The sequence below is a fragment of the Ptychodera flava genome, chromosome 20 (genome assembly GCF_041260155.1).
Source record: "Ptychodera flava strain L36383 chromosome 20, AS_Pfla_20210202, whole genome shotgun sequence".
Lineage (NCBI taxonomy): Eukaryota > Metazoa > Hemichordata > Enteropneusta > Ptychoderidae > Ptychodera > Ptychodera flava.
In genome coordinates this window covers 24,721,279-24,853,764 of record NC_091947.1, presented here as the reverse complement: position 1 = coordinate 24,853,764, position 132,486 = coordinate 24,721,279, and the positions used below count along the sequence as shown (strand labels likewise).

At 37.9% G+C, this 132,486-nt stretch overlaps 5 protein-coding genes and 1 long non-coding RNA gene across 8 annotated transcripts; 3 read left to right on the top strand and 3 right to left on the bottom strand.

Annotated features, from left to right (window-relative positions):
• Positions 1-5,836: 5,836 nt before the first annotated feature.
• Positions 5,837-10,852, bottom strand: LOC139120391 (uncharacterized). 2 transcript variants are annotated; one of them, XM_070684772.1, is made up of 4 exons: positions 10,647-10,852; positions 8,651-8,752; positions 8,180-8,344; positions 5,837-7,883 (listed from the first exon to the last, which is right to left on the bottom strand). In XM_070684772.1, exons 1-4 carry the CDS (start codon positions 10,776-10,778, stop codon positions 7,695-7,697), a joined length of 588 nt encoding a protein of 195 aa, XP_070540873.1. In that variant the 5' UTR covers positions 10,779-10,852; the 3' UTR covers positions 5,837-7,694. The 2 variants fall into 2 exon arrangements, with proteins under 2 accessions (XP_070540873.1, XP_070540874.1); XM_070684773.1 differs by lacking the exon at positions 10,647-10,852 and adding an exon at positions 9,006-9,243.
• Positions 10,853-26,498: 15,646 nt separating this feature from the next.
• On the bottom strand, positions 26,499-33,849 carry LOC139120389 (uncharacterized). 2 transcript variants are annotated; one of them, XM_070684771.1, is made up of 5 exons: positions 33,247-33,849; positions 30,414-30,667; positions 28,963-29,052; positions 27,930-28,091; positions 26,499-27,541 (listed from the first exon to the last, which is right to left on the bottom strand). In XM_070684771.1, exons 2-5 carry the CDS (start codon positions 30,543-30,545, stop codon positions 27,371-27,373), a joined length of 555 nt encoding a protein of 184 aa, XP_070540872.1. In that variant the 5' UTR covers positions 30,546-30,667; positions 33,247-33,849; the 3' UTR covers positions 26,499-27,370. The 2 variants fall into 2 exon arrangements, with proteins under 2 accessions (XP_070540872.1, XP_070540870.1); XM_070684769.1 differs by lacking the exon at positions 33,247-33,849 and adding an exon at positions 31,047-31,935.
• On the top strand, positions 32,365-45,747 carry LOC139120390 (uncharacterized). The gene is made up of 4 exons (XR_011549089.1): positions 32,365-32,465; positions 42,832-43,064; positions 44,555-44,710; positions 45,057-45,747. It is a non-coding gene; the product is annotated as an uncharacterized lncRNA (long non-coding RNA).
• Positions 45,748-63,481: 17,734 nt separating this feature from the next.
• Positions 63,482-76,743, top strand: LOC139120388 (glycine receptor subunit alphaZ1-like). Its single transcript, XM_070684768.1, has 9 exons — positions 63,482-63,898; positions 64,419-64,522; positions 65,332-65,399; positions 70,394-70,614; positions 71,488-71,570; positions 72,405-72,548; positions 73,028-73,260; positions 74,872-75,039; positions 75,868-76,743. Exons 1-9 carry the CDS (start codon positions 63,822-63,824, stop codon positions 76,168-76,170), a joined length of 1,401 nt encoding a protein of 466 aa, XP_070540869.1. The 5' UTR covers positions 63,482-63,821; the 3' UTR covers positions 76,171-76,743.
• Positions 76,744-79,919: 3,176 nt separating this feature from the next.
• Positions 79,920-116,750, bottom strand: LOC139120385 (nuclear pore complex protein Nup107-like). Its single transcript, XM_070684766.1, has 24 exons — positions 116,612-116,750; positions 112,831-112,919; positions 111,927-112,022; positions 111,103-111,215; positions 109,082-109,229; positions 107,880-108,036; positions 106,627-106,762; positions 105,492-105,652; positions 105,016-105,145; positions 102,350-102,503; positions 100,094-100,239; positions 98,070-98,212; positions 96,261-96,309; positions 95,190-95,259; positions 94,181-94,338; positions 93,563-93,659; positions 92,834-92,887; positions 91,517-91,632; positions 90,774-90,876; positions 89,780-89,940; positions 86,995-87,123; positions 82,713-82,826; positions 81,834-82,001; positions 79,920-80,634 (listed from the first exon to the last, which is right to left on the bottom strand). Exons 1-24 carry the CDS (start codon positions 116,632-116,634, stop codon positions 80,539-80,541), a joined length of 2,811 nt encoding a protein of 936 aa, XP_070540867.1. The 5' UTR covers positions 116,635-116,750; the 3' UTR covers positions 79,920-80,538.
• On the top strand, positions 116,564-129,116 carry LOC139120387 (DNA polymerase lambda-like). The gene is made up of 11 exons (XM_070684767.1): positions 116,564-116,703; positions 116,954-117,947; positions 119,136-119,213; positions 123,070-123,177; positions 124,235-124,414; positions 124,567-124,699; positions 125,376-125,540; positions 125,670-125,761; positions 126,394-126,507; positions 127,120-128,933; positions 128,978-129,116. The coding sequence occupies exons 2-10, from the start codon at positions 117,111-117,113 to the stop codon at positions 127,273-127,275; spliced, it is 1,863 nt and encodes a 620-aa protein (XP_070540868.1). The 5' UTR covers positions 116,564-116,703; positions 116,954-117,110; the 3' UTR covers positions 127,276-128,933; positions 128,978-129,116.
• Positions 129,117-132,486: the final 3,370 nt, after the last annotated feature.

Sequence of the window (132,486 nt, the reverse complement as noted above, 5' to 3'; positions counted from 1 at the left end):
CGGCGGAAAACTGAATACTTAAACATGATGAGATGTAAAAAAGGAGATTGCAGTTAATAGAGGGCGCACTTCAACAGAGGCACTGTCGTACCATTTCGGCTCCGGAAAAGTTTCCAATTTTCTACATGTTGAAGGAATATTTGACGAGTCGCATGTACACAAGTCATCGTGTAAAGTTGCAGTCCTTGGATTTGGAGGTAAAATACTTGTGTTGAAATTGCCATCTCACGTGTTCTTCCGAATGTCTCTTGGCTTGCTGGTTCTCTCTCTGTGCACGGAACGCTATTGTTTTATGAATTTGAACATCATACCACAAGGGAAAGGGAAAAACCTAAACTCCAACTTCAACATCTGCTCTAGAGGAGAAAATCAAACAGAGATATTTGAATATCGTGGACAATCCTCCGATCTTTCTCAAAGAGGCCTTATATACGCCTGAAAGAAATGAAAGAACTTCTACCAAACCTCGGCGAAGAATCCATAAAATCCACCTGTCATTATTTGGGCAACGCTCTGAACAACCGTGCCTTGGATAGAAGAGCCGGAATATTGGCGACAACTGAGACAGAACCTCAAGAACAGACTCTGTTATTTATGGACGTTTGATAATTGATATTAATGTACTTGATTAGACTAAGGTGGTTAAAGTGCATGTGTGTGCAAAAAATTTGATTTTGGAATTTCACTGAAAATGTTGATTCACTATACATTGTAGGCTATGGGGGAAAGTACGAATAACACATAGGTTATCATCTCCCAAATTGTTATTCAAAGGTTATTTGATCTGAAGTTTCCAGTCGTTATTGATGACACTCTGCACTATTCTAAATTGTTTGTATTCTGTCAAAGTCCTCAAAAAAATAAAAATGTACATACGGCAACACGAATGTTTGACACTGACCTAAACCAAATTTATTGTCTATGGGAGGATTTTATCAAATAAGTTATCTCCCACATTGTTATTGAAAGGTTAAGTTGAAACTTTTAGTCATTATAGAGGACAGGTTTGCACAACAGAAGGGCTTGGGTAAGTAGAAATTATGACAACCTAAGTCCTTTGCCTCAAGGTGGCTGCTTGGTGACGACTCAACCTCTAAATCTCCTCCTGACTCTAAGCTCTACTCTAGAAAGTGTACAACTTAAATAGACGAATCTTCATGTAATAATGAATGACATAGCATACAGCTTTAATAAAATAAAATACCGTCGGAAAATATCTAAGGAAGGAAATATCGTCAAAACAGGATGGGATGAACTTTCAACTTGAAGTTATAGAACGTCAACCTCCGGTCATTTCTAATAAATTTTGCATCTACTATACATCACTCAGCGCAAGACATACAGTTACTTGTAGATTGGGAGTGTAAAGTAAGAGGATTAAGTGAATCAGAGAGAGTTACATCCGCTGGCAATCGTTACTATGAGTCAAGTTGATTACTATACGTCAAATTTAAACGACTGAGATTGGGGAGGCGTTGCAAAAGGTCGCCTGTTCAGAGAAACGCCTGATGCAATAAACTTGAATCGAGCATAAAAAATTACCAGTCTTTTGCTGGGTAAAACAGTTACTCCTTTCTAAACCATCATCACGTTGTCCCCAAAGACTTCTCGACCTCACCTTTTCCTTATCTACATCGTTGACATGACAGAAGCGGCACAGATTCATTTGACTTTAGAACGCCACCATACGGTGAGTTTAGATTCAAAATGACCCTTATACTGAGAGATAAATTGGGCAGAAAATTATAAGAAATTCCAACAAACGAGGCGATGGAGTTAAAGAAAACCGACACTACAGAGAAACTTTGGCAATAGCATTTTAAGCTGGATGCAATCCTCATGCTTGACTTCTTAAAAATGACGCCCGACACTGCTGAAAATGTTTATCTCGGCTATCAGCCTCGACATTTTATCAGAGGGTTGAAATGTATGTTCAGAGCTCTCATCTTCGGGCTTTATTTTATCCTACACTTTCATAATCAGTGTAAAAACACGTTGCAAGGTAACTACATCGAATATTAAATATGGTCGGAAACACGCCGATATATAATTATTTGTTAACATCACAAGAAAGACTTTCATTTTGTACCCGGGCCGCTGGCGGCGCTTCAACTGAGGAAGTGATGTTTGCTCCTGGAGTTTCATTCGTGTATTGACCACATGGAAATCGCATATCCGTATATCACAAAATCTTTCACAGATAAAACTAAGCTAGTTGAACAAGTTCAGTTTTTTTTTTCACGTAGATTCTTATCCACATGACATATTCTGATATTTGTTTGCAGGCTGTCGGGTATATTGAATATTGAATAATCTACTTTTATATACTCTCCAAGTTCTCACGGAAAATGTTCATGTGCATGCTTCGCCGATACAATTGACAAAATAACACAGGCGAAAGCATTATATGCTGTATTTTCAGTATGTCTGTAAAAGTGAAATCATGCTTTCATTACAAAATAGGTAAACTCAATATAATGCCGAATTACGGTATGTTGAACTTGTCATGTACTTATTACTAAATATTCGTGGCTCAATAATTATTCTTTGGAAATAAATCTTTACAGAAACCTCTATATATCTATGCAACCTCTACTCATGAAAGATTATTCAGTCATTTTACCGTAGGTTCCATCTCAGTCTCTGGGTGAGGACCCATTCGCTCTTTCAAAGAGTGCCCCTCTTTGGACGCTAGATTAATAAGCACACAACAGTAATTGTGGTTACTGCTGTTTAAAAAGACTACTTCAATCTGTTGACCTGCATGGTAGCAATCTTTAACACTTTTATCACTCATCCATGTTACGATTTTATGGTAAATGGAACAGCGTCGTCATATTGTCAGTGTGTGATATCAGAGGTCGGGCCATAACCAGACTTTGAAAATATGGCGCCCTGTCCTTTGCCTTCCACTTTGGCATGCAATACTTCCCACACGAAGTCAAAAATACATATTGTTCGGTCGCAATAGACATTATTATATAATTAGGCATTATCCAATTCCCTATCCGGCACATCAAATAATAAATATCAATGTCTTAATTAGAAATGAGTTAAACGTTGTGTCATGACTTTGGCGAATATCCGGAGATTGCTTCGTGCCATCAACAGAAAAATATAAAAAATGACAGTAGAGTAGTACTTTTTTGCGTGTACTGCATTGGACGGGTAAAAGCGTCTTTGTCCTCAGTAATCATTACATCCCGTCAAAGACTAGTTCAGTTTTACAAAAGTTTGACAGATAAATTAGTAAATTATCCATACAAATCAGCCTGGAGATCATACTTTTCGATTTTCATGATGTTAATAAAAAGAGGCAATTTAACGTCATGATGTATTCCAAGCAGCTGGTGTCATCAGCGATATTTTAAGAAACTGGTCAGTATGTCTTGTAAAGGTGAAACGTCTTCTTTAAACAAAACCGGCAAACTCAAACAAATAGGTCACAGACTGAATTTTAGCCTCAATGTATGCTATTAAAATTGCTTACGTTTGTGCAAGAAACGAAAGTCCGGGTTTCATGATATGAAACCGGTTCTGTGATTTAACTTATTCAATCAGGACCAGGATATCTGTTATTGTGCCTCGAGTTCTCGGTACTAGTTATCAGTAACAGACAGGCACTGGATATCACAAAGCTGACGGGGTGCACCGTCACATGGTGAATATGATGGGAAATGGGTAATCACAGTTCAACGCCAAGATAGTTTTGATGCGTGTGGTTTGAGGAAACCGGCCAAATGCCTGTGTTGCTGTGATATCACAAAGTCCATGATGCACTGATATAAACTAAGCGTTTGTCGTCGGATGTATCACTATACATTAGTTTCTGTACCTTCCAGTCGGATGTAATTCATCGTAAACGTGATACCAATACGTATGCTTATCTTTTGAATGAAGCCTTTCAGATTGCAAACAAAATTACAGCATTCAAACACTACTCTCTCGCGTTGACCTCGATTCGTGACCTCAATAACATATACCTGGTTGCGTCCTTCAGGAGAAACCCCTGATACGTTTAATTGGATTTTGTAAGAATAGCGATCACCATTAAAGTGGCCATCACCAAGTCTAGGAATTCCCTGAGCTCAAATTTAATTTATTATTAATAAAAGACAATAAAAGACAAACGATGCCGATGATATGTATATGACTGCACAGGCGTCCCTCATATCATAACCATTTCGAAAATAAATGCACATATTAAATTAACCGAGTAAAAAAAGAGAATGGCGATGGTGTCTCCAATTAAACTTGATTTATTTCGCAAAGTGACCATGATTTAAGAGAACGTTAACGTGATTTAAGGTTCGCAAAACAGTACCCACCATGTACATTAATTGCAAAGTATTCCAGTGTTGCTATCTGGTTTCTTGACTGTCTATGGTTATTGTCAGCTATTAAGCAATAATAAAGAACAAGTTGCAACATAATATTGGGAAAGTGATCTTCCCTGACACGACATCGTAATCTGGTGACGTAAACGCTCTTACTCAAGATTAAGAATAAACGCAGGGCGTTCATTCGCAACACCTGCCACAGGAGACCATAATATCCTTTCCATTCAAAATCGTTTCCATTGTCAAAGTCAATATGAGTCACTCAGTGATTGCGTCACCCAGAGGTAAAAAATCGATTGCCTAGAGAGCTATGGGTGACGTAGATGATTAACAAGAGGGGTCAACGACAATGATACGGACGATGAAAAGATTTCGAGGAATTCATTAGTCAGCGACGGTCGTTTCCAAATTATAAAACAATAAACTCAAGCGTAATTTGCTAATCTTGTCACGGAAGTCATGCTTGATTAGCATGTATTGTCTGTGCTAACGCTAACTCTTTTGTTGATATCCTAAACATAAGTCATCCCTCGACAGAGGGACTGTGGCTAAGCAGGATGTTTTATTTTCCTGGCGCAGGGTTAAGTCATTATGGGCAATTCCCTCGAACGGGAACAAGTACTCACAGAAAAACCTCACTTCGACGGCAGATTGCGCAATGCTGATAATAGTAAGATAAAATTATGCGACCTTGTTTACAGATCATTCTCATTTGGTTATTTCCCACTCTCAAACTGACTATCTTGTCACTCCACTCGTGTGCAAACTGCATGCCTTATTCACATGATAGCCATTACACTGAAGCCATTACTACAAGGCTTAGTTATACCTGAGGTCCCCTCTCCCCCACCGTCACGACTGCTGTATCATGTCATGCCACACTCGGGAGACGTGTTTTAGCTAAGGTGTTCCTACATTCCAGTATGTGGGCATGTATTGGCAACGCAATTCTAATACTATACTACTCACTATCCTAGCGTAAATTTCTATGTCGGCGTCAATTTACTGTCCTTCTCAATCCTAGGTTCTCGCATTAGCGAATATTTCAACAGTCTATTAACAATTTGTCATTCTTTTGTTTTCCATTGAATATTTCATCAAGTAAATAATATTTATATCAGATAAATCTGATAATTGAAGGGGGCTTTAAGCATGACGACATCAGAACGGGAATCCCCTCCGACGAAACTGAGTTCTCAAAGGCAATCGTCACTTTCACGGTATGGACTGTGTGATTTAATGGTACTCAAAAGAGTTGTGACCTTCCGGCCGTGTCATCACAAAGACGGAAAGGCATTTATTTCCCGCTTTTCAAATGAATACCCTGTCGTTCTAGCCATACAACAGTATGCGCATGCCCATTCCGCTCTACGATACATGGCAAGTCATTGCACGTGAACTCCTCCATGAACTGTAGAGCAGAGAAGAAACTTTAAGCCCGTTGAATCCGTTTAGATTTTTTAAGTATTGCAGAAAGGAAAGAAAGCTCAAGCCCGTTCAAATACAAATCTGATTTTATTGATTACATTCATATTTAATAACTATTACATAATATTTTACTTAGATAATAAATGCATTCTCCACCTGTGACACTTGTAGTGAAAAGGTGTTTTAAAATTTGTACTCTGTCTAATGCATATTTATGTTGCTTTAAAAATGTAGAAATGTTACAAGAATCAGCAATATTTTTTATTTTTCTATATTTTATGTATTCAGAACCAACAGGCAAAATACCCACTTACAGGTCTCACAGTAAAAAATAATATAGAAAATATCAATAAAACACTTTTTTACAGGTACACATTTCTAAAAATATGTTTGATAGTGTGACCGACTGACTAAGTTATTGAAGATGTCAATAGAATTGTGTTTACACACTAGGTAATTATAAAAAAAGACATTGATCTCGGAAGAACAGAAATTAAACGAGATCTCGTTGGTTTGAAAGCCTCTGAATGACGAGAGGTCCTCATCGCAAAGTTACTAAATAAGGTGAATCAACCTTTGAGTGAACAAACCTACGTAAACAAGCAAGGTCAGCCACGTTGCGACGAGAGTTACTGAGCCGTTGAAGGTGAAAATATTCACAAAAATGATCATATTGTTCTGAAGCTTAAGATATACTTTGTTTGAAAGAGAAAAATTTAATTAACTTCTTCTGAACATTTTCAAGATTTTCAACAACATAATTTTGGTTCGGATAACAGACAGGTGGGGGGGACATCTTTAAGATTTTACAAAGTTGGAGAACAACAAAATCTGCAAAGCCCCTCCACTGGAGAAAGATTTATTAATGCGACTTCCGAGAAGCCTAGAATTTTGTGAGATCTACTGACAATGGAATTAGTGTGGATTTTGAAATTTAAATCCGATGTCAGGGTTATACCAAGATCTTTGACTGAAGGCGGGCGTCGTAGTATGCCGTGAAGTTAATAATCAGAAACAAGTTTGTTTACTTTTTTGATAGTGAAGAATATCATGACACAATATCTACAAACATGTAAAGTGGCCTACCATTGTCAACAATTTGAAAACGAATATGGATACATGTTACGTGTATTTTATAAGAAAACAAAACACACAGGAAGGGATATATGTTAAATCTACCAATTTACTATATGTTACTGCCAATGTGAGGGACAAATCACTCCAAACAGTATAATGCAAAAGGAAACCTACCGAACAAAAGAAAAAATTGAACAAAAACATTGATACCAAGCCTGCATACCCATTGGTGAAAAAAACTCGCCCTTTAAACAGAAAATTTGTTTTTTCGTCGTTTAACTCTACAAATGATAGAATCCCTTATCATGTCAATGTCTTACGTAATAACAATATTTTTTATTTTAAAACTTGTTGTGAAAGCAACATAATGACAAATATCGAAATAAATAGAACTGGATAGAAAAATATTGTTACTTTCAAATTCAAGACAGTCTGATACATCCATTATTGAGAGATGAAATGAACACAGATACAATGATCACGTGGTAGTCACGTTGATTTAACTGAGTGATCTAATATAAAATCATAATTCTGTATTCACTCATTAGCACACACTTCTTCACAGTCTGAAAAGCAGTAATTTCAAAGTCCATTATGTGTTCTGCGGAAATGCGTAAAGTAATAGATCGACAGATGTGCAGTTAAAACTTTCAATCTCGACTTAGTGTGTTGAATGCCACGTTCTCAATTTTGGCAGTTTGTTGGCAGTACGGCTTGTTTTATAACAGCTTTCCTTTTTATAAGTTGTGACCTAGCAGTGTGACCTGGTGAAGTACGGTGCTCGCTCTTAAATAAATAAGTACAGCCTCTTTGTCATTATGGTACTGGTACCACGATGGCGCTGTCCTACTAGTTCTCAAAGTTGACGTTTTCCACAACCTTGAAAATCTTCTGGTTGCATGACACCTGGTACAGGAAGAATTTCTCCAGAAAACAGCCGGTTTGGCTGTCATTCATGTGTGATGGAATCTCCCCTGCGTCTCTCTGCGCTTCTTCGTCGGGGTTTTCGCCGCCATCCAAGACTTTATCAATTGCAAGCTACGGAAGAAACAGCAAAACAGGCGTTAGATGACTGATTGAATTGGTTGATTTGAGTCTCGTTACACACAGGATAGCAAAACTTGTTTTTGCTGTATGATAGTTTGGAAAATCGGAAGATTCAGACTAAATCGCCACACAAAGTAAATCCACATACGACTATCTGCTGATGACGAGTTGGGTTTTGATTCGTTTTCGTCTTTAGCTGATCTGTGAAATCCATTTTAGGCAACTCAGTCTTGCAAAATGCTATTGACACATACGCACATCTTAATCGACAAAAAAAAGATACTTACCAAACTGTGCACAGCTGTTATCATCCGTCTTGCTCTGTACTTTAAATCGTGCATCAACTTGACTTCTGCCTTCCTTCGTTCCTTTTTCAATTGTGTCGTCAGAGCCTTCAGCCACGTTCTGTAGACAAGTAGGTCGCGCCAGTGTTGACGTAACAGCTCTATTGCCTGTATGGGAGTAAATACAAGATATATAGGGCATGAGTGTGCGACTCAGTGAACGTAAGGTTATCTTTATTACTTTAAATTAAATATGTGCGGTGAATGAAAGTTTTACGCGTAGTACATGTATACTGTGTATAGGCTTATAACGCGCAAAAGCTATCATCATACGGTCAGAACAATTGCTCTAAATCATTTTTTACGTCAATAATTAAATTTATTATTTTGCAAGATCAAACAGTTTTCTCCTCGAGGTGGCTCAGTTCATTAATAGGTAACATGTCAAAAAGGTCTCATACTGGGCTGTCTTACCGTTTTTCTGTCTTCGATGACCTGTTCTGTTGGTGCTTCGGGTAAGTGCAGCTGTTCGGCACCCTCCTCTGTCATGTCATCTGTTACATCTTGATTTTCCATCTGGAAGAGAAATCAGAAAAGTTCATGAAGTTGGGTTTGTTCTTTGATGTGTGCGGTGACGTAGTAATGTATGGGGAACCAACTATGAGCACTATGATAACGTTTATCAATATTTCAAAGTAATATTGGTGGTGGTGGTGGTTGTTGGAAATTGTTTTCGGGTTGTGCTAGAATTGGTTCAAGTCTGCCAATTTTGAAAAAAATAAGAACATTTGCAACGGTTTCTCTTATGTCTCTTCTAATTCATTCAGACCTATTTGAAATTTGTCAGCCCAGGTCAGGTTTTCCGTTGAGTCTGCGCAGTAGTGAGTTAGTCCAGTGTCGCACTCATCGTGTTCACCCAACTCACACGTTTCATATGAAAATAGAACACAAATCATCGCGCAAACCCCACTATCAAACGCGTTCCAAATTCACAGACTTAATCAAGTCTAGGGTAGTGCCGACGAGCTGTGGTTTTATAGTGATTCTTTGGTGGTATACGTAGCAGTGATGTTTGATGGTGTTAATTAATTTTAATCACCTGGTGTTGAAGCTTCTCGGAATACCGGAAAACAAAATTACAGGTTTACACATACGAAGTGTTTTACGACCAGGATAATCATTCGTCGGGGATAATCTTTTAAAACGAACGCGGGCGGGCTCATGTGACGGTAGAGGTATATCCCCAGCTAAAAATGAAAATAGTGTAATGCAGTTATCCGGATAGTAATTACTTGGTAAGTTGCCAAGTTTCAGGTCGATTTGTTTTGTCATTTCCCCTCCCCCCTCTACTACCAATGGTTTTGTCCACTGAGTGAATTGAATAAGGCCAAAGTAATTAAATTCTTTGTTTTGTGTCCACTCTAAATGGGAAAAGGTACACGTCTAAGCGGCTGAAAAACACACACAAGAAAATTAACACAATGTAATTTGATTGCAGTAAATAAAAAATTGTAACAAAATTTTTAGTTCAGAAAAGCTAAGCGGTTATGTCCTAAAATGTCCTATTCAAATACATTGTGTGTGTTTTTCATGAAAACCTTAAAAACCTACGCGGGTGGGGTCGCAAAACAAAGAATTTAATTACTTTGGCCTAATACGCCTCCGTATATGGCCATGAAGGCCAACGTACCATCCTGACCATTGTATTCATTGCTGAGGCAGTGCAGTACATGTAAACATACCCTAAACCGTAAACGTGCAGTCGCGCGTCTATCAGTACTTCGCCACTAAACAGTCCAGTCGCTCTCCACGATAGGAATGGGTTGAATTGTGACCATGTTTAATTTTTATAAAGAATTTGGTAGTAGCTACATTAAAAACACAGGCGCTTGTGGGCTGGGTAGTCTACTTGACCTATCGATCGCGTAGTAGTACTACTCGTTGTTCTGCCCTCTACCGCAGCATCCTCTCGAATAATAATAATTGAGTTTCGTTCAAAACAACTTTGAAAGTGCCTGAGCGTAGGGCGTGTTAATATAGGCAATTCGGTTCACTGCTCGAAGGCCTTGACCGTGTATTGCAAACCACAGTCGCGAGTGGAGTGATACGTACCGGCCGCCGCGTACTATGCATATAATAATTATTATATGCATAGTACGCGGCGGCCGGTACGTATCACTCCACTCGCGACTGTGTTGCAAACTGGCGAAATTGAACCACGGGGCGGTTGTGAACCGAATGAACTGAGCGTAGCTGTTACGTTACACATGACATGCACTCGAAAACATTATTGAACCCCTCCCCACCCCTTAGAACAAGACGTACCGGGGTAGGGATTTCAGTTCTATACAGCATTTGGGTTTGTTACTATAAATCGTTGATTTAAAGGTAGATACCACACTTAGGCCTGTACATTATAGTAGCAATAGTGAGTCATACACAACTTGTAAAATCTCAGTTCGATACTTACAAATTTTGTCTTTGTGTCTTCGATGGCTTGTAACAAAACCTTCGCACTTGCCGAAAGAAGTTGTAATTGCCCATCGTAATCATTTGGGCCAGAACACTGCAATACACTTTTAACCTTCCTCGAGAGCTTCATGTTGTAGGCTTATCTGTTTAGTTATGCCGACAACTGGCGCGCGAGATGTATTTTATATGCGAGCCATGGGGAAGCCCAAGTGCTATTTTTAGAATATGACGGATCAGCCGGCCTCAGACTTCAGAAACGATCGATAGGGGATTGTACGCATCATATCAAGGCGCCTACGTTAACTTGGAAAACACCCGCTTTGCAAGGAAAGTATATTACCTACAATACCATATAGATTAAGAAAAATACAAAGAAGAATAAGAACCCTAAATTCGGTAGATATTTCATTAAAAGCAACGTATGTACCCCTGCATCTTCAAACCGATCGCGACGATCGTGTACTACTCCAAATTCTCTACTAACACAATACGCTGTTATTAAGTTTGACCTTTATCAAAGACATGTTCGTAGTAGTCTTGGTCGTTATTGGACGATGATCTTTAATTGCTCTTAAAGATGACCGTGTAACACGCAAGTGTCCATGGGTAAAGAATTAAGACAGTCGGAGACAAAGACTGCAGCTACTATTCATGAACGATGATGCGATTTCAATATGCGTCGAATGAAGATAGTGACCCCAAAATTTTATACGTAATGCACATACAGTGAAGTCAGGCCAAGTACATTCAATGTGTGATAGGGATCAAACATGAACCTCGTGCGACTAAACCATACAAGTAAATAGCCGCAAAAGCTTTAGCGTCCGTCACTTCGACAGATGGAAATGCGATGTTGCAATTTTTATTTTTCACCGAATATTTTAAACTTTAACACATCATGCAGCTATACTGGATGGTCGGATCACGTTGTGTGTGTCAATTAAAACCAGTTTTGACAAGTGTATAGACTGGATAAATCCGGATTTGGTACCCCAGATAGAATGAGAAAGTATCCGATAAAAAAAGTTGATGATGGCGACTTTGGGATGTACCCTAAGGCTATCCGCTATATCAGGGGGACTACGATACCAATCGAAATCGCAACCGCGGGAGAAACTCGATGACGAGCCTCTGCCTAATTAACTGCTTTGAAATTCGTCAACGTTTTGTGAGCACAATAGGTTTTACACAGATTCGTGATCGTAGCAGCCTCGGATTTTTTTCATGATTTCTGATGATAGGCTTAGTTTTCACATCTCCTATTTAGGTCATGATAATATACAATGAACTGCGAATTGAAGTTAATTTTATCTTGTGAACTCTGATCTGTTTCTTGTAATCCTTATTTACATAGGGATCATGTGACAGTGAATTTGAATAACAGCTCAAAAATATGTTTTTCCTTCCCCTATACAAACGCTGCAGTGTTTCCAGTTGAAACTTACAAGGTCACAAGCTGTAGTGTCACAATCTTGCCAAAGTGCCTGCGATTTTTGTCTGAGGCCCTAGATCGTTTTCTATTGCCATGACAATGTTTTATCCGTTCCCTATTCTAATACCTTTAACAGTCCTTATAGAAAAAAGCACAGATAGAAGAAACCCGAGACATGCTTTTCAAGTTCATGGTGCTGTCGAGCATTGGTGCTAATTTCGACTGGAAACACCTAGCGTTTGTACTGGGGAAGGGAACAATATTTGTGAGAGGTTTTTGAAATTTACTGTCACATGATCCTTATGTAAATAATGACTACAAAATATAAATCACTGCATTCGCAATATTTAGGCTTTCAGAAAGAAATATACTTTAATGGGGTGACAAGCTTAGTTTTTGTTGAGAATTCATTGTTTGAACGGTTCAGTGGCTTATCCAGCATCCTCAAGTATGACCATGCTTTGTAATATGAGATAACTTCAAAACATTTGAGTTATCATGACACCAAAGTGCGGAGAAATTCTAGATGCTGCACATGTAATAATTATACGATGATGATGATGATGATGATAATGATGATGATGATTATGATGATGATGATGATGATGATGATGATTGGATGATTGCCCTATAGTTCCCGATCAGTGTCGCCCTTACGGAGTTTTGCTGGCGATGTTGACGATTGCAGACCAGCTTCGCTGCGAGCTAACTTAACCGCGTCATATGCGACCAGCTAGAGATATTATAGAATTCAATATTCACCCCTACCGGATGGCACTGGATGGCATGGTAGTACGTGGAAAAACAATCGACCGTTTCGAAAGAAGAAGTAAGTCATTAGAAGTATGTAAAATTTTTTTTTTTCAAATGCATCCCCTAACAAACTCAAAACTCGTTCAAATGGCCCCCTTCCGACTTGCTATAACTTTGAAATCCCCCTCAAACTAAAACTGGCCTGATTTTGTAATGGGCAGCTTTTGTCCGTGTGTGTGTGGGGGGGGGGGGGGTCCGTGAGAGTGTGTGTCTTCTCTTCCAGGGAAGGAGGGCGCTGTTTTGACATATTTTCTCTGGCAGGAAAACTTCATCTTGTAAAACAGAAAAAACAGCGATCACACAGAAAGGTCTGAAACAGGATGACTTCCCTCACATGTCTGGAAAACTGAACATAATCAACATAATTGTGTAAAAGGGACATTGGCTGTACCTTTTGGCCAGTTTTTCAGTACGTTTTGTTCTGTGTATCAACTGCAGATTCTCGTTCTACTCCCCAGAGTATGCTAGAACACGGTCCCTCCACAAATATTGTCTGGCAAAATACTCTGTATATGTGTAAAGACCTGACTTGAATTCGATTTTAAACAATAACAATGCTTACTGTACATACGTGGTCAGAACAATCATAATGTGTCAAGGAGTAGAACAAGAAACTGCAGTAAAACTAAACCACAAAGATTTATCTCATAGTTGCAGCTGTAAATGGAATAAGGTCATTCTTCGGTCATGTAAATGGCGCATTTTCACCCATAAATCTTTACTGACAGGCTGGTTAGAATGTGTATACAGTGCAGCACTTGTGTCCCATAAAAAGTTACCCTGTGTGACTGCCACTGTTCAAGTACCGGGATATGGAAAGGGGTCCTACAAGTTGTCAACAGTTGTCATTTAGTCTTTTACAACTTTCAGCTCAAACATTTGGTGTCCCGTCCCCGGTAGAGAATGCGGCAAAAGTTGTTAAAGGGCTGTTTCATAAATACTAAATATTGTACATTCTAACAAGAGGCTCACTGTGATCTCTGTACTGCTCTATAAAAACAAAATTGAATATTTCTGCCGACACACAGAACAAAGAGGTTGGAGCAGTTCGAAGTGACTTGGGCTGATAAACATGGGTGTGAGAAAGTGCCTGTATGTTTGTATACGTTCTTCACAACAAAATACCCAACAGAGAATGTTTGTTCTCCATACAATTTATTTTTTGCGACTTTTCATATACGAGATGACCCGACACATAATATGTAATATCAATCAGAGACAGTTTCGTTTCGAGTCCTCTCCTTCAATTTACCAAATCCTTTCGAATGCCCCAACATCTCCTTGTTTTTTTTTTAAAATTACTCTCAATTCTCCCGCGCCCATCCTCCAGCGGGTGTTTATGAATGCAGCCATAGAGGAAAGCGATGGCTGTTCGCGATTGGTCCGCGGTTAAGATTTGAAGATAAATTACGATGAGGGAGTCGGATTGTTTCAGGTCACCGATAACGTGACGAAGGTCGTCCAATGGGGACAGGTAGTTTCTGTACCTGCCCACTTAAATTTGATTTCCACAAGGCCGTGTTCTACTCTGTTATCCGGCACACTGACCAGTCTCTTCAATTCTTTTTTCTTTCTTTAATTTTTTGCCCAATGAACTCTCTACGATCAGAACAGACAACTAATTGCTTTCATAGTCATTTGCGAATATTGAACAAGGTGAAGTTGAAAAAACAATGCCATGCCATTCATTAGGGCTTGGCAGTCACGGTGACTGTCAACTTACCAATGATGATTCACTGAAGTGATAATCCAAGGATACAATTTTCGTTGAAATGTCGGGCTTTAAATGGAACCTGGCCGGAAGTCTGACGTCATTTGACAGATAGCACTAATAAAATTCAAGCTTCCCTACTTTTGTCCCTGAATAAAAATCTCTTCATTTTCAACTCCATTTAATTTGAGCACCGGTCGACATGCCTTTCCAGTGACCCACGGGTACGAACAACTACTGCTAGTTTTCAAACAGTAAAATAATTATTAGAGCCATGGCGAACCCGTTCCCTTCAACATTACAGACACAATGTCCGTTATGTGGAGCGAGCATGGTAGAAATCATTCTCGCACTCTCTCTGTGACGACAGAAAACGATCAAAGTCTCCGCGAACGAAAGGTGACGTACGACGACAACGCTTTGCCACGTTTCTCTTGACAGCCACACTAACTTCAGAGGGACGTCCCTTATGCCAACTAACGAAATCAAACTGCAATAAGCCGTGAGAATGATGCAACCGACCGAAATATACATTAACACCGGGCTCCAAGTCCCCGGGGCCGTCTGCTTTTCTTCAAGAGCATCGTATTGTCACTCCCTGAAAGCAAGGTCCACGTGAGTATGACATCATGCGCTTGAGAGCGCTGACCGACGTCTGTGTGTATACTATAGCCTAGTTGAATTCAAAGGTTGCCCCCCCCCCCCCTAATGCAATGACAAGAAACAATATACTTGTTAAATACATGCGAATTCGACTGGCCCCGTCACTCGCCTTTTTCCGGCATGGCTATAGCTGTGAGTCATACAACAAATCCAACTACTAACGCAACAGTCTGCTGCCAAAGCGTATCCTTCAATTTACTCTACTTTGATATTTGCCCATGTGCTTGGAGCAAGTCTAAATGGGAATACAGAAAACGCCTTATTAAATATCAAATGACATCACAATGTGACGTTTCAGTGGAAAGCCCCGAGCCTCTGAACATTTTATTTTTTACATCCATGGTCAGCCGAACTCGAGAATGGTGCAACCATTGACCCTAGAGACGGTCTAGGGTCTACGGTGCAACGGACCGATACACATGAATGCTTTGCTTCATTAACGTACCTTCTCGTAACATTTTCATTACTACTCATGTAGTCAAACTATCCAATGCATGAAATGCCAGACCCACAAGATGTCAGATCAAAGTGTTGTATTTCAAAGTATACAGCGTTGCGGTCTCATAAAAAACACTTACACATGAAATGACGAGAAACAATACTTTTGAATACTGAGAATGCAACCAATGTCATCAAATGACATCACGTGACTTCACCGTGGAAATCCCCTCTGAACAAATACATGTAATAATAGCCGACCAACATATCCGTGCAAAAAGCCCTCTGTGATGACAAACATAGGAGGACGCGCATATCCTGTAGAAGCCCGCTTTTCACCGTATAGGTCAAGGGTATCTTTAGAATTCATCTGAGTGATTAAAGCTTATAGATAATTAAATGAGCCAGAGATGCTCATGGAAGGAAGGGGGCGCAGCAAACTTGAACGACACTGTCGCTTTTATGTAAATTGGCGTTTGCGAGCGAGTCTTCCTCCGGGGAATGCGTACATACCCTTCATTTTGTTTATAGTGAGCAACTTGGAATAAGGCCAAACGGATCAGGCCGGACGAAGGACTTGATGTAATATGTATATTTTTGAAATGATGAAATCCCACGCGTCTATAGGATTTTCATGCCTTGCAAGGGTATTCAAAATACTCCAGTTAATAGGGCATCAAAGAGTAACTGTGACCAGGAGATGATACTGAAATTATTCTTGTATTCTTATTCGGTTTCTTATTCATATTATTTTATGTTGAGACACAGAGAGAAAGTTGGTAATTTTAGCCCAGGTGATATTTATAGAAGTTTAAGTATTTTGATAACATAGTTCAAGTTCGTGATGTCACCTACCGAATTTTGTTAAATTAGCATAAATTTGCATCTGCAAATTGCATGGAATTTTGTTTTCCCCACTTTATCAAAAACACTTTCCTAAAAAACGATTGTACAAACATTTGTCTAGTTTGATATAACCTTTGAAATTTTTGATTGCAAGCAAGCGTGTTTGTTGTTTATGGAAGTATTTAGCTCAGTACGTGTAGGGGGGATATTGGTACACTGTACCCTCGGACAGTTTAAGTACAAAGTCTAAGACAGTATGTCTCTGCATGGGAGGGGGATGTCAAAAGTGTTCATTTATGACCAGAAACTGATATCAAAACTCTTTTTTTCTACAAAATGGTCGCTAAAACCACATGAGCCTCAGACTTAATGAAAAATAAGTAAACAGAAAACAAACAAACACACAACACACAGGAGAAAAAAATAGATGATCAAAAATAATAAAAGTAAACAAAGAAACGGATAACTGAAAATACAAGGATATTAATAAACTAACATGTAGGCTGATGAAAAATATATCACAAATATGTCCTGCAGAGTAGTAATTTGACTTTTCATCAACGTTTGAAATCGCCTTGCAATGGAATGTCAATTTTCTCTCAATTCTCAATAATAGCAAAAAATTGAGGGGTGAGGGACCACTGGTTGGTTCCTAGGGATGTCCTCATTGAACATGAATGCAAATACTTATCAGTGATTACTCCTTTAGTCAAGATTCTTTAATATTCTATTCTTATCTGTGATTATTTATCAGACTACTCACTCAAACACAACTATTCCGTGGCAGGGTGTCTTCATTTTAATCTTTACAAGATCTATGAAACTAATTTAGTGTTTTTTTTCACAAATTCACTTTTTTTAGAATATAACTGACATCTGAGTCATTTGGTGTTCAGTTATGTTGCCAAAAACATTTAAGTAACATGGAAACTTCATAAGAGTCTGTCATTTGTAACAATTAAGTATGCACACAATATTTTTAAGTCTCAATTCTCAAGATGGCTAATAGGTAACTGTAACTTACGTGCCTTGAGTTTCGTAAATATATATATATATATATATATACATATATATATATATATATATATATATATATATATATATATATATATATATATATATATATATATATATATATATATATATATATATATATATATATATGATTCTTATGCACGTATAGTGTAAGGCTTTGTAAAGGAAATTGTGTGTTTGCCATACTTGGTTTTTTGAAAAACCTACCAGCCAGCCAGCAAAAAAACACAAAAAAAAACAAACATTAAAAAATACAACATAGATCAATTGCATACACTTTAACTTTCCCATAGCTTTATGGGCCATAAAGATGAAAAATCATCTGTTTCATTTACAATGCAGTGTTTCTGGTGCTTTGTATAAGTACAACAAGCATACTTAGAGTTAGGTGACTGTAACAAGATCTCAATTATGAATTTCAAAGCATATTTGCGACAAATGCAAAAAGATGTAAATTACATAGATAGATAGATAGATATTTATTACAGTAACTAGAGACATTACACCAAGCCTCAACGGGCTTATTAGTCACTTTTAGAAAATGGTACATTTTCATATGAGGGACTGTGCCCAAATACATGAGAAAAGAAAACATTACAAAGACTTCTTGTCTTATATTATTATAGTGGGAAAAAGGTAAATGACAAAGGTTAATTCTTACCGTTTTTCGTATAATATGGGTTGTCTTTTCCCATAAGCCCTGGCGATAAATTTCGCCGTGCTTCGACTAGTGTTTCTAATTAAGTGTTCCAGTTTCTGTGTATCAGTAAGATCTTGAAAGCCATCGATATGATTTCCAGCAATACCAAATAAATTCTCACGATATTCATTGTATAAAGTACAATGTATGAGAAAATGAATTTCATCTTCAACAGCATTTTGTTCACAAAACATACACTTTCTGTCCTGTAAAGCTTCCCCTCTGAATCTTCCTGTTTCTACCCGTAATGGTAAGATTCTAAAATCTAAATTGAGCCAAGAAAGAACGTGTACTACGATCCAAGTTACATGAAAAATATGACTCCCTTCTGTAAAGTGATTTGAACTGTCTGTAAGTACATAATTTTGGTATATTATTTATATTGTTTGACCACGAGTCTGCTGCATCAACAACAAGTTTCTCTTTTAAATTACGAATATCACAAAGACCTCCATTGTCTAGAACATCAATGTCTACAGAATCAAAAATTTCATTCATTTCGAAACTCCAATTATTTACACATAACGAGTTGTCCCACATGAAAACACGCTTACATAATCTATTGTCATCCATTTTTACAAATCTATTCCAAAGTCTAGCCATATTTACGTAATGCCTAGTTTTCAGAGAAACCCAACCAGTGTCTCCAATCACAGCTGCAGTTGGTGCAAATCTATGTACACCGAGAAAAAATCGCAGTGCTATGATTTGTACTTTGTTTCAATGTTTGTCATTGTTGAAGCCCCAAACACCTGAGCAGTAATCCATTATCGGAACCACACAACTATCAAAGAGTTTTGTAAATGTTTGGAATCCCATGTTTTTTTATGACTTTAAATTTCGAACAAATGTAACCAAGAGCTCTATTAGCAGATTCTGATAACGACTCTGACATTGCTTTGAAATCAAGAAACTCATTAAAGATAACACCAAGATATTTACAGTTATCAAGATAATCTATCTGTGCTCCGTAAAGATGAAATTTGAAAACACTTCTCTCGGCCAACCTTTTCCGAAAGTGCACAACATGAGTTTTCTTGATGTTTATCGAAAGTCTCAACTTTTTTACATATTACGACGATGTTTACCAAGTCTTGAAGAAAACAAGAATATATTTGAGTTATATTAAGAATGATTAAGGTAGTCAACACTTAATGAAGGAACGCGAGAATTTTACGTAACTTACGTACTTTTTTCGTCACCTTGATTTTTGTATATATATATATATATATATATATATATATATATATATATATATATATATATATATATAATATATATATATAAGTATACAGGTTTCCTCCTGGGAAATTACAGTGCTCGATGCTAGCAGAGCGTTATAAATAAACAATAAATAAATAATAAATAAATAATAAATAAATAAATAAATAAATGACTTCTATCTGAGGATTACAGGATGCATAAAACTTAAGTAATAGATTTCATTACTTAGTACTTGAAGTAATTTATATATATATATATATATATATATATATATATATATATATATATATATATATATATACAATACAATCTGATGACTTATAGAACTGGGTTGTTCAAAGTCCGTATTGCTTCCAATCCCGAGTAGCAATGAAATAGCGACGTTTATATATATCAATCATTGATAGTGTAAATCATCTATAGTGTAATCGATGTTGATCCTTGTCATGTACTGTAATTAAACTTGATATATACCTTCAATGACGTGACGATTCAGACTAGAAATGATACACTGTTAACGGACATTCTAAAGGCATTGCAAAAACTGTAGGTTGCTTGAATACTGGTTGCAGTTTTATACACACAATAAGTCCAAACTCTCAGGAAGTACAGGGCAACTTTTTGCGATGGCAAAACGAAACTTGTCTTTTATGGTTGTCTATCGAAGTTGAACTCATATTGGGCTGGTCCCCAGTCGCTCGTCTTTTCTAGGCAGCAGTTATGGGCTGTGGGCAATCATGTTCATCCCATGATCTAAGAAGCAGCCTACACTGATGCGACATTCTGCAGAAGTTTATTTCCTCAATTTCTTCTATATTGATATTTATATGCCCAAAGACTTGGAGCAAGTCTGAACTCACACTGAAAGGACACAAGATTTATCCGTCACGAATACGGACTTCGATAAGCTACGTAAACACTGCCATAAATGTACACAGGCTTTGATATGAGATGAGACGTTGGGTACATTCTGAGTAAAAGAAATGTTACGAGGAAAAATCACGAATCACGGGTAGGGCTTGGCGTGCATCCAGCTGACACATAAATCTATCGCAACATCCTCAATGTTATACTGGACTGTGTTGTCTACCCAAACCCCTGGTACAATGACACATATTTCAGTCGTTATGACACAAAACTGATTAAATTGTCCTTCAAAATACAATATTTTGCATGAAACTGTTGTGTGATTGCAGGAAACATTGTAATGGTAGGATTTTTCAAGAAATATCATCTCTCGCTGTGGTTCAACTCTGGCGGATTACCGGTTGAGTCAGGCCTCTCCAGGAACCCATAAAAAGGATTCCCTAATATACAAGAATGCAACATTCTTATCAGCATATATTGGAATATTTGGTATAGATTTATTGACAGGAATGCGGTTTTATTATATACTCTCGACGGTGTGTACTGTCTATTGCTTATTCCATGCCTAAAACTTAAAAGGCAAGTTATGCTAACTTTTAATGATTTTTTCATTATTGTTATTTTTAATGTCAATTACAAATTTTTACCTTACTCCCAAAATAATGTTGAAACACCCAACTCCAAAAATAAGGTTGAAACACCCATTATTTAGCTTGTCAAAAAAGCGTCTATATGTGCAAAATGCACTCTTATTGTTTACAGTTGACTTCTAGTCAGGGCCAGAATTCAATTGCCAACAATAACAATGCAGTTTACTCACGTACAGGCAGAGTTGACAAGCTGAATACTGTGTTGTCAACATGCATTGGGGAATAGTGCAAGAAATTATTGTTGACATTGGAAATAAAAATGGTTAAAATATTATCAAAAGTTAGCATTACTGGCCCTTTCAAATTGTCATGAGTTAGGTTCATATACTGGATTTTAGTTTCGGAGTGAGAGGTCAGACAACTTTCCGGCCGTTGAAACATGTCGAAACTTAATATGTCAATTGTCCTGACACCTCAGTGAGTGTAAACATAGACAGTAGAGGGGCCTACTCTACTGTCTGTGGTGTGAAAAGCTTTGATTTATGATTTATGATTTATGCTGTTGATTTATTTCGGTGCAATTGCACAACGCACATTAGCATTTGTAGCGAGCAAGTGGTCTAGTTTGGGGGTGATCATGAAACAAAACGCGCCGTGGACTAGTTTCTCCTTCAATATAACGTCTAACAACTTGGGTTTACATGCGATGATGTCTGTCGGATCAGAAAGTGTCAATCTTTTCATGTTAATCTTCGTTTTCAAGTTGTACAATTTTGCAAAGACTTGACACAAGTTAATTGTTCAACATTATGGAGAATGATTAGTAACATACAGGAATGAGCTTCGACTCTTTCTGAGTGTTCTCCAAAATGCAAGTAAAATACATGTGTAGACATGTGTATAAACATATTACAAAACATTTAACTACTATTTAGGAATTGAGGAACTCTCAACTCTCTTTACTCGGACTCTAGTTCGCCTCGTTTCTGTATTCAACTTCTTCATCAGACCAGCGTCTTTCTCTCTGTATGACGGCTTCGTCATGGCTCTTAACCATCATCTATACTCAAGCAAATCCAGGCAATACTGGCGTAAGGCTTGCTTTGCCATGTTAACCAAAAGACATACTATTAATAATAAAATAGTTATTGATAATTAATAATAATCATCATCATCATCATCATCATCATCATCATCTTTATTTCGATAACGTGCTCATAAATACCTGGTTTTTTAGAGCAAAATATTGAAGATCAAACGTTATTGCAATTTTCTGTGAAAAATTATCATTATGACACAGTGTCAATGCACCTTTCGATTCATTTGCCAGTTCCTTGAAAGGCGCCAAGACGGGTTATCATGCCAAGGTTAGATTGGGCTACATCCCGCCGTCTTCAACATTTTCATCGATACCATGGGTATACAATAAATGCCCAACCACGGCTAACAATCTTCTTCTCTGCCATGTAGGTCAACTTCAGCCAAGCCAGGTCAAGAACCTACCCAACGCGGCTAAAATCCTAGAGCAAAACTCTCTTAAAACGAAAGATCTAACCTGCTCCGAGGCTAAGATTCGAGCAATGCTGTTCTCGGGCAATACCACAAACATACATCACCGTAGCAACAGGCTTTTCCTTTACCTCTTGCCGATCTTTGATTCTTCCGATGTTCCGCCGATTGATCGTGATGGGGTAGCAGTTAAAACTGGCTGAAATGGGGGAATTCTATTCAATTTCGAATGGGTTGAACTGGGTAGTCATTTCACCTTTTTTAGTTCTCTTTCTCAAATTACTGAATTTGAATAGCTGTGCACGATTAACACTTGAGGCTACAACAAATGTTTGGTCCAATTGAAGAATATTCCAAGGGTCGTCATCTCTAAGCAAGAAAACTAAATAAACACGTTAGAAATGGCGTGCTGAATATTTTATGTGCACCCCGCAAACTCAAACACAAAATAAAACGGCAATCGAAACTACAAGGAAGGCCTCGTAAGATGTGGCTTGGCATAGTTGCAGATTATGAGATATGTCTCAAAAGGCCATACTGTAGCTTTTAGTGGCTTTTTAAATTCTTTTGTTTCCAACGTCGGCTACAATTTCATGTTCTAATCCCCAAAGCATGTTTAGGAACACACTTTTGCGCTTGTCAACTCAGCCTATGCATGTGTTAAGTGCATTTGGTCCTGTCAGGACTCAGAAGTCAAATTCACGATGGCAGTGCATTTTACACTTTCAGACGCTGTGTTGACAACACTTGACATTAACATAAAGGACAAAAATAATGAAAAAAAATCATCAAAACTGACAACTACTGGCCCGTTCATCGTGAGCCATTAGAGACCGTTTGATGCACAATCCCGTATAAAAATTAACTATAACTTCGAGTGTTTGCCTGTGTATGACACATGAGTGTTCAGAGTGTATCATGTAACACACCGGAGTGCCCAGTCTCTCTGTAGAACAAAGCGAAATAGTTAGCATGTATTTATTTCATTATACCTAGAATTATGTTAGCGTTTTCATGATTTAATCAGTTTGCGAGCAGAAGTGTTTACAGCGTGTTTTATTGCACCGTGGGCGACACTGTGTGTGCAGTAATGAGCCAGACTGGTGTAGTGACAGGACCAGCCTCCGTATGTCCCCGAGTCACCCTTCTGTCAAGTTTTTCCGCCTGGGAGGGGATTGGAAGTGTATACTTGCGTTGTCCCTGTGTTGTTCAAAGGCGATTTCATTCCCTGACTACGGTGTTTCGAATAAAATACTGTTAAAATAGTATGCAAAGTTATAGGTACAAACATGCAAATTTCAGTACTTATATAGGAGCATAGCCTACGGCTCAAGCAGAATATTAAACAGTACTGCAGAATATTAAACAGTACTGCAGAATATTAAACAGTACTGCAGAATATTAAACAGTACTGCAGAATATTAAACAGTACTGCAGAATGTTAAACTGAAACATAGCAATGATGTCTTGTCATGACTACTTTGTGCATGTTACCGGTCGAAATACTTACATATATTTACGTTCGTCTCTTCAATGACCTGTGAGAGATGTATGGCCTTCCGTCTGTCCACCACAGAACACTTGTAAGATGTCCTTTTTTTTCTCATGGACCTCGTATCATGAATGCGGCCGTCACTTCTTGGAAGAAGTTCATGAAAGCAACAAATAAACTGCAATCGTAAACAAGCCTGTTTACGTAGTAGATTTTGCTTGTCGTCATAGATAAACAAGCTCAGAGTTCATGAAGTGAAATGACCACATCGATACTTGAACTTTGGATGCTCATTTATACATTTTGCATGCCCCTCCCAGTCCGTTTGTTTCCCTATCCCAATCTCCCTTGCTAAAACTATAACACTACTACTGAGAACAATGGACCTATCTGTTTTCGGCTTGAACTTACATATACAAAGAATACGTATAAGGTAAAATAGCTTCACAACAAATTTAGGGACGGCCGCATACTACTTGGCATCGTACACAAACGTACAATTCTTTACTGACATTGTTTTGCTTTACTACGAGATTAAAATGAGAATCGCAGTGTACTTTGACAATGAAGCTCTCAGATCAATTAGATCAATGGGATTTCGGGCTAATCACCATACCTTGAAGTCCAATGATTTAAATATCATCGTTTTGGGTTTGTTTTTGTTTTATTTTCTTTGTTTTTTTGCTTACATTTTTTCTGCTGGGAATGGTAGATTTTCTAGCGGGATTGGTAAATTGTCAACAGTCTCTCTAACCTATGTTTGTTCGTCTGTTTGTGTAGTGTGCCCAATGACAACTAACGTAGGTACGAGCTAAATTTGCACACCATACAGCGAAGCGTTATCGACTAGCGCCACTTCACAGATATGAGATGCAATAAATCGCTGCTGAATGAGCGGAATGACGTAGCAAGTTATCATTCACACATTGTTACGTTGCCCTCTTTATCAGTGTCCTAAGTTTCGATTGCCATATACGTCCACCCCCTGCGATTTCCAGAAACTACCAAATGGGTCCATCTTTGTCTTCCTAATGTTTGTGTGTTGTTTTCGTGGATAGCCCAGTGCAGCAAATTTTGTTGCTCTCGGTTTTATAACTGTGGGCACAGGGACTGTTCAAAGCTAACCGCGGTCCCTCGGACATTTTTGCCGGGGTGCAGACAAAGCAAAATAATCTTTTCCCCTTTTAGGCTAGCCAGAAATATCTCAGACAAGATACACGATACTGGTTATTGAATTCAACACTATTTCTCAACAATAACATAGGGAACTACATAAACAGTCGGTGTTTGCATAACATATTCTGAGTACAGCCAGCGGCGGTACTAAAGTATTTGCAGTTGTTGCAGACGTATGAATTTGCCGAAATCAAAAAAGAAAATCAAAATCGGGCAAAGTAGAATCGGCGATCCTGTGCATTGCTTTGTTAGTCATGTTTCATGTTGTTCTGCTCTGTATCAGTTTGTATGTTCATTTGAGGACCCTGGGGAAGATAAGCATCTTTACTGAAGCTTACCAGGCTACCCTCGTTAAATAAGGTTTAATAAAATAATAAAAATAAAATAAAATTTACGAATTCGAAATCAAAGGTAATGGTTGTTCGAAAAAACTTTACATTTAATTTATGACGAAATTCTGAATGACTCAAAGGATGTTGCTGAAGCGTTCTATGCCATCTGTGTTGCTCCAGTGTTACACTTTACGTAGCTCATTTGCATGGAGATAGGTTAAATCACAAACTGGCTGGCGTGACCTCTGGCAGTTTTACTTTCATTGCTCCAGTCCCAGTTAGTTTTGTGAAAGAGAGTCGTGGAGAGATCTTCCTTATTTGAAGAAAGTAAGTAAATAAGCTGGCAGCGAAAATATCTCACCAGGCTTCTCAAGATCAGCGTTTATTTCGTTCAGACGCTTCGCTATTATTGACTACAATTACATCACACAAAGTATTTTTCCCGATCGCTTCCGCAGTTAACCCCACTCATACTGAGACTCTAACAGTGCTGCCAACAGCTACAGAACAAACTAAATTTCAATATTTTGCTAGTTCTAGGAGAGAAAAAAACGAAAATATGTTTAAATTAGTCCTAATACCTCCCTGCGTACAAACAACGCTATGGTTAAGTAGCAGTCCCTTTGGACATTATTTACGTAGCTCCTACCGCATTGCTCTGGTCAAGATCGCCGATCTGCTTTTGTCGAATAGAGATTATTTTTTGTACAATGACACAATGTTTTGTCCCACTTATAAAGGCGTTCAATCTCGTAGACTCTGACACCGTGCATTGCAGACTCTCCTGTTACGGCGTTATAGTGGGAATATCTCGTAAAATGGTTTAAAGCCTGTGCATGCATCTTCCCCTCCACTGCCTCTGTCCCTATCTTACAGGCAAAAGCGTCTACGTTAAAATGCAGAAAGAACAAGGATGTTACCCACAATGCCTTTGATGACAGGGAAGAATTATGGCTTCTCGCCAAGCTGTAACGATTAAAAGGCCTGTTTTATGCAGATGGACATTAACTGCTCACGCTTAATAAATATGATACCTTCCTTTATTTACATTCAAAAATAGATACGGATACAAGAATATAAAAATACAGATTCAAGGAAAATGACATCATACATACATACATATGAACTATAAAATTAAAATCCTCTGTTAAGTTGTCAATATTTATGTAGCACATATATCCGTAATATGTTCTTTTTAATTACACTTGGTTTAAAACACGTTCTTTTTAAATAAATAAAAAGTGCCATACATTGCTTGAGTCACAGGTAAACTTGTGCCAAAAACACATCAGACCCGCGCCCTTATATCTGAAGTTGTACAATGTTTAGGGCAAACCTGAATAAGTAAGCTTATGTAATAGTATTGGCCTTCCATATGACAAAGCGCATTGCTCTGAAATGAAAGATGTCCACGGCAGGTCCGGGATACAATATTGTCCGGTTTATAGTTGCTGTTGTAAGTTTTCTGGTTAAGTATTTCATGCTCAAAGACACATAAGTTTGCCCGCAAACCGAATTGGAATAAATACTATAGACAGTGTTCTGAAATTTCAATCCAGAAGAATTTGCAGTGTAGGATTTAACGGGATGAAGTTAGCCATTTTGCGCAGTCTCGAGAACTGAAGTTCAGCAAAAGCGGTTTAAATCGAGTCCAGTGCAGGTCAAGTGACGTCCAGGAAATACGGTTATGCATGAATACGGTCACAAATTTGTCCGAGTCTTGCTATGAGAGCTAAAAAAGGCGCGCCTCAAATCAAGGAAATTAATTTTTATATTTTGCCGTCGCTTTATCCAGAGCTGTTACTGGGTAGTTTCTCGTTGCAAGCAGTCCCCCACTGGATCGAAGCATTAAGAAACTTTTCAGTTGCCGAGGCAACGACGAAAGTTGCTTAACTTAGTCTTCAAAATCAATGTTTTGGATGACATAGTCTATAATTTGATTACTGGAAACTTCGTAAAGGTAGTATTTCTCAAGAAACACCATCACTTGGCTGTCGTCGATGTGTGACGGGATACTCGTTGAATCTTCCCTTCTCTGTGAGCGGGATTCCACGTCTTCCGTGATCTTTAGAAAAATGAAGAAAAATCGTGCAATGAAAAGTCTGCATAAGTAACGAACAAACACATCAATGTAGACGTTGTCTTGATGAAACTGAGGTTATTTTATACTCCAGTCAAATATTTTAATACATGCATGTATGCATGCATTTACACACAGACGACAGACAGACAGATAGACAGACAGACAGACTACAGACAGACAGACAGACAGACAGACAGACACTGTAAATACATATACATATGTGTTTGTATTGTGCGTTGGCTTCTTGAACAACGTTGCAGATAATGTAGAAAAGTCACATTTCCCAGAAATGTAAGTATTTTCATGTCATAATTTTTCGCATCCTGTTTCCGCGTCAATTTAACAAGAAATTATGATATTGAAGGCTTACCACTAGCCTGGCTTGTACTCTCACTCGTTTCGTTTTAGTCTTTAACGACTTCATGAGACGGGCATTTTGTCTCCGAACTGTTTGGAACTGTTGTGTAAGAGCTTTGAGCCATCTTCTAAACGTCAGCAAATCGCGGCAATACTTGCGTAAGGCTTGCTCCGCCTGTATTCAAAACACATAGGAAGCGAAAAAATTAGAAAGAATATCTCCTCTCCAGTGTTTGTGGATATCGTATTCACCTACACACAGTCAATCCAGACTATACGCTGGGAGTATATCATCATTTATTTACTGTGATTAAATAGACCATAGACAAGTAGATAACCAGCATCGAATGGTTTGGATAAGGTATGATAAGCATATGAGCTATCTGTTTATTGTTTATGTGGTTATTCTCTAATGAAATTGAAAGCACCTGTTTCTATACATGTACATGTCGTTTCAATCATATCGTTCTTTCATGTAAACGCAAACGACACACATAGGGCTCTATATGTGTCGACTGATATATGTCAGTATAACCACAGGTTCTTGAAACGTTGCCTACATGAGCTATCTGAGGTGACGCCCAGCTTTTAGTGCGTATGGTCACTAAAGACTCAGTGATACTATAAAGTATACTGAACTATAATTGTAAGTAGTATCACTATGAGCTAGCCTGGAGTGCCAATACACACTAATCTTCGCGGATAGATTATCCAGGCAACTGGGCTTCCATAGTTTATTGCACTGAGGAGATGCTGAATACAGCGCCGAATACTACACCCCTTATTCCCATTTCCACACAGGAATTAGTGTAAAATTCCGCGCTAAGTCCCAGGCCTCTGTTGTAAGTGAGGCACAGCTACCTTTATGTGATTTTTGTCGTTAGTGTAAGGTACAATACTCCCCACAACCGTTTGGGATATGGTAGATTATACAAAACTGCCAATACCATTGAATGTAGTGCGAAGGAAAAACCTTTGAAACAAAGCAAAAGTAACGTTGTTCTTGTGCAAATAAGGAATGATATGGCATTAAGAATATGCATTACCTCTTGTCGATTTTCGATCGTAAGTTTTGTCGGTGGGTCAGGTAACTGGTCCGGGAACTCTGTTTCATCCTCTACAGCTGTTTCTGGTTGCTGCAATATAAGAAAAACGTCATTTGTTGGCTTGATCTTTGATTCGCCGTTTTGTCGTTTTTATTAATTCAAGAAAGATGCTGCTGTTTCTTTTTTAATGAACCATGACTGGGAGGTATGTCGCTCGGGGAATATTTCTTCCGAGGACTGTCCTCTTGTTGTGAGCGGGACCGTGTTGCAAGTAACAGGGCCAGCCAAAGACTTGTGAATATAAGCCTTATATTTGTTTTATTAAACTTACCATTCTGGAGTATTTTCAGCACCAAGCCGTTGTCATTCGAAATTTGCCCATTTCAAGCCACATATTTGCATCCCTCTCCCCATCAGGAAACCACCCCCCCTCCCCCACTAAACAGGCTCACCATTATGAAAATTCCCGTCAGCCTTCTCTTTAATTGATCTCGTCATTTTGCCATTCCGATCTGGCAAAGTTGTGAAAACGACGAATCGTGCACCCACCCGTTCATTTGGCTATTTTTCAAGTTGCCCGCTGAGCAAAATATTTCCCAGTGCTATCGCCAGCGCATTGACTCATGTTTTTCTTGGATAGCGGAAATTGCGTCACCACCAAACGTTCCACCTGTCAGCGAGATAAACAAGGTACGGTTTGTCGATAGCTCCGACTAACGGGTCTCACAACCCATTGAACGTAGACTGACCCCCGTCGCTTGGTTTTTCTTGGTAGCAAATACAGTCAGGGTCTACCCATCGCGTTCACCCAATGATCTACGCAACAGTCTACCACTAACGCGATAGTCTGCTGAATTTTATTTCTTCAATTTACTTTGTTTTTTAATATTTATATGACTTGGAGCAAGCCTATATTGAACGAACTAACATGTATATAGTAAAACTGCGAGAACTAAGCATCGACGACCGCAGCGTTACAATGCTGACCGACCTAACTTCCTCCTCACCACGGTCCCTCTGATAGATTGACCGTGGCCTCATGCACCAAGAATGCGATTGAGGAGAGATCGACCTTCCTATATTCAACGTTTGACCTGAAGTGAGGGCAAGCGTGCCCTGCTGGTGGCAGCAAAACCGACAAGGACATTTACCGGCCACAATGGGTTGCATGTCCTTCGTTCTGTAGTTCAAAGTTGACAAACCTCACATGCGGCCAACCATCAACCGATTCAATTTACACACTAATGGGCAGGCCTTTGCTCGGATCACGCTCGGGTGATCCATGGATAACCATACCCAAGTGTACCACACTGCATCGGCCGCGTGAATTGTACGAGATTTATTCAGAATACTAGAGACCCGTGGTACACTCCAGAGAGAGGCCCGGATAAAAATCCGTATGTAGCCACGGCTGTCCATTTGAATTCTTGAAAATTGGCTGAGATACTTACATACTCTATCTTCGTTTTGTCTATGGCCTGCAATAGATCTCTCGACTTCATTTGAAGCAGTTCGAGTCGTTTCTTCGTGTCTCCATTTGGGTCGGGACAGACCAATTGCAAAAGTCTATACATTCTGTCCATTATAAATCCTTAGGTGCCTTGTGTGGAAATATGACCGATATATACTGCGTCGCCGCTGCCAGATTATTATGCCCAAGGATTGCGAATTTGATAGTAGAATTGTCAAAGGTAGTTGTGAGGCACTATAAATGTCCAGAGAGGAATGATGAAATGATATAATTACAAGGATTTGTCCTGCTATTTATGCATGAATGTCCCTTCACACACACCCCTGGGATTGCCCAGTATAAATTTAGAGCATGACTCAGAACCGTGACCCGAATTGTTCAGAACAAAGCCCTATAATCTGAACGTAATACATACTGGGCAAAACAAAACCTCTGTGAAACACTATACACTGTAAGTAAATAGCACAGGAGTACATGTTTGTCACGTGTGTTCAAATAAATCATGATTTCTGGCCGGGACTTTCTGGTACTTAATGATCTGCTTTACTAAAAAAGCTATCCATGAGTAATCATTGATTCTTAAGACTCTTCTCTGTTTTGCCGGATTACTTACAACTCTCTCGCGTGAATCTGATCTTCGACAGTCAATGGTGTTTCGAAGCCAACTTCGTTTTCTCAAGAAAATTCAACCAGAGGCTGCCGCAATATCTACAGTTCCCATACTGTTCGCATAGACATGGAGGTAAAAGGCAGACTACGGTAGTTTTGTCAGCTAATCACAGAGTGGTGGATTTTCGACCATCTTATCATCACTGGTGATTTTCCAGAGGCATGTATACGGGTGGGCACGAATACGGTTCACGGCGAAAGTCCCTGCGAGTGCCGAAGATTCGGGAAGCAGCGAGCCGTCCCGAGTGCCAACAGCTAAATCGAAAGTAAGGCCCTGACTGACGAAACAATAAATGTCTAAAGTCTCTCGGAACATGTGATTTGCATATTTTTCAATCTGCATACCTAAATGAGTAACCAAGTTCCCATCATCTCCTACACTTCCATTCTACTAGATTCCCAAAGCTTGACAGAATGCATGTTTTTCCCGGCCAAACTTTTCCACACCCCCCCCCCCAAAAAAAAAGCTTCATCCGCAAAAATGGCCGGTCACGGTCGGAGCTGTGCAGTTTCATCTCCTGAAATTCAGGCATGCAAGTTCCACAGAGAGAAGACAGAAGAGTGTAGAATGATAACACAGATAGCTTGCAAAGCAATTCGAGAATTCGCAGTGCTGTCGGACTGGCCACAATATATACCGGGGTCTCATTAAGGTAGAATGCGCCGCGATGAAAGATATATTCGAACTCTAAAACGTTTACAATACTTTTTTGGTCGTCATTCATAAGCCCACAAGGGACATTTTTGAGAAAAAAAGGTAATTATTATCTCGTGCGCACAAGATACTATGTTGTGCGCAAGCTAATTTTGCAGTAAATAAAGTTTTCACTGGCTTATTTCTTTATTTATTTATTTCTTTATTTTTTTTTGAAAATAGAAAATTTGATTTTTCCTTTAGAGTTAACACAGGCATGGTGGTCATTTTGAAATTCAAGTGTCGGTAAATTCTAGGTCGCTTTTTGTCATGTACAAAATTTACAAAGTGAATCTCAATTTCTATTTCTGTTCGAGGTGCGAACTCAACGCTGGCGCGTTTGTCATGATTGTGATGGCTGGACTCAAGTACATCTGAGCTAGATACAAAATGAAAATTCACATGGCTAGACAAAGGTAAAGACAAATCAGTGGCAGGCGACTTGTCGGCTAGTCCGATTGGTTCATCGCTTCTCTAGATCTGTTTCACTATCAGGTCGTGACCGAAATCTGTTTGCGGAGTATCATTGCAGGATCAGTTTTCTTCATTTCATTTGTCTTTGTGAAGCTCAGGCGTAGGCGGCAGTTAGTGGCTCGAGATCCGCACTCCACTGAATATCAGCTGACAAAGGGCAGAAGACCGGCCGATTTCGAGAAATTTTGATAAGAGGTATTTCTACGTAAATGTTCTATTCGGGGGTATTTTGAGCAGAATTATACTTTGGATATGGTAGAGAAAGCTTTTCGCAACCACCTCGCTACAAGTTGTCCCCACCCCATGCACCTAACCGTTTTCCCTTTCGTCTTTCTCTCCTCCCCTCAGTGTTTCTTTCAGACGTTAATACACGTATATGGCATGTTTATCGACCTTGTAAAGACCAATTTTCCGCCTCACTGTGCCCTTTGTCCTCAGCATTTCAACCAATGAAGCTCCTTACAGCTACCCCAACTAAAGTTTCAAAAAATACCCCATCGGTATTTTTCACTCTCGTCGTCACATCAGGGGACTCTCCATTGGCCCAATCCCAGAATCAAAGGCACTTCTCTACTCCCCCCTCAATATTATTTTTCTTACAACAACAGAATATTCTACCTGTTCATCCACCGGTCCTGTTTTTGAAATGCCCGCCGAACAGAGTAAAATTTCCCCTCCCACGCATCTTTACCCCGCCCGCTAATACGAATACAATATATGACCACCTTCGCAAAGAAACAGCTTGTGAGTGTCTTTTCCGCGACTCAAGCCGTGTTGACAGCCCACCGTAGTTCACGCGTTCGCCCGACCAACGCATGCAAGAAATCACGACCATGATTTGTGGGTGTTCGCTGGAGTTTTTTTTATAATACTCCTTCAGTTTATTGATAAACCGATTCGGAGAGACCAATTGACAGTGGCAGTTTCGTCCCAGCTCAGGCTATGTGTACACAATTGGCGAGAACAGGTTAAATACCTCTTTCTGTGTGCCCTAAGGTCCCGGCTTATGCTCCAGTTTCTGTTTCAATAATCCTGCGACCTCGTTCGTTGCTGAAGTTGTCTTGCAAAGTGTTGCGACTTGCCAAAGGTGTTCCCGGAACGTAGGATTCAACCTATCCAAGGCCATGCTATTGTGCATACTGGTGTTTATGAGCCATAAATCAAAATTGCGATGAGGTCAATAGGACAAGTACACTTCTTTGGAACGAACCACCAGCTCTGTGAAGGGACGGACAATCAACAGTGCATGAGTGGGGACCAATGAAATGTTTGACGACTGGAGGTTGGACTCTCCGCCCACTTGAAAAAAAAATCCCATTCACGCTGTTCGCCAAATCGTTGAAACACTCGTCAGAAATCCGTAGGGGAATTTTATGAGTGCGTAGAAGTCGCCATCAACTGCAGCAATGCAGTTACTGGGACTGGCACAGTGTTAGGTGTCAATGAATCCGGAAACATTGTTTTGAATCAAGGAAAGGGTCAATGATTGCGCGAGGTCATGGTGAATAATTGTATGATTTCACGCCATGACATGGAAACAAGATAAGCATTTACGTGATCTTTGTGAAATGACAGTCGAATACTTAATCGTAGGGCTTCGATAAGAGAGGGTGCCATGTAATACTATAGTGTTTCTTGTAATGAGAGATTGTGTCTCGCGAAGTAAGGTTCAAAAAAATCTTAGCAAAAAGGCAGGAATGGAAAGTACCATCAAGAAGATGTGGTAAACATACTAGCAAAGAGGCGGGAGCTGAATTCAAACACCGTCAAATCCTTTCTACGGCTCATCGAGTATTCAAGAAAAGCAACGTCGGGTCAACAATACTGATGAGTGATGAAGAGTCGCTGTAGTGACAAAAGGGGCGTGTTTGTCATAAACATAGCATTGTGAAACGTGATATGTGGAATAAGATTCAATGTTGTGCGATCAAAGAATACTTATAGTTTTGACGCTATAGCTGGAAAAGAGACGTCGCCGCATCTAGAAACCGCCAGTTCAACAAGGGACATATGCATTGGAAACACCGTGACTTCACTGTCACGAGTTGGTCGAAACCACAGTCGCGATGGAGGGGCTGCGTCGAAAAGAAACAAATGCGCATTGCACAAGCGCAGTCCCGACGATATGCACTTGTAGTTGTGTACTGCAATGACTGAAAAATAACGCCGAACAAGGAAAACATGACTAGTAGCATATTGGCAGTGGCTTAAATGTCACAGTCGACGTCCACATGGGCCCGTTTTTGCCCTTTTTAAAAGTTTATTCAAGGAAATTTCATCTCGATGACAAAAATATTGGATTGTGGTGCCTAAAGTAATGGATTAGGTGACATCAGTGTCTGTGAAAGTAGAGGGGGTAATTTCTTACATCCTGAGTTCTCATCTTGATATAGAAAGGAAGACAATTCACCAAACGTTTAGCAGTGGACAACACGTTCAATTTCTGTAGGACATTTTATTTCAGTCATTCAAACAAAAACCAAAGTTTTCATGTACTGACTATTTGTGATATAGGCCTGTAAAACAATGCAGTTTTAATGTGTCTGAATGCGAAATCAGCAGTGTTTTCTGTGTGAGTGGTCAATGGCATGTCTGTACATCCACTGAGTCTTGGCGTCTCGGCCAGTATCAGTGCCTTTGTAATGTCTCCCTAACGAATTTAGTACGGCTTTCAGAGAAGAATTTCCAGACTGAACACGACCGGAACTAATCTGGGATATTGGATGTTCATATTTTTCAAACTTCTAAAAAGTGTTAGCCTGGCGGGCTAGGCCTGTCAGGCTATCGATCTGATGAAAACCACAACCGGCTGTCGGCTAACGAGAACAGCAAAGTGCAAGCAAAGTGGAAACGTCGCCATTTCTGCATCTAATTTTAATCAGGTTGTCAATTAACTGCATGTGACTGGTAAACGAAAGAATCAAGTCATTTTGTAGTTGGTGTCAGGCAAAGGCTAAAAACCACCGCACAGTGAAGATATACATGATTCCAGTAACCAGACCAACTTCACGTTGCAGTCATCTACTATTTTCTCTCTTCGAAACTCAAGATTGGTTTTCCTTTGAGTCGTACCAAATGAAGACAAGGCATCAATGTTGGTGGCCCTGAATGAACTCTTGTACAAAAAAAGACTATTTGGGGTCTTTGGGAGAAACAGCCAGCAGTAATACTCACAGTGATATGCAAAAACAGGCGCAAATATTAAAAATTAAAGCCTCCATGGAATTTGTGAATGAAATGTTTTCAAGTCACTACTAGTGAGTACTATAGTGAGTAGTGAATACTAGTGAGAAGATCCGATCGTAAATGGAAGGTAGAAAAAGAACGCCATCGTCGGTTGCACTAGCGCCCTCAGTTGCTTCGATTCGTTTACAGCAATGCTGCTCGCTCGGCCGAATAACAGAAACAGGTTCATCTATCCCCAGTCTCCTGGAGTACATCGTTGTGATAGCATTGGTTCATGATGCCGGTTAGCAAATTATTGATATTATCCTTGGTTACGGCGACAGTTGCAAGGTAACGTAGACCGGCTCCCATTATTGTGGCCGAACAAAGTGTTCGACGATCCGTGCAACTGTTCACAATTGGCAATCGATGTTGATTGCTTTAGGCAAAGTCCCTGCACCCACGGGACTGTGCGTGAGGTTACGGGTGCGACTATAATATTACGTTGTTTGAATTTGCCATTCTTTGCTTTGTGCCACAATGGAAAACCATGTTAGAATTACTTCAACTTTCCTTGATGATGAAATGACTGATCACGAACGAGAAGGTGACCGTTGCACAAAACTCCCGTAATTTTAATTGGCGACGGACATGAGATGACGATAACTGACTTGTTTCCGTAGACCCGCCGGCCGATATTCGGATGTGTGCTTTATTTCTGCGTTTGACGGAAAGACTGTATGACAGAACGAGTTAACACAAGGTTCCATACGTAACCTTGGATATGCTTTGTCGATGCGGCGACGAACAAAAATGTGTACATACACGCTGCTCAAAAGTGATATACCTGTGTTTCGATATCAGACGTTAGTTTTGATATTTCAACCACAGCAAACTGTACGAAGACCATTTTGGGACAGACCACCACGTCGATCTGATACATATGCTGGCATCTTACGGTGAACTGAACGCCTTGAGGCCAAGCCATGAAGGTAAACATGGTATTATCACAGGGTCCAGCGAACAATAAAATATCTTTATAAATATTAAATATTTTGATATACGCAAAGCCTGAACTGCGTGTCCAATTTGTATCCTCACTTTCTCTGTATAATATTCCTAAGAATGCAGTCCCTATCTATTAATTTCCCACTCTCAGCTCCTGTTTCTTATTGCGAGGGACCACTAACGCTGAAGCTAACCGACCTGATAAAACAACCCGATACTATCTCACCACTGAGTTATAAGACAGACCTTATGAGATGTTAGCGAGTTGTTTAAATTTATTCAGGGCGTACACCATTGTCGCTAGTGACTGGTAGCAATAACCACAGTCCCTCCACCCATAGTCCAGTCAAAATAGGGTTAGACCCACCACAAATTGCAACAGAATTTTTTTCTTCAAAATGCATTTTAGAGAGGTACCCAGAACAACATATTAAAAGTTTACTCGAATCCGCCTTGGGGAAATATGCCTAATTTGCATAAATCAAATATGGCGGCCAACCATCCAACAAAATAACATAATTGGTCATATATCACATGTTAAACAAGCTATTTCAGTGATTTCAAAGTCTAAAACTAGTTATTTGGCTCAGGGAATCATTTTGGAGGTATAATGTTTTATATAGGCACTTCATTAATTTGCATAATTCCAATATGGCTGCCAACATTTCTATAAAAGACATTTTCGGTCATATACCACGTATTAAACCAGCTACATCAATGATTTTAAAGTTAAAGGTATATTTCTTTGGCATGGACAAATATTTGTCGAGATGCTATGATTTGCATTGGCACTTTGTTAATTTGCATAAATCCAATATGGTGGCCAACATTTCTACAAAGGACATTTTCGGTCATATACCAGGCATGGAACAAGCAATTTCAGTGATTTTAAAGATTTAATATTTTTCTTCGGTATAAAGAAACACTTTTAGTGGTTCAATTTCTACAAAGGCCCTTTGATAATTTGCATAAATTAAATATGGCTGCCATATAAATGGCCCATTGCTTAATAGCTTCTGATATAAATACGGGTTTGGTATAGTTTTAAGGAATCTATCAAGAAGAAAGTGTTAAGTCCTTGGACATTTAAAAATTTTGATTTTTCTATATATGACGACTGTTAATGATTGTTAGTCTTATGAATAATATACTCTCTTTATGAACATAGCATCAGATTCATCTGTGTACGGCATTTTTGTAATTTGTGTGGGTGTTTAACACTGTACAGTGTCAAAATATATAATCTGTAATGTTTAATGTCGAAAACAGACGTGTTCAGAATCTTCAGTTTTTAATTTAGGCTGAACCCCCTTCTTATTTATGATTGCATCTTTATAAGATCCCCTAGATGATAGGCAAGAAGTCATCACACATATCAGCAAAATACAATAAATACAACAAAGCTAAAAAAACAGAAAAAATGATATGACCGAAATAAAAAATGCCATAATACACAAAAATTAAAATTTTGATCTATTGCAAACAATGTCAGATTCATAAAAACTTTTAGGACACACAAACTTACAAAAAACTGAATACTGCATGCTTTAACAAAGTCTTACAATTAATCCAAACACAGAATCCAACTATTACACAATACAAACAAGTACATCATGAGTCATTTTTCCAAGTGTCATTTTTCCAGATGTACATGTTTGTATCGTGTAACAGTTAAATTCTGTTAGGCTGATGAGTTGTTTGAATTAATTTTTAGCCTTTGCTAAGCATGCAGTTTTCAAGTTTTGTGAGTTTGTGTGTTGATCAAGTTTTTAAGAGTCTGACAAAATTTGTCTGTATTGTGGCATTTGTTATTTTTGGTCGCATTATTTTTTGTTTCTACGTTGTTATTATCTTTGTTGTGTTTATTGTATTTTTGCTGTTATATGTGATGACTTTTTGCCTATCAAATAGGGGATGTACCAAATTCTAAGATGCACTCGTCACTAAGAAGGGGATTCAGTCTAAAGCAAAAACTAAATATTTTGTACGCCACATTTTTTAAAAAGGTAAACATTGATGATTACATGTTTTGACACTTTACAGTATAAAACACATATAAAGACGATTTGAACTAATTTTGGATAATTGGATGGCGAAGTAATGGCAATTTCATATACAAGTTTAATCTCATCTGCTTTTCGTTTTACGTTACACACTTGTTTTTATGAGTAATTTGCAATATTGCAACATTCAGCTATACGGCACCTAACATTTTTGAGAAATTGAAAGATATGAAAATCCAATTATCCCAAATGAGTTCTTATCGTGTTTATAAAAAGCATAAGTAATGCCGTAAACATATGAATCCAATGTTATATTCAGAAAGAGGTTATTATTAGACAACTAACAATCATTAACGGTTGTCATATGTACAAAAATCACAAAATAATTAAAATTGCATGGCTTTCTTACATCTCATTAGTAAACGCACATAAACATATAATTATGTATTTTAATCCGTTCGGAAGTCATATGTAAGTCCTTCATATTCACTTTAACACTCTTTTCAAAATACAATAAATTTATGGAGTATTTTAACGAATTCAGGTATCACAGACACATATTAAAATAAACTTGTATTCTTAAATGGATCGTTATTGTTAGTAAATTTATAGTATATTTTCGACATTTAAAAGAAAATGAATTTTAAAAAGTTCATGGACTTAAGGTGAGGCTGCACATTGCCAATACAGTTTTTTCAAAGGAATATTTCCTATCTAAGATGACAAGGAAACCCATAGAAACTATTTTGTGAAGTGTAATATTTCAGAGTATATGAAGAAAAAAACGACAAGTTTATTTTTCATTATCTATCTTCATTCTAAAATGGCATTGGCTTAAAGAATGACAATCGAAACTGTGCTTAAAATCATGATAAGCAAAATAAAATCTTATTCAAAACGTAGGCATTTTATTGCAAAACAAAATAATTGTTTTGTTATATCGCATTTAAAGAACATAATGTGAAAATTTCAGAATATTTGACCCAGTCAGACTGTACTGGAGTTAAATTCTTTGGAAATCTTAAAATTGGAAAAAAGGGAAGCAGGAAATCGGGTGATTAGCATACATTTGCATACATTAACACTATATCATGCAACTTACGACTGCTTGCCAAGCTAAAAAGTGAATTTTTAATCTTGGCTTAACAAATTAATCACAATTGGATAAATATTTGCAAAAAAAATATTTTGGTCAAAATACGGTGTGTTGGGTGCAGTGTCATCTTAACAGTTTCTTTTTGATATTCCTAGCTCTTAAAACTCTACCAGAACCTTATTTATATTAGAAGCTATTCGGACATTATATGGCAGCCATATTTAATTTATGAAAATTATCAAAGTGTCTTTTAAAAAACTGAACCGCCAAAGGTGTTTCTTCATGCTCAAGAAATATATTTAAACTTCAAAATGGCTGAAACAGATTGTTTAATACATGATATAGGACAATAAATGTAGGTATATTGGCCGCCCTATTGGATTTATGCAAATAAACAAAGTGCCACCGCAAATCATTGCACCTCAAAATCGTATGTCCATGCAAAAGTAATATACTTTTAACTTTAATATCATTGAAATAGCTTGTTTAACCCTTCGACTGCTGTAATTTTTACACCAAAATTTTAATGCAATATTTTACCAATTTCTGTGAACTTTTCTGTACTTTTTTTTCATAATTTTGGACAAAATTGATATCATATTTTATCAGCACCAGTTTTTATCAAAACTTTAGCAAAAAGCAGAAAAATTGACTGTGGAACATTTTACAAAGTTGATAAAAATAGACTTCGGCACTCAAACGATTAATACGTGGTATATGACAGAAAATGTCCTTTGTAGGTATATTGGCCACCAGATTGGATTTATGCAAATTAACGAAGTAACAATGCAAATCATTGCATCTCGAAAATCGTTTGTTGATGCCAAAGAAATATACTTTTAGTTTTGAAATCAGAGAAATAGCTTATTTAACCCTTTGACTGCTGTAATTTTTACACCAAAATTATAATGCAATATTTTACCAATTTCTGTCAACTTTTCTGTACTTTTTTCATAATTTTGGACAAAATGGATACATTTTTCATCAGCTACAGTTTTTTGTCAAAATTTTGGCAAATAGCACAAAAATTGACTCTGCTACATTTTATAAAGTTGATAAGAAATAGACTTTGGCGCTCAAAGGGTTAATACGTAGTATATGACAGAAAATGTCTTTTGCAGGTTTATTGGCCACCATATTGGATTTATGCAAATTAACGAAGTACCTATGCAAATCATTGCATCTCGAAAATCGTTTGTCCATGCCAAAGAAACATACTTTTGACTTAAAAATCAATGAAATAGCTGGTTTAATACTTTGTTTATGACCGAAAATTTCTTTTGTAGGAATGTTGGCAGCCATATTGGAAATATGCAAATTAATGAAGTGCCTATATAAAACATTATAACTCCAAAATGATTCCCTGAGCCAAATAACTAGTTTCAGACTTTGAAATCACTGAAATAGCTTGTTCAACATGTAATATATGGCCAATTATGTTATTTTGTTGGATGGTTGGCCGCTATATTTGATTTATGCAAATTAGGCATATTTCCCCAAGGTGGATTCGAGTAAACTTTTAATATGTTGTTCTGGGTACCTCTCTAAAATGCATTCTGAAGAAAAAAATTCTGTTGCAATTTGTGGTGGGTTAGGTGCCAAAATCTCGTAGATTGACTGGACTACCATTGCAATAACTAAATACTGGAAATTATAGTTTGGGCAATTGAAGACACATGATCATATTACGCCATAGTTATCCAATATGTGGTGGAGGGACTGTGACTATGCATAGCTTCTGAGGTTGATGACACATGTCATGACTTGTAAAGTAAAATATTCTCTTATCACGATTAGTAATTAGAGGTTATTACCCAATATCGCCTGTTTCTGTGTCGTATCAGCACGAGTGTCATTTGCGCTGCGTCAGACACGAGACGAAGTCGCAAGACAAATGATACTCATGCTGACACGATGCAAGGAACTGGCGGTAAAGTTGGGTAATAACCGATTAATCATATACCAATGCCCAGTCTTTCACACATGATAGGAAAGCCTTAAATTTTGAGTTTTTAAAATCGTTACCAATCAAAAACTTTCCTCTTCTTTAAATCTCTCCCGATTTCGATCGTCGTAGAGAGTGGTCAGAGACGGCCATTTTGTTTGTTTACAGTGAGAGTTGCCATATCAACAGGTGTCTTGCGGGCGAGACGCGCTCACTTCCCTTCGGAGGTAGACCGTGCAGTGCGAACGGTAGAATGTTTGTTACAGCTTGTCCCAAAATTACAAGAACGCTAATGGAATATAACAACACGAAAACCTTAAAAGATTCAGCATATTCTCCGTTATTCAGCTATCCGAAACATCCTTGATCCTGAAAGCCCTTCAAGTTTTTATGTTGGCAACATCGTATCATAGACAGAGAGTGGCAGCCATTTTATTTGTCTACTTAGTTTACTATCAAATTACAAATGTAGTTCGGGAACACTCCAAAACTGATGACGTCTATCGTGCATATCTCGACGTTTACCGTAAAATATCACGGCTGATATTTTACGGTAAACGTCACCAGGATGGAGCGATATGGGCATGGATATATGATAAACCTATGTAGCGCTTGGTAGATCCAGTGTGAATATAAGCTTACTATTGCGTTTTTCATACCATGTAACACTAAGAACACGCACAAGCTATATCCCGGACAATCGCTTTCGTTCGGGGCTTTCAATTGAAGCATTTGACCCAATGGTACCAAAATGACATCAGTTCAGACGATAGGTGAGCCTCGGTATCACTACATGTGTAGTCGCTATATATTAGACTGAACCTAGAGTGTTTTAACCTGTTGACATTAAGTATAAAACTTATCGGCCCGAGATATGTATTTCATATTGCTTTTAAATGACGTATATGCAAGACAACTTATAGGCGTATCTTAAACTGTACTGTATTGCATGTTCAGATAAACTTGAATGTCATGATGTTCAGTTTCACACTGAACATGAATATAACCGAGCGCCTCCAAAGTGCCGCTGATTTTTTGTTATTTTGAGCGCTGCGGCTTTCTCGGTACTTGTGAAGAGTAACAAACTACTGACAACACTGGATAATTTCCTGATTATAATTTTTCTAACTTTTTCATAGGGCTTGCTTTACAACCAAACAGCTTCTATTCCATTTGAATATCTGTGCATTCAAAAGCGCGATGTTTCAAAGCACATCGCTCGGAAAAAGCAGAAGATTGAAGTCCGAAAAGAAGCCTGTGATGATGACACTTTTCTAGGGTGAATTAAATGTAGTTTCACTTTTAACCTGTCCTATTTGTCTTATTGTTTGTTTGTTTTTTCAGTGGAAGACCGGTCCCATTTGGTGATCTTCTTTCATTTACAACACAGGATCGGGTACTACGTCCTCGTGTCCTACGTACCCACGGCGTTATTGGTTATTGTATCGTGGGTGGCATTCTGGCTACGTCCAGACGCCACTGCGGCTCGTGCTAGTCTCGGTTCTACGACCCTATTGACCACGGCAACACAGGTGACAGCTATCTGGAATTCAATATCTGCCTCTTCGTACCCGAGTGTAAGTCCAAACACAGGGGTACATAGGTGGCCATTAAACCTTGTTTTGTGTACGAGCCTCTTTTCCTCGTTCTCTTCTTTCTTGTCCTATGTTTCCTCGCTTTGTGCATTGAGTCATGACGGGTCACTGTTTGCAGAATGTTACAGTATGTAATGCGCCCTCTCTTGGTGGACTTTTCATACAGAACTTCTGCCTTGACCCCGGCACCTTTGCCATAAGCTGTAGGGCTATTGTATTGCGTGACAAACGGTCAAGAAAGAGGAAAACGAGGGAAAAAGGCTCGTACACAGAACAAGGTTTAATAGCAGTATTCTTTATTCTTTCTCATATTTTAATGGCCACCTGTGAGCCCCTGTGGTCCAAAAGGTTGACTGAATTGCATATAAAAGTTGGCGTAATCTCATATCTTTTGATGTTCCATGCTGCCTCGTTCGTTTTTGATCTGAATATGTTGGTACTAGGAACGCGTAAAGTTGGACAGGAGATTGCAAGTCGTATAGGATAAGCTCCAAATGACAGCCAAACAACTGACATAGTGACAAGGATGATTCGTAAACACAAATGTTGCACTTATGAAGACATCGCTTCCTCGAAAACAGCGTTTTGCCTCCGCCCATTTCAGTCAGCTTTGATATTCGTAAGACGAGCATTACAAAGTCCGGGTCAACATATATTTGTGCCGAAAGTAAATTATATAAGAGCCGTAACTTTTGATGATTTTTCCACCATTCTTTTGTAAGTGAACTTCAGTTTCTTTTTCCACTGTCTAAATTATGTTATTATGTTATTGTCAACTCTTAATAATTGTATAGACTGCATTGTTTTTGTTGACATACAAGTGAATTCTAGTCCGGACTACTTAACCGCACCCAATCCCTCCCCACCCCACACCGCCTCAACACCCTGTCTTGGTTCTTCAAAGAGGACTTGTGCATGTACCGACAACTAGTTCCGTCCTATCAGCATGTGGCAACTTTTGAACAACTGCAATGTGTCGTGCTCAATTCCTTCGAGATGTAACTCTCTATTTTTAAACAAGACATACTAACATGGTTTTAAGGTAGAACGCACCTCGGGGACAGACATTCGGACTCTCAAACTTTTACAATTCTCTTCTGATATACCACATATGGGGGATCATTTTAAAGCTCTTGGTAAAAGAAAACTTTTCAACGGCTTAGTTTTTCGAAATTCGAAAATTTTTATTTTTCTCCGTAGAGTTAACACAGGGAGGGCAGCCATTTTGAATTTCTAATATCGGTAAATCTTGGGTAATTTGTTTCTCTAGTACCAAAATTTGCATGGTGACCCCCCTATTTTTATTATTGATTTTGAAAGAGAATGATTGAAAGATTCCTTGAGAAAAGTTATAGCAAAAGTTTAAGTCTTTCACTTTCGAGGTGCATACTACCTTAAGGTAATGTTAATTCACAAGTTTACCTCTTTCTAACTATATTACATACTTCTGTATCGTATCACATCTCCTATAGGCTGTGGACATATGGGTGACGACGTGTATGTTTTTCGTCTTCGCTGCCGTAGTTGAATTTAGTATTGTGAACTACTTATATCAGACGAATGAATGTGCCGCAGGCAACTTGAACCGTGGCACTAAAACTACACCACGAGTGAAACATAGTAGTGCGGTAAGTATCGATCCCATTCTCGCGAGCCAGAGCATAATTTGCGTTCCGCTGACCTACGCAAAAATCAATCTTAACGGGTAGCGCTCAGCTGTTGTAAAGAGGCGCGTAGTTTACGACGATGATCGATTCCTATGTTTTCAAGAGGTGTATTTTATCCATCGGGTACTGTCTTTAGACTGAATGCCTGTGTGTGCAGTGTGATGCAATAGTTTCATGGTGCCGTCGATATCAAATATATGTAGACATTAGAGGTGGCATCTCTAGGACTTAAACCTGAAAGTATAGTTTATGCCCCTATCGCCCGAGAGCACGACTTATCATATCATACCGTGTTCTTGTGTTGCAGGGCTATTCATATCCCGGTGCTGGTATGGCTGTCGACATCGAACAGGGCAATATGCAGGTCCGGGAGAACCAAACCTCCCAGGTATACAGTAAACGGGACAGAATGGCTTGTGACAGCTTCCAACCTACAACATTGTGGTCTGCTAAAATGCGGTACATTGAGACACAGAAAAGCAGGGCTCTAAAAATCGACCGTACTTCGAGGGTGGTCTTTCCAATAACTTTTTGTATTTTCGTCATTTGTTGTACTTGGGCCTCAGCCCAAGTACATTTGTTTTCATTCCGTGGGAAAAAACTGTAAGGTATAACCATTTCTGGCTGAGACCAGGGAGGGCAAAATGTATTGGCTTCATCTTTCTTGGCATAATAAATGGCGTAATGATGTTAACTGAATGGAAGTGCTGCTCTCAGCCAGTCTTGAATAAGTGAGATGTGAATATAAATGCTTCTCTATCTGAGTTTTGGCCACAAAATCTTCTGAATATAATCAAAATGTGCATCGAAATGCAACAATTAATGCACCCTCCGTTTCCTAGGCGATGGCACGACCCTTGCTACACCCACTGGACGAGCCAAAGTGGGAGGGGTAATTTCGGTTTGGTCGAACAGGAGGGCTCGAGACCAGAATTTAACATTTAAACTTGAAACATGTTTAATCACTGACAAGATGTGGATTAGTGTTAATCAAAGAGAAAGTTTGAAAAGGAATGGTTTTATATCCCGGACACAATGAAAAACATTACGACTGGAAACTGTACCCCGGTTGAGAATAGTAATGCCCACAGCGATGGAGAACACTATCCTTGAGCTGAGAAAACCAGACCATCATTTCGAAATAGAGCTGCAGATTCGAGAAGCTCGTTAAAAATAGCTAGGTACCCCCAAAGGGGTTGTTTCGCGTCTTGAGGGCAAATTTCGCCTCCTTCATTTAGAAATCGTACGTTTGTTTTTCCAGGGGAACACATCATTTGACACAAAATTTGCATGAAAAGGGGTCGCCAGTAAGCACGTGGTCAAATCTGGCATAAGAAACAATATGAAATGTTGGGTAAAGCCAGTCCAAAATAAACTGATTTGAACTTTTGTGTTTTGTAATTTATACCACTGCAGTAACATGACTTTTTTTGACAACATCACACAATGTAATACGTTTTGAAACTGAATACTCCGACGTATTCTGTGTCCCCTTTGCTAAAAAATACGGTATGCCGATTACCATGTAAGGAGATGATGACGTCAAGACAGATTTGTAGTGCGTTTGGTCTCGGATGGTGCACGAAGTTTTGTCGAGGTAGCTTGTGTATTTATTTCCTAAATGGGAGATATTAGGGTCGATCTAAAAGAAGGCCGAAAAATGTTATGATACTCTAAGCGAGCTGAACTCCAATGCGAATGGTTGGATAATTTGGAGGATGTCTAGACTGATCTCGTCTCATTAAGATTATTTGGCGGTCAGTATTGAATTTCAACTGCGTCACAAGTTTGCGTCGAACGGTCAACGAACGATATTCTAGAAATCTGGAGACATGGCACATCGCAGTTTTATTTTAGTATTTTATATTTTACAAAAGATGTAAGAAGCAATGATTTTGTTGAAAATTCTGAAGATTTGATCGCGAACACATTTTCACTTGGGGGTCAACTAGCCCTGCGTACGATGCTGTGTGTTCCGCTACAGCTAACCTCCCCGCTCACCACAGCCCTGCAAAGACCCGTACGTTGGGTCGGTGACTTCAAATCCATTTTGGGACTTGACGTAAAAAGCCAAATTACTGCCGAAATTCAGCGTTCTTGGGCCCAAGTCGTATCCCAGCCTACCTCAGCTACTCGATCGCTTCCAAAAATGACAGTCTTTTATTCACTTCTCGTAAATAACCGTCGATGTCGATGTCGATGTGTGTTAGCTGTAGCACATAGCATCGTACGCAGGGCTAGGGGTCAACATGGGGTCGCAGCCATGTTGCCTCAAAACTTATTTCTGTCTGCACTCAAAACTCAAAAATGTCGCATATGAACCTGAAAAATCGATGTAATTTTGTCAAACTTCGGCGAAATTTCAGCCTATAGACAAAATTTCATCTAGGTAAGGTAAATTTACTGAAATTTGATCGACAAATAATCCTGAGCTTGAACGTGACAGCTCGCCTTCTCCGGGAAGTCATGCATCCGGCCAGCTGCCCATATGGCCGGGTGCATGAGATTGTTTTCAAGCGACGGCGGCAGACCGTACGGGGCTCTGGATATGAACCTACCGCCGGTGTAGCTGTAATAACTGTTGCGTTGTTTTTAATCACCACGACGAAGTCCGAGGTCCGTGCGTCCGTTCACGCCTAGTACCCAACCCATACAGATGCACGTCGATTGTTTCACAATGCTTTCAAATTTGGCCGTGTTAGAGGACTTTTTAGTTTACACCTCCATAGACTCCCATGTATAAGGCAGTTCTCCATAGATTCGCATGTATGATGCCAAGAAAAATAAAAATTTAGTTTCTCATCGTATTCATATTGCCTAAAGGATGCAGTGACACAGTTTTTTTGTCCCCACGGATAAAGTCCAGGGGGCTTATAGATTGGCTCATATCCGTCCGTGAGTCCATCAGTGAGTCCATCGGTTCACGCAGATATCTCAGACATTTTGACAAAATATCATGTGACCTTGGTGACCTTTGACCTCAAATATACGTTATTGTCCATAACTCAGTAACCACAAGTGCTAAACCTTTCATATTTGGTATGATGGGACACCTTATGACGCCACATATTGTACCCATTAATTATGTGCATATCTAATTATGAGCGAGCCAATAGAGCAAGAGGTCTGATTTCTGGTATATAGGGATAAGTTAACAATATAATTTGTTTGACAAAACTTCAGGTGACCTCAATGACCTTTGACCTCAAATATACATATTTGTCCACAACTCAGTAACCACAAGTGCTACACCCTTCATATTTGGTATGAAAGGACACCTTATGACACCATATATTGTACCTCATTAATTATGTGCATATCTTATTTTGAGCGAGCCAATAGAGCTAGAGGTCTGATTTTTGGTATATAGGAATAACTTAGCAATACAATTGTTATGACAAAATGTGACGTGACCTCAATGACCTTTGACCTCAAATATATATATTTGTCCACAACTCAGTAACCACAAGTGCTACATCCTTCATATTTGGTATGATAAGACACCTTATGACACCACATATTGTACCTCATTAATTATGCGCATATATAATTTTGAGCGCGCCAATAGAGCTAGAGGTCTGATTTTTGGTATATAGGAATAACTTAGCAATACAATTATTTTGACAAAATGTCACGTGACCTCAATGACCTTTGACCTCAAATATACATATTTGTCCACAACTCAGTAACCACAAGTGCTACACCCTTCATATTTGGTATGAAAGGACACCTTATGACACCATATATTGTACCTCATTAATTATGCGCATATCTAATTCTGAGCAAGCCAATAGAGCTGGATGTCCGATTTTTGGTATATAGGGATAACTATAGGGTAGATATGCCCATCTAAATATTAGACATCTACCATCGAGAACAAAAGAAATTTGCTGTAATTTGAATATTTAAGGAGTTTAAGCAATTCCCGCTATAAATAAAGAACCCCTGCCTCAAACTCCACAAAAGTTGCTAGACATATTTTGCCGTTGTCATGCCATTGCTTCGTTTAATAACCAGTTAATCAAATGCCTCATTGACAGGAGGAAATTCAAGACCATATTTGAATAGTAGTATATATTGTCCTCAAAATTACTCTATCACGGCCCAAGTACTCATTGCCTTCAGCAATACTGCCTTGTTATTGTTGTATATATTTGGTTCTGTTTTCTGAAGGAGTGGACACGGCGGTCTTGACGCGTGAATATTAATTATTAATGCAATTTTCCTGTGTGTGATTAATTGCATAGGGACGCTTCACTGATCACTATAGCCTTGTCGAATCTTTCAAATATAATATGAGTTCTATGTCCCATTTCACTTAAACGAAATGTTCATGGGGTTTACATCAGGGCTCTATTTCTGGGACTCGAGGGGGTGTAGAGTAACTGACCAACCCATGAAAACCAGGGACCCACTGGACTTACTTACACTGTATATTGACCACCATAGTGAAATGCCAATCAGTGAATGAAGTTATTGCCATAGTGACGAATTTCGACACGACAATACGAAAATATAGCAAGGAAACGCTGTGTGTGTGTAACTGGAAATTATCTCATGAACTCGGCTTAGTACCGTATACGTGTAGGTGAATACTTACGGATCACTACGGTGAAATTATGTCAGATGGTTAGAAAAGAGTGAGGACCTTGTATATAAGTTGTATCACGCGCCAAATGCATATCATCTTCAAAATTTCAAATCATCAGGAGTCGTTTCCTGGAGAAAGTCGTATTGTACAGTCGTATTGTAAATTATCCGAAATCTGCCAAAACAGTTTTGGGTAGCACAGCGACAACAGCAAGATATAAATCCCTCAAACTTGTGGTAGATATTCTACCCAAAACCATAAAATGGTTTTTGAATGACTCATTTTTTATACCTGGAGAATGGTAGTATATTTTGAGAATTAAACAGCAATAGTTTCAAGGTGCTTTGGGTGATTTAGCAACTCATAGTACAAATGGATGGCACGAAATAATGTGTTTTCCCTAAAATTTAGTTTTAGATTTTAAATTTTGCTGTAAACAATCATCGTTATTCGTAGATGTTTCTCAGGCACCACAACAACGTTCTAATCTTATTATTATCTTATATTGTGAAGTTAATTGCTGTTGTCTAATTTCTGGTAGTAGGTGTGACTTCGGTACAAAATAAACTGCTGTAGTACGGGAATGTTAAGTCCGCTGCGTTTTTTGGCCTGTTACAGGACAAGCAAACTTATGAGAGCGCAAAGATGTCCCTTTAGATGCGTTCAGTTTAAAAATATTACAAAAGGTCGGCACCATTTTACAACTGGTATAGCCACAAACTGATGACGTCAAAATCGCCGTACACAAAACACAGACGCCCCGTATTTGCGGCACCGACTAACTAATAAGATTAAAATAATATAAATGTGCACTTTCTTCAAATCACTGTCACAATTTCCGACTGCTTAGTTTTTGTATCGGGTGAAGTACAGTGGGTGCCAGGAATTGGGGTTAGCTGACCAAATTGTCGGAACGGAGCGAGCGAAGCGAAGCGTATTGTGCCAAAATTTTCAGATGGTGTCAAAACTAAAACGACAAAGTCAACAGTTCAGGAGGCCACTAACGTCGATGTGATGTGTGATACTGGTAATGCACAAACCAGATGAAGAAATGAGTTCATACTACTGACAATATGGACGCTACATCATATTGGTAGCGGATTTTGTCTACTTCTGTACTTCATGCACTTCGTCAATTGGTAGAAAACCGAAGTAACAAGCCCCTGCTGATAGTGACTGTATGGACCGTGCATTGTGACATTGACAGCCAATTTATTTTTCGCTTCAGTACTGAATTGACTTCGTCATTTGGCGGAATTTTAGAATGTAATTGTCTTAGTATGTTTCACGAATTGTTCTTCACATTTTCATCCACAATAGGAATGAAATATTGCATTTCACATATGCTAACTGATGAACATCTTTTATATAAAGTATATTATGTCAAAAATGGAACACATACCTTTTATATTGTAAAAAAAGGCAGCAAACAATTCAACAATAAATATCAAACACACATGTAACAATAAATAAAGTTTCTTAAAGAAGGTACAGTTTTTCAATAACTGCGTGAATACACCAAATAATATGGCAAAAAAATCACAAAATTATGTGCACAACAAAGACGAAAATAAAAAAAAAATCAAGACAAACAATAAAGAAACGAATACACTACCATGAATTCAATAAAAGAAAGAAAATACGTAAATGAATTTAAATGTGCATTAAATGTGAACATTATAAATTAACCAGTTCCTGTTCACCATTATCATACTAATGTTTATATTAAACATTGCATCCCCTTCCTGCAACTTGTTCTCGTGGAGTACAGGTTATAGGTAGTGCTTCACACGCTGAAGGTCGTAGGTTCGAGTCCCGGCAGTAGCATAAGGTGTTATAAAAATATACTAACTTTATAATTAATACTCTCTCTCTCGCTAATCAACTGTTTCTTCCACATAGGTGTATAGATGTCTGAAGAAGACATAAACATAGATAGAGTTGAGATAGTAATAGAATTAGAGAGAGCTTAGACAGCAATAGTGAAAATTGGGACCCTTCTTTTCAATCATTTCCCCCTAAGTTTCCAAGCCCCCATTCCTAACTCTTACCCCCAAAATAATTTATCGCCCCTTTTAGAACGTAACCTGTGACCTCATTTCCATAAATACGCACATCTTTGACGTCATCAGTTTGTGGCTATACCAGTTGTAAAATGGTGCCCAAAGGTCAATTTGCCATACTTTTTGCGCAGTACTGCATACAGCCCTGTAAAGCTTAAACAATCGTTCGTAATCCCAGGGTTGGGAGTTCAATCGCTAGGAAAACCTAACCTGGGCTACCAAATTCCAAAAAGCTTTGTATGAAATAGGAGAGACAGAAGAGAAACTATTACAAATGATTTATTTTTTTAAAATTCACCGACCTGAATCAACTACGGTCGTGTCTGCGGATTCGACTGTGCTGTGGATTGGAGTATAACACCTTTGGTTCCGAACACCAGTCACGATCGATTATGCTGTGGTGCGTGTATTAGTTATTGAAAAGCTTTCCGGAAAGCTCCCCTTCTACTGCCTTATGAACTGCTAACGAGTTATTTGGTCAGGGCGATAAGCCCCCACGTTTGTGATCGGCAGAATAAATCAATCAAGGGGATAAGGAAGGGCAATTAACAGATATAGACTGTTTTCTTTGAAATACCATACAGAGATTGCTAGGGTGAAGTAATAAGCACACACTAGACATAGGTAAGGGTTGTATAATGAAAAAAGTTTACTTGAATATATATGACATTTATTGATCATATTCATAACTTCTAGACGAATATTGCTAGCGATACCCTGTGGACAGAAGTGGGTAATTGGTGACAAACCTAACGGCCCTTTTCAGGGCCACCACATCTCCCAATAACAGAACTACCGTAAATACTGAACGGGTTTTTTGCCACACACACACACACACACACACACACACACACACACACACACACCTCATTATGCGCATTGTGAAAAGCACAGTCTTATGAATTATTGAATAAAACCTTCATAGCTAAACCGCGGCAGTATTTATTCGCCCGTTTTCTGGGTTTTATAAATTCAATTCTCTTTATTTTAGGATTTTGTTGCATTGTGTATATCGTAAGTGATCCGGTGTACACAGCAAATGTTTGATCATTAGCACCTTCTGCGGGTCACTTCGTGATTGACAGCAGTTTGAAATGGCCATGGTTATCTTCTCGACGCTACTGACTGCGTACAGAAACTGGTTTTTCATAAACAACTCACTTGAAACTGTAAACAGACAGTATTTGACTCACAACGCTATGTCTAAAGTATTAATAAAAGGTAATATGTTGGCATAGAGCAGCTATATATATCTGCGTGGAAAAGATTTAAGTCAGTTTTCTGGAGCAGTTGCTCACGTTGCTTCCATGTCTTCTGAAATAATGAACCCCAGGACCGCTAGTGCATATTAGGGACGGACCATTAGATCTTGGGAGGGGGGTGGTCAAAAACAGAAAAAAATTTTCAGAGCAGAAAGTTAGGAAAAAAAAAATCTTCAAACTAGTTTGCAAAATAAAAAAAAATAAATAAGAAGACAAAGGCGTAAAAAAAAAATCTGCAAAAGTCTTTAAAATTTTGAATTTTTTTTAGATTTTACCTACAGTAAGCAACTTTCTGTATTTTTAATACATCCTCCCGGCACATTTTTAATTTTAATTTATACATTTAGAGTGACTGTATCCCTTATACTGGAAGTTGTGATTATCTTATCTTTTCAGGACTTTTGTATTCTGATCACTTGAAAATTATGAAATTATAGAGCCTGTTTTCTACTTGTTTCCTGCGTACAAACCAAGCAGGTACACCAGGTAAAACATTGAAACTATGGTATGGTTGTCAAGACAGAAAGTTGTATTTGCCTTTTAAGATCAAGGTAAACAGATGCAGGCCACATCAGTTTCATTTTTTTCACAGCATTTTATTACAATGATGAATGCAAGAATGGGTGAACAAGTAGAAACACGTCAATAATGATAAAACAACATATCAAGTCATTATGTATTATTTTGCTGTTAAAAAGGCATTTTCAATTCTTTTTTCTCAAAAAACAGTCTCAAATAACAACAGCAACACATGTTTTAACATTCAACAATACACTACGTAGAATGCCATCTATCCAACAAATCCCAACACAAAAACACATAAAAGGGTTGAACTTTGAAAGTTTCTCAATAGCAAATACTGAATAAATCTGCATGGTTAATCGTAATTGTGTAGCAAATTTCAAAGAAATCGGACAAGCCCTTTCAGAGAATACAGATTTTTTGACCATGAATGGCATAAATTGCCCAAAAAGACAAATATTGAAATTTCAACACATCTATACACATCCAATCAATTTGGACATGCTGCTACAGAGAAATAGATGTTTTGATCAAAAAAGGGCAACAATTGCTCTAAAAACACAAATATGCAAATTTCACTATATTATTTAGCTTATTTTAGCTTCTCAGCTTGTCAAAATCAATTGTAAATCATGAGATATGCATGATGTTTGGTGGGGTGAATGTAGGCATTTCACCACGCAGTAGAAAGGGAAGCCAGGAAACCAAAAAAGTCAATTTTCAAAACTATACGAAGCTACTGAGGAGCAAGAAGACCATGTTTCAGAGGAAGATGTGTAATCCGAAAAAATGCTCCAAAGTGCCACCAAATAACACCATTTTTATCTCTATTTTTCAAAAGCTCCAACAGCAGGAGGGGGACACCCCCTCCTGACCTCCCCCCGCAAAAATACTCCCCAAGTGCCACCAAATAACACCATTTTAATCTCTATTTTTCAAAAGCTCCAACGGCAGGAGGGGGACACCCCCTCCTGACACCCCCCCCCGCAAAAATACTCCCCAAGTGCCACCAAATAACACCATTTTAATCTCTATTTTTCAAAAGCTCCAACAGCAGCAGGGGGACACCCCTCTCCTGACCTCTTCCCAGTGACCGCTTGCGTGGCCGCTTGTTGTGCTTGGCACCACATGTTTGCCCTCTTTATCTTCAGACAGCGACGAACGACACCCCCTCCTGACCACCCCCCGCAAAAATACTCCCCAAGTGCCACCAAATAACACCATTTTAATCTTTATTTTTCAAAAGCTCCAACAACAGGAGGGGGACACCCCCTCCTGACCACCCCCCGCAAAAATACTCCCCAAGTGCCACCAAATAACACCATTTTAATCTCTATTTTTCAAAAGCTCCAACGACAGGAGGGGGACACCCCCTCCTGACCACCCCCCGCAAAAATACTCCCCAAGTGCCACCAAATAACACCATTTTAATCTCTATTTTTCAAAAGCTCCAACAGCAGCAGGGGGACACCCCTCTCCTGACCTCTTCCCAGTGACCGCTTGCGTGGCCGCTTGTTGTGCTTGGCACCACATGTTTGCCCTCTTTATCTTCAAACAGCGACGAACGAAAAAAAAATTATAAATCTGAAAATTTACTCTGAAAAAAAAACATTTGCACAGCTAATCTCATTTGGAAAAAAAACATTTCAGAAATTTACAATAGTAAAAAAAAAATTTTCAAAATTTCATTGTGACCACCCCCCCCTCCCAAGGTCTAATGGTCCATCCCTTATGGGCCTGTTGTTCACAACGGCTGTGTAAAGTAATGCCCTTACAGCCGTCCCTTGAGAACAGTTAAGTTTCATGACTTTCTCACAGCCGTGTGCATATTTGCTGAATGAGATCTGCACCACATCATCATACTGAAGGAGTGTTTCAGCAAACTTGGGATGAGGATTGGCAAATCCAGCTGACTTTGTACCAGCAAAACCCGCTGCTTGCTGAGCGACTGAGGGGGGTGGGGGTGGGAGTGAGGGAGCTACTTTTTAGATATATTGCATCTGTCGAGGAAAAACAGGAATCGACAAGAACAACTTCATAACCTGAGCAAAGCACTCTGCCAAATTCAAGACGAATGCTCCGTAAGTAGTAAAGCCATGGCATTAGGCGAGTAAGGCACTATTCTGTGACAGTTCTTCCATTGGCGAGGCCTGCTATGAAGTGTTACGATCGTAGGCTTGCATTGCTTACTGCTGTTGTTAATGCCATTTTGAGGCTATGCTGCATCATGGAGGTAGACACGGAGCTCCGAGGCTGTATGTAGCACGGTCCCTGTACAAAACGGACCTTGGCTGTGGGTAGGAAATGGAAATTATGTAACGTTTATTCGAGACCTGCAGTATTAACAATAGAGACAATATAGCAGAAAATGTTGATCAGCTTTGATCGGCTTGATTGGCAAGGGCGTTTAATTTCATAAATTGATGTTGACAGTTCTTAAGTAATGGATTGGCGGAAAATCAGTTACGGTTGGTAGACCACAAATGGAACGCAATTATATTTGCGCCAGAATACATCACATAGGTCAGTGACACTCCCAGATGGTCTCATAGATATAAACTCAAATACAATGTTTTCTACACTTGATTATCTTTCTTATACAAAGGTTTACACCTGGTGAGATTAAACAGAAAGCAGACAGTTTCAGCCGATTTAAAATTCAATAAAAAGCAAGGTGTGAATTCATAAAACCATAGACCCTCGAGAAAAACTCGAGGGGCTATGATTAAACGCAGAAAATAATAGGTGTACCCACAGGGTATCGCGAGCAATATTCGTCTGGAAGTTATGAATATAAAAGCTCTACTACCTTATGAGCTGCTAACGAGTTATTTGGCTAGGGCGATAAGCCCTACGTTGGTGATCGGCAGAACAAATTAATGAAGGGGATTAGGGGGGAATTGACAGGTATGGACTGTTTCCTTTGAAATACTATACAGAGATAGCTAGGGTAAAGTAATAGGCACACACTATCTGTTCAAGAATGCTGCCACGGAAGTGCTCGGCGGACTGTACCATTATTTTTTAGAGTGGCTGACTGTTGTGAGGGGCTGAATACATTGGCGAGCTAATTTGGTTTCTTTGTGGGAGGGACAAAAGGGCGGGTGATTGTCATGACTTTAACACGGTATCCTTTTTAGCTGACATGAATTAAAACGATAACGCTTTCGGTCGCCGACAAACGCCACAATTCCCCGCGGGAATCTACATGGCAACGAGTTATTTATAGCTTGAGCGTTCCATAAACGTACAACGTACGTTCTGCCCCTTGCATAAACGTACCAGATCAGCTACGTAAAGTCCCAAGATCAATTCTAGCTTTCAGTACAGATCAGTTCTAGTTTTCAGTTCATGTCTGTGTTCAATAAATCATACACACAAACACGTTATTGACATGTAAAGCCGGTCGCCCCGTTTTTTATGGAAATTCATGCACGTTGTTCGGGCGCATTTGCAAAGTTAAACTGCGGACAAATTCAACTTTCTCAACTATGTTCAACTACACTATCAAAAAGATGCTGCAGTAATAGAATGTGTGAAAAGGGGTGCCAAAACGACAAACTTGTTGAAGTACCCGTAATATGCTGACAGTTTTTTTAAAAAAAGTGTTCTTTGCGATTAGAATGTGCGACAAACGACAAACTTGTCCCAGAATCTGTAACATGCCGACAGTTTTTGTATATATTCCCGAGAAAGACATAATGTTAGTGGATAAAGTTGAAGAGGATGAATGGTGTATCGAAGGAGATGCTTCCAGGTTACCTGGATGAGTATATGTGGCGAGAGCGGTACGGTAAGACACAGTCCCTCCTTTGTGGAGGGACTGTGGGTAGGACAGATGAGGAGGCTTTTTGCAATATTTTGAAGAATATTGCAGAGCAGTATCCACTAAAGTAAGTTGAAAAGATATATACCAAACCAAACCAAACAGTCCTTTTCAGGACCATTTTTAATCCTCCAAAAAGAGATATACCGTTAAAAAACACTTATGCCATTAGCGTTATACTGCAAAGTCCTAATTTATTCGGCCACTCCTGCCAATGTATTCAGCCCCTCACAACAGTCGGCCACCCCTAAAAAATAATGGTACAGTCCGCCGGTCACTTCCGTAGCAGCATACTGGAACAGATCCCACACTAGACACAGGCATCCCTTGAATAATGGAAAAAAGTTTACTTGAATACATGACATTTATTGATCATATTCATAACTTCCGGACAAATATTGCTCGCGATACCCTGTGGTGTACTATGTCAAGCAATCTGCCCCTGCGCTTGCGCTGTACACCCAGATATGGAGGAGGATTTTCAGAACTGCTTGGCCCACACTTTATTCTAAAAAGATATTGACTCCTTAAAATTCACATGTTACGTGCGGAACTCTCATGACCTGACAATTACTGACAAGTCACTATGTGTAAACATTAACGAGTACTGTTTGAGTACACCTGTGTGCTCCACTCCAAACACCATTTTACAGTCTTCATGAATAATGTAAGATCACGTGACCCAGCTGAGAGCGCTCACACAAACTGAAATAGAATACTGCTTTTGCAATAATTTCTCATTCAACAGAATGCAAATCGTTGTAGTTTGTTACAAGCTATCGCAACGCGCGCGCGATATTTTTGTCGCAGCCGTCACGTCAGAAAATTCTGGTAAATTTTGTAATGTGCACTTGTCCTCATTACCAACGCTTGCTTGTATCCCTTGTCGTATAATGTTTATAGTGTCCCCCAGGAGATCAGTGGTATATAGGCACCGTTTTCAAGATTTCTCTGAAGTCAATTTTCGGAACTTTCGTCAAAATTGTTGGACAAATATAATCTTTTGTATTACTGATGCAGCATGAATGACACTGACACAATATCCTTAGATCGAATCGATACAATTTCGACAAAATCAATAGGTCGGCAACGATTTTTCTTTTTATATCTTTCTCTTGATCGCTGCAGGACATCGGGATATGTCAATCTAAAGTCGAATATTTCAAAACAGCATCAACGCATTAGGCGCCAGTTATAAATGACTGTAAAGAAAGTAAAACAATTAAATGTACAAAGAAATTCTCGTAATCAGAGAGTGTTAAAGAAAGGAAAATAGTTGAATTTAATCGTGACATTGGGTTCATTACTCTCAAGTTTCACCAGGCATAAATCTTTAGTCATAAAACCATCAAGTTTGTTCCATTTTTTATGAATAAAGGTACAAAATATTCATTGAGGCAAATATCCTTTCAGTTGTATTACATACAACTGAAGTGTGATTTGATCCAGTCAACAACAGGTGAATTTCTGATATTCCAAATTAACTATATTTAATATTTCAGATAGAAAAGTGGTAAAATAAATAAAGCTAATGTAACGATGTTATGATTGTCAATTCATGCTACTATAGCAAAGTAAGAAACATATCTTTGCTAAATTTCTTTAACATGTTTTGCACTCACATGAACGATTTTGATCCTATCTTAGCTACAAAATATGACATTTCCTATCGCTAAAAGTTTTAGCCATTGTATCCTTTTGATGATGCTTCTTTGCAATATTTCACCATGTCGCCTGTAATTCTCGTTCAAAGTAAACGACTGGATACAGAAGTTGTGTAATTACCAGTAATTCTGAGCACTAGGTTTTCAGTTCCCTCTCGGCCAAATAGAACTTGAAAGTTTGCTATTTCTTGTCAAAAAACACTTCCATTATCATTTGTTTTTTCCATCGTTCTTTGTGGAGTCACATCCCCGCCGGGGTCATAGCTTAATTTTTGACGAGAGGAAATCGTAATGTTCGCATTTTGTATATTTGATATGATGATTTGTATCCGTTGTTCCTCTAACTTTTGCATTTTGCTGTTTGAAAAAAATCCATAACAGTCATTTGGTTATGACGTTTGTCGATATCCTTGCTGAAAATGGTAAGCCATGGCTTTCGCAACTCTATTAGCCCTTAATTTCGCCAGTATTGTGTTTTCGCTTCCTCTGGAATACTGCATGAAAAGTGCGCCCCCGTGCAAGTTGATTGCAAAATGCTTTTGTTATCGGGAAAACTTGCAAACAGTGATTTTAACGGTTGAAGTCATTTCGTCGATTGTATAGTTTTTATTAAAATCCGTACTACTAAACAATTATTTAGCGAAAATAGGGGTTTGTAAAGTGACAACAGCAGATGCATTGCTATTTACCATCATTATAAATATGGACAATGCTTTTCAGTAAAAAAAACAAGTCATCGTTGATGACACAGTCCCCACTTGTTAATGGGTACTTTAATTACTCGTCCTCAGAGGGCATAGAGTCCTCTTCATTAATTAGGTCTGAAATTAAAAACAGTGCGATACAAATGGGCTTCTGGACACTCACCCTAAAAACAAAAATTCATTATGTAAATGCAAAGTAGCAATTAGTTTAAATGATACCGCTAAGTGTCATTGAATTGTATTTACAACACTATGAGATCAACATTTGTACCAAGTTTCATAAAATTTGACGCAGTACTTGTGGATATATCATTCTAATTAGGAAAGTTCATTACATAAGTAATTACAAATTAATTAACATGACACTGATAAATGTCTTTTTTTCACTGTTAAAGCAATGTGAGCTTAACATCTGTACCAAGTTTCATTAAATTTGATGCAGTATTTCTTGACATATCAGTCTAATTACGAAAATTCAATAATTGACATGAGACTGCTACATGCCGTGAAGCAAATTGATGAGCAGTATCTGAGCTTTCCAAAAATGTAAGGTTTGTGTTCTTTCATGCTAGTTTACTCAGTGTAGGGGAGGGTGTAGTACCCCCTACCCCTACCCATTTTTTGCCATTTTTCGGGGTACATGCAAATCAAAAACAGCCCAGATAGGTAGTGCATCCCAAAATATCCAATGTTAACATATTTTTTCTTGTTCAGCAGGTCCTAAAGAACAAAAAAATACCCATGTAGTAGAGATGTGGGGGTGCAGGGTGGGCCCCTCCAGCCCACGGACTACATGGCTTTCGCACCGTCGGACGGCCGAGATTTCCGGCCGTGTAAGCTATGGACGATTTTTTTAGCTACGCAGAATTATGTTACGATAGATTCATCTTTGTCATGGAAATATCATATACGAAAGTTTATTAAAGTAATTACACCCAAAATTGGTATTGTTACACGACTAAGACACTATGTTCCAAAATCTATTCTCATTCAACTATATTATGCGTTTATTCTACCTCATATAATGTATTGTTTGGAAATCTGGGGACACACTTTTTCCAGATAGAGCCAATTTTTCGCCTTCAGAAACGGAGTGTTCGCTCAATTACCTTTTCTGATTTTATCGCTCATTCCGAACCTCTGTTTTACAAACTGAATATTTTAGATATCTACAAACTGAGTAAATATTGTACTTGTATGTTTGTTTATGATTTGAAACATAACAATCTTCCTCATGCAGGTGAACACTATTTTGAGATTCCAAAGCACTCGTATCCAACACGTTTCACACAAGTTGAAAACTTTCGTATTCCAAGCTCAAATTTGACAATTTCACAACATAACATTAGGTGTGTGTGGCTGTGAAACACTGGAATTCTCTGCCTGGCTGTCTCAAACAATTGTCAAGTAGACAAGCTTTCAAGTCCGCATTGAAACAATCACTTACTCAATCTACATTAAAACTGTGTTTGTTTCTATCCTCTATCACCGTGATACTTAAGTTTGTACTGAATAATTATTAGTATACTCAGGGCCCATGAACTCGACTAGTCCTATTAGACTATTTTTATGGTCCCTACCAGATTATACGATACTGCAATGTTTTTTTCTTTTTTTTTTTACTTTGTACAACTTCAGTAAGACACCGTTTCTCTTCATTTTTCATTATTGTAAATACTGTGAAGCATCTGGTGAAAAAAAACATTCATTCATTCATTCATTCATTCATTCATTCATTCATTCATTCATTCATTCATTCATTCATTCATTCATTCATTCATTCATTCATTCATGTATTGCGCATGCCCAACTCATTTTATGGTAAACGTCATTTTCACAACTTGAGGTCAATGTCTGATAGCATTTTACATTGATGTAAAGGAAATACTTCACGAGATATCTCTCGACTATTTTTTTTCTAAAAGCCACTCATTTTGGGCGAAATGTCTGTGCTTTATTAATGTCGTGACGGGCGCGCTCTTGGAGTTTTGCGACGTTTGGCACACTCTTTTACAGTATAAGATTAAATAGTGCGCAAACTCTGCGCACACTGCTTGGCCTAATCTGTAAAATATCATGAAGAGGTGAAATACATCGATTTACATTATATCAAGCTAGTCGACGTCCGTCACGATTTTGACCGACTTATAAGTCCTTGCGTCCTCATCCAGGATTCGAAGACGGTGAACACAGCTGTTTCTAGGAACAAATATACATTTTTTTCTATATCTTTGAGACTTTACATTACCCTCAGTTTTTTTCGCCACTAACAATAAAAACAACACCGTTTATAGCATCACAGATCAAACTGTTTAAGATCTATTTTATTCGAAAACTTGCAATTGTACAACCTCAAATAACCAGAAAAATTAATCATAGGACTACAACTCAAGACCTGCTTCACTTATCGCAGAAGGACAGACAAGACCAACTAAGCCAGACCTCTGGAAATGATAATTCACAGTGACTCGATGTGACGCTGCACACTGTTTGTGGCCACTGAACACGGCTTGGATAAAACAACGCAAACTGGCGCACATACATTAATCCCATGTAGACATCATAATACGCTGGGCTGCGGATCAAACGCAAGGACAAATTTAATATCAGCCATGACATAAACGTCCCTGCATTCGCGAATATCACGAAGAAACTCTTTCCCCTTCGATGTCATTTTAAAACTATCCTTTGAGCAAAACAGCTTTTTACACTGTATTACAACAACATTCCTCTGTGAGAGAATGGGTATGAACTCAACACAGCTCTCACGTCATGTAAAAATTCCATCATTATTCTCCATCGCACCGGTACTTGAACCATGACTGCGAAAATGACCGACTGCTGACGCTTTTTGAGACAAGAAGGGCACTTATCGTCGGTATACTGACACTATACTAACTCGTCGAGACGTTTGTCGGAGGAAGGTGGTTTTCACATTACAAATAAGAAACGTTTTGCATCGTAGAAGATATGAAATACTCGTCAGATAATCCGAATATGGTGATTTCATGCGCCAAACAATTAGCGTACATGCGATTAGCCTTGTGCCATCTGTCAATCGCAACGATCATTATTATGCTTTTTGAGTGAAGCGGATTAATTAAATGGATTTCACAAATGTACGTGTACATTGGGGGAAAAAATCAAAAATGCAGATCTTCAAATTCCTAATTTGACACAAGCCAGTGGTACGTTGTTTCACTTTTTAATCAAAGAAGAAAAAACATTTATTATAATACGGACAATTTCACTTTGAATATATTCGGGAGATTGAAATATGAAATGAAAAAACGATTTACAGGAACTGCTTTACTTAGAAAATCCCAGACAGTGGGGAGAAACACATTCAACGGGCCCTACCGGGTAACTGATGAAGAAATCACATTTTGAGTTACAAAAAGTGAAACACACGTGAATGTTAATCAGAGAGAAAGATAGTACAGATTACAGAAGTCTTTTACACTGTAAACCTTCGAGATGGGTGATGATTGTGACAGTGTTTGATGCACTACAGATTCGGCGGCCTATCGCAACCGAAGGCCTAACAGAAACAAATAGCTATATGTGGTATACTTTATCACCAATGATAAAGTATGGAGCTCTCTTTCTCTCACTATACATAGGCGAGAAAAACGCGAACGTGGTTTCACATAAGTCAGAAAAATAAATGAAAAAATATAAATGATGAAATATGTTTGGTGCAAGTGCATCCATTACAAACCGGATGTTACCCAACGTATGGTATTTGTAAAAATGAACAAAAGGACAGAAAAATACAAGTAATTTGGAACAAGCTTTATATGTTTAATATAGGCCTATTATGTTTTCATACCTAGCTGTAGACTAGCCGGTGAACCATAAAATTCACAGAATGTGTTGTTCAAGGTCGCTTTCACTTATGATGGTGTGGTACACATAAGGTTGTCACAACTAAGTGTTTTAATGATGATTTGCAACTACTGGGCTTTTTGTGAATGATCCAGAAGGACTGTCAATATGGTTCGCAGAAGGTACCCTATAGGCAACATGTACTACTTATTGTTGTGTCCACGCTAAGACGCCACTATCAAATACAGTAGAAACATCTTTTGTCGCTCAAACTGTTTATTGGACATTACGAAACATATTATCGGGTATTGTAATTGATATGTGTTTAATTGGCTCCGAGCCCGTCCCAAATATCAAAGCATTGACAGCGGTGTAACCGATATTATCCATGGGACTGCCGTTTGGCAAACAGAAAATGTAAAGTGTGAAGTTCTGGACAAAATACCAGTAACACAATAAGAGAAACGACCGCCACGGGACTTGTGGTATCGTTCACTCATCAAGTGAGAGCTGTATTCTTTAGCGCCACCATCTGTCGACGGAAGGTAAACAAATTATCGTGATAGAAATGTAAAAAGAGAACTTGGCTGGATAACTTAAGGTCACCTTGTAATGTTTGGTGCTGCGAACATGGAGGTCATTTATGTTTTATCTGTTGTACTCCATCAGGTAGTTATAACAATAGCAAGGTAAGTTATTGATAATTGGCTTCTTCCTGGCCTAATGAAACAAAACCTCGAAACAAAACTCCGCTACAAACACGAGAGTATACTAGTAATTCACTGGCCTGATCATTGCTCGCATGCCAAACGACAGTGTTGAACGGCCCGCGAGAAACGGCGTCCAACAATGTCTACTCATGAGACGTCCTGCAATGGAGAAGGTAATTTATGCGTAGATGTAATTCTACACAGGATGCAAAAGCTGACTAAAACGGCCTCATCTAGTTTTATTAGGTTGTTTCTTGTGATGCATATTCGCAAAAAAGTAAAGTGTAACAATGATCTTATAAACAAATCAGGTGACACAAAAGTCAAAGTTGTCCAAAAGATGTCGATGCAAAACCACAGCAAAGCAGATGTTAACAGTCCAGAGCAAAAGCTATCAACAAGTACTCAAGAAACAGTTTCAATAGGTGGGGTATATTTAAACAGCAGAATATTGCTCAATGATATGTGGAATCATGAGTCTGTTTATCATCCTATCCAGCGGAGAATCCTTCGAAATGCACGTCAACAGAGAACACCATGTCTACCTCATTGATCTGTTGGCAGAAAACAGCGAGCTGAACGCTCTGAGACCGAACTACGAAGGTAACGACTGCATTTCTTGTACACTTGCTTTCAATCTTACGATCTAGAGGGGGGAGGGGGAAACTGTGGCAGATCTGCTCTTTTAGAAGAATGACTCGGCGTAAAAGTGTGTGGGAATGCATGTCTGTATCTCAGACACGTGCACGTCTGGGCGTTTTTAGTCGCAGATGGATTTACCGTTTGCAATAATAAGGGTATAGCTGCCTCAGTCGTCAGCGACCATGTTATTGTGAAAAAAGTGTGTGTATGTATTGCGGGGAGACGAATTTTAATTTCTTTACTTAAAATTGACCGGTTCGCTTTAAATATTGAGTGCAACGACTTGATAGCATAAGAAACGGCGATAGAAATAACATGACAAAATGTAACGAGCTCTGTTAAACATGCATGGAATGCACTCTATTAGCTTTAAAGCTCACTACTGTTTCCGATAAAAAATTAAAGGGAGCACAGTACAGTCCTTAATAGAATCTGAACACCAGTATGAATACAATTGTATGCAACATATAGTTCCGCGGATTGGAAAGCGTCAATATTCATAATTGCTGGTGTCCTATACCCGTATACATTAGCATACACAGCAAGCGAGAACGACCCATCAGATTAATTTGAAAATACGATACATACTTTCCATTATTTATTATTAGAAATTGAGTCCCTTTGTTGTAACAAATCTACCATGGAACGATTGTAACATCATAGCTCCTCATAGCGCATAGCTTGTACGGTAAATAGCATTGATGAAAATGTGTGAAGGTCAAGCGAGGTTTTTTGGTTTTTTTTCTGACTGTTTTGTTGTACGTCCACAGGTGATGCTGTTAACGTCACTTGCTCCATGTACATCCGTCATTTTGGTCCCGAGTCTGCATATGATTTGGTACGTATGTATGCCGCCTTTTGTATTTGCATACCGTGTTGTCAATCCTATGAAACCAGGCACGACACGCTGGCAACACATTGGTTCTTCTGAACGCGGCATAAATCATGCCGTTCTGTAGCTGGTCGTTTGAAATCATACAGTGCGGACGCAGATACCCGAGACGCGCAAAATCGATTTTCCTTCGTGGGTGGTATGGAACGCGAAAATTTCAAAAAAAAATCACTAAATCTAGCGCTACACATTGTAGAGAAATATCGCCTGTAGTTCATCGAGAATTCAACTTATGTTAATTATAACTAGGCAAATTGAAAGATAAATAGTTAGATTTACCAAATCGTACATTATTTAGTGTCTTATTAGTTTATATCGCTGAAAAATCGAGAAGTCAAAATGTTGTCTCGTGCGTTTTGACAGAAAATACAACTCATTCACTCCTGAATTTTCCGGTCATGCTCATTACATGTTTCTTCTCCAAGTTTGATTTTGTCACTGTCCTTTTACACAGACATCCAACTTAAACGCTATGCCCTCAGTTTTGGCGATAAGGCCGTGAGACGGAAATGTTAACTTAAAATAGTACTGACAGGTACAGGTAGTCCTTGCAAATCCCTAAAATAACAGCTAAAGCGCATGCGTGAAGGTTGCCCTCTAGCGACGATACTCATAGTAGCGTTTCTCAAATTTACAACAACCCCAAATATCGAGACCATAATCAAAATATGGTAAAATGAAACTGTTATAAAATTGACGCCTTGCTGAAACTGGTAAAAATGCTTAAATTCTGGCAAAAAGATACAGATTACTCTTTATTTTTTCACAATACTATCAACATGTAATGTTTATGATAAATGACTCTGAATCTTCCATCGAGCAGCTTTTCGCTTTCTACATTTTCAATATCATTGCCACCATCTTATATGATGGAACTTTGAGATCATTTTCAACCAAAATTCATAAAATTGCAGCAAATCTAGATTGTAATAATGATTAATGTCTTTAATGGCAATAAATCATTGTTGTAATGACATGTCAAAAAGAAATTTAAATGTTTCAGTCTTGTCACGCATAACGTTCCTGGCCGTCAGTCCATGTAGTGTTGATCTGAAAGAATAAGTTCACACCACTTATTAATACACATGCATATTAAAAACCAGCAAATTTATCATTTATTATACATATGTTTTAAAAGTATTTGTCAATGATTATTCATCAAGTCCTCAGTCAATTGTTAGGACAATTTAGTGAGTAAATTGTATAAAGAATGACACTCTTTGAAAATTATCATTTCAATGGATAAATATGCATGGTATATTAACAGATATCAGTGGCAGATATTGTTATATAAAACAGGATTTTCACAAAACATCCTTCCATATCAGCTGTTCTGTGGAATCGTCCGACTTAAATGCTCTCATTTGTTTCTGATAGGATCTCATCTCACAAACTTAATGCACATCCGATGTGAACTCCCAATAGACTCCCTATACTTGATATGAACTTCAGCCTAATTAGTATACAGCATCGCCCTCTAGACTATCATTTTCTCTAATGTGTACAGGTGAAGCTAAAAAATAGTCACTGCTATGGCTAAAGACGCGGGTCATAGGAAGGGGACTTTGTCTTTATCATGTTCAATACTACGTCACATTGTAGACACTCAGAGAAAAATAAAGAGAAGAATGGGAAATCGTACCCAAAAATGCAAGAAGGTCGTTATTGACGATAGACTATAACAGGTAAGGATTCAGAGACGTATTGGAAGTCATTAATGCTGGTTTTTAAAGTAAACTATAGCTTTTTGTCAGGAAAATCCGTCTCCGAACTCGGTTGTACGTGCGTATAACAACTATTCCATTTCCCGACTTCCCGGTATGTTTCTAATGCATACCAAAGCGGCCATCGCCGTATATCGAACAGCAAGGTAACTTGCATGATATTGTTTTTGAAATACCGCCACGGTTATAGCTATTCTTCATGATAATACATTAAGTAAGCGACAGAAGATTGTCAACTTAATGCTTCCCTAACAAATAACTGGATTAAACGACCATGATACTAAATATGAATATTGTGAACGAAGTTATCATCAATTATATCGCCTGGAAAGTTAATGTACTTCCGGTTTTCAGGTGTCTGCATTTCATACGCTATCGTACTGTCAAATGACCTCCTCCAGAAGCGATATTCACAAAATCTATTCCTATACATAAACTGTTACGGAAATTACTAAAATTGTTCAAGATAAGGCCGTGAGACGAAAATGTTAACATAAGAAAGCAGGACATAATACCGACAACTTTCTCCTAACGATGCAATCCACTATCGTCAGCAATGTCAATTTTCTTTGGGCATATTTACATTATTTAGAGGAGGATTACTGCATGAACGGTCAATTTTGATCGGAGACCAGTATTCTTAAAATAAGATTACTTAAAATATTCGATCTCAAACTTACTTGGCGAAATTAAACGAAAATTTGGAGAGCTCCACCTACCTGAACCGTCACCCAGTCAGTCTGATGTTGCTCTGAAGCGCACGCCAGGACCCCTTGGCAACGATGGAATTTGGCATAAGCATGCTTAGCAACAACGGAAAAATCGCATATCTGCGTCCGCACTGATATTGTGAAAGGTGTTGCCGTCAGTTTTGACCCATGTGGGTCTCATGCGTGTCAGGAAAGATGTAAATCGTACAGGGGTTCAGTTTGCGTCTACTCCCTTTGACAACGAAACTCAAGGTATGGACAACCCATCAAGTACCGTTACAATGAAACTCTAGGTATGGACAACCCATCAAGTACCGTTACAATGAAACTCTAGGTATGGACAACCCATCAAGTACCGTTACAATGAAACTCTAGGTATGGACAACCCATCAAGTACCGTTACAATGAAACTCTAGGTATGGACAACCCATCAAGTACCGTTACAATGAAACTCTAGGTATGGACAACCCATCAAGTACCGTTACAATGAAACTCTAGGTATGGACAACCAATCAAGTACCGTTACAATGAAACTCTAGGTATGGACAACCCATCAAGTACCGTTACAATGAAACTCTAGGTATGGACAACCCATCAAGTACCGTTACAATGAAACTCTAGGTATGGATAACCCATCAAGTACCGTTACAATGAAACTCTAGGTATGGACAACCCATCAAGTACCGTTACAATGAAACTCTAGGTATGGACAACCAATCAAGTACCGTTACAATGAAACTCTAGGTATGGACAACCCATCAAGTACCGTTACAATGAAACTCTAGGTATGGACAACCAATCAAGTACCGTTACAATGAAACTCTAGGTATGGACAACCCATCAAGTACCGTTACAATGAAACTCTAGGTATGGACAACCCATCAAGTACCGTTACAATGAAACTCTAGGTATGGACAACCCATCAAGTACCGTTACAATGAAACTCTAGGTATGGACAACCCATCAAGTACCGTTACAATGAAACTCTAGGTATGGACAACCAATCAAGTACCGTTACAATGAAACTCTAGGTATGGACAACCAATCAAGTACCGTTACAATGAAACTCTAGGTATGGACAACCCATCAAGTACCGTTACAATGAAACTCTAGGTATGGACAACCAATCAAGTACCGTTACAATGAAACTCTAGGTATGGACAACCCATCAAGTACCGTTACAATGAAACTCTAGGTATGGACAACCAATCAAGTACCGTTACAGGGAGAAGTGGGAGGACGGCAAATAAAGAAAAAACAATTTCGAAAGAACCTACATTAATTTGCTGATTTCGCTTTCGTCTTTCTTCGAAGAATGATGTATCTGTCTGTCCACCGTTATCCTGTAAACCAAAGTTTCTATTTGTTTGTCTATCCTAATATCATTCTATGTATTTATTTGTTTATTTATTTTATTTATTTATTTATTTATTTATTTATTTATTTATTTATTTTATTTATTTATTTATTTATTTATTTATTTACACTTTTATTGAGCGGCCAAATAACTTGAAAGCTAATTTTCATCGGGGCTCAAATGCACGTAAATTACAAAGTAAATCAAATATAAATATTGAGAAAAAGCAAAAATAACCGTTATAAAGGAACATTCTCTTTTACGGACGCTTTTAATTTTAACTTGAAATTGTTTGCATTTGGAGCGTACTTCAAATCACTGGGCTAAGAGTTTCAAAACTTTGTAGCACGATGCAAGAAAACTGAAAAGTTATCTTGCCCGTACGTGAGTTGAATTTCTGAATATTACCGTTTCAGACAGGTACTGTAGGGCATTTCCAGTAACATATTTGTAAGCCAGTATTGCAAGAAAGTAATAAATTATTTTTCTTATTGATCAAACATCAAAGTTGATCTAAATTTGTTGCGGTGGTATTGCCCCATACAACGCAACAATAATCAACTGAACTTGGAATAAGACCATAGTACGAAAATGATACGGCAATTGTGTGAAATAAACGAACGTATTCTTCTTATGAGTCCAATACGTTTACATATTTTTGAAGACATCTATCTGTCTGTCTGTACATGTCTGACAGGTATGCCTTATGTTTGTTTGCTCTCTGAGAGTAGAGAACTATGATTTGCCTGCCTGTCTATTTGACCGTTTACTTATACCTCCTATTACACATGCGTACGTACATACACGTACAAAAACATAGATATGTGCACACGCTCATCTATACCGAACCGAAATACATACATACATACATACATACATACATACATACATACATACATACATACATACATACATACATACATACATACATACATACATACATACATACTTACTTACTTACTTACTTACATAGAAAACGAGGGGAAGAATTGATGAACACAAAGGCTTATCGTGACTACTTTCCCTGAGGCTGTCGCAATTTATAATTTTGAAAGACCAAGTTCCAATCACAGGTAAACCGCAGTGAAGTAAAGAACAGAATTTCTCTGCAGTCCAGATTTGATCGTTAAAAAAATTTATTTTTTCTAGGAGTATAAAGTTGCCTTTAATTTAAGACTCAAATGGATGGACGAACGTCTGACACACAACAGTACGGTGCCTATCATACTTCACTCCCCGCACTATATCGATGCCGTTTGGAAACCAGACCTAGATTTCGAAAACACCAAAGGAGGATACACACGTCATCTGGTGGTTGAAAACAGAGCGCTGACCATAGGCGAGGACGGAGCGGTCGACTATACAATCAGGTAGAAAAAGGCTTATGACAGTAACGAGTATCATTGTGGCCACGCAAGCCCACGCAATAGGACCGATGCAACAATAATTGACAACTTGCATCATTGAATATCACCTATATTCGCTCACAAAACCTGCACAACCTCATAGACATGATGCTTTTACGATAATTCAAGCACCCTATTGGATATGCACATATCCTTTGGCTACGACAGGTTTTGAATGTGAACAAACTGCGTACAGTAAGCTTTACACATATGCTGTCCTGCCTTTTGGAAAACAGTGTATTTAATTATCGGGTAATTCTGTAAAATTTGTGCAATGCCAATTTTGCTGTGTAGTATATCTTATAATGACTCTGTTTTATATATCATACCATTATAGTGATGACGCAAATGCAGCGATCCGATTGGTCGAGACGTGAAAAGAACCGTAGTATATTCGCGATATACCACGGTTGGCACATGCGCGGGCTTTCGGCAATGCAAGGATTTTAAGACACTGTTGGGATATAATTGCAATAAATCTCACCCAGCAACGGTATACCACTCGGTTTTGACCAGTTCACTTCATATATGCACTCGCTATCGCTCGTGTATATGTCGTGAAATCGTCAAAATCGAGCGGTATACCATCGCTGGGTGTGCTTTATTGCTTAAATATACTTTACGCCGCTACCGAGCTACTGAGACAAAGGGTTTGTATTTTTTCGAATGGATCTATTTTAACATAATCCTGTGTTCACAAATAGAACAGGTACATTATAATTATCTCTCGAAATACGTGAGTAAGATACAAAACGAGAGTGAAAGCGAGATAGAGGCACGGAAGTGTTACCAACAATATGATTATTTTTTTATATATCGCTCTTATTTGCCTTTCAGGCTGACAATGAACCTAGCTTGTTTCGTAAACATCCATTTATTTCCAATGGGTGAACATGTCTGTGGCCTCACAATTATCAGCTGTAAGTTGATGAAATGCCGTCACGGTGTTTGCAATCATATACTAGCTGTTGGTCAATAATGGTTGTGGTGGTATAGTTTTCTGTCTTTTATATGCTGATTTTGATTTCGACGACGTGGGGCGTGAAAGACAAAACCTCGTCGGAAAAGCACCACGACAGCTATTGACCAACAGCTATCAATCTACTAGTTTTACTTCTGAGTTCGATTTTGGTACATGGCTCTGTAGCGACTCACAAAGTGTGGTGCACCTTTGCTAAAAGATTGTCTCTTTGGGCAGTCCTTTACTCATTACATGTTGCAAGGTTTGCCCTATGTTATGGACATGATCCAATAAACTTAAAAGTCACGCAACTCTTCACAAAGTATCGCGACAAACGATCTATTGGCAATGCTTTTTAAACATGACCTTGTCCAATGAATCAGAGAATGCGTTCACTTCCTAACTGAACTGCTTACTGTTACAGTGCTGCCTTCATTCTTTAAATTCAATTTGTTAATAGATGAGTATAGGGCCTACCGCGATTTCTAACATTACAAGAAACTGAATCCCACAGCCGGTGTCTTGTAAAGCGTCATCAACAGTCAAACTCCGCTAAATTTTGATTTTCACGACGATGTTCGTCTTTATTGTTTCAGTTTTCATATACAAGTATCATCAAGCGGCAACAGTATCATAACAAGGCGATTTTCCCAGTCATAGTAAGGTATTTGCATGGAAACCGCCAAGATCTTATCCTCTATCTCATACCATTATAGAGGATCACCGAAATATTTCACTACTTCTATCTGAATGTTTTCTTCCATTTTTGTTTCTCTCTTTCCTTCACCAATAGTTGCGTATGGTTCAAAAGACATAATTCTCAGCTGGAAGGACCCAGCGGGGGTAAAGCTGAATCCGGGCATCAGGATTTCAGAGTACGTTGACAACGTCATGATGTCAATGGAGAGTTTTGCCACCATCGAGGACCACAACGACTGTAAGTTTGACATTATAGTAGAACACCGGGCCAGTTTGTGTGTCTAGCACGCACTCTTCAAAGACGGCTGATCCATTCCGACAACGTCATGCAAAGGCCTTTAGAACTAGTGAAAACACCGTTAAAGTGAGTTATGATAAGATTCCGGCTCGCGCGTAAAAACGTTGACTGGAGCACAGTCCCTCCATGTGACATAAGGACTGTGACTAGAGCGTTCAGCTGGAAATTCGAAATCAAGGGAACATTGGATGAAACTTTTTCTAATGCTTTCGTTATTCTGGTTATCAGAACAAACACCAAAACTACCAAAACGATGGAGAATCATTGTCCAAAGCAAATAAGATGTTGGAACTTTACATTTCTCTATATTGTCTAATATTTGAATCGTGTCAGTGTAACGGCGTGCAAGCTATTGGTAATATGTCTTACATCAAAAATCTAGTACGGTGTTTAATTTCTTGTGTGCTTTTTATTTTCAGTGGAAGACCGGTCCCATTTGGTCGTCATCTTTCATTTACAACACAGGATCGGGTACTACGTCCTCGTGTCCTACGTACCCACGGCGTTATTGGTTATTGTATCGTGGGTGACGTTCTGGCTACGTCCAGACGCCACCGCGGCTCGTGCTAGTCTCGGTTCCACAACCCTATTGACCACCGCAACACAGGTAACAGCTACCTGGAACGCGATGTCCGTTACCGCATATCCAACGGTAAGTTCGTAACACTGATTACCGCGTGTCACAGTCTACTGATGACGTTGTAACCACGGTTACCTCTACCCCAATTATATCTGATCAGCTTATGATGTAATTGGGGAGCATTCGTTTTTTACGGGGGGGGGGGGGTTGGTGGATATCAGGTTGGGTTAACTTTTAAAAAACCGTTTTTGGGGGTCAAATTTTACAACAATTGTTTGGGAGGAGGGTCAAAATTTACAAAGGTCTGTATGGAGTTATAGCAAAAAAAACTAACAGAATTGATCGAAAAGTATATAAAACACAGAATATGAACATAGCTTTATTCTGTCTGTACAGGTGATAACAAGCAGAAAAGAGCATTTATTTATTTATGTATGTGCCTTTTATTTTACCTGGCGGGAGAAATCAGAGGACAGCAAACAAATCATTTTATTAAAGGCGCCTCTGTATTTGTCAGAAGTGGCAAAGTAATACATGAGTAAGAAAGTTAGAAACAGTTAAAAGTAATATATTGTCACCTAAATGATATCGTCACGGTTCATTACGAGATTTCGCTGTCCGTAAGGTCATCTATGTTAACATAGGGAGGGGTCGTCAGAACTCTGCTCAAAGGTTGACAGTGATCCCTACGACAGATGTAAACACTGTATCTATACGTTAGCGATTTATTGATAAAGTTAAAACACGTTTGTTAACAATGAATATCGTACAATTTAAATATTACAGCTATGTGCATTGACATGATGTATCCAGATATTATGCATGAATACATTGTTTGTAAACAAGAAAGTTGCACATGCGCAGTTCCGACGACCCCCTCTCTTTTTTAATCTTTCTTTGTCACATATGTTTACCATCCTGCGTACACCACTGATAACTAGCAACACGCATCAGCACTTTCCTCAATACAGAGCTTCACGATTCGATTTCTTGCATTTTGCTTCAGAGGCTCTGAGGTGTCGAGGAGATGGCGCCGGTGTCCATTCTCTGCTATAGGCCTATATTCACACAGTACTGGTGTCCATTCTTTACACAGCGTCGGTGTCCATCATTCATATATATACTCAATGAGTCTTTTACAGTTATGTAGGCGGCTGACAGAAGAAATGAATAATTAAAACGATAATACTATATTTTGTTCTTTATTTCCCAATAACAACATAAACAACAACAAAAACAACATTAAGGAGTATGCGCCTCGAAAGTCAGTCTTATATTTTGGCTCAAACTTTCCTAAATGAAACTTTAAACCATTCTTTTACCAAATCAACAATGAAAATCGGGGGTCAGCGTGCAAAGTTTTGAACAAGCAAAACAAAGCACCCAACTTTTTGCGATATTTGAAATTCAAAATGGCCTCCATCCCTGTGTTAACTCTATAGTGAAAAATTAAATTTTGGATTTTCTAAAAATCTCAAAGAGCTTTAAAAAGAGCCCCTACAAATGGTGGCTCATAAAAAGAATTGTAGAAATTTGAGAGTCCGAATGTCTGTCCCCGAGGTGGCGCGTTCTACAATAAACACCTAGAGTACTCTGTTCCCTGTGCTTTGACAGGAAGAAGCGTTTCATAGCATTCTTTCGACAAAATAAACCAGTGAATCCTTTCCCCGTTTGAATTTTTAGGCAGTGGACATATGGGTGACGACCTGCATGTTTTTCGTCTTCGCCGCCATGGTAGAATTTGGTTTTGTAAACTACTTTTATCAGGTGAAAGGATCTGCGAAAGACAGCACATCAGGAAAGCTCAACGGTTGCATTAAAATACCACGGGTAAACTTGAACAATTGTCACGTAAGTATCAACTTCCATACCATTAATGAGGTTCCACATATTTCAGTCCAACAAAATATTTATAGAAAATGGGGATATGAACCAAGCTTGCTTCTTCAGGCTTTAAACACCTATGATCAAATATTTTTTAGATTATGATTATACATAATTATGTATAAGTAGTAGTAATAGTAATTAAAATACCGTCAAGGACAGTGTGCTCATATTTGCTTCGAATTGGTCCATCAAGAAATATTTAAACCAGAAAAACAAGAAAGACAAAAGTAAATAAGGTCTGAAACTTTAGGTAGTGCAGTGGAGATCAACTTTAGAAACAGGCTTAGCAGAGGAATGTTTCAAGGCAGTCCTTCATGATTTCAGCAGGTCGGCCAATATGTATCAGTTCATGAACAATGACAGGAAATGAATTAGGTCAGTGGAGTAGCCTGTTTCAGTCACTGCCACTACTCCTACACATAATAGGTACACTGCATACAGAATCTGTAACTCTGATGTGTGGGCTATTTCAGTCAATATCACCACTCCTGCATGTTTGAAGGATTTCCCCTTTTTCTTACCTCATTTGCATATTTTTGACACTGACATGTTCATTTGAACAACGTCACATCTCATCCCCCGGGTCTACCTGTACACCAAATACTGTGATGGTAGGTGAGACAGTTTGGGCGCTTTTGCGTGTGACAGACATACATCTGCGCAGACATACAAACGCCCCCGATTCACCATATAAGCTCTTTTTGGTATTTATACACATACCAAATATAAGCTAAAAATGATGATGATAACAATAATTATTGTTATTGTTGTTGTTCATTTGCCATCTTTCAGTGTTATACAAATCCAGCCATGGAGAATGGCGTAGAGAAAGGAAACTTGGAAAACACAAAAGCTACCGAAGCAAGAAACAAAGGCAGCAAAATGGACGCCCACAGCTTTGAACATACAACAAGATTATGGTTGGCCAAATCGCAGTATCTCGACAGACAGAAACACAGAGCACTGACGATCGACAAAGTATCACGCATTGTTTTCCCTGCTACCTTCGCTATTTTCATCATCTGCTACTGCTTAGCATTCGTGGTACTGTTGCCATCTGAAGTGAACAAAACTCTGTCGAAATATGAATACTGAACGTTGACAGAGAGTACTGAATACCGGCGGTGGCAGTCCCCGGGTTAGTGGGTACCCATGCTTGTTACCCAAGTTTGAAAAGTACCCCCTTTCCTAGAATATTTCTGAGAAAAACACCCCCTATTTGTGGCAAATCTGGGAGAAATTAGCTGTAAAAAACATACCCTTTATTCGAAATCTAGGAAGTTAGTATGTTGACTTCCAGGGTTGACCCTGGAGGTTGACTTTGTATGTACATACATCACAAATGTTTGTCCTCACCTGATTTTAGTCACATTCATACACAATCATCTTCCTTATCCGTTTGGATCTGGAGTTCTCTGCTGGCTCCTGTGTGACAATACACCTCCAATCATCTACTGTCTCGGAGGTTACTCTGAAAAAGTACCCCTTTTTCTCGATTTCACGGACCTAGAATCTCCGAGATGACTTAAGAAAAACACCCCCTATTCCGTGAATTTGGTAACGCGCATGGGTACCCACCAACCCGGGGACTGCCACCACCGGGACTGAATATCACCCACTTGCTTAAACCACAAATAACGAAACTCACAGGCAAATAACATTCGACAGCTTCACCTGCTGTGTAAATGACTTTCATATATTATATATATATATATATATATATATATATATATATATATATATATATATATATATATATATATATATATATATATATATATATATACACTCATACTTTCATTCATACCGATATAGTTCGTGCTCGAAAATTTCATGGATGCGCACGATTCATCGATGACATATGTCTTCTAAATGATGGTGGAGAGTTTTGTAGAAGTGTGAGCATAATGGACAACATACTACTTTCTCGAATTGGACATATCTATAGTAGATGGAATATTCGTCTATAAACTCTTTGACAAGCGCGGTGATGTCAGTTAGACCGATGTAATGTTTCGCCTCATTGGCATCGCTTGTAACAGTAGCTTTATAGATTATGAATTTAGACTGGCAAGCCCCCTGGAGTGGGCAACTGGTCTTGATGCGGCACTTACATACGTCAGTGAGTTTTCTATCATTGCGCTGGGTGACCAGTTCACATACCTCAGCTCCGTCAAAACTTCCCATTGTAACGTCATACAAATTGGTGCTATTACGTTTCATCCATGGTACAGAGTCATCAAATAGGAGTGATTTCCTTGAATGCATAATGATATCAACATCCCTATCTGAAATTGTGGTGTGTTGCGTTGCAAATTCAAGCGATTTTTGTAGCAGGGATTCTGAGATAGATGGGTAGAAATTCACAATGTCGAATGTCACGAATTTGAATTGCATCTTGTCTTCTATGTTTTCAAACCAGCGGATGACTGATGTTGACTTTCTCCATTGGTTTACAGCTGTGATTGATCTGATGGTATTATTTATTCTGTCAAGGATTTGTTTACTTACTCTACCCATCTCACTCTTCGTGGGGTTGATGAGTCTGCATGTTGGGTTGTTCATGAAGTTATCTTTGTGGTCTTTCAGCGTTATAAATGCCTGTTTCATAGCCAGTGTGTCCATTCTTTCATCAATATGTAGGTCATGTGCAATCCGTTGTGCTTCCATGTTGATGTTGTTACAGGCGTCAACGTCCGCAAGTTTATATGACTTAGTGATGTTCTCACGTAACAGCTTCTGGTATTGGTCTACTTCAACCTCGTAGAAATTGTGTGTCTTGTCAGCAGGGATGAATACATTTTTCGAGCGTTTGATTTTCTTGATGTCCTGACGAAGGCATTTGAGGAATGTGTCATTAACCTTTCGGAATTTCAAGTTCTCTATCATATGTAGTAGGTCATTTTCGAACGGTTTCAACTCCTCGATATGGGGCGGTGATTTCCGTGAGTTAAACCCATAATGGTCGTCGAGGACTGGTTCTTCATCGTTGCCTTTCTTCTTAAAAAAGTATACTCGCCATCTGACACGTTTTATGAAGCTCTCTGTCTTTGCAATGAGATATTTCATATACTCCCTCACAGGTGGAATTGGAATGTTCTTCATGGAGTATTTGAAACAAGTTCGTTCCATACTTGACCGCTGGTCCCGGAGAATAATGACAGTGCTCAACAATGGACTTAGGAGCGTTCTATACCAAAACTTGTTTGTATCTTCTCAGAGGGGTAAAGTGCTCGATACAGGGATGCAGAGCAATATTACAATAAATATGAGAACACATCAAGTATGTTTGGTACCTATTACTCGAGTTTCACGCATACACGCGATCGTCAGATAGGTAGATTTTATTGTGTGAAATTTGCTTCAGGTGCTTACATATAAGTATCAGGTCGGGTCAAACCATTTGGTGTTGTGGGTTGGATTGAAATTTGACAAGTAAAATTTGTTTTCGTGTCGGCACTTGGAGACCAAATCGGAACGCTTGTTTAAAAGGCTAGATTTATCTGCATTGATTGTGAATAGCTTCTCTGTAAGGCAAAGGTTGCATTTCTTTGACACATTTGAGTAACTGCTTGCTTTTGATAGGATTGACCATGATATATTAAATGCTTTGTCCTGAGATTTCAAGTGACAGACATATTTTGACAATTCTGTGCTGTTGGCTTATTATGCCTTACTTCGGAAAGATTGGACATGATTTGCATAGCGTGTTTTAAATGTGTTGTCAAATGCGTGTGTATGCGTGAAACTCGAGTAATAGGTACCAAACATACTTAATGTGTTCTCATATTTATTGTATATATATATATATATATATATATATATATATATATATATATATATATATATATATATATATATATATATATATATATATAATATATATATATATATATATATATATATATATATATATATATATATGCATGTTATTTTTGTGTGTGTTCTTTGTTTTTACAGGGTTTTTTTTTCTGTCTTCCTTTCGAGTGTTTCTATTTTGTATCTTAAATGTTTGTGATCCATTTGAGGAAGATTCAGGAGATAAGCTTTCACTAAAAGTGTTATCCTCATTAGATAAAGTAAATGTACTTGCTCTTTCTTTCTTATTTCCTGATTGTTTCTGAAAAGCAGGCATATTATCAACTTAATAAGTATTCATGTTCTCTGAATCTAGTTTGACTCTGCATTGCCATATGAGCCTTAGTTATCACAATCAGTTAATTTGCTTATGAGTGATGGCTACAGCCGAATGGCCACACCCAAAGACTACTACAATCATGCAACAGTGAAAATGGTATTGAGAAATGACTCATATCGCCAATTCATAACTCTGGACATGAAAAACTTGGTTGAGGACAACCATATTGGATTGTATCACAAACCAAGTTGCACATGCGAGTCATTGTGCATTGTTCTTAGCATGTTTTGTAATGATCTACACACACACACAAAACAACTCTGTGATGACTCAGACAGCCAAGTTGTATTGTATTATCAAACAAATTGCCATCCATATTCATGTATCATGCACTGTACGGTACTTGAACATAATCAGGCATTCCTGTGTTATGGCTCCTGACAAACAAATTCTGTATCCCACAGATTTAAATCTCTGGCAATCTTCCACACAGCCTGGGGTTAAACTTTTTTAACATATAAAATTTACTCAAGCACTTTAAAAAATGAAAATATAACTTTATGACAAGTATTTACCATATTTCTGGACAGAATCAAGCTAATTCTTGTTAGCTCACTTTTTACTGTATGCTGATGATGTAAAATGAGAGGTATGCTGGTGGCATGGTCAAGTTTTTCATTTATAGGAATTAAATGAAGTCTCATACTGGTGTTTTATCATTTTTAATAAAGTTAACCGATATGACAAAATTACAATTTTCTTGACAGAAATCATGTGCTTTGAGAGCTTGAAATATCACACTCTGTGCACAGAAAAGTGTCTTTTCATCCACTGAGAAAAAGAAAATACAACATGGAAATGAAAACAGACAAGATGGCGAAAAGGGCAGCAATATTTGCTCTGGAGAATGACAGCAATGTCTCTGAAGAGTTACAAAGTCATTGGAAATTTGCATATATCCATTTATGGTAAAAGAGGCTATCCATTGACCATTTATGGTAAAAGAGGCTTTCCATTCACCATTTATGGTAGAAGAGGCTTTTTCATTCATATCTACTTGGACTACATCAGTAGCATTGTACTTTACTGGCAGAGTTCTTGTTTTCGTGTGACCACCAACATGAAAATCAGTGATTGGCTACCATAGACTCAGCCGATCCATTTCCTTTAAGATCAACCCACTGAAAAAGAATTGGTAGATAACGCCTAGATTTCAGAATAAATCAAAGACTTGTAATGTATATCAGACAAGTTTTCTATACTAGGCAGATATTGTCATCCCTGCCTGATCCCTGATGACACTGATAAGTACACTAATCTGACTTCTAGTATCCAAGTGGGTCAAGGTTATTGTCAAGAAGCTGAAGAGATGACTCTCGTATCAAGTTCAGAAGCCTTTGGATTTCTTCAGGCCGAAACACCTGCAAATGAACACCAATAACAGTGATTATGGAATAGATATGGTGATGCATGGGAGAAATGTGCAATACATCCAATAATTCTTAATATGGTGTCAATGATACTACACTCCCATTTGGTGAGCTTTTTTATCAGAACCTGGATGGTAAAACTACAAGTATCGGTAGTTTTGTCACATTGTACTCATCATAGTAGAAGCCCCTACTTTGGCAACATAAAAGTGTGGTTATCCTAGGGAAGGGGCTTATACTCAAGCAATCCATGTGACCTGCCATAAATGCTCAATTTGTGCTAATTTATGGACTTTTTGAACACCAGTCAAACTTTCAATCACTTTCAAAATCAACTTACATCCAAAGAAATAGTACAGGACAAGAAAAATACTGACAAAATTTGTATTTCCACGATCTCAAAAACTGGCATGCCACAATTACAATGATACTGATAGACAACCGTAGCCACAAGAAAGCAAAACTCAGCAACGATTTCCAAACTAACTGACACAGTATTTTATATTGCTGTTTCAAATCAAACTGATTACACAATCTCTGGATACAGAAGTGACAATTTGGTGAAATTTCCGCTTGAATCATATCTTGATTTAAAAAGTACACTTGTACAAGTCTTAGTGTACAATAAAAAATTGTGAAAATATACAAAGACATTGTTAGTATAGTTTCACATGAACAGCTGTCAATAGTCTGTCTCTATCTGATGAATTACATTTCCAAAACACAGAACATTGCTTGAAAATTTAACCATATAATTAACAATAATCAATTTGAAGCATTTCTGATAAATAGCATCTCTCACGGAAAAACTGCGGAAAAAAACTTTTGACATTCGGACATCAATGTGAAGACTTTAGAACAAATGTGGTTCAGAAAATAAATGCTTCATCTGATATCTGACATTAAAATGTATGCGTATAGTAATTGCTGAAAGCAAAATGCTTGCCAGAGTGGAGATAATCTCTTTAATGTACATCGTTAAAAGCTACATTTTGATCATTGTAACTGATAATAAAGCAACAAACAACATATGGATCTGAGGGTGTGTATTAAACTGGCAATATTGCCCTTTTGGCATGCCGTTAAAGCCAGATCCCCATGGTAACAGTATGTCCCTTTCACATGGTTCATGATTAATGATACTTTTCATGATGAAATGTTCGCAGGACAACAAACTACTAGTATTTTACCTTGTACAGCTGGTGTTGTTCACTTGCGATGACATCAGCCAATTGAATAGATTCTCTGTACTGTTTTGTGTTGTGAAGGACAGAGTGCAACAGAAAACAAAGTGACGGAATACACAGTTCTCGCAGCAGTGCCATCTGATGAACTCTACCCTCATCTAGTTGTTCAACCTGTATGTGTCAGAAAAAAAAGCATGGTTTGTCTCAATATATTCAAAGTTATGAATCGTTTCTTTGTTTGATTTCAAGTCCTGGACACACAAGGATACAACTGCCTTGATATTCAGGACGCTGGCCACAGGAGGGATAACTGAGGTACATTCAGTCACAGTACAACGTAATCTGAATAAATCAGATGTAGAAGTGGCGACATTTCCACCTGTGTTTGCTCTTGGCCATTCTGATTGCCTCCTTGTCACCTCACTACATCTTGACCACAACCATAGGAGATTAAGTTCAAATCTCCCGCTTTCCAGGAGCCCAGTCAGGTAATGAGTGTGCATCATGTCTTTCCTATCCTGGATCACTTGATTTGTTCTTGTCCTTGAACTGATCCAAAACATTTAAGTCATAAGTAACCCGCTTTAAAGACAACTGACTTAGAAAGCCACTTCTATTTAACCTTGAAGCTATATTTTCCTTGGCTTTGTCTCAAAACTTAAAATTACATCATAGATCAGTTGCTCCCAGGATATAACTCTCTTGTCCATGTTGGGCCATCTTGCTCAGAGATATTTGAATGTGATTTCCTCGACTGTGTAGGGGGGCAGCTGGATGAGAGCCCCACAGTGCAGTCTGGGTAACGGAGACTACGTGTACAGCAGTGCTGCATTTCTCTGTTTGTACAATAGTATTCTCATGTTGTCTACAAGTTGAGCCTACCTCCTGTTGGTCCACCATCCAGCCGCCATCAGGAAATAAAAGGACATTGTAGATGCTATCAACGACAGCTTTGCTCTGTATACTGAGAGAGTACTGCCATCTCTCAACTTCTTGCTGGAAAATATATAGAAGAAAAAGATCATTAACATGCATTACATTATTTCACAATCAATCAAATTAGCATTGTGTATAGGCACTTTTAATGGTAACAAAGGTACACAAGGTTTTTTGACATATTTAACTTTACATACAGTAGCCATGGCAATAATTACAATATAAGCACAAGCCAATAAAGCTCCCCTAAACTTGCATTTCTTGGGCACTCAAGGGTTCATTTTGACATAATCCCATCTAGGACTGATTATATATCTTTACACCAAATAATGAGGGTGATACATCCATGGTTCTCAAGTTTCTGCAGTGGAAGGACCGACACACACACGGGCATACATACACACAACATACACTGGCTGATCCCGATAGCTCCCGATCCTATACCATGGTCCTCAAGGGACTGTGGCTATATGAATCACAAATTGGAGCTAAAAATAGTGCACATTATCCATTACTGCTAAAGTATATACACTCAACTTTACAATAATGTTGCTGTGGTACGTTTTCATGAAGTGAAGGAACAAAATTACCAGTGTCAGATCATCAGAACAATTTATCCTTTCTCCTTTGATGTGGATGCTTCAATTGACTTGGGTACCACCTTTTGTGAAACAGTGGTGCACAACTGGCACAGCACTCAACGGTCAAACCTTTGTATAGAGGTCACCCAAGGGACCAAGAAAAAGTGACCACTATATTATGGACGTGGCCTATCTATAAAGGGTGGGTGTGGCATTACTGTCAGTGTGGGTGGTGTGCTGAGTGATGAATGTAGGAACTGATAATGGCAGCAATAAAGTTCAATATCAAAGATCTCTTGAAAACCATGTTAATCCACTTATTTTCTGAAAGAATCATTTTGCAGCTGTAAAATCAGTGTAATAAATCGATTTCTTGTTTTCCAGTCAAAACATTTTTTGACATTTGTACACTGATTTCATTCAAAATTGGAGCATTTTCATGTGGCCACTGAGCATATAAGAAAGATGACTTTTCTGTAGTAGGTCTCTGAAATGTAAAATGCCACGGGATCGCTGCAAGGTGACAACTATAAATTAAAGAGGTGACTGCTCTGAAAGGGTGACCATTAAATACAGATTTGACTGTACTTTCACACTCTCATGATTAATAGGAGATTGGTTCAATGTACACCAGGTTGTCTGATTCACCAAGTGATTAGAAAGGATAATCTTAGGCATTAGGCTCTGATCGTCAATGCTGGAACAATAATGATGTCTTTGCAGAATTGCTATTTCTGGAAAGCTTGGAACAGCTGCTCAATTAACCATACACTGACTAAAAGTAGACACAATGATGAAGTGTCAGCCAAAAAAATAAAGGACATTTACACTTCTGTGCATATTTGATTGTGTGATATGGATATAGCCAGCAAAATGTTACGCCAAAATGAAATTTTGATTTTGTATTGAATTCAAATATCCAAGGTCACTTCCCTGTGGCACCTTCTAAAAGGGGCCACAGAATTAATTTGTTTCTCCCTCAACAACATTCTTATTAAATCTATGACTGTAAAATGTGCTTAAAAGGGAGACAGTAGACTGGCCCTAGTTGCTACCATTTATTTATTTACTTTTATTTTTTATTTATTTCGAACTCAAACACAGATATGATACAGTTCTCGGCAGCAGTTTCTGTCTGAGCTAGCAAGTTGCAAACTCCCTCCTATTTAATACAAGCAGTTTGGATATTTGATGACTTAAAGGCACTGTTCATGATCCCTGGGATCGTTTTTGTTCTAGTCTGTAAGAGGATTATGGAGGTGTGATAGCCTTTTGTTTTCCATCGAAATTGTAATCTGGTGGGTAAATTTTCTGATGAGACAACCTGGTGCCAACACAGGCCTTTAAGCATTCTACATAAAAAATCTTGTTCATCAGAATTTTTGGACCAAGGGTCAGAAGTGGCGAGCAAAATTTTTTATTTTTATTTTTTTTAGGCCAAAGGTACCCAGATACAGACAAGGCAAAATAATTTTTTCCCCTTTTAGGCTAACCAGAAATATCTCAGACAAGATACACTGATACTGGTTATTGAATTAAACACTATATTTCTCAACAATAACATAGGGAACTACATATACAGTCGGTGTTTGCACAACATATTCTGAGTTTTTCAACATGCTCTCAGAATAAAACTGATATGCACAGTAAATCACTGAAATCAAACAATTCAGTATTGTCCTTCAATATCCGCCTGCTAGAACCTTGCATCTGAGTTTTTTCAATTTACTTTGGTCCTATGTCTTGGCCTCTTTACCGCTATCCTAACACATTTTACACAATGGTTTAACAACACTGTATTGTGATCTGAGTGAAGTTATATGGTCATCGTTCAGAAGGTTCTCTTGTCCGCCACAATAGAAACAGCAAGCTTCAAATGATACTGTTGTTGCACTGTAGTAAATTGTTTCCATCGGACTGGTACAGGCCACAGCTTGGCCTACAAGAATGAATTTGCCGAAATAAAAAAAAAATCCAAATCGGACAAAGTAGAAGCGGCAATTCTGATGAACAATTTATTTTTCTTTCTGGCCTAAGGGAGGTTTTCTTGCCTTGGTATGATCTGAGATGAGCATGGACGTGCAAAAAATGATCAGCAAACAAGGCCTGACACTGATATAACACTCTACATAATGCAGTGGTATTGCCTCCATCATGGAAGAATAACACCACGTAATTCAATGGTCATTAACAACTCCCAGGGGAAACTCTGCCTGTCCTTCATGCATATTTTAAAGCCTGCTGTAATTATGCATCATTTGTAATATTAAACCCAAACCCTGCATGGTTCACAAGTCTGTGGGTAAAAATCTTCAATAAAGGAATATGAAAAGCAGGACTTCAATACTGCCTCATGATTAAACAAATGTGTACCATACTTAATAATTAAAATGAATTTATATTCTTTGTGGAAATGAAACAGAATGACAAATTAGCTTGTATCAAATGATATGAGCATAAAAACAGAATTCTACACACTTGATACGTATCATAAATGTACAGTACTGTTTACCTGATCTGCAGATTGGTCAAAATTTATTTCTTATTCTTAGAGAAATACAAGTAATTGGTGAAAATTCAATGTATTTGAAGAAAATTGGAAGTCTTTGATTTGAAACAGCTCTCCCAGCATTATATTATTTTAGATTTCCAGGCATTGTATCGTTCCTCGAAATGGGACAAAAATTACCTGGTAGCAAAACTCTTTGATACAAATGGCAGAAAATTCTGAGGATTTCATACATTTCATCAGCAGCTGTCTTGAGTAACTTTACTGCTTTATTCTCATTTATTAGACGATATGCAGTAATAGTGACACCTTTAATTTTTCTCCATTGGATAAATGCATGGTGACCCAAAGATAACTGTTTCTATAACACAGATAACTTTAGGGACCATCTCAGATTGTCGCACAAGTTCAAGAAAAGAAATTCCCCTGTTTAGATCAAACCCCCTCCTACACCCATACAATGAAAGTTCAACAGTGCAAAATGTTAATGTCTGATATATGGGATGGGTTTCTTTGAATTTTTTGCTGAGAATCATGGGCTTTGTGAAGACTGCAGAAGTACATGCTGTTTTGTCTACACACAGTGAGAGTGAAATGACAAGGTACATGTTTGGTTAAGGCAGGCAAGCACTTAGCGTAAAATTTGTTGGTATGTTTTGTTTATTATTACACACAAGGTAAAGAGAACTTGTGATCACATAATAAAAGTGCGGAAGTGAATTTCACTAATTGAGCGGAGGACAAACGAACAAATTTTGCTTTTTGAACTTGTGTGACAATCTGAGATGGCCCTTTACTCAAGCCCTTTGATGAGAAATATATGCACATTGAAGAAATGTTTAATTGTGACCTGAAAAGTTGTCATTGAAGACTGATGTCTAAACACACCCGCATAAATTAGCATAAATTAAGTCAACCAGGCAGTTACCTTATGTAAATTAGCATAAAATTAGGCCATTCTGGTAGACCACATACTGTTGATATAGAGAAGGCTTAACCTCTACAACCATCTCTTATTTTTAAGTTTCCCAACAGAGAGGATACACCTGTGAGATACTGTTTTACTGTGTTAGGCGATCAATTCTGACTTTATCAGTGCTTTCATGAAAGAAAGGAATTCAAAACAAGTTGCACGTACCTCATATTGTTTAAGATCATGCTCATACTTGACTCGTTCCTGGAAAGTTGCCGATGGCGGTGCCACAGGCTTCGGTGGTGCTGCATTGTGGTAGTGTTCAAACCAATCATTGAATACATCATTTGCATTCTGAACATCAAACAGAGAAAAAGACAGACTCTTCAATATAAATACATATGGTGTCTGACTTCTGTCCGAGTCAATTTCAAACTTACATGATATGTTCATTTCACCAATCCATGGAAAGGTTGTGTTAACACTGAAATGTCAGGTATTTCAATTATCAAAGAACTGCAAGGTTATTGTCATTTGTGTCACAGATTGTTCACTCACTCCATTAGGCCAAAAGCAAAACTGTTTTCATTTTTTATCCTAAAAGGCATCAATATGCACCAGCTGCATCAGCCCCTTGTCAATGTTTGAAAGTAGGTTTATAAATAAATGAAATAATGGCATGCTACGTTCAGCAGAAACTATAACAAATGATGTGTTTTGGATCACGAACACTGCCTGCACAATTCTGAAAGTGAAGTTTTCTGTTGTCAACTTCCTGTGAGTAAGAAGTAGGTGTACCGCTGTACGTTAGCATTCTTTATTTGTTTATTTGGCAGTTGGATCCACTGAATGAAAAAAACAAAATTAACATAAAAAGCCTATTGCCACTTCAGTTTTAGAAAGAGGCCTTGGATAAGGAACAAACCTACAATTTTTTTGGGTCTTATTAACTTATAAATGCTACTCACAATATTGGCAGTCTGCCTCCCTGCTGTTTTGTACATGTATCTTATTAATAGTCAATTATTAGCTGCAGCTATTAAACACATAAATTAAATGAACCAAATTTTAGTGGCATTTTGATTTAGCAAAGCTAGTTATCTCACCAATTGTGCTAAAATACAATGTTCACTAGAAGGGCATATTATAACAATACTGCCAAATTTTCAATACAGATGCAATTTGATGAAATGATGAATGTAATCAAACAGGAATAAAAATCACCCACTCTCATTTTAAAAAATAAATTTATTTATAAAGTCTGCCACTGGGACATAAACTGTTAGTTTTGACAATTTTCCAACCCTACCCGGTATTTTTCTCGGTATTTTTCTCGGGCAGTGCACAAGATGTGTGAATGCACACCATCTGACACTTCACACAGGGCACAAATCATAAGTACTGTTCTTGTTGACACTTAAACGGGAAATTACAGGACCATGGGTGCACAATAGGGCGATTACTGATGACGTAGTCATTTGCATACACTGGGCAGTTGTTTTTAAATTCTTGTAGCATCATTTTGACCCTATGATATTTTTGAATAATCATTTTGGGCACTATTGTGACGTGCAAAGATTGGTAAAATGTTCGTGCAGGAACACATTTTGAAACATATATGTTGTCTGACAAAAAAGGAACAATTTTTCCATTTATTTTAGACTCAAGTTTAGTCACTATATATTCACGGACATCTATTGCAAGATTTAGTGACAATGAATGCCTGAAACGTGTCAAAATTATGGGATTCTGGGACCAAACACAGCACGTCCGACCAGTAGCGTGGCTTTTTAAAATTTGAATCCAGCTTTCATAGGGGAAGTTTCTGTTTAAAGTACCAACAGAAGTCAAGCTATCCATTCATGTACAAGCTATATTAAGACAGCTTGCATATCAAAAAAGAAAGACTTAAACTTTTGCTCAAACTTTCATCGAACAAACTTTCAGCCATTCTCTTTCAAAATCACGAATAAAAATCAGGGGTCACTGAAAAAATTTGTGTCCTAAAGAAACAAATTACCCAGCACTTATCGATATATGAAATTCAAAATGGCCGCCATCCCTGCACTATCTCTTTGGTAGAAAATGAAATTCCTGATTTTCACGAAACTGAGCCAGTGAAAACTTTTTTTACTCAATAAGTTTCCATATTGGCCCTGACCAATGGTAGGCAAAAAGAATATTGTAAAAGTTTGAGAGTCCCGATATCTGTCCCCGCGGCGCATTCTACCTTAACAAGCAAAATATTGCATATTTAAATATGCTTATAAGGACTGGGGCATGTAATGTGACAGATTCACTGAGTGAAAAATGTTAAAAATACCGTCAAGGACAGTGTGCTCATATTTGGTTTGAATCGGTCCATCAAGAAATACTGGTATTTAAACCGGAGACACAAGAATGACAAAAGTATATAAGGTCGGAAACTTTAGGTACTAGAGGTCAATTTTAGGAACAGGTTTAGCAGAGGAATGTTTCAACACAGTCCTTCATGGTTTCAGCAGTTCTGCCACAATGTATCAGTTAATGAATAATGACAGGAAATGACTCAAGGTCAGTGGAGAGGCCTGTTTCAGTTAATGCCACCACTCCCATACATTTGCAGGATTTCTCCTTTTTCTTACCTCATTTGCATATTTTTGACACTAACATGTTCATTTGAACAACGTCACTTCTCAACCCCTGGGTCTACCTGTACACCAAATACTGTAATGGTAGGTGTGGCCGTTTGGGAGCTTTTGCGTGTGACGGACATACATCCGCACATACATACAGACAGACATACATACAGACACCACCGACTCTTTTTGGTATTTATATACATACCAAATATGAGCTAAAAACTTGTCACAATTGCTGTTACTGAGGCTTTCAGCAAAGTATCTAAACTCTTCAATAATAGATCGTAATCAAAGCTGAAGATTATTCCAGTATTTGATTGCAGAACATTCCTTAGAATATATACAGGTTGATTCTCTTTTCAGGGAAGAGGGAGAGAAACAATACTCACAAGATAAGCCTTGTGGCATAAATACTCTCGGACGGCATTGGCATCTTCTGCAGGCAATGGCGTCATGCTGGCTTGAGCTTGCCAATTCTTCATAATCACATCGATTGAATCACCAGGAATCTTGTTGAACACTTCCCGGGCCGCTTTCAGTTTCTTGGTAGCTACAGAAATGACGGTCGGCATAAAATGCAAATTAATATGGTAAACAGCACCAATCCTGGCAGCTACTTTGATATCGAATACAGCAACATGGAGGCCACATCAACTGTTTCACACAGGAATTTGAAAATGATTTAAAAATTTTGTCCTGTTTTTGAACACAGCCTGATTGGCGACAGGTCTGTTTTACTAGCTGCTACAATTACTTGCCTGAAATGCAAGCACAGTGAAGCGATCCCAGTAGCTTGAATTTTGGTTTGTAAGCTAATTTGTTACAAAATAATAAATTTTATTGACAATGCTGCATGTTGTCCCAAAAATGTGCAAAATGTCCTAAAAAACAAACAACTGGGGGAAAGAGAGTCCCATGGTTTAAAATTCCTGGCTGCAACACTGCCATACATGAATGCTTAATGTGTAGTCCAACCAAGCAGACTAAACAATGTTAGTTCTCATTGGCTGCAAGAGAATAGTGGTTACATACAACAACAAAATTCACCTATGGTCCACACTGTTGTAGACAACAAAATGTTATTAATTCTACCGATTTAAGTAAATTTACATCACAGTTACCATAGTTTCAGTAAAAATAAGAGATATAGCTGACTTATTTGCACGATAAGCTTCATTGGTGGTGTAGACTGACTGCAAAATTCTGGACCAACATTAATGAACAGATCTCAATACTTCAAGTATGGCATAATATGTGTCCGGCTGAAAACCAAACCAAATACACAGATGGATCCAAATTTTAAAATGACGAATGAGACAGCACCTGATCATTAAGGTAAATGTAAATGTCTCCATATTATTGTTACTATACAGATGTTCTCACCTAGAAATGCTCTCATTACAGCATTGCTCTGCTTAAGGGCTTCAGCTCTCTGAGATGGATCAAAGACCAACCAATCAATGGCTGCTATTTTGTGTCTATCCTCCTGTAAGAATCGACAATTTCGACATTATTTCAACTTTGAAATATCATTGCGTTCATCCTTGGCAAGTTCTGTTTATAAACATAGTCCTGCTGAATGCAATGGTAAAAATTTTTCTAAATTCTGAAATATTGCCAATATTTAGATCCTGGAGCATAGCGTAAACTTCAACACTGGACACAGCTGTCTGTGTACACACTTCAGACCATTGGCTAAGTGATGGATGGAAGTCCAAACAGTGTCCTAAAGACCTGATACAGGTCTGTGATTACAGTCCTGAAATCTAACCTAAGTTGCTGGTCCTCTGATTTGGATATTTAATATACTCTGTGACACAGACTGATCAGGTTCTGGTGCTGTCTGTAGATTTCTTGCTGTGTTTGACGGCAAACAAATGAATGATTGAAAACAGGTCATCTCAGCTGCTAAATGCCACATGACTGTTCATACAGTAACACTTCTACAAATTCTGTACAAACAAAATTAAAAGATATATCAAGAGGATGTTGCAAAACGTTCTTCAGGGGCTTACAAATTACTCTAAATATTGTTGGTGAACAGTGATTGGCCTGAAGTCTTTGATTTAAGAGCATTATAATTTTTTTTTCCTTTCGCTGACAATTCACACTGTATTATTACACACCTCTGACAAGGCCACTTCTCTCGCAGGTGTCAATTCTGTTTCCAAGGTTACATCACCTTCATCGCGTGTCCTGATGTTTTCAACTACTGTTTTAGTGATGGTTGGAATGTCCAAACCTGCCAGGTCAAATGTAATTTTAAAACTGTTATGTTTTCATATACTATCAATATATCGGTATTCCAATCTTTACATAGCAGTACTGGTCAGCAAGACAAAGGATATCTCTGGCATCGCAGGCTAGCCATGTGACCCTTTCAAAAACTTTTGTAATAGTCTTACAGAGGGTTGATTATGCAGGTAATCCCAGCCTCCTTCCAATGTTATCAAAATTTATGTAATGACAGTCAATTATATCTATGAGCAACTAAGTTGATCTCTCTACTGATCTTGGCAGCAGTTACCAGGAACCCCCCCCTCCCCACCTCCCACTGCCTTCCAAAGTACATGGTGACTAACATACAAGTGAAGCTGTGTGGTTGTCCTGCCATCTATCTCATATCAGTAAAGACATGATAGTGAGGACTTGAATGCATCAAGAAGACATTCTGAGATAATCAAATATAAGCCTGAGAGTATTTGTTACTTTTTAATTCTATCAGATCAACTTGAAGAATCGTAATGTAGCAAAATTATGCAGTCTACATTTGTCCCTCATACAAGTACTTCTTGATATTGCCTGTGCATGATGTTTATTAAAACATGCTATATCGGCATGAAAAACTAAGCATAGCATGCTGAGCAAGCTGCTTTCTGATTGGTCTGGTAGATCACTGCATTGAAACTGTCTGTGAATGTCATTCATAAAACCTGCTATATCGGCATGAAAAACTAAGCATAGCATGCTGAGCAAGCTGCTTTCTGATTGGTCTGGTAGATCACTGCATTGAAACTGTCTGTGAATGTCATTCATAAAACCTGCTATATCGGCATGAAAAACTAAGCATAGCATGCTGAGCAAGCTGCTTTCTGATTGGTCTGGTAGATCACTGCATTGAAACTGTCTGTGAATGTCATTCATAAAACCTGCTATATCGGCATGAAAAACTAAGCATAGCATGCTGAGCAAGCTGCTTTCTGATTGGTCAGGTAGATCACTGCATTGAAACTGTCTGTGTATGTCATTCATAAAACCTGCTATATTGGCATGAAAAACTAGCAGCTGAAAACACATATGGTTTTTTGGCTCATACAGCTTATAATGACTTTGCAAATGGGACAGTTATACTGTCAGGCAAGAATATTACAATATGACAGTGCTATTTGAAAAATATGAATGAATGTTATCAAGAAACTATACTGGTAAGGACCTGTACCAACCTGCTTCCTCGGCTAACTGTAGACAATGTTGCCGTTCATCTTTCTCATGTATACCTGCAAAACATTCAAAAATCCATGAGATTTGAAACACTGGTCCATCACAATGCGTTTACTCAGAAAAGCTGATCACGAAAGTCTTGTGAAAAAGGAGGAACAGTTTATAAAAGCATATTTGGGACTGTTGAATAGCGGCAAATGGTTGTCAAGTGTTTGTTTATGTGGCGCCCTGTAAACCTCATAGGCTGCTCAGAGATCAATTAGCTTTGATTCAACTGCCTTGATACTTTTTCAAACTCTCTTGCATTTTTTAGCTGGTCTTAAGAAAGCAATTTAGCAATCCACATCTAACATTGCTACAGTGACATAACAGAATTTATTTATCCAAAATGTATCAACGAATATCATTTAAACTTAAAAGAGCTTCAGGGACAATTTTTTGGAACTCAAACTTTCAAAATATTTTTCCAGTTTGCTGCTAGTGTGGGATTCAGTTTGAAGCCTGGGCAAATTAAGTTTTAGTTTGTGTGAAAATAAAACATTCAATATTTTCTCACAGGCTATAAAAGGGAAGAGCATCCACTTTGAATTTAAGTACCATTTACAGTTCTAGGTTGCTACAATGTACACACTACATGGCGACCTCTGATTTTCATTCTAGGGGATTGTGAAAGGCGATGGTTGAAAGTATCCTCAAAAAAAACAGCTAAGATGACAATGTTGGATACTTGCCTTCAAGGAACCTTGCATAGCAAGTTATCTGCATGGCCAGCGGCAGTGTAGCTGTATAAGTGGCAACTAAGCCTGTGTTCTTGTCCTCGATTAAATCCTGCAAAAATATCACAGAAGTGAACATTTTGTTAGGGGGTGCCCTTGAAATGAACCACCTTACTCAACAAGAATAAATATCAAAAGATGATATGATGTATGTCGAATACAATTTTAACATGATGCCTGCCAGACATATGGTGTTTTGGAGCAACCATTAGCTCAGTATGATGTACATCTTGTCAAAACTACAAAATTTTGTTACAATTTTACTTCTCATGGTTTTAACAGTAGGGCAACAATAAATATGCACATATTTTCTGCACATGAAGATAATTATTTTTACATGCTTCATGATGCTGAACAATATACATGAACTTGACTTCTCAAACAATAAAATGTTGATGAAGCATACAGTACTAACACAGAGACTTTACCATTTAAATCAGGTGGATATCATGTGATTTTCTGCTACTGGTATGATCTACATAGTCGACACAATGCACCTCTGATAGATCAACATATCGTCTACGATCACGATTAGAAGACAACTATCAGGCTGTGTAACACCACTGCTCATACCTTCACATAGGCTTCCAATATGGCAGTGCATAGTTCCTCCTTGGTCTGAAGGCCCACCGACCGGAAGAACAACACAGTGTGAGCGATACAACGAATTAAATGACGTGATGATCGCAACACTGGGTTATGAAGCCAGTCGTTCATTTCCTCTATTAAGCCTGGAAAAAATCAACACACAGCTGAATAGATTTAAAGCAAGATATTTAATTTTGTAATGAAGAAATATTTCACTGGATAATGCTAGCCATGCGATTGCTCACCAGTAGCTGTTACATGGGCCTGCTTTTGCCATCAATGGCAGTCTCAAATTGGTCACCGTTTTGCATAGTCAAATTTCTACTGGTCAGTGTACATCTCTGCAAAACCCAAACACTTTCTTGCCTTATGAGTGTGAATTTGAAATGCGATGAGAAATAGTAAATTTGCATAAGAAGAACACTAATGTGATACCACGGTTATACATGATGCTATGGTGATGCATATTGCCAAGGTTACATATGCTGCCACGGTTACACATGATGCCATGGAAACACATGATGCCATGTATTCCACAGCAAATCACAGATGTTAACCGTTATGTGATTGGTTATAAATGTTTCCATTGAACTTCACTAATTTCATGATATTCCATTACAGCACAATTTATTTCACATTCAGCCACAAAATGAGGACTACCCTACGTCATATTACTGCATCAAAATTACAGTACTTCCTTTATGCAGATTTATATGTCTGGTTGAACAGTTCAAATTTCAAGACTATGAGATCAGACTGTGTTTGGGGCCTTTACAGACCACAAACTAACCGCCTAGATACACGGCTAGTTTGTGTACCACCCACACTAGTATCACATTCTATGCCAGTCACCCCATCATTCTGTATAAACCCCAGTCAATTTAAAGCAGACCCTAGGATGTGCCATCTGTGCATGTCAGTTGAGAAATTTCTTTGAGTGGAAACCCATGAGAAAGACAGACATATCACAATTTTAGAAACTGCTGTATCTTACCATCAACATCGCCCAGTATGATGTACTTCTGAATCACATGAAATGGTTGCTTGGATTGCATTTTAACTAACTGTTAGAGAAAAAAAAGAACAACATCAAAACTTTTACAGTGGCACAGTGTATCAAACATACAGGATTTTATCCCTCAAGTTTTTACTTCCTAAAGTTTACGTTTTGGTTAAGTAGTTTTACACTTACATTTTCAGACTGTATCTTTTCCTGTTGCTTGACACTAATCTATAAAGCACAATTTATTTATACAGTTCATAGTTTTGCAGTTTTTTTCTCTTGATATCAGAGGAAAATTGACGAGTTAGAAAGGAGAATAACCAGCAGTACATACACCACAATGGGCTTAGGTGTGAAGGACTGTCTACAAATATCTTATCAACTGCAATTGCTATTAAAATTTACCATGCAATATCTCTATATAAACTGAAGGTTCTCACTTTTCGAGATTTTTATTATATTATTAAATATCTTAAAAAAGATAAATAGCTTGTTTTGGGGGTAAATGTTACCTGTTGCCCTAGCCTCTTCTGCTACTTTGAGGAGTTTGGTCAAAATTATAGCAACTTAGCTCAGGTTTTGAATGATATTTTCAAGACATGGGGATACAAGCAAGTGGTTTTAGACGCCAACTGCTTTGCTTGGCAAGGAAGTAAGGTAAGATAAAAGTTAAAATCTCACAAGAATAACGTTGAAATGGGAGAGGGACAAAAAACATTTTCAAAGGAGAAAGCATTGATGGATTGTCAAGACCAGTAAAGGCCACTGTAGTTGCTATAGAACAAAATGCATGGCTTATCATTAACTTTGGCTTGTAAACAAACTTGATTAATGGCAAATGATTGTGTTACAAGAGGGCAAATAAAGTTATTTATGCCACATGACCTGTCACACCACGCTATTTTCAAATGCACTTATCATGGTGCAGAAGACTATTTTCCACAAAAAGGTTCAAAACAGAATTTCTTTAAGGAAATCTTACACCAGTGCACACAACTGCCAAAACTGCACATTCAAATTTCAACATAAAGTCAGAGTGTGCAGAATGTACAAAACTCTCACCTCATTGGGATAAGCCTGTAACTCCTGGAATATGCTCTCCGGTGTCAAACTAAAGCCAACCAATGGAAAATAAATACACAAATATCAAATAACAGGGTATGTAGATACATATAGATTTATCTATTTGAAGCTCAAAAACATCTGTGAGTGTATTCACTGCCGAAACATCATTGTGTTCCAAAGTGTTCTTCAATATTTATCCTGGGATGTACATGTTAATGTAATTACATGTACAGAGGCATCATCAATCACATGGGTTCTTTGAAACACACTTATCACAAAGAGTCAAATGCACATAACCAGACAGAAGAAAGAAAAAAAAAAAAAAAAAAAAAAAAAAAAAAATATATATATATATATATATATATATATATATATATATATATATATATATATATATATATATATATATATATATATATATATATACATACAGATGTCTGGGTTGCAATGCGGAAAGCAGAGCATTATATATATATATATATATTATATATATATATATATATATATATATATATATATATATACACACACATATACATATAAATATATATATATATATATATATATATATATATATATATATATATATATATTTATATATATATACAAACACACACAAAGGTATATAAGTATACAGATATCCTCATTAGAAATTACAGCATTCGATGCAAAAAGCACAGTATATTAAATAAATATAGCATTATAAATAATAACATAAATTACTTCAGGTACAAAGTGATAATAATAATATCTGTTAGTAAGGTTTCATGCATTGTGCTATCATCAGTTCCCTTTGTTTAACGATACAGTGTGGGTACGGGTGTGTGAAATAATCATGACTATTTCAATGTGATACTATTTTCATATCCATTCACAAATGGAGATTTTAGACCATGGACTAGTCACTGACATACAATGTAAGCCATTTGCCATGAACAGGAATCTCTCTGCGGCAGATCTTGGGTTTAGGCTGTGTCTTCAAAAGTTGACAAGGACAACAACGCACATAGAAAGCCTTGACCTAAATGCCCTGAATTGACGAGTTTCTGTCTGGTACTAATACATCTTAGGTTAAAGTATGAACACAGCATTGAAATGACCACAATAAATGCATAAACACTCACACTGATAATCTGTGTTTAAGAATGGTAAAGAAAGCATACACTGACAATGAAAAATTGCCATGTATCAATCCTTAAACCATGGATACCACATTCAGTGTATTGAAAGTATCTCTGAGGCGGATTCAACAAAAGTGTTGAGCCTAGACAAAAGATGACGGATGTCAAGATATACTGTTTGCATGTAAATGAGAACTGAATTGAATTTAACACCATTCTATAGCTGTTATCCTATCAATTACAGATTGAATTCAGGACATACATGTAAAAGGCAAACCCAAAATTTCTATATGCAAGTTGTGTATAGAAAGGAAATTACTGTAACGACCTTTCTTTTCATTCACTGATGTGCAGCCGATAAGACTTAGATGGCGTGGATAACAGATAGCTGTCCCTGAGTCTCTCCTAATTGTTCAATGAACTATGCCAGTGCCAACTCAAAGTTGAAAGTGCAAATATTAAAATCACCAGCACAATACAAAACCATCAAACAGGTCCTAAGATATGCTAAAAGGTTTACTAATCCACATTGCACAAGTTGTGTAGTAGAGACAAAAACACAGAACATTGAAAAACTTGTAATATACTTTTGTAGGTCTGAGTATTAGCAAAATCTAAAGGACTGGTAATTCAGGTAAGTATTTGTGGAAAGATACGAAAGGCATTCAAGCATGGAATATCTTACTTTTTCACCCAATACGAAGACGGCAGAGCTTCCATGGACTTGTTGTTGAAATACGTCCGGATTTCTTGTTCCACTCTCATGTCAACCATGACTCTGTAGTAACCCCAAAGAACGTCTTCCCAGTCTTCACAGATAGGCAACAACTGAACAGCAGGCAAAGAAATTATTCCAAGTTTTAATAATTATGAAAATATTTCATTACCATGTAATGTTTACAGCGGCAAGTGTGTAATGAGGTTGACAGGCTTGTGCAAAGATTTAAGCATTGCCAAACTGTTAAGGCTGTCTGGAATGCTGCAGAATGTATTATTTGCAAGGTTTTACTGATCTGAATGAAGCAAAGACTTGGGAAGAGCAGTGAATGACCTGGAAACCGCTATGCCATTTTCTACAGTCATTGTATATGACTATACAAAGAGGACTTGAATGCCAGTGATATGACATGGAACCTTCTAAGTGGTAGTTCTTCTCAAGAGCATGCGATTGTGTGAACTTCACCGATTTAACAAAATTACCCTTAAAGCCTGCCGCACACAAGAGAAATTAGCTGAGCAAAATTTCATTCTAGGCTGTTTTGCTCAGCCATTTTACTCTCGTGTTCGGGCAATTTTTCTAATCAGCAAAGGCTGATTAGAAAGAAAGAAAGACGAGCCTATCTTGTCTGCCATATATCTTTACAGTCTTGGCAATGTATCGAACCACACGCAACTGTGTTTTTTGAATGTTTATATGGGCCAGACTATAGGCGATCATTTTGCACTGTCATGTGATCTCCACACGCGCGTTTTAGTGAAATAGAAGTGAGGAAAATCACTTTCTCCAATGCACACGGTGAGGAATTTGCCCCGCGAGGCAAAAAATATCAAACATGTTAAATATTTTCTCAACAGCTTGAGAGGTAAAACCTCACGAAAAATCGCCTGCACACATTAGTAAAACGGCTTTATAGCAAACAGCACCTAACGAAATTTTGCTTAGCTAATTTCTCTTGTGTTTGGCAGGCCTAAAGTAAACACAAACTTGCACTATGTTCCCCCCCCCCTCTACAATGAGATCTTCAGATTTTGATATACACAAAGTATCGATGGTGGTATCCTGCACCATGATTGCTGCCTGTGCTGTAACATCACCAAGCTGATTGAATCAACAATCTGCGTAGCCAAAGTAAAATAACAAAACTAGCTTCCAAGCTGCAGAAAGATGTGCTACAGCAAAGAGAATACCAACTACAGTTTGTCTCCAGATTTTACAAAAGTTAATATATGAATGAAGTGTGAATGATTTGTGTAAGCACTATATATATTATAAACTGGATCCCCTGTCTGTGATAAGTGACCAAGACTGTAACTCTAATTTGCTATTACCAATACATTGAAAAACCTTAATTTGCATAACTTAAATTTGTATGATTCATTATGGTCACCCTCAATCAGAACCATTGAATCCCCCCACCCTTCAAATTTCAAGCAGAGAAGAACATTTCTTTTTTGTCAGAGAAACCTTGAGAGAACACAGAACTGAGGTACTGTTCTCAACAGAAACACTGAGAAAATATTTATCACTTTCAAATGACAATTTTCCTTCAATTTGCTATCATTCTGTAATGTGGCATTAAACTGGTCCCATAATTATTTTCATTCAAGGTAATAAAATATCCCTGTTTTTTTTGATACTCAAAGGAAGTTTGAAATCAAAGAGAAAAATGCTGCATCCTTTCATCCTGTATCCTGCCAAGTTCATTTTTCACTATCAGGTCAAGTTTGTTAAAAGCAGTGACGTACAACATGTCCCATATGTTGCATTTTACAAAGACTTTAATCCCTTCAGGCCCCTGACAACATAGATATTGTTAACATGACTTATATAAACCCGCACAACATACTGTACCATGCCGAGTAAAGTAGGTGGCAATATATGTAGCTTTTACCAAATACAACTTTTTACTGACCCTGCAGATGGGGAAGTGATATGCCTCACAGAATCACACTATGGATCAAAGACAAACCATAAACTACTGAACTCACCTCTTTGAGGTTTCCACTGAGTACAGCATAGATTGCCTTTTCATAGGGATGGAACTGTTCCTCGTGGGACATTCTCCAACACACTGCCTTCCATATATCTCTATGTGGGTTGCCTTCAACTGCCTTCAGTTCACCAGTTACGGACACTTTACAATGTACAGGACAACTTTTGTAAGTTCTGCTCCACACATATTTCATTGCAGCAACAAGCAAGCCTTGTGTGTCTAGGTTTCATAAGCTACATGTTTTGTTTCAAAATATGCAGACACACAATGAATACATACAAACATATTGCCAAATAGCCAAAAACTATGTTATTTTGAGACTTAATTTTATTCAACATTAGCGTAAACCTCTAATGCACTGTGAACACGGAATAAAATACACTAGTACCTACATGTACACTGTACATGTAGCTACTCAGTGTTTTTGCTAAGGCCTATACCCTGGTAAATGTTACAAGGGTGACCCAGGCATATTACCGGGGTTCCCCTTGGTATATGAATGCAATCAGATTAGGGGGCAGCAGAAATGTTACCAGGGTTCCCAAATTATTTAGCAATATTCCCAAACCTTAGCAAAAACACTGCTACTGTAGCATATGGAAGATTAGAATATGAATGTGAATTTATCGTGCTGAGTATGAATACAACATGTTCAATTTCAGCCCAATACTGGACAACCCGACAAGCGATACTCTTAGCTTTTATCCATAAAAAGGGAAATAGCTGTTATGCATATTTCAACCCCTCCTCCACCTACGGTATTTTAGAAATTTTTCACACCTGAAGAGTACACATCCGACAAATATGTCTGTCTTTTCTATCTGTGAAAAGTACAATCTGTGAAACAGGGTTCATACACTTCAAGTAAATCAAAATTCCAGGACTTTCCAGGAGTTTTTTGCCATTTTCCAGGAGTATTTGTGGTTGGAAAATGCCATTTTCCAGGAGTGTTTGCACAACAAAGCTTGCCATTTTAATAAGGATCATACACTAATTTTTTCTAGAGTTTTCATTTCGACAAAGCTTCAGCCCATAAGACATCATTTTGCTGACAAATGTAGTCAATGATGAGTTGACAGGTTTTGACGGTGACGACACCTTGAATAACATTGTTGTCGACTGAGACAGTTGCGAGTTGCGGGTGTGGTGTTTGGAAAGATAAACTCAGGGAAGGCTTAGAATTGGTCGATGACTTTACATTTGATGAAGATTAGGCAAAGAAATCATTAATTTTTTAATTTACTTCCTCCTGTTTTTTTTTCCTACCAGAGCTTGATGTTTTGCTCCTTTAGCATGGCTTTTCATAGCCCAGCGTATGACGCTATGTGTTCCCGGCGTTATAAAGCCTCCCACTACAGCCCTGCTAAGGTCCATAGACATGCGGTCCCAATTTGGACCGCACACGAAAAACTATTTTTCTAACTACTTTCGGCTGATATCAACTCGATTCCAATCTATGCCTACCCCAATCACTCAACCGCTCACAGACTGCAAAAACGAATTGTTCGCATGATGTCCAAAACCATTAGTTTGCTGGCGATGCACGGTCAAGGGCCCAAAGGCCAGCAATATCTCGCATGAATGTACTGAATGGCGAGCCACAGGAACACGGAGCATCATACGCAGGGCTAGGCTTTTCGATACATCAAAAGTCTTTTCACAAAGTTTGCATCTTGCCGCAAATTTATCTTGTGCCCGCTCCAGCCATCCTATGTACTCGGGCTGTTTCAACAAATGATCGCTGAATAAACACTTTCCAGGAGGCATTGCTGTGACTGCTAACCCGAAGAAGCTTTAAATTTCAACACGGTCCCTCCACAAGCTACTCATGCATACTTTGATGTCACTGTACGTGCGTGCAAAACCGTGGATAATGGAATACACAACATGGTCTCGCCCACGCCAGTACAAGGGTACCCCTTTACGACATTTTAAGAAACACTACTACACTTTCCAAATTTTGTCTCGGGAGGGCTCCCCACCAGTCGCAAAACATCTTTTCACATTTTTTCGATTTTGACGTTCGACAATTATACTGTTTGACATTTGCCTTTACGATCTGGCCGTTCTCAACCATGTGCGATCGTAACTAGCAATTTTGCAGGAGTTTCCAGGAGTAAATTTTGATTTTCCAGGAGTTTCCAGGACTTTCTAGGAGTGGTTTTAAATTCCAGGACTTTCCAGGACTTTCCAGGAGCGTACGAACCCTGGTGAAAAGTGCAATAAAAGAGAAAGAAGAAGCCATGCTCACCTCCGCCCATATTTGGATCATGATACATTTTCCAACCCTCTAATGTTGCTGCTCTCCATGCCTGTCCACACTTCCGGCACAGTCTCTGGGCTTCCTCAAGCTGCCCGGCACGGATGTATGCAAACATGTACCGGAGAAGTCGCAATTCATCCTCCTGTGTTGATACACGTAACAAAATTTTAAGAGTTACTTTTCCTGGCCTTGCTGCCATTCTTCTTTCAAGAGTAATAATTTTACAGGTGACATCTGGACAGAGTATATTACTGTACATGGATAAAATCTATACCTTGGCACAGAAACAAGATTTCTCTAACCCCCAAGACTGAACCAGACTGAACAATGTGTACAGACCTGCTCTGTACCAACTCATTATAATTTATTACACTGTACAATTGTGAATATTCTAACTTAGAAAGTATAAAAAATAGCGCCAATGGCACTTGATCACAACTGGCACATTGTGAAACTACTCTATCTCTGGGTACACCTGTACATGAAATACTGAATGGGTAGGTGCTGCGGGTTTGGAGTTTGTCAGTAAATGCACACAGAAAACAAAGTCCCGAAGTAGCGAATTCCAGCCATTTTCAAACCACACTGTTTGTCAGTGGGGTAAGCAATATTCGCAAAAATCACATTTCCAGGCTAATAGACTATGTTTTACGAAATCACACGTCCTTATTACAAAATAAAAAGATCTTTGTCTTTAAATCAATGCGCCAGTAAACAGGTCCAGCAGCTAGTTATGTCATCAAGTCTGTAATGTTAAGGGTCATAACAAATGTGAGAAATCTAAAACATTAAATATGTTGTTTTTTATCAATTTTATTACCAAAAGCGCATGAAAATTCTGATACTTTGAATCAGCCATCCTGCATATTTGTAACATTCATCAAAACCTCATTTCTGTTCCACAACTCATTAAATAGTCCACAATGCAGGATTGGTGTACATTCCAAAACTACATATATGAAAGACCCCTAAAATCAATTAGTTAAAGGGGGTTAGAAATTTCCCAAAACTATCTAACTGCTGCTCTGTTTGGCTCCATTTTTCGGAATCGGAACCTTGGAATTAGTCTGAATATCTCTACCAAATATCAATGCAGTCTGTTCAGCAGTAATGACCTATGGTCATTATGTTAAAAAATACCGCCAATGGCGCTTGGACATAATGACCGCCTAGTATTATCGGCATTTATCAACAACCACACTCACTGTGAATTAGACAGACCACGAAGTCAATGAGCAACATATAGCTGACAGACTATTTTTCACATTGCGATTTTAAGCTCATTTTCATGAGAAAAGAGACATGTATATGTATATGGAGAAAAAGCAGAAGACATATTTGTAAATGTTTGTTAAGTGACAATCATATATGCATCTCTTGAAATTTTGTGGTTATAAGGTATAACAGTAGTGTAAGAATAATGAGGTTAGAATAAGTTAGTAAAGCTAAGTTGACAGTAATTAAGATTACAAAATTATACACTAAGCTGGGGAAATCTGATTGAAATAAATGTTGAAAAGTAGCAAAGTCATGGTCATCTTTTGTCTAATACCTTGTGTAAGTTCATGAACTTTACATAAATCTTGCTATAGATTTGTTGCTAATGGCAATAACTGTGTTTCAGATCATTTGAGAGCAATCTATCCATGACAAGTTTAAATTGTAATATACTTCTATTTAAAGGAGAGAAACTTCTCAAATAATTTTTTTCCCTGTAATTTGCTGTGAGAACACATGGACAGATACTCAGGACTCTATGCTGGTGCTACCTTGATAACTAACCTACAACTTGTAACGTCATTGTCTAACCTGTTCACCCCAATTTCCTGTAGACAGGTCCACACTCTCCATTGATAACAATGGGTTTGGGCCATACCATTGTAGTGAAAGACTGTAACATGTGAGGTTGTGGATACTTAATCTCTGGAATGTCAAAGTCTGCATATTGACTCAAGGATGTTTACTTAACAAATGCCTAGGGTCATCTCAAAAGTGAGAATCTAAACTATGAAATATGTTTTTTTTAATGCTTTTGATGCCCAAAAGACCATAGAAATCTCTTATACTTCGAATCAGCCATCCTGCATATTTCTAACATTCATCAAAACCTCATTTCTGTTCAACAACTCATAAAACAGTCCACAATGCAGGATTGGTGTACATTCCAAAACTACATATATGAAAGACCCCTAAAATCAATTAGATAAAAAGGGGGGTTAGAAATTTCCCAAAACTACCTAACCGGCGCTCCGTTTGGCTCCATTTTTCGGAATTGGAACCTTGGAACCAGTCTATGTATCGGTATCAAATATCAACGCAGTCCGTTCAGCAGTTTTTGACTTTTTGTCGTTTACGGAAATGGACGACATCAAACACCGGTTGAAACCACCTCTATATCACAACTTCCAGTTGTGATAAAAACATATTGGTGGTACTCTGCATAAGATTCATATGCATTATGTACATGTACTGGTATTTGTCTAAATTTACCTAGACTGGCCTTGATATAAAAAATGTTTGAACTTGAGTTAACAAGTACAATATTACCAGTTCATCAAAAATTCAAGGTAGGTAAGCACGAAGAATAATATAACACATTCCAATAGCGACAAAGTTAAGCAGCATACTGTGTGACAAAGCATGGAAATCCATACCTTATCCAAATCTGCCAGGGATTTTCCTTGTCTGATGGGAGCATCAGGATCCATGGAAGTTACCATGGGTCTGTCTGGAATGGAGGGATTCCCACTTCTCTTCTGCTCCAGTGCGTGCAGTGTGTTCTCCCTTGAAAAACACAATCAAGAAAACTAGCACTTTCCTGTAAAAGTTCTCTACATATTAAATTTGTGTATATAATACATATACACTCACAGAGATAAAGATGAGGTATAGGTACACAATGATATGGCAGGACTGCACAATACTAGACTCATACTCAGCTTCAATGTTATTTAAGATTTTACTAGGAGGTACTGTATGTACCTATTTATTGATTGTTTAGATTCCATGAGACATGTTTTGTTTATCCAATTTTAAAAATTTGCATTTAATACATAATTGTAAATTTTGAAAAATTGCTTTAACCATGACTTTTAACACATATCTGTATTTGCATTGCAACTAAACTCACCAACTGACAGTTTGTGAATAAAACTCTACTTTGTCATAGTAGTCTTCTAATTGGTCTGCTGAATTTCGCTCCAGCCAATCGATGACCACTTGGTTCTGTCGCGTGTACGAATCCCTGACAAACAGTGACTCAACCACTTGCTTCTCACTCAAGTCTTTGTCCTGTGACCAGTTGATATGTGTGAAAAACAAAGACAGAAGATTGAGAAAAATATACCTATAAAGTCTGTGAACAGATCGGACTAAAACTATTAATTTACATGAAATGGGAGTTTAGCCAAACTCTGCTCAAGGTGAACATATTGAAATGTCAAAAATATTTTGAATGATATAATTACAACAAATATTTCATAGAAATGAATGGTTACAGTTACTTCAGGTAGAATGCGCCTCAGGGATAGATATTTGGACTAAAAATATTTCACAATTCTTTCTGATCTACAACTTGTGGGAGCTCATTTTAAAGCTCTTGGAATAAGAAATATTTTCAGTGTCTCAGTATTTCGAAAACCAATAATTTCATTTTATCCCAATACCTATATACTTAACATATTTTGAATTTCAAATATTGGTAATTATTTGGTAATTTGGTTCTCCAGAGCCAAAGTTTGCACAGTGTTCCCTGATTTTTATTCTTGATTTGGTAAGAGAATTGTTGAAAGCCTAATTGAGAAAAGTTTGAGCAAAAGTTTTAGTCTTTCACTTTCGAGGTGCATTATACCTTAAAGGTTCTAATGAAATCTGCAATGTTAGACATGTATCTGTTTGCACTTTTATCCATTTCTATTATTTGAAAGTCTTTTGTTAGGAGGCTTTCAAACATTTCCATATTTCTACCTGCAACACCGCTAAGAACAAAACAGTTGATTTGTGTGGCCATATGTTTCCCTTGGCTACAAAAATGTAGTTTCACCCCATTTCATTCGGACCAACACACTCCATCCCTGTGGACAAAGTGTAATGGACACATGTGTCACACCAGCTTGGACATTCTTGGAAAGTAATATGGCTACGGACTCTGTAGTATACTTGTACTGTAGAGTATAATTCACACATTTCTGCTCTTTTAAAAAACAGGCAAGTTTGTCAAACTATACATTGGGTCAAAGGAACTTCTGCATGCTTTGTCAACTGACCAAGGTTTCCGTGATAAAATTATCATCTTCCATGGACTCTGCCGACTGAAGTCTGTCCTGATACAAACTGCCCAACAACCTCCATGTGTTCCTTTCCTGTGTCAGGATGTTGAGGATTTCTTGAGTTCTGGAAAATCTGCCAGTGGAAAAAAGATAATGGTACAAAATGTTAAATGCACCTTGTGAAGTAAGATTGTACTGCGGTTTTTTTTCAAACTTTCATGACAAATCCAGACTTCAGCTAGTATGGGCCTAGGAAGTTAAAGATTTAAACTTTTGCTTAAACTTTCCTCAATGAAACTTTCAAATATACTCTTACCAAATAAATAATAACAATCAGGGATTACTGTGCAAAGTTTGGAACCAGAGAAAAAATTAACCTGACATTTACAAATATTTGAAATTCAAAATCACTGGCATCCCTATGATGACTATAAGGGGGAAAACAAATTTTTAACTTTTGAAAAACTAAGGCAGTGTAAAAATTTATTACTCCAAAAGCTTTAAAATGAGCTCAAAAGGAGGTCAATCAAACAAGAATTATAAAATTTTGATAGATCAAATATCTGTCCCCTAGGCACATTCCAATACTTAACTGACTGTTTTAAGGTCTGTGATTATTTCAACTATCACGACTGAGTTCATGAAATTGTAAGGAGGATAGAGAAACTAAAGTATAAACTACATTTTAATATCCTTTCTCTTAAGTATTGCAGATTACACCTGACCATGGAATTAAGTAAAGGTAAAACACGCATCTCGGGGGGAAAATATTTATACCCTCAAATATTTTCAATACTTGTCTGGTCTACCCAGTTTGCGGGTTTATTTTAAGCTCTTGAAGTAAATTCAGTTTTCAGGTTCTTATTCTGGTAAAAAGTAAACTTTAAATTTTTCCAATAGAGTTAACATTTATATGGTGGCGATTTTTAACTTCAAGTATCAGCAAATGTAAGGTATGCTGCTCAAGAACCCAAATTTTCATGGTGACCCCTGATTTTTATTCATGATTTGGAAAGAGATAGGTTGAAATTTTCTTTGAGGAAAGTGCCAGCGAAATTTTACTGGTCTTTCACTTTTGAAGGTCTGGCTAGATACCCAAAGAACATGTGGTTCTATCCACATTTGACAAGCACAATGAAATCAGAGTTAGGGACCTGCTTTTATGCAAGGAATTAAGACTGAGCAGGTAAAATGATGAGGGTTAAAAAGACAGAGAAATGGGATGTGGCCGTCACTAGATATAAACATACTTATTTTGACCAGGAGTAGACTTCTTGACCAGTCTTTCAAGGAGCAGTATCTGTTCTGAGCAGGTCTTCTCGTACTCTGATACCAGCTCAAAGACTTGGTTTGAAGACGGGTGTCTTCTGTAGCATTCCAAGAACTCTTCAAACAATCCTGCTGTTGCTGTAGGTGAGAGAATGATGTCATGACTAAGATCATACTGGTATTCTTCACTGTATTATAATAATAACCTTCTGTCTCAGTAAAAGATACTTCAGGGCAACATGACTAATTTCAGGGGCAGAAGATGTCTTGCCAACAGATTTTCAGGCTCTTAGGATAAATTCTTCACTGGGTTAATGCTTGTGTGGACTCGTTTAGGAACTGGTCTAGATGATCAACTTTTTCACAACCTAAGTTGGTAAAACTTTAGGATGTAATTTTTTGCCCTTAAGATACATCCCTGAGAGTAGCAGTAATTATGAAATTCAAATATCAGTTTGTTTGAGGTATTTCACTTATCTGATCCAAAATTTGTACAGAGACCCTAATTTATGATCTGCATTAATGAGAACAGTCTATAGTTTCCTTTAGGGAACAATGGACTGAAAAAAAAAAGTTGTGATGTCCGACACTACATGTAGGTCTTCATGATATCCAAGATTTAGACCAGGCAGAATTGCTCACGTGTCAAGTATCTACAGCCAAGCACTGAATCTCTCTGATATTTTACTGATCAGTTGAGAAAAATCTCACATGTCAATGACACAAAATCTCAATACATGAAAGTTTGATCAAATCAGAGTTCTGTTTTTTTTCACCTTGATGGAATGAAATAGTCTTCTATGAGTAAAGTAAGAGCATGCAGAAATATTGCCTGCAAAGGTTTCTGGTCAAAAGAGAGAGATGTAGATTCAATATGATTATTCTTTACCACTACACAATGATTTAAATCCAACATCTAACCCTGATTTGACCCAAACCCATTGTCATCAATGGTGATTATGGACCTGTTTACTGGTATTGGAGTTGAAACAGTGACCCATGGGGACGACAAAAGTCATCTGGTAATATAAGTCAGCAACCTCATAACATTTAATCAGAATGTTCATTGTCCTATACAATTACCGTATATCTTGGCCTGAGAAGGGCATTATTGTACATTGTGGAATTTCTAACTGAACGTTTACAGTGATCACGATACCGTCTCTCAATTTGGCATGCTTACCGGCTATACCAGGGTCATCTTCCATCAGTAAATTTGACGTCATGGTGATCTCATCTTCCTCAAGTCGAGATGAATCAAACTGTCCCATGTACATCGACCGCCTGGGAGTTGGACCAAATGATGGAACTGTTTGATCAAACATGGTTGTCTGAACAAAAAAAATGAAAGAAAAATTCAAAATAACCAAAGATGTAACTGAAGAAAGATGCACTGAAGAGATGGACTTGCTTTCTGGAACAAAAATAATTAAAGGTAAACAGTCACCTGTAATCTAAGCATGCCTATATATGGTCAAAGGGACGTTCCTCGTATTCAAAATGCCAATGTGAGGGCGCTGTTTTGAAAAAGCATCCACCCATTTAAACACTGTGATTGGTTAGATTTTCTTTCCATGGTAACTGTGGCAAAATTGGAACAGGTGACAGTATACCTTCAAATAAAATATTTCCAAAAGTTAGGGTATTCTCCATTTACCGTCTTGTTAGCTGTATCTTTTTGTGTTTTGCTAACACAAAAAATATCATTAAATTTTTGGAAAGATGTTTTGAATTGCAATTATTACAATGTTGGTCATATTGTCTTTGAAAATGTCACTAATTTCAATCCTTGACGAATGATTCCGACATTTTTTTCACAGCTTTTTGTCCTTGCTTGCAGCACCAATATTTGACTCGCAAGTCAAAAAATTAGTTAGTTGTTAAAATCTAAGTTGTACGTTCATCGCCAACATTTGGAAAATGTTCTGCGGTCACACTTTGGTAAGTATTTTTACATAAATTGCTCTTGATTGAAAACCTAATTGACAAAAATGCAGAAAATACAGCTAATGCAGCATTATGCAAAATGCGGCTATTGTATATTTGTGGTAACTTTCTTTTCAGGAAGTTTGCTTACTGTTCTATACAGGTGAAAACCAGATTATTTAAATCATTTTGCTCAAATTTATACTGCTGCCAGCTTTGGTCCACCTTTACAAAGCGCTCTCTGACGAAAATTCGAGTGGCGTATAATAATTGTTTCAGACGACTTTTTAATCTGTCAAGACGTTGTAGTATTAGTACCATGTTTGTTGTCTATGATGTTTTGTCTTTTGGCGAGTTACTGCGTAAAAACATTTTTAACTTTATGAACAGATTAAGAGATCACAGAATTCTTATATTAAGACTATTTATGCTTGTACATATATTGACTCACTACAGTGCAGGCACTGGAGAACTATTTTATACTGAAGTTGTTTTTTCTTCTGTATAGATGATTGTTTGTGTGTATCTGTTATTTTTCTTTATTTTATGGTATTTTTCTATGGGCCTAGAGCCTGATTCAAATAAATAAATAAATAAATAAAAAATAAATAAAATTACAACAGCTTTACAATTTTTGCCTTTAAAAGGCAACATTTACACTCGTCATTCCATTGACATTGATATACATACATTTCGTACTTGAAATGATTCGGAGTTTATATTTCATTATAATTCCCCTCTCACATCCCAACAGTTGGTCATCTTTTCCTTTCAATTGCAGCTAATACAAGTAATTACGCAATATTTCCCCTATTCTGAGATTAATCTACTCACATCCAATCCCAAAAACACACAACTGACATCTTGAAATACACTCGTAAAATCATTAAAATTTCACAGGGATTCAATGTCACTATTTCGATATTTGAGACATTTTCACTCGGATTCCATTTTGCTAATTGCAAAAGAGTGACAGTTATATAACATTGTCACTGAAAGAAATTCAATTGGGAAGATTTCATCTGTCAGTAAAAATAGCAAAATTAAAATCCCAGTGAATAGTTAACGGCTTTTCTGTATCACTGCCATGACATCACGTTTTACACTCACACTAGAAATCAAATTATAGCTTTCATATTAACCAGATATCAGCCACACAAAGCTACAACACAACTCAACCCTTTCATTACCATGGTTTGGTCCAAACCCATTGTTATCAATAGTGATTGTGGACCTGCTTGCATGAAATTAGGGATGAACAGGTTTTAAAATCCTCACCAATGATTGATTAGCGGCTGTGCCAGGTGTTCTCATCGATCTACCAGCTGGTGTCAAACCAAGTGAAGCAGAAACATCAAAATGTGAGCTTGTCGTAACCGCTTTAGGTGTGTCTGAAAAGGAAAGTGGTTCAAGAAATGATGTTAAACACAATAAAGTAACACTGTAGTGCAGAATGTATTTGCACCATGGATAAAATGGATGCCATACTACAGTACATGCAAACAACTCTTTGCTCTTGTGTATACTAGCTATTTGAATGAATGACAAAGAAAATACTAGTATCATACCACACTGGAATACAATATGGTGAGTGATAATGGAATAATTTTAACCATCATCATATCACAAGTACATAGCAATATGAGTGCTATAATGAAGAGACCATCTTCCATTATGTATACAATTTCCAGTACAAATAACTCAGTACAAGGTTCCTTTTCATCATGATCATTATCGAAAACTTGAATGTGACTATGGTATCCCTTATCCTGCCATGTTCATCTTTCACAGTCAGGCAAAGTTGGCCAAAACTAGAGAGACACAGCATGTCCCATATGGTGCATTTTGACAAAAAAATGTAACATTTGGAGGCCACTGAAAACATACTAGCAAGATTTTTATGGACTAAAGCTGCTATAAGAGACCAAGCCAAGAGAGTGAAATACATATGGTTTTCGCTAAATACACCATTTTTACTGACTTGGCAGATTGGGAAGTGATACTGTCTTGCAGGTAAAGGGGTACATGTACATGTATGTTCCTAAAATGGCCTGGGGCCCTCAACATGAATAAAGAATATCAATGAGAAGTTCATAACTTACAGGAGCTGTGTTTCAGGTGTCTGATGGGTGTCTTGGTTGTTCGTAGCAGACTCCCAGGAGTGGAAGTGCCAGTTGCCTTGTTGAATATTCCAATAGCTTGTAAAATTTGTAAAGGTTTCAAAATTTACAGGTAATGCAACATGTGGATGCTGTATATGTACGTGTGCAAACTATAAACTTGTTTTGGTCAAGCTGTATTGCTAAGGTCAAAGCTACGTGTAGACATAAACACTCCCAAAGAATACCATGCCCATAGTGATGTTATACTTGTCTCAGTTTACCCTTTCATAATTATTAGTGAAGTACTCCTAGAAGACCGTTACCATGATGGTGATACTGTTCGGCATGATACAAGCATTTTCTTATTTTGTGACACGTTGATGCCGCATCTTAAATAGTCCACTGTTCTACAAATATTTGACAGTCATAGTCATTAAGGTAGAATATGCCTCGGGGACAGATATTCAGACTCCAAAACTTTATAATACTATTCTGATCTACCACTTGTGGGGGTTCATTTGTAAGCTTTTGATGTAAGAAAACTTTTTACAGTCAAGTCTAAGTTTTTCAAAAATAAAAAATTTAATTTTTCTCCATAGAGTCAACCCAGGAGTGGTGTCCATTTTGAATTTCAGATATCGATAAATCTTGGGTAATTTGTTTCTCTAGTACCAAAATTTGGATGTTGACCGTCAATTTTTATTCATGATTTTGAAAGAGGAAAGTTGAAAGATTCTTTGAGTAAAGTTTCAGCAAATGTTAAAGTCTTTCATTTTTGAGGCGTATACAATATTACTCTGAGAGACAAAAAAGGCATTGACTTGTACACATGATTTCAACAGATTTTTCATGCTTGAAATCACATGCCTTATGCACATGGCTGCTGTCAGGCATTTTAGGATACTTCTTTGAACATTGGTACTTCTCCGGAGAGCCCGGCTCTGCATAGGCTCTCGAACCAATGGAGACTCATCCATAGCGCCAAACATGGGCCTGAAAAGTATAAACCAACAAAATGGTGATTGTGGTACTTGGGGTGAAGTGTCTGGGAACCTCGTCAATTTTCCTTCCGACGGATTGGTTCTCAGACACTTCGCACCAAAACCACTTCGCACCATACCATCTCGTCCCATACCATTTCGAACCAAAACCACTTCGCACCAAAACAACCTCGTACCAAAACCTCTTCGCCCCAAAAGTCACAATGCCTAAAACAATTTCGCCCCTAAAACAACATCAATTCGCCCCAAACCTATCGCCAACCGGTAAAGTTATAACCGATCACTGCCCTCGAAGTTTTCATCACCTTTCTATCATCCCAGGACTGGAATCTTGAAAGTGTACACATTTCGAGAAAATGACATCCTGCAATTCCACGCACGGCACCTGAGTTGGAGCATATATTAGTTTGCGTTTTTTCTTTTTACTAATATACCGTTTATGGTTTCATGCAAGAGTAAATGGTTCGTGGTAGCCAAAATGTCCTGACACATTAATGCTTCCAACTTGTAGGTAAATACAACGTTATGTCAGCATACATTGTAGAATGAATCGTTGTTTTAGGACGAGTTGGTAATATTGTAATAATATTATACTTGGGCAAAGTGGTTTTAGTACGAGGTGGTACTTGGGGGGAAGTGGCGTTGGACAAGGTAGTACTTGGGACGAGGTGGTTTTGGTACGAAATGGTTTGGGGCGAAGTTGTGTGGGCGAACTGGTTTTGGTGCGAACACAGTCACTCGTGAGCTATTCAGCTTTGGGACTATTCGCCCCATAGACGTGTGTACATAAGCGAGAAAAAACCCAAGTCAGGAAACAAAATGGCTATAAAAACCATGCCATGTCACATTCCGTGTCCGATTTCACTGTGAAAATTAGCAAGTTAATCTATCATGTAACCGTCGATTGTTCCCTATCATTCTCAAAATTCATACCTGGTACTTAATCTGCTAAAAAACGCTCCTTTCGTGTGATTTTCGGCTGAATTCGACGGACACATTGTGAAACATAAGCGTGAGCAGCATTCCGGCACCTCTTGGGTACCTCCACTTTACTGACGTTGGCGCTGCCTACCCATGAGGGATGACTGGAATGTTGCTCACGCTTATGTTTTGGCGAGGTGTCTCTCCAACTCGGCCAAAAATCACAGGAAATGAGCATTTTGTAAGCAGATGAAGTATCAGGTGTGAATTTTCGTGTGATTTTCGGCCGAGTTCAGAAGACACCTCGCCAAAACATAAGGCATGAACAACCTTCCAGTCACCCATCATGGGTATGCGGCGCTAACGTCAGTAAAGTGGAGGTGCCCAATGTCCACTGTGAGGTGACCAGAATGTTGCTCACGCTTATGTTTTAGCGATGTGTCCGTTGAAATTCACACGAAACGAGCATTCGTGAAGCAAATTAAGTACCAGGTATGAATTTTGAGAATGATAGGGCACGGTCGACGGTTACATGCTAGATGAACTTGCTACTTTTCACGGTAAGGGGAGAACCATTTGATTTCTGGGGGGGATATGGAGGATTTTGAGAAAAAAAAATTTGTCACCAGGTGAGAGAGAAGAAAAAAAAAATTGATCCTGTCATGGCCTGAGAAAAAAAAATTGTCATAACAGACAGAAGAGAAAAAAAAATTGTCACAATGCACCAGAAATAAGCAAAATTTGGAAACCTTATTCTCATGTATTCTTTGCCAGCGCGCCGCCATAGGCGGCGCAAATGTTTTACCACAAGCAATTCTTATGTTTCTTTTCCCAGCACTTATGATATAAGCATGCACTCCATAGGTCTACTTTACACCTCAGTACACTCAATGTTTTCCTTCTATTTTCTGACCCAAGAAATCATTTTCAGGATTTCTGTTGCAATATCTCAATGGCATAGGCACTATCTAAAGGGGACTATTTGACTTCTGTAAATTGTGAAATTTTAAAACACAAGACAGGAGTCAATAAACTAGTGTTAAAACCAATATATTATTTTCTCAATATAAATTTGTTAGAAAGATGTACCTTGACAATGGAAAATTGAGGAAAAACAAAATATAATGAAATACAATGTGTGAGCCTTGTTTTTCTGACCACAAACACCGGATCGCAAACATACCATATTCAGGCTTTTCATTAGAAGCTGGCAGCTGGAGAAATGACACAAGAAGGTCACAGATTTTCCGTTCCTGTATATTTATTTGTCTTCAGTCTCTGGCAAACAGAACTGTTTTTCACAAATTATATTGTCATTGTTTGGTTGTTGAATATTGTGACTAAAACACTGATCATGCAAAAAATGTAAAAAATATCAGTGTTCAATGTCATTTTCAAACAGTTTTACCGAGTGCAAAATAAACTGAAACTCCTCTCAGATTGCACCATTAAACACATCAATTTCTCAAAATTTCCAATACGAGAGGGGGAACCCCCTCTCGTGCTCTCCCCCTTGGGATATTCTAACAGTTTCACTTAGTGAACAAATTAAAAAACCTCTCAGATTGCACCAGACTGCACCATTGCACACATCAATATCTTAAAAATTTCCATGCAAGATAGGGGAAAGCCCCTGTGACACTTTCCCCCCCTAAGCCTCTCTCATGTTCTCCCCCTGTACTTTCAAATTCTGCCCGGTCAGATATCCTAGTGAAAACCCTGTCATAATATCCATCCAAATTAAACAATATACTATATGATTAGATACTGCGTGATCTTTTATATCTTTATTTTATTGTGACTTTGAATTTCACTTTGATGTGTTCACCTTTTTCGAACCATCATGAGATAGCTGATAATAGTCTAGCAGGGCACATCAGGATTTGAAGGGTCTTTACTGTTGCTGTATTTTGTAAATTTTACAATTACATGTATTGGTATTTAACTTTTCTAAGTGGAGAATGGTCAAAATTTCAGAGTTAGAGAGGAAGGTTACTCAAATTCATCATGGTTGGTGAAGGGGGGAGGGTCACTCAAAATTTCGGAGTTTCCGGCCGTCAATAATGACGGCTCCCTTATATACAACGCATTACAAACTTGATAACCAATAAAAAAAAAAAATTTGCACTGCTACTCAATTTTGAAAAAAAAAATTGATGCAGGTCTGACAGTAGAAAAAAAAAATTGCTGTCACTCTGACAGGAAAAAAAAATTTGCTCCCATACCCTCTTCCTCCATACCCCCCCCCCCCCCCGAAATCAAATGGTTCTCCCCTAAAATCGAACGTCGAAGATGACATGGAGGCACAATCCCTATACGAAATAGCCATTTCATTTCCTGACTTGGTTTTTCTCAAGCATATATACACACGTCTATGGGGCGCATAGTCCAAGAGCGGAATAGATCACAGGGGAATGTGGTGCGAAGTGTCTGGCGTATACAACGGTCAACCTAGGCTGCGGTGCCGAACAGTCTCTTTTGAACCGATTCACTACGGCCGCTGTGTGGTATGCATTAGAAAAGTGTTTCTGGTGCATACCTCACAGCGGATGTCGTGTATCGGTTCACAAGCGACTGTGTTGCCGAAGGACTGTGGACAAGTGTGGTCGTATTAAGGCCACAGCGTGCAGCACAGTGCCATCTTGCGAGGGACTGTGCATGGAGGTAGTACTACCTCCATGGACTGTGTGACCCAGAAGACCACCACATCTTAGGAACGCAGACTTGATCGAAAGCGCCATAAACTTGCTATCTTTATCATACCTGCCCTCTCTTTCGGCGTGCATGTTTCCTAAATGGAGTCTGTGACTAGTCCCAGAAATTTTGATTGGTCTGTTCTTTGTCAATCAGTGAAGGTGAGTCTTCGCGCCATACATATCATGGGCGCAGACATATTAGTTGAATGGCACCTCACACAAGAGGTGAAATGTGTATGGGCCTAAAATGTGTACATTAAATAGAATTATGGACGGAATTTCTTAGTTAGATTTAAAATGATCTTAAAGGTCTTAAATACGTTAAAGTTATCTTTATTTTCTCTGCCTTTTTATTCATCTGATTACCAAAAATACCTACTTTACCACTGCAAATTGGGAACGAGGACAGATGACCCGACAATGACCTTAGCTATTAACGCCTCAACACATTTCTTCCCGGAGTTGAGCTGGTCAGCTGGTGGCGGTGGTGTATATGACGTTGTGGACGTTGTAGTGAGATTGGATTGACAAGCTGACAGAGAAGTTACTTAAATAGCCGTCGGAATATGAGTAGCAGAGCATTGTCTAAGAAACGAGGCGCGTCCGTCACTGAAACGGGGCGTTCAAAAAAGAAAGCGAAAACAAGTTCCTCCTCGGGATGTAAACAAACAAGCGCGGCGGCTGCAGATTCCCCGCTGCCGAACTCAAGGCCTGCTACACATGGATTTTTAAGCGGCGTCGAAGTTTTCATTCTTCAGGCTGGTCTCGGTAAGGCAAGAGCAGAAATCTTCGGTAGGCAACTCAAGAAATTTGGCGGCGCAGTTCATGACAAATTTACTGAAGAAACCAAATACATCATCGTGGACGAGCTTATGGAAATTGACAGACTGCTCAGAATTCTGAAAGTCGATGCGCCGCCTGCAAATGTTAAAATTGTGAAAGCAAGCTGGCTCAGCAGCTGTCTCTCTGAGGAACGGTTACTCGAAACAGGTGATTTTGAACTTGACATTAAAAGTTTTCTCAAACTCAGACAGAACAAAGCAGATGAAAAGGACGAAGGAAGGAAAACTGAAGTGAGATGTAAACTCCCGGAAAGTCGTCAGAAAGTGGACACTGTCGTCACGGAAACAGAGGAAAAGGATGAGAATGCGCAAAGCACTGATGCGTCTGAAAAGCAAAGTCGCGGTGTTGCCGATGAGGACGAACGTTCAGAGGCAAAGCCAAGTGATGGACAGGTGTTTGTGCCGGTCCGTCGTCATGACAGTGATGACAGTAGTTATGAACCCAGCGACGATGAAGATTATGCGTCCAAACTGAGTAAATTTTCAGCCTCTTCGTCTGATATGAGTTCAGCTGCAAGTTCGTCGACATCAACACCAAACACATCACCCCAGAAACTCCCGGTAAGTGCCATTTTTCACTTTGGACAAAAACTGTGCAGATTGCTCAAACCATAGGGTCCTCAATCTCCAATGATATTGATGATGATGATGATTAAATATTTAAAAATGGAGAAAAATAAAAATATATTTGGATTCTGTAAATTTGTTGTAGTTGTTGTTGTTGTTATTGTTATAGTTGTTGTTGTTGATAGTATTTGCAGAAAAAAACAAAGTATGCGCTGCAAAATTCAATACAACCTAACTATACACATGCGCTGCAAAATTCAATACAGCCTAAAGTTAGGCTGTACATTGAATTTTGCAGCGCATACTTTGTTCTTTTCTGCAAATACTATCAACAACAACAACAATAATAATAACAACAACAACAACAACAACAAATTTACAGAGTCCAAATATATTTTTATTTTCCTACATTTTTAAATATTTAATCATCATCATCATCATCAATATCATCAGAGATTGAGGACCCTATGCTCAAATACACGTTGTGAAATATTTTGGAAATGTGTGAAAATAATTACATAAAGTGAGGAAGTTTGTAAGATACATCTATGATTTAGATTGTTTTTATTTGTATGTCTGCTCAGGGTAAATATGTTGTCTTTTAGCATAGGTGACACTATTACCTATAGAAAGAGTATCCATTTCTTTTTTCTTTCACAGTAATAACTAAAGGAACTTTTAAAGAAATAGATAACAAGTTACTCTGGCCACTCCCTACATATTCTTCAAATTATGAGTGTGTTAGCTCAAGATACTAGGTTAAATCACTGTCATCCATTCTTTCATTCATTGTTCAGTAAATTGGATTTGCCATTCTGCAGATATGTGATGTAGAAACTTGTGGACACAAATGGAACCTCATTGATGAGGACTGAGTGAAGATTACCGATAGAAACTCTGGTTGGACTGCTCAATCACTGGCATTACTTTCATACAGTACTTGTCAAGGAGGAAGCCAGTCCTAATAGGAAGCCAACTATACAACATGTTGCATTGGTTATTAAAAAACAACAGAAATAAATGTCATACATACATACATACACACACACACACACACACACACACACATACATACATACATACATACATACATACAAAGGGAAAATTAAGTATTTTCTATTTCCAACGTCCCTGTCTGTCAATCACATTGACATATTTTCTTTTTTTCTCTCGTTTTTTCAGAAAGGGAACTGGGTTTGTGCTAAGGCTGTGACCAACAGACTGACAAACCACAATAAACATATCACAGATAAGTTGGCGGTAAGATTTATTGATACCAAAAATAGTTATTGCTAATAATGAGAGTTTGGGTGTTTAGAGGATTAACCTTATATCACCATGGTTTGGCCCAAACCCATCACTTTTCAATGATAGTTATGGCACTGTTTACATGGAAATGGGGGGGAGAGAAATGGTAAAGCAGTCCCATTGTCTCTATGACTGTTATAGCTGCAATATTGATGTAATGGAAAGCCACTAATCACTTGCACAATTAGTACCTTGTAATCTATCAGTATGATGAAATAGGTATGCAATGATGGTCATGATCAAAAACTGATTTAAAAGGCACAACTAATGACCCTGTAAAGCTGTGATGTGTGTCTGGGTATTCAGATGCCTCTTGTGAAGAATGAGTCCAATGTGTGTTGTAAACAACGTTGATTATCCCAGGAAACATGCAAAACATTTATACTTATTTAGTCTGCTGGGGAGTCAAGTTACTGTTATATTAGGCATAGTAGCATGCTACAGTGTATAAATAAACTCCCCAGCAGACTCAATAAGGGGTTCATTTTGCTACCATGTGTGGCATATACCACAAGCAGCTAGGTAAGTATTATGTGCAATGAAGTTGAATTATGAACTGTACCTACATCAATCTTGCTATTACATGATATCAGGATAGGTGCATTTGGTGTTTTGTAGTGGATGTATCCATAGTTTACAGTATAAAGTGTCTGAAGAGTGAAACAGAATTTTAGATTGAGCAAGCTTTATTGAGCAGAGATATTCAGGGCCCGGGGCCAAGGATTGTCAACAGTGTAGATATGTCAGACACATGAAGGCTGTATCAGTGAGAGTGAGGCAAACAACAACGATGGTGTGACAGAGTCAGTGGCAAATATTTCAATGGTCATAATGTCAAAAAGTTCATTACCATACCATACCATGATTTCACCACAGCCAGTATGCAGTCTCCTGCAATAAGAATGATACCCTCATGTATTAGACGCACTCCAAATATATAATGGACTCTTTACCTATCCACTAAGCATACCAATTCACATATTCATACGTCATTACAGTATATGTATTTTTGTGAGGTAGGAAGTAAAAATGCTATTTATAAATGAAAGATTTAAACTTTTACTGAAACTTTCTTCAGGAAACTTCAAACCATCCTCTTTCATAATCTAGAAGAAATATTAGGGGTCACTCTGTAAATTTTGGTACCGTAATTAAGAAAATAACTATTGAAAATTTAGTATTTGAAATTCACAATGGCTGATACGCCCATGTTAACCCTCTGGGTCAAAATTTTAATTTTCCATTTCCACAAAAACAAAACAAGAGAAAACATTCACTCGGCAAGCTTCAAAATGAGATCACACAAGAAGCTTACTAGCTGAGTATTGTAAAAAATTTGAGAGACTGAATATCTGTCCCCAAGGTGCATTCTACCAGAAGACAGAAGATGTAATTGCTTTGTAATTGCTGTTTTGTTTATAGCTCACATTTGGTATACCAATGTGAGGTTTTCGTATAAGCTGAATCAGTTCATTTGCATCTGATTTGCATGTCTGTATGTCTGTATATTTGTGGGTATGTGCGGGTGTATGTCCGTCACACACAAAGGCTCCCATACCGCCAAAGCTACCGTCTCAGTATTTGGTGTACAGGTAGATGTAGGGGTTGAGATGTGAATTTGTTCAAATGAACACATCAGTGTCAAAAATATGCAAATGAGGTAAGAAAAAGGGAAATACTGCAAGTGTGCAGGAGTGGTGGCAGTGAATTGAATCAGCCCACACATCGGAATAAGAGGATTTTGACCTTTAACCTATTTGTATGCAGGGTACCTATTATGTTTGGGAGTGGTAGCAGTAACTGAAACAGCTAATTGGTCATTTCCTATCATTGTTTATGAACTGTGACATATTAACAGATCTGCTGAAACCATATGGATGTCTATTTTTGTACATCCATGGTAGAAAGATTCTCTGCTATGCATGTTGCTAAAGTTGACCTTCAGTACCTAAAGTTTCAGACCTTAGGCTGCGTTCACAAAAAACGATTAGGGGGGGGCTGGAGGAATTCAGGGGGGGGATTCGAAAATTTTTGGGGTAGTAGAGGGGGGGGGACTTGAAAATTTTGCTCTACCTGTAGGGGGGGGACTTGAAAATTTTTGGTTCCCTTTTGTGTTTTACATTTTCCTATTCCAAGTTTTTGTAGATAATTCAATGAAAAATGAATACCATTTTAATGTCATCATAGTAATAATTTAACAAAATTTAGAACCATTTTGTCACATTTCATGACTTGTATCTCGAAAAAATCTAAATGTGTGGTTTGTCGTAAAAAACAAACTTTAGCCTCCTAACCTGGGCAGAAGCTGCAACTGTTAATGATTTCTGCAATATTTCTATGCAATGGAACAAATATAGTTTCCTGCTATCTCCCTACAGCATGCACAAACACACAATATTTAGTTTGTCAACAAAGCCTGTATATATAAATATAAATACGTATTTGGTGATAATTTAATTGGAGTCCAGGCTGACAGTCAGTTGTCAGTGTTTTAATGCATGGTACACATATATAGGCTGTGATAGCATTAGCTGAATACTAGACAATTCAACATGCTGTAGGGAGTAGAACAAGAATGCAGTTGTAAAACTGAACAAAAATATTGCCAAAATTATCAAAGTTAATACAGCTACTGCCTACGGGTAGTGTCACTATCATTAATGCTCTCCTCCTGCAGTGTCACTGTCACTGCATACCTGATCAGTGCAAGAGAAAGCTCTGACTCTGATGTACATGCAGAAGAGTTTGGGTCATATGATGCTCATGACAGTGAAACGTACTTGTACACAAGATCAGCCAGAGAGCAACACATGGAAGAACACATAGAAATATTTGAATTCTGGCATATGAGAATAATCAAATACGGGTATTAAAGAAAAAAGATGGGGTCACCATGCTTGATTTTCTAAATTTTCACATTCTTGTTATAAAATGTTACAGAATCTGATGTAAAACTTTGAACAGTAAAGACTAAAGAAAAAATATGTGACCAAATAGAATTATTTATTTTTTAAACAAATTTAAAATTATTACACCCACAATTTCAGAGAATAAAACATTTATTTGATGAAACATTTTACCTTCCAGTGTTGTCAATTTTGAGTAGCATCTAATCCATATATGTCTTGTAGTTTTGAAACAAATTTTTGGTAGGTCACTGTGCAATATGGCAATTAGCCAAAATTCACAATTTTCCTACTCTCTCATGATTGTCATTTTTTGTGCTCTTCAGCAGGAGCAATTGACCTGGCCAGAGTTGGATTAACTCATGTTGGCTTTTAGACTAATAAATCTAAAAAATTCACTGATGCATTTAAAGAACTTGCCTTGGGAATATGCCTATAGAAAGTGCTAAAACAGGTTGTGTTGAACACCTGTGAGCGGAACGGCGCTATACATGTTTATTTTTTCTGCGCTCACATCCTTTACAAATATGCGGGCCTGTAATAGTTAGGGGGGGGGGGACTTGAAAAATTTTGACCATATAGAGGGGGGGCATTTGAAAATTTTTTGGGGTACTTAGGGGGGGGATCTGAAAAAAATAAGATTTCAATCGAAATTCCTCCAGCCCCCCCCCTAATCGTTATTTGTGAACGCAGCCTTATTTACTTTTCTCATTCTTAATTTTGTGGTCTAAATATTTCTTGTTGTTTTTCTGGTTGTACTGTGCAGAAATTGTCGTAACATCAACGTATAATTTTCCTGCACTGAACAGATAGAAATAACACTTATTGTTGATCTTTGGTATGTACCAATTCTGATCAAATTTGAGCGACACCGTATTATTGCGGTATTTTTTTTTCACTAGATTCTTATGGAGACTTACAAGAACACCAAAGACCAATGGAGAGCACTGAGTTATTCTAAAGCTATCATGGCACTCAAGAACTACCCTAAAGAAATCACAAGCTGGGAGGTATGTTGTGTGTCTGCATTCCCTTACAATGATGATGAAGATAGGATTTCAGCAAGCTGATCGAATCCCGTCAAAGCAGCAGTCGTCAATCCCCGGTCCTCGCATTCGTGGTTGTTGGTGTTCACTATTTACGTGATTTTAGTCCTTTGTTCTCCTGTGAAAGTCTGGACAGTTGGTCAATTTTTCTCAGAGATGTTAAAAGCTGATAAAAAAAAATCCTCCCCCTGAATTCATAATTTACATGATCAAGGGTCATTTGTGTTGTGCATGCAGGTCAGAATGGTAAAACACAAGTTTGCATTTGCTTTGATACTGTGTATGCAAATTCCATTTGTACTAGTGAATGTTTAAACACAATCTTGTCGAGAAGACGCAGGTAATGCTCTGATGATCAAGCTGTAGTTCCCCAAACACAAATTGTAAAGGTGGTTAAATTTTTTTCATCTTTACTTTTAATCCTGCCAAGTTAATATATCATGCACTCTCAGGCCAAGTTTAGTTACAGTAAAACCAATGAGGCAATAATATAAGTCAAGTGTTGAATTTCAACAAAGACTTGAGCATTTGAAGGCCTCTGAAAACATAGTTACCATAAATGTGTATTTGAAAGAATTAATCTGCTATAACATACCATGTCAAGTATGTGACAATATACCCATAGGTTTTGGTTCGATAACCACAATTCATTGACCTTGCACTTGGAGAAGTGACTGCCCTGACAGGATGAGAGTTAAATTGTATTTTCATTTTCTTATAGAATACACACCAGATTAAATCCCTTCAGTTTGACATGAATTATTTAGCTTTGTTGTCTATCTGAAATTTTACAAAAAGACCAAATGTTTTATCTTTCAACATTGCATTAATAGTCCCATACATGTGTTGCAACCAGCCCTGATATCACCACCATTTAAAAATGTTCATTTGCAAGGATGGATGCCCTCAACCCAACCATTTAACATGCTGACATTGTTGTTATCATATACTTCTTCTGAGCATGACAATTCGATAACATGGGAAACAAAAGGAGAAATTTTCTGTGTGTTTTTGCCTTTAGGAAGCTAATAATATTCCGGGCATTGGTCAGAAATTGGCAGATAAAGTCTGGGAAATTGTTCAGAGCGGACATCTGAGAAAGATAGATCATGTATGTCAGGGAGAGGACGTGGCAACTATCAACCTGTTCAACAAGATTCACGGCGTAGGTCCGACTGTTGCCAGGGATTTCTACCAACAGGTAATGCACTTTCTATATAAGTTCAACAGCAACAAACTTTACATTATATGCTCGTAAATGTTGTCAGGATTTTCTTGATAGTTTTGAATACAGTTAAAGTACTTGTAGAGGTTCAAAGGTGATCATGGTGGTTTGTCTTTATTGCTTACCAGGGTTTCAGGACAATAGATGACCTGAGGGAAAAGGCAAAACTAAGCAGGCAACAGAAGATTGGACTGAAGCATTTCGATGATTTCCTGGACAGGATGCAAAGGGAAGAGGCGACAGAGATTGAAAAAGTTGTAGGTATCAAACGAGTCTCGGATGTGTCTCGTGGACAGATATTCAGACACTCAAACTTTTGCAATACGTTTTTTACCACTCGTTTGGGTTTATTTTAAAGCTAGTAGAATAAAGAAAATTCACTGGCTAATACTGTGGTGAAAATCAAAAATTTAATTTTTCTCTATATAGTTAACACTAGGATAGCAGCCATTTTGAATTTCCAATGACAGGAAATGTCAGATATTTGTTTCCATAATACCATGGTGACCCCCTTATTTTCATAATTGATTTTGACAGAGAATGGTTTAAAGTTTCCTTGAGGAAAATTTGAGCAAAAGTTTAAGTCTCGCAATTTCTAGGTATGTACTACTTTAAAGGAAAATCTGCAATAATGAGACATTTTTACCAAAATACTTTAAACAAATTTCACGTGATTCTTCTCTTTCTTCATATCTTGAGCATGTTCATAACCTAATACTTTCCCGTCATAAATTTGTACTGACTTTCTAATTTTGGTTGAATATTGATCCCTTCCTTTGAATTTCAATCCCAATATGTTTTCTATAGAAATGGATGCAGCCCAAATCAGCACTGTCACTGAATCGTTTGATTTAATTTTCTAAAGCCCTCTAAAGGATGACATCATGAAGTTACACTGATACCCAGTATGCATGATATCTGGTTGTTCATCAGGTAGTTGATATGGCACATTCCATCAACCCAGGACTGATAGGGATGGCCTGTGGATCCTATCGCCGCGGGAAACCAACCTGTGGTGATGTGGACGTCCTCATCACACACCCTGATGGACATTCTCACAAGGGTGTCTTCCAGAAACTTCTTGAGAAACTTAGAGCTACAGGTAGGTGCAAAAATATCTCCACCCCAGTTTGGTTATTTTTGTGCCATTTTGTTGTCATTTCCACTTGGGAATTGATCACATTTAATTTCAATGCTCTTAATCAAGATTCTTTACTTGTGTGCGAGTCAGGTTTCATCACAGATGATCTGGTCAGTCACGAGGACTCCGGAGAGCAGAAGAAGTATTTAGGTGTTTGTAAATTACCTGGTGAAAACAGAAAGGTAGGTGCATGGGATCACGTAAGCAGTAAAGTAGAATTAATTTCAAGTGCAAGTTAAGGTAGTATGCGCCTCAAAAGTGAAAGACTTAAACTTTTACTCAAACTTTCCTGAATGAAACTTTCAACCATTCTCTTACCGAATCAACGACAAAATCAGGGGTCACCGTCCAAAGTTTGGAACTAGAAAAACAAATTACTCAACATTTTGCAATATTTGAAATTCAAAATGGCTACCATCCTGTGTTAACTCTAGGGGAAAAAATTGAATTTTGGGTTTTCAAAAAACTAAAATGATTAAAGCTTTTCTTTCCCAAAGAACTTTAGAATGAGCCCCCCACAAGTGGTAGATCAGAAAAGAATTGTAGAAATTTGAGAGTTTGACTATTTGTCCCCAAGGCGTGTTCTACCTTAAAGGAGGAATTCTCTTTTTTAGATCAATGTGCATCATGAAAGTGGACATTGTTTTTGCAGGAAAACATTTACAATTTTATCACACAAGCATGCATTAAGTCATGATTTTTTAGATCTCAATGTGTTTACCAAAAGTGCGCTGGAATATTTAGTGTCTGCGTTCAGACATCATTTTTCTGATCACAGCTGAAACGTTGAATACAAATTCTCATTTCTTCACAGCATCGACGATTAGACATCATAGTGGTACCCTACCATGAATACCCATGTGCAATCATGTATTTCACAGGATCTAGTCATTTCAATCGATCCATGAGGGCATTGGCAGGCAAGAAGGTACTTTTATTCCATTATTCAATACCTGTATAAACTATGTCTGTATTTCTATCTCCTGCTTCAGAATTCAGTAACTTTCCATAGTCTTGATGATGACAACCAGGAAAAATATTCTTGCCTATGTGTTTGATTACAATAAAGGCGTGTTGTCAACTGAGCTACAAACTGAAGAGGTACAAAATATATGATATAGTATTCATTTTCTGAAATTCAGTAAACATCATGTTTTCATATTGTTTCATGACCAAAATGTCATTTGTGCTGAAGTACATGACTGCATGTACTGCAGCTAAGTGGCAACTGAAGTTTTATTACTCATGACAGAGTCATTTTGTTCATAATTATATAGAGCATTACTGTCTTTCTTACAGAAATTCTGATGTGACAAAAAACTTTTACTCAAAAATTCTATCAGCTTATCTCCTAGCATTGCATAGAAACAGTTTTAGAGAGATTTGATGAAAATATTTAGACCTGAAACAGTGTCATATTCACAAAATTCCAAACAGTGCAAGGATATTTTTATGATATTCATGAAAGCATACAATATTTGAACATTTCTCTTCTCATCAAAATGCATGTGCAACTTTTGGTTTCTTTTGAAATTCAAAGGGAATGTCACTGAATGAACATGCCTTGAAATCTGGAGTGATACGTAAGGGAAGAGAGAAGATTAACGAGGGTGTGGCTGTCCCTGTCAAGTCAGAGGAAGATGTTTTCAGAATTCTGGGCTTGGAATACCGAACCCCTGTGGAGAGAGACTGGTGAATTTCCACACACTTTGCAGACTCAACTTTTTAAATGATACCAATTATGAGTGATTGTGTTCAATATTATATTGTAGAGTTTGTCAACTTTTTACATACTGGACACCAATATCCATTAACTTTTGAGAAACGGTACAGTTGCAAATTTGTAATCAATCAATATTGTGGCAGTTTCACATTGTAAATAACGAACATCCAAACAAAATTTTAAATGGATTATGGTTCCGCTCAACCTCTCACCCCTCACCCCAATTCTCTGTAAAATAGATCAAACCTCACTATCAGCAGGACCTTATCACTATGGTGCAAGGGTGAACCGAGGTAAACGTCCATTTCAGTTTGATGTGTTGAGAAGAGTGGTGGCAAGGTACATATATTCACCAATGTAATGAGTTTTTCTCTCTATTATGGGGATAATGGCTGTTACTTTCATAAGTTTTGTTTCAGGATAAAGTACATTACTCCATTTTCATCAGTTTAAATACAAAGTATTTCCTGGCAAACACAATTTATTGTGGAACATATGCAATTTTATTGTTTGACAAATTTCAAGTCAAGACTAAAATTTGGTCATCGACGATGAATATTTGACATCACACACATCCAGGTTGTACACTTGGCATTTTGGTTGATGTTGGCAGTAAAACAAGGAACTATTTTTGACAGAACAAATATGGTGGAAAACATCTCTTGTAAACAGTACTTTCAGAGACATTGATATCAAATACTTTTAAATTTGTTCATACGAGTTGTTGCAGTCTTCCAATCACACTGGTTCTTCTCTACCTTTGCGTGTAAAGATATCTTTGTAACATTTCATTTCATGTGTGGAGAAAGAATCAATCAATATTATATATGCTACATTCTGCTCATTCATTGGTCTTTAAAAGTGGTGTCACATGTTCCACTTTCTGCTCATTGATTGGCTATATGAAAGTGATGTCACATGGTACATTCTACTCATTGATTGGCTACATCCAGGCAATACACAAGTACATGAAAAATGATTATACTCTATTATTGACCAGGCTACCACCAACGTCATTATTTTTTGATGAACTCCTTTGTAATATGATTTCTTCATGTAAATATATATTTTAATCTTATGCAATGACAAAAATATTTAAACTAGACTGGAAAAGCCATCGATCACCAGGGTTACTCAAAGCACTCAGTATGGAGGTCACACACTTGAGAAGGGATTGCAATGAGCGCCCATCAAGCGATGGATCTTGCAGTCTACTTGAAACTCACCAGCAGAAATGTTGATTACCTTTGCTTGGGGAGTTGAGTTTTATCAGAGTAAACATGGGCAAATCACACTGTAAATTTTATGCAGTATGTAATGAACTTCCTGTACTCTAGGTTTAATGAAATATCGTGTTTCATGAAATTCTGTATATATCTATTTGAACAATGAAATTAATATTCCCAAAATATCTTTGGGAATTTTTTATCTCTTTCTCCTTATGTACATATTAATGGTTCATTAAATTATAAGTTCTGCATGCCAGACAGCTCAGTCTTTTGTAATTTTAGAAATTTAGGGTAAAATTTTGCCATTTTTAAGGTGGATATCTATTCACATCTGTGGACTGATTTTTAAAAAGTGTCAAGTCATGTTTGTCAGTTTTTTACAATATTTTCCAATCAACTCCTGTAGTGTAGTGTAGTGTAGTGTAGCGTTGTGTAGTGTAGTGTAGTGTAGTGTAGTGTAGTGTAGTGAGGTTCTTATCTCTAAGGGAAAATTTTAGCAAGTCTTGTATGTCTATTCTTTGTTTTAATGGCAAATTTTGTTTTCTTTTTAATCATATGCAAATAAAAGTGATCTATAATAAGCAATCATTGATTCTTATGATATGTTAAGATTCCCAGATAGTTTCTCATTCAATGATCTCTGCCTGAATATCATTGCATGGAATGACCTTTTGACCATGAAACACAACTGAAAAGGGGAAAGAATTTTGAAAAAAAAAAATCCCTTGTCAACTATACACTCGCCCTAACTATGAGCTCACAAATTTTTACGTTTTCCTTGTCTCAATAAATTTTGATTCCCCCCACCCCGCCCTCCATCCTAACATGCAGAAATATAATGTGTCAGCCAAGTGTATTTTGCTATGTGCCAATACTAAAGGGGCAAACTCTAACAATTAGGTACATTTCAGTGATATGTTGGTGGGATTTCGTTCGCATTCATAGTTTCTGTGACTGTGAATTACTGTAAAACATACAGAAAAGTGGATAATTTTTAGTTCCTCCTGGATGAAGTCTGGAATGTCTGCTCACAGATTGGATTCCGTTGTTCCCTGCATGCATGCGTCAATCCATCTGTCCGTCTATCCATCCAGAGTCATTTCTCAGACATGACTGAACCGAACTGTTTTAAACTTTGCATAAGGACAACACACTATGACAAACATATGCACCTCTATTTATTTCATCATTCAATCCTATATGGCTGAGGGGCAGTCATTTTGTGCAACAAGCTATAATTTACACACACTTTGACTGATTTCATTCAAATTTGGCACAAATACGATGCACTATCATTTATATATGCATTCTAATTTGTTTTGCAACAGTGATATATTGGCCATTGGTAGACTCCTCTCTAGATTCACCTTGCTATGGAATGGTCCTATAGAGGAGAACCATTCCATAGCAAGGTGAATCTATTCTGTTTCATGGAAGTCTCACAATTGATCCCTAAGTCATTTGTTTGTTTGCTTGTTTACTTATTTGTTTGCTTGTTTATTTTTGTTTATTTGTCCATCAGTAATTTGTTTGTTTTTGTTTACTTTTTTTGTCTTTATTCTTTGTATTTTTTTCTCTTTTGACGGTTTTTTATATTTTTTTATTTTTCTATTTACTTGTCTACTGTTATTCAGTCAGATTTCCGTGTGTTTTAACACAAACGTTATCAGGTATTTTTCTTGAAAGTTCATATACAGATCGATGTGGTTCTTTTTATTATCTACACAAATTATTATTGGGGGCTGATCGTTTGGTAAATGTCGGAGTGCAGTGAAGATATATCTACAAATTTCAGCACACCTTGCAGAGTAATGAGCTCTAAACGTAATAGCGCCCTCTGTGTTCGATTAGACAGGTGAATTGCCAGTTGATATTAATTTTTACAATACATTAATGATATGCAACAATAGCAGGTTTTATAATTTGTCATTATCTTCAGAATAGCATTGATAATGTAGAGGTTCTGAGTTAATGATTTGTCTATTTTGAAGTTAATGGCAAATTATTATCTCAGAACGCCTACATTATAAATGCTATCCTGAAGTTTATGCATTGATAATTAGATAAGGAGCCTAATGACGGACTGCGCCCAAAATTTTATCAAATATGCATAATAAATAAATTACAGTTAAAAACTGCACAACATCAAGACGTTTAGTGCTTGCAGCATAGGGAACTCTCTCATAATCAGAATTGGTATTCAAAATGTTTAAAGGGACATAAGCTGTAACTTGTAGCGAGTTTTTCAGTATTCTGCTTCTGTATATCAACTACCGTGTCCGTTCGTCACGCTGAAATTTCGAGTATTCTTTTTGTCCACACAGCTAGTATGTGTGTAGTGATCATTGTTTATTGTTTACAAATGAATTCTAGTCCGGATTTGAGTACAATTTTCATCCATAACAATGTAGATTACACTCATATAGGTTGTGATGATATGCTAAATACTTGGCATTAAATTATAGTTTAGGGATTTAATGCAGAAAGTGTAGGAAACGGGTGTTTGTAAATGTGGTAACTAGCCATAACGATCAGTAACGACCAGAAACGAGCAGTAACGAGCAATAACGACCTAGAACTAGACAGAACGAGCCAATAACGATCCGTAACGAGCCAAAAAAATTTGATCTGTCCCTTAATTAAACTAAAAGCGCAGTTCCCGCCAAGCTTAGAAATCACGCCCTCTATGACGTTGGTATTGCCAAAAAATTCTGCAACAGTGCTCTTAGAGTAAGCAATAACGCGCTAGAAATAGAAAGTACGAGCCAATAACGAGCGATAAAGAGCAAAATAAAAATGATCTGTCCATAAAGTGAACTACAACCGCACTTCCCGCCTGTCCTTGAAATCCTGCCCTCTACGACATGCTTTGTACAATCTCGAAACCTCTGCGGCAGTGCTCAGTAAACTCGTGGCGTACGAGTGAAGCCTGATAAACATTTTTCGAATAAAAAGAAAAATTCACATTCATTTATGTATTGTTGATATAAAAAAAGACAGAAGAGTCAATTCCCAGAGAGCTTATAAACTTGAGCGCGCGTAGTATCCGTTTTGCATTCATGAAACCACATTTGCCTGAACTCTGACCCTTGCCGGCAATCATGGTAAGGGACTGGAGAAAGATTATGAGGGGAGGGCCCCATTTTAAAAATTAAATCCGGAGTCTGTTGGGCAAACCATTGATAAATTCCCCAACAAAACAAGCGATATCCCTACATTTGTATATGTTTGATAATGTACTTTATATAGAAATTTGGAGGTAAGAAGTGCATGTGTGTGCATGAAATATGATTTTTCTCTAATTTTACACTACTATATGGCAATCTATGAGAAAAGCATGGACTCTTTTTGCGATACAATACTGACTATGTCTTTGCATTTGTAAATGTTTGTCAATTACAATGTGGTGTTTGGAAGTGAATATGTGGGATTTAAAATTGATATGTGAATTTCGGGCCAAAACTACAACCTCACTTCACATGGTAATCCAGGATAAACTATAAACAATTTTTCCTTACAAACCACAGGGAAAAGAAATCAGTCCCTTGGGGTGGGAAGGGAGGGTTTTTGTGCACTGTTTACTTTATTTGATTTTATTTTGATTATTTTCAAAGGATAAAGCTATTCTTTAAAAGTTTCATGGTATGGTTTTTTGAGCACGTAAATTGATGTACGTTACTATTTTTCATGGAAACACGTTTGAAGTTCACAATTCACTAGTTTGTCCTCAGCGTCAGGTTGAAAAACATCAGCCCTCCCGTCTTATAATTTCTTTTCCGTCCCTTAGCATGAGTAATCCATTGGGGAAAAGATCATATTTTTTGGGCTCTTTATTGCCCCTTATTGGCTCGCTCTATCTTGTTCTGGCCTCTTATTGCTCGTTATTGCTCATTACTGCTTGTTTCTGGTCGTTATTACCGTAATTGCTACGCTGCAGCTCGTTACTTGTAACAGG

Excerpts from the sequence above, each read along its gene's own strand:
- LOC139120391 (XM_070684772.1), bottom strand. The coding sequence starts at position 10,778 with ATGAAGCTCTCGAGGAAGGTTAAAAGTGTATTGCAGTGTTCTGGCCCA. Across the intron at positions 8,753-10,646 it reads AAGACACAAAGACAAAATTT|ATGGAAAATCAAGATGTAAC; the intron begins GTAAGTATCGAA and ends TTTCTCTTCCAG. Across the intron at positions 8,345-8,650 it reads TCATCGAAGACAGAAAAACG|GCAATAGAGCTGTTACGTCA; the intron begins GTAAGACAGCCC and ends ACTCCCATACAG.
- LOC139120389 (XM_070684771.1), bottom strand. The coding sequence starts at position 30,545 with ATGGACAGAATGTATAGACTTTTGCAATTGGTCTGTCCCGACCCAAAT. Across the intron at positions 29,053-30,413 it reads ACAAAACGAAGATAGAGTAT|CAACCAGAAACAGCTGTAGA; the intron begins GTAAGTATCTCA and ends CTTATATTGCAG. Across the intron at positions 27,542-27,929 it reads GAGTACAAGCCAGGCTAGTG|ATCACGGAAGACGTGGAATC; the intron begins GTAAGCCTTCAA and ends ATTTTTCTAAAG.
- LOC139120388 (XM_070684768.1), top strand. The coding sequence starts at position 63,822 with ATGTTTGGTGCTGCGAACATGGAGGTCATTTATGTTTTATCTGTTGTA. Across the intron at positions 63,899-64,418 it reads GTAGTTATAACAATAGCAAG|CGGAGAATCCTTCGAAATGC; the intron begins GTAAGTTATTGA and ends CATCCTATCCAG. Across the intron at positions 75,040-75,867 it reads TAAACTTGAACAATTGTCAC|TGTTATACAAATCCAGCCAT; the intron begins GTAAGTATCAAC and ends GCCATCTTTCAG.
- LOC139120385 (XM_070684766.1), bottom strand. The coding sequence starts at position 116,634 with ATGCACGCCGAAAGAGAGGGCAG. Across the intron at positions 109,230-111,102 it reads CAGCCGCTAATCAATCATTG|ACAACCATGTTTGATCAAAC; the intron begins GTGAGGATTTTA and ends TTTTTTGTTCAG. Across the intron at positions 82,002-82,712 it reads GGATGGTGGACCAACAGGAG|GTTGAACAACTAGATGAGGG; the intron begins GTAGGCTCAACT and ends TGACACATACAG.
- LOC139120387 (XM_070684767.1), top strand. The coding sequence starts at position 117,111 with ATGAGTAGCAGAGCATTGTCTAAGAAACGAGGCGCGTCCGTCACTGAA. Across the intron at positions 117,948-119,135 it reads CATCACCCCAGAAACTCCCG|AAAGGGAACTGGGTTTGTGC; the intron begins GTAAGTGCCATT and ends TCGTTTTTTCAG. Across the intron at positions 124,415-124,566 it reads CCAGGGATTTCTACCAACAG|GGTTTCAGGACAATAGATGA; the intron begins GTAATGCACTTT and ends ATTGCTTACCAG.